Source organism: Alligator mississippiensis, chromosome 2 (assembly GCF_030867095.1).
Source record: "Alligator mississippiensis isolate rAllMis1 chromosome 2, rAllMis1, whole genome shotgun sequence".
NCBI classification, from domain to species: Eukaryota; Metazoa; Chordata; order Crocodylia; family Alligatoridae; genus Alligator; species Alligator mississippiensis.
In genome coordinates, this window is record NC_081825.1 from 140327937 (window position 1) to 140472115 (window position 144179).

Sequence of the window (144179 nt, forward strand, 5' to 3'; positions counted from 1 at the left end):
AAGAGGTGGGCAGTGGATCAGGCCGCCAAACTCCTCTGAGCGACACACACGGTTTCTATTACCCTGCCGCGCACACCCGGAGTCCCCACGAGATGGATGCAGAGTCCTCTTCAGCTTGGGCGGAAACTGCTCAAGCCTCTTATACGGCTAGCAGGCCAATCGCTAGCCGCCACGTGTGAATAATTTAGAACTAGCCAATTGTGGGGCACAAATTTGCATATGACGAGCAGGAAACCTTTGCACCGTGCATTTCTGTGCTGCAAAGGAAATGCACCCTGCAAAGATCACTGCAAAGTGGCGGGAACACTTCCCTGCACGCGGGTTCTCTGCGCAGCAGAACTCCTCCGTGCAACGAAGCTGTATACCCGCGGGGATAATTCTTAGTGCCGAAGCACACACAAAAAAAAAAAATCAGACCTTTGGGTCATGACAGATGCAAGGACCTAGGCCAGATATAGACATTACAAATAAACCAATAAAAGCTCTTGTAAACCAGTCTACATCCATAATTGAACAGAAGTTCAGTACACACACACTGGGTTAAAAATGGTGGAACCCGGTCTAAGATAGACCTGGATCAATGTGGTATCAGACTTAAGCAATTTAAGTTCGACTGGTCTATCAAAGCTCTGTACCAGATCCCCTAGCGATTCAAGTTAGGTCACAGTCAGCCAACATCCTAGGTGCCTTTGTGGACCCCCCCCGCCCTCACATGGAGGTGTGCTGGAACTTGGCTCATGCTCAATTTCTTCAGCTGAGCACCTAGCCAGCCCCACCCCTGGGCTATCACAGAGCCTAGATAGCAAAGCCTCTGTCCCCAGCCCTGCATCCTGCCTGTGCCTGTCAGCTGAGCTGGACAGAGGCCCCCAGCAAAGAGGGGGACAGAGCCCCCCATCCCCCCAACTGTGGTGGCTCTGGTCTGGGGGGACTGGGGAAGATGGCCTGGCAGTGGGATGGAGCTGGGGAGAGGGCCCACGACAGCCGATCAGGGGTAGCCGGCTGCTCAGCTGGGCTCAGCATTCTCCAGTAGCCTGCTGGGAGGCGTGTGGGAACACCCCCAACCCACCCCCAACCCACCGCCTTTGTGCCGCACACCCTTCACCAAAAGGCAAACGCCTGTTCTGTTCACTCCTGACCTAACCTTAGAGTAAAGCACCAAACTTAAATGAATTCCACCTCAGGTTTTTTTAATGTCCGCTCCTAGCCATAGACTCCACCTGGCTGCCATGTTACAAAGGCAGCCCCATCCTAAAAGAGATGATACCCAAAAGGATTACAGCACTGGTAGAGAGATACCCTTAACTGACCACAAAACACTGTAGCATGGCAACAGCTGTTGAAACAGGGTCTATTTAAACCTCTCCCCCACGATTACTTCAACTCCTTCCTTTGAAGAAAGTGGTACACTAGGAAATGCAAATGCCTTTGGCATCTTTTTTTTTAATTTGTTGGAAATTACAGCCCTTGGTTTACTTTGTAGAGGAACAGAAGACATTCTGAAACAGTAATTTGATACCGCAAAAGAGCTCATTTCCCAAAGCAGAAGAAAATTACGAAAAGACTGATTGAAAGGGAAAAAATAGATAAAAAATGTGAATGAAAATTAGGAGTGCTTTAAGGAGAGTTGATTAGATGGTGCAAAAGCTATTCTGATTTCACAGTCAGCAGGGAGGGCAATTTTGAATGAAGACTTATGCTGTTTCAATGGGGAAGTAGAGGCAATAGTTAGAAATAAAAACAAACACACCAACATATAACAAGCAGGAAAAAAGAGAGTAGATGACAATCAGTGTAAGTTAGAAGTTATGAAGTGAATAAAATTGATAATGGAAGCTAACGACTGTAATGGAAAATCCACGTTTAGTAGGATGAAGGACTATAAAAATTTATCAGAAAATGAGGCCATTGTAACAATGGAGCAGGCCCATTTCTAGACAGAGATGGTAAGATTGTTAATAATGGCTCCAAGAAAGCAAACACGTTCAATAAATATTTCTGTTCTCTATTTGGAAAAAAGCAGAATGCTGTATTCATCACACAACAATAAACCTATTTATTGTCCATTAATAACTAAAGGTGATATTAAATAGCATTTACTAGAGATAAAATATTTTAAAATCAGCAGGCCTGGATAACATGCACACAAGAGTATTAAGACAGTTGGTTGAGGAGTTCTCTGGACAACTGATGTCAATTTTTAATAAATCTTATAATGCAGAGTAAATTTCAGAAGACTAGAAGAGTAATAATGTACTGATATCCAAAATGGGTAAGCAGAGTGATTCAGGTAACCACAGCCTGACAAAAATTCTGAGCCAAATAATGGAAAATCTGTATGGACCCAACTGATTAAAAAAAACAAGACAGCAGTTTAATTAATGCCGGCCAACCTAATTTCAGTTAAAACATACTGCCTTTTTTCCATGAGATTATAAGTCAAGCTCATAAAGGTAATGACATTGGGCATGTGTAGACAAAATGGGGGCCCTAAATTGAAGTGGTGGGTTTTAAAAAACACCACTTCAATTTAGGGCTGATTAAACCCCCCATGTCATGCACACACCCCACTGACTTACCTGCCTCTCCTGGACTGCGGGGAGTGGGGGGGGGGGGGGAAGGCTGGTGCTTCCCTCTGTGGCAGCAGCAGCACCCCCCAGGCGGCACCTACCTCAGGCAATCCTGGGGGCACCGCAGCCGCAGAAGGAAGCACCGGGCCCCCTCACAGCTCAGGCAGGCAGGCAGGCTCCAGGGGGGAAAGGGGGAGGGAAGTTCAGGCTCACCACTTTCCTTGGGCAGAGCCTGCTTTCCCAGGCTGCTGCCAGGCTGCCTGCAGGGCTTCCTACAGAGCTGTGGAGCTGCAGGGAAAGTGCACTCTGCAGCTGTAGGGGCAGCAAACTAAGAAGTTTTAGTTTGCTACACCCCAAGTCATTTAAGGTACATTACACCACCAAATTACGTACAGCGGCTGGAATTAATGGACAATACCCTGCCGGCACGTGTAAACACCAACACCATTAAAGTGGTGCAAAAGCATTTAGCCTGCTTTAAAGTGTTGTGCACGCACACCTCTCGTTTCATCTACACATGGCCATTGAAATGACACACTGACCCTGTTCCACATGACATCCTGGTGAAATAGTTGTGCACAGCAGCAATTAAGCACATGTTAAATAAGTTAAGACTGATTATGCTCAAAGAAATAGTCTTCAGTGAGAAAATTATCAAACATGTGTTTTAGTGGGGTTAGAAACCAACACTAGGCCTGACTATTTAACATGTGTATCAATGATCTGAAAGTAAATATAAAGTTAAAGTTGAAAAATTTGCAGATGGCAATGATTGGCAGAGCAGTAACTACTGATGAGAATGAAACACTCCTTCGGAGCAATATGAATCACTTGATAAATTCAACCTGTTCTGATAAAATGTCTTTTAATACAGCCAAGAGCATGTATCTAGGAACAAAAATGTGTAGGCCAGGTCTGCCGAATGTGAGATTGCATCTAAAAAAACATCAATTTTATACAAGATTCAGGAGATACAGTGGACAAACAATTCAATCTGAGCTCCCAGGACAATGCTGTACCAAAATGGGTGAACGTGATTCCTCATGTGGATAAGTAGTAGGGCTGTGTGAAGCTTCAGGTACTAATTCGATTTGGAAGAGATTCGGCCTGATTCGGTGGCCGAATCTCCAAATCTGAATCAATTCAGGGGACCAATTAAAAGGTCCAAATTGATTCAAAGCTCTCCAAATCTTCAGAAAAGATTTGAAGAGCTTTGATGATTTGGAGAGTCCCTGGTGGCTGCAGCAAGGAGCTGCAGACAGACTCGGAGCAGGTAAGTAGGGGCAGGGGAGGGGTGCTGAAAGGAGAGGGACCATGGGGTGACCCCTGCCAGGCCCCATTCCCTCCCTGCCCCCCATCCCCCTAACCCCTGACCTCTTCCCCAGCCCCGCTCATGGCTGCCCCACCTGCCCCAGCTCCTGGTGCTTTAAAAAGAAGCCCCACTCACCAGGTGCTGCCAAGTGGGGGGCAATCCCTGCTACCCCCCAACAGCCCTTCACTGCATGGGGGGCTCTGCGTGAGCCCCCTGATCTCCCCCTCATTCCCCCAGCTCCCCCCCCCCCCACATGGCTGCCCTGCCCAGCCGAGCTCCGGCCCTTTAAGAAAGGAAAAAAAAAGAAAAACCCCAAGACTCACGGCTCCTCTAGTGGACTCGGGACTTCAGGGGGCTCATGGAAGAGCCTCCCATGCAGCTCAGGGCAGTACAGGGCAGTGGGGATTGTCCCCACCAGCAGGAATGGTGAGTCCAGGGTTTTCCTCAGTTTTTTTTCTTAAAGGGCTGGAGCCACGGCAGGCGGGGCAGCCATGGTGGGGGCTGGAGAACTGGGGGGGTTGGGGGACTCAGGCAGAACTCCCCATGCAGTGTGGGGCAGTGGGCGGCAGTGGGCGGCAGCGGGGAATGTCCCCTGCCCAGCAGCACCCGGTGAGTCGGGGCTTATTTTTTTCAAAGTATGGGAGCTAGGGTGGGCAGGTGGGGGATGGGCCTGGCTGATTTGGCCAAATCAATTCAGGACAGCGATTCGAATCATCAAATCGAATCACTGTCCCCCAAATCAGCTGAATCCGAAGCGAATACTAGCAGCTTCACACAGGCCTAATAAGCAGTGGAGTATTCACTAAGTAGAAGGGATGCATAGGCTTTAGGTATGTCAAGGTGGAGCTTGTCCAGGCCAGAGAATATTTTTAGCCCATTCTTTTTAAAGGGAAAGCTGCTTTGCCCCATGATGCTAGGGCTCTTATAAGTTGGAGATTCAGTTTAGAGAACACCTGGATCTGATCAGGAAGGAAGTGGAATCATTGCTTTAAAAATATACCGCTAACATTTTGATCATTTTAGAACCTGTTAGTGGGTTTTTATAATTTGTGGATGTTCACCTGCTGATTAGGGCTCCAAATCTACCAATCTCCTTTGCATTTTCTAAAATATGCAGTTTGATTACAGACACCAGGACTCACATTAGCCCATTTTGCCACAGTGTAGCCCTGGGAGCTCATGTTGAGTTGTTTCTCTACTGTGACCCCTGAATCTGTTACAGAGTCACTACTTTTCTAAACACAATCCTGCATTTTGCAGCCCTGGCCTTGTTCCTAGATATGTATTAAAGTGCATTTTATCAGAACAGGTTGAGTTTACCAAGTGGTTCTAAAGATGATTAAAGTCATCCCCTGATTCTAGAAAAGTACAACCCCACCGAGTTCTCTACAGTGACTCCTTGTACACATCTGTGTAAGTAAAATCAGAATCAGGCCTGAATTAATATCAGTATTTACCCTGGAACAATGGTCCCTTGAAACAGAAAATGTCCTGCCTTGCCCTTTAACACTATGCTTTAAGCTACTTGATATAGGGACCTCTATGCAGTGACTGAGGCTGAGCTCTAAGTGTGACACATCCTTCCTAGAGACCTAAAATATATGCCAAGATAGCTATAAAAGAGACATCATACTTCAATGTAGATTTCCTACACCAACTAGCTCTACCTCTATAAATAGCATTGGTGATCCCAATATTAGAATACTGTATGCAGTTCTGGTGTGTGCATTTTCAAAAGGATATTGAAAAACTGGAAAGGGTGCAGAAAACAGCCATAAAAATTATTCAAATATGCAGAAAATTCCTTGCAGTGATGAGCTTAAAGAGCTCAATTTGTTTATCTTACCAAAAAGATGCTCAAGGGGTGATCTGTTTACAATATAATATTCATATGGAGGAAGTGGACACTACAGGTACTTTAATTTCAGAGAGAAAGACAAGTACCAATGGCTAAAGGCTAGACAAATTCATATTGGTAATTTAGGCACATTTTTTAATACTGAAGGTGAATACCAACCGAAGAGTGGATTCTCTGTCTCCTGTTGGGTTCAAATCAAGACTCAATGCCATTCCAGCAGATTTGCTTTAGCCCGGCACAAGGGTACAAGGCTGATAATATACTGGAAGTCAGACTAGTAAAGGTGCCTTGTGATGTACAAGTGCTTTCTGGCCTTAGAGCCTAGTTATATAGGAGAGCAACCTGATTTATCTGTGGGACTGGAGCCCAAGTTTGAAGTTTGTGGTATATGCACATATTTTGACAGCAGAAATATTACAGTGCCATACCAGCATCTCTGTTTGCATCTCCCCTTTCCTAAGCCATCATCTAAAGGTTCCTGTGCTTGCTGCATGACAAAGAGAGCAGAAGCATGTAGAAGAGGGCATTGGGCTGCTCTTGACAGCATAGGACTGGGCAGCACCAGGTCAATGTACACAGTGTAAATTAGAGCGGTCCTTTAACACAAGGATTCTGCAAGGGAGGGGGCTTCTTTTCCTCTTCTGCAGCCATCAATATCCTTTTGGTTCACATGTCAAGCTGCAGCTCATGGGTCACACACAAATGTGCTGATAAGATTCATAGATTGTAAGGCTGGGAGGGACCTTGGAAGATCATCAGGTCCAGCCTCCTGCACCAAGCAGGCAAGGTAACTGGGGGATCAGGTGAGCCCAGCAAGGTGACCATCCAGTCTCCTCTTGAAGATTTCCAAGGTAGGCGATTGCACCACCTCCGGAGGGAGCTTCTTCCACAGTCTGGACACCCTGACTATGAATAAGTTCCATATGTTGAGCCTGAATTGGTCTTCCAGGAGTTTGTGGTCATTACTCCTGGTTTCCCCCTCGGGTGCCCTGGTGAACAGTTGCTCACCGAGCCCTTGATGTACTCCCCTAGTGAAGCAGTGAGCTGGTACCAGGTCCCCTCTCAGCCTTTTCTTCAGGCTGAAGAGTCCCAGGTCCCTCAGCCTTTCTATATGGCTTGCCATATAAGACTCTGATCATATGGGTGGCTCTTCTTTGGACTCTCTCAAGCTTGTCTGTGTCCTTGTTAAAGTGTGGTGCCCAGAACTGGATGCAGTACTCCAGGTGCAATCTCACCAGTGCTGAGTGGAGCAGAAGAATCACCTCCTTGGCTTAGCTGGAGATGCATCGATTGATGCATGCCAGAATATTATTTGCCCTATTGACTACAGCATCGCACTGCCGGCTCACATTCATACTGTCGTCTATTATCACCCCTAGGTTTCATTCATTCATGGTGCTAGTCAGTTTGGTGCCACTAAACCTCAAGGTGTGTTGGGGGTTGCTCGTCCGGAGGTGGAGCACTTTACATTTCTAGATGTTGAACATCATCAGATTCTGATCTGCCCAACTTGCTAGCCTGTCTAAGTGCGCCTGTATCTCTAGCTTATCTTCAAGCATGACCACGCTTCCCTATAACTTGGTGTCGTCCACGAACTTGGCCAGTGAGCTCTTCACCCCACATCCAAATCATTTATAAAGATGTTGAAAAGTACTGAACCAAGCACTGACCCTGCAGGACACCACTGCCCACTTTTCACCAGAATGAGACAGATCCATTCACTACAACTCCCTGAGTCCTATCCTGCATCCAGTTTCTCACCCACCTGACTGTCTCAGAGTTAAGCCCACAATCTTCCGATTCTCATGGGGACATCGTGGGATACTAGATCAAAGGACTTTTGGAAGTCAAGGTATACAGTGTCAACCTGCTCTCATGTCCAGGTGGTGAGTTAAGGAGGAGGAGGAGGTTGTAGAAGGAGATGAGGTTGGTAAGGCAAAACCTGCCTGTGACAAAGTCATAAAGATCCATAAGGAAGGGAGAAACAGGTACCTTGCATGTATGTTACCAGAGTACACAGAGGCCCAAAATGCACCCAGGCTCCCCTTTCAAATATTTTAAGGCCAGAGGGCTACTGTGATAATAAAATCTCACATGGCCAGAGAACCCTTCCCATCAATTCCTGCCTCACTACCTGTAATTCCAGTTTCAGCTAGAACATATCTTTCAGAAAGGTATTCAGGTTCAATTTAAAGGTAGTGATGGTGAATCTTCAGTGGCCCTATAGAAACTGTTCCAATAGTTAACTAGCTTTGCTTAAAAACCTGTACCTAATCTGCTTTATCTATCATCAGCCTCTAGCCACAAGACCTACCATTAGACTAAAGTGCACTCTGCCAGAATATATCTTCTACAGGCAGGTACTTAGAAACCTTGACCAAGCCACCCCTTCATCATCTCTTGGAAAGACTTAATAAACTGAGCTTCTTAACTCCCCCAAATAAAATGGGTTTTCTAGAACTCAAACCAGAAATTGGTCTTGTATAAACAGACAGAGATAGAGAGAGAGAGAGAAACTGCTCCTGCCCTTTAAAATTAATAAGAATTTCCTAAATTGCTAAAACAGATGAAGGGATGAACATGGCAGTGGTACAATTGATCAAAAATTGAGAACTAAGGCACAAAGAGGTTGAGGACAAGACCCTAAAATGGACTTTGGAAGACTTTATGGACTCAATTCCAGGACTGCAATCCTGATAACTCCTGCTCAGCTGCTCTCTAACCATAAAGTTGCATAATCTCTGCTGGCATATTGGCTTGTGATGATAAACCTCCTGAGATGTCCAAAGCTGGGCTTCTGGGCATGCTTAGGAGAGCCTCAGTCTTGATAGGGTGGATCAGCTTGGCTCCATCTCTCAGCTAATTCTAACTGGAATTTGGAAAGTAGGCATTCATCTACCTGATAGGTTGGGCACTCTTCAGGGGATTGAAAAATGTGGATTTAAACATCCTCAGGTTAAGGAGGGTATTGAACCAGATCTGCTACATTATGAACATATACTATAAGCACTGAGCCCTTAGATAAAAGGCAACCACCACAACCAGTCTTAGAAGGGAAGAAAAGAGAGAAGGTGACTCTAGTTCCAGCTTTGAAGGAAAGATCACAGATGTCTACCTCCAAGGAGGGATTCTCAACTATGAATCCTGATGGAAATGGATGTTTTCTGGTAAGGCTGAATAAGGCACTTAGACACCCTAACTCCAGGTGACACCCTGCTTAGTCTGCTACTGGTTGTTATGGATCTTATTCCGAGATGCCTGATTTTCCCCAAAAACTGCATGTGGACCTTAAACACCACCTCAGGGATGCGAACTCTATGATGGGACCCAGTACCTAACAGTTATGGGATGCAACACACAACATGGTGGTACCAAGCTCCTTTTTTGGCTCCAAGCTTAAGCAAATAATAATGAAAGGTCAATTAGACATCTGAAATCTTTTGCTCTTTATCAGTAACAATGAATGCATCTTAAAATATGCTCAGGCCAATCTTGTCCTTCACGTTGTGTTGCTTCGTGGGGCAGGCCCAGACAGGCACCACACATGTAGGCATTCCCTGCACTGCTAATTTGTGGTGTGAGTAGGGTGGGTTTTGACACCAGTAGATCCCAGTATCAAAAAAAAAAAAAACATGCCTGAAAAAAAAGGTGGCACACTGGGTGGCAACATTTGTCACCCAAAACCAGAGCCTGGTCAGCCAGAGCCACACACTGGCTGCCAGCCAGGCTCCCTACTGCCAGGTCTTTACCACCGCAGCCCTGGAAGGCCCCTAGGACCCCAAGTAAGGCTGCTGGGGCCAGCCCAGGTACTGGCCCCAGCCTCTTCTACTCCACTGGGAGAAACTTGCCACATACCAGAGCATGCATGCACAGGTGTTCCCAGGGAACAAGTAGCAATAGCACATATTGTGCCACTACTATTTGTCCCCGGGGAAAAGTATATGCGCACTTGTCTGGATGAGCCAATGGTGGGAAATATTTGCCTCACTGAAGTCAGTGCAGCTTTTCCCACAAACTTCAAGAAGGTTCAGATTTCTTCCTTAGATTGGGGCATGAAGGGGCTCTCTGAATATTTAGTCTGACCTCGTCCCAAGATTTTTACCGTCATGTCTGCATGAAGCACAACAAAACCCATACAAAGGTAGTGCAAAGCAGCATACACAGTAGTGCTGATTCCAAGGTTGTCAGAAAAAGAAAAAACATTTTTGACTGAAAACAAAAAATATTCAGCCCCAAGATAGGAAATGTTAAGTTTTCTAACAAAAAAATGAAAATTTGCTAAAAAAACAGACCCTTCCCATAAACATATTTACTGCATACTCAGTTTTCCAATGAAAAAAAAATTAGAAAATGTTTGACCAGTCTTAATGCATACTTGCATTTTTATCAGGTAGAGCCTTGCACTTATTTTGCAAACATGACCATGCAAGTTCCAAGGATAGAGAGAATTAGGTCCATATTTTATTTTTGTTAATAATTTGACAATATCTTTTTCAGTACTGTAAAAAAATGGAATTGCTCCTCAAAAGATTAGGCAGTCATTTAGCCATTTTTATTGATATTCCTGACCTACAGTGCAATGCTGCCACATTACGTATTACAACCACTGGTGCATGAAGGAGTCATGAGATATTCTTCATAATCCCTTATCTGATAACAAGGGTCCAATTTTCAGCTCAGAATTGCTGACATGCTACCGTACCCTACAGGGTATAGTTGTTCACTCCATTACACCTTTTAGGGAAATAATTACCAAATCTTGTACTGATGAAAAAATTATTTGTAATTTATTCCTTCACTCTCAAAAGGAAGCAATTAAAAGAAACATTAAAAAGCTTGTCTCTGCTGCTTGCATGACAAGCTTGTTAAGACATTCTGCAGTTTCTGAAACAAAAAGCCTGTTCTTGATCCTTCTAAATTATAGCTTCGATATTTAACGTCTATGGAGAAGGATTCCAAGAGCGTACATTATACTACAGGGAGTGCAGTTAGAACAGTTACAAGTTTTCCAGATTACATCCCTGTTTTCAGAGGTTAATTACATAAACATTAATTATTACCAGAGGCTGGAAATTTTGCATAGGTCTCAATCTGGCACAAATTAGTAAAGAGGGGTTGAGTTACTACCAGGAGATGGTGGAGACCCCAAAGTCTTTACCCAGCAATTAAATCTACAATTCCATGACCATCTGCCCAAATGGCAGCACAAAAAGACCTGGTGGATTAGATCCAGTCCCCACTACCCAGGGACCAGCTTATCAAACAAATTCATTAAAGCCTAGAAGAGGCTGGATCTTATTCTACCTCTGTTCACCAACCACAGGCAAAAGTACTCCTTTAAACCTTTTAGGTTGCATTAGAGTAACTTTAGTAAGCCTTTGGCTGGATTAAGTTAAGACACATTAGCTTGAGGTTAAGGAAAGTAGTGTAAAAGGAACTCGGCACATCTACACATGCATTAATGTGTAGTAACCACTGCTATTATGCAGTAGCACTGGCACATACCTTTTTGGTGATGATGCATGCAGCTACACAAGACACTTCAAGTGCAGTAGACTAATTCTACTGCGCATTAACATGGCAGGCAAAACCTGTGCTAATGCACTAATGTACAGTAAATTTGGTCTAATGCACATTAATGTCACAAAAAGATCATTCATTTACACTAAAATGCAGAAGCACTGATTACAGCACATTAATGAATGGTAGATATGCCCACTAATGTGCAGTAGACTAATCCTACTGCACATTAGCACGGGTTTTTCTGTGACATGCTAATGCGCAGTAGAATTAGTCTACTGCGCATTTAGTATCTTGTGTAGATGCACCCACTGAGTCATAGGTGAGAAAAACTTCTAAAAAATTAGCTAGTCTTAGGGCATCAGATGTTGATTAAGGGTTCAGGTCAGTGTGTTCTAGCTCAATGGCCAGAATGATATGAGAATATTTTCTTTCTGCCCATATTTGTCAAAATTTCCATTAAGTATGTTGTAAGCCTTTGTTTGAGGTAGGGAACAAAAATGGGCTCAATGCTCTGGCATCCTTTGCTGAGTTTCCCAGGTAGTGACAATCCAATGCCTCTTAGAGATTAGTCTCCACATTTAGGTAAGATCTCCCTAGGAGGCTGGACACCTATTAGAAATTCTTAGGATTTAAAAAAGTATTGATTTTTTATTTCTCCTTGGATCATAAATGTATAGCTAGACTGTGTCATTCTTTATTTGCTAGCAACATTCATAACTGGAGAATTGCATTTACTCCATTGGACGATTCATTTTGCATGAGAACTGGGGCAGTTAAAAATAACCTTCAGACTCCTAAATCCATTCAAGGGTCAACACGCCTCTAGAAGAGGCACATACGTACTCCAGGGGGAGCCAGGCCTAGGGGTCCTCAAATTATGCCGTGACCTTTTTTCTTGATGAGCATTTTGTCCCACTCAAGACCCTTAGATTAGCATCATGAAACCACTGGACTGATATGGACAACATGGACTGACATAAGAGTCTGTATAGAACTTTGCAATATCAACATCCAAACCAAGGACCTCTATAAACCATCCAGCCTTCTGCAACCACTACCCATTCCTGTCCAGCTCTGGGGAACAATATCCATAGACCCAACTATAGACTTAACCTGGGTACAGGAGTACTTGGCTATGTTAGTACTCAATGTATCAACTAAGATGATCTCTTCCCTCTTCCCAGGCCCAAGAGCAGCGTTCCCTTTAAGCCTGTCAACTCAGGTTCCTCTTATCATGAGAGCACACTTTGTCTTTGATGTCTTTCTGTTAAAACCATACACTGATAACCCATTCTTCATAGAGTCTGAGGAAAGTTACACTACTCAATTGATTGGGAAGACCATGAGCTTGACCACTGTTCTTGGAAACCAGCAGAAAGTATCCATGCACCTTACCCAGAAAGGGCCTGGGAAGGTAAGGGCAATTTCAGGGCTCCTGAGGTAGAAGCAGTCAATTTGGAGTAGTTCTTCCCACCTGAAGGTTGTGAATAATCACCAGATAAGAGTATTTTCACCTGTTGTGGTAACCACAGATGTGGTCACCCTCTGGCAGTGGTATAACTAGGGCAGGGTGACAGGCAGTCATCTCAGGCATCAACTTGGGGGAAGAGATTAAAAAAAACTGACTGCTGCTGGCATGACAATCATGGCAGCAGTTGGAAGTCATCACTGCCCCTGTGCCACAGGCATGCAGCAACATCACTATGCTACTGCCCTCTGGGAAATGGGAATGGCTTTTGGAAGCCATAAGCCTGGTGTTAAGGTCAGCTGCTCCATGGCTGGTCAACAATGAAGCTTACGGCTACTGGTCTGAGACCATCTCCAGAACTGCAAATTGTCTCCTCATTCCTGCCTTAGGCTCCCGCCCTCCAATCAGATATTGGCCCTAAACCTGACCCTAACCATTGGGATGGACCATCCATGCCTCTACCTGTTTCCGCACCACATTGAATGGGTGTGAACTAGCCATCAGTAAATTTAGGGTACAAATGTAAAGGTTTCTAAGCATCAAAGCAGTAAGGTTTGATCAGCCTCCCACTACAGGACAGAAGTCCTTACTGGCTGAGATGGAACTCAGTCTGTTTATACTGGGAACTATATGAGAAGGTGCCTGCGATTGCAGGGGACTGGATTTGATCACCCAGGAGGTCCCTAACAGTCCCATGCTCCTAATTAATACCATTTTGTGTGCAGGGGGAATGCAATGTCTTCAAGGAGTCCACTGCTCAGGAGTCTATTTATACAGTCAAGCCAACAAGTTTCCTGGAAGAAACATTTATGGAAATGGTACATTTGAAGCAATGCCTGAACAACATTTTCAGCATGTTAAATTGGCTTTTAATTTTCTCTCCTCATTTTTTCCTTCATTTCCCATTGAAGGATGTCTGGTTGTTTGATATGAAGTGATGGTCAGCTCCCACCATGAACAAGAGCTTGACAAAGAATGTCAAAATGAGTGAATACAACAATATACCATAGTTTCTCGCATACATCTTGCATCTTTTCCCCACAAAATCATACCCCCAAAATTGATATGTGCACATTATCCATGGAAGCTGATATTCTATCTGGGTTAGAAGCACCCTGATTTGATTCCTGCTCCACACTGAAGCAGCTGTTTTATTCATTATTATTCAGGCAGCTGAGGAAGTCAATTGACTTAATGCCTCATTGTTCTTTATCATCTCTCCTTTTTAACAGTCTTGATGTTCCACTAATCAAGCTAATCTTTCTTACAGCAATGTTGCCATCTGCTAGCTGTTCTTGGTCTCTCTCCTCCTATTTCACAGCCCTAGAGGCTCTTCAGCTCTTTTCAAAATCATAGTTACAGCTAGGGTTTCAGCTTTAGTTAAGCAGGAAAAGGAAGGTAAGTCATCTGAAAATTAGTCCCTGCCCGCTATATGAAACCATAACTCTAAAAGAAATCTTTTCTTCTTCATTCTGCCTTTCCAAAACAAAGTGCATATTATATTCTGAGGTATGTTGTATGCAATAAAATACGGTACTTAATCAAAATGTCAAGAAAAAAAGGTAAAAGTTTCCAAAACAAAAAAATCAAGTTTATTTTGGGCTAGCTGTAGACCTTATAGAAATGTTTGGGGATTGCAAATGTTGACGAAAGATCTTATCAGTGGAAGCCAACCTTTTTCACAGGTGTGCCACAAATTAACCCCACACCTTCCCTGAGTGGCACCCCCATCCCCTTTCTCTGCTTTCTGCTCCCTGTCCTTTGCTCCCTGGTTGATTTGCTGCTCTACTTTCTCCTCTCTGCCCTATCTACCATTGTGTTACCTGTTCCCTCCATAGTCCGCCATGTGACGCACACAGAGGCTACCTATCCCACTTGTGAGACATGCTGCAGACTGGCCACACTTGAGGGATCTCTGGCCCGCCCTTATATAGTTCTAATGAGATGCATGCTCTAATGCTGTGATAATACAGGCATCTTGTTGCACCACAATTTGTAGGGTAGCATTCAGTTTCATATGCAAGTTGGAGTTTGAAGCTTTTGTTGTTATGAAAAACATGTTACGACTCTCCCAGGCAGTTAGCACAAACCCTTTGAGTAAAACTTGATTTTTTTTTCTGAGGAGATCAAAGGAAAAATTATTAAAGAGTTTCTAAGTTCTGAACAATTACAAACTGCTGTGCTCCCTCCCACAAAGTAAAAGTTCACATTCAGGGTCTCAGACTCTTTCAGTCCCTTCTAGTTAATTGCAAACTGCAGAAAGTAAAATATGTCTATGTAATAAGTTTATTATGGTCTCTGGGCATCTGTAATTATCGTATTAATTAAATTCAACCAAAAAACAAGAGATTGATGTCATAACTGTTGGTTTTCATCAGTTCTATGGACTGAGGGATTAAAGAGTTTACCACGGGCTTATTAGGGAAGGAAGGGAAATCTGGTGTCTGATGAATGGTGTCTTGTATGTAGCAGTAGCTCTTGGCTGAACATATACCAGGAGCTCTGTGCTTGTGCTGTTATGCAGACAGTGCAGGAGCACTCTTGATGTAACTGAATTTCACTGCTACAACTTTTACTTTCTTGAAAGCCCATATTTGTGCATGAGGGTTTTCTTCCAGAACAGTACAGAGTACATAGCGAGGGGAGGTGGGGGGGCACAGGGGATGCCTGGTAGTGGGTATATGAGAACAGAAGTGCAAAAGTCCTAACATGCAAACTTTATTTAACAATCATCCCTCTAGGTAAGGTCATGACAGGCATTATCTTCCCCATGTATGAGGCCAAATTGTCTTCTAGGAACCTCTCTCATGTACTCCACTGGATACTGCTCATGTTCAGTTGAGGCAGCTATTGTCTGGTTTGGGCTGGTTCTGTTAATTGCTCCTTAGTCTTTTAAAAAATACTATACTGAATTTGTTTTTAATTCCAATATTAATTTCTTACCAGAGGAGGAGGATGCTTTGGAAAAATGTCCAGTCATGTGGGATGCTTAATTTTTGGTGACCAGACTGCAACAGTGAGGGGTTGATTTTCAGACGGAGCCTAACAGAGGCAACAGCTGGCCACACATAACCTGTTCTAGGCTCTTTAGAGGGGGAAGATGTGTATGAAAGCTCTCCTAGTATCCTACATCTGTGTGCAGGCACTATTCTTGGGCATGCCCAAGGACCGACTAATACAGTAGGCTGGGAGAGCAGGGAAAAAAGCATTTGTATCACTGCTGTTCTACACCTGGCTCAGAGGTATTTCTCCCCAGGAAAGTCAAAGCAACCTCAGCATACTCAAATTTGATCCAGTTACCCATTCCCCAAAAGGCTGTTCTGGGAGTTGCACAGCAATGGCTTGAAGTTGATAGGTTACTTTAGATTGTAGGTTAGAGTGGATATTAGGAAAATCTTCTTCACTGTCAGAACAGTGAGGCAGTGGAATAGACGCATAATAAGGAAGCTGTGAAATCTCTTTCATTGGAGGTTTTCAAGAAGAGTTGGAAAAGCATTGCTCAGAAATGACCCAGGAGCAGCAACGCCTCCTGGAGTGTGCTGTGAAGAGCAAGAATTAGAAGCCTAGCAACATGCATTGCTTGGAGATCAAGAGAAGAATTCTGCAGGCCAGAGCAGGTGAAAATAGGAGAGGACCATGCTCAGCAGCAGGAGAATGAAGCAGAGCTCTACAAATAACTACATTATGAAACAAGATTAACAGAGTTTGGACATGTTTATGGAAAGGATAGGATGAGAGGAAGGGGAGTTCTGGCTCTCCAGTTAGAGAGTATGATGTATGGAATTGTGTTGGCAGCCCCTACATTGAAGAACATAGAGGTAAAGATGTTGGGGTTTTCCCCCACCTTCTTCTGGGCTTTGCTGGCTGCCACATGGGGCTGGGAAGTAATTTTTTCCTATAAGTGGTTTTTTTTTATCCTTCCTCAGATACATTGTGTGCTGGCTGTGACTATGGCTGGGGATTTTGACTGGGGTGGGCCAGTGTTCCTTCTCAGAGTAAAAAAACAGTTTCCTGGCTAGAGGGTCTTGCTCCTCTTCTCAGGGTCAAACCAACTGTCACCTCTGGGATCAGGAGTGTGAGAGATTTTACCTTCTTCTCTCTAGTGAGGGTCACAGTCCCCTTCCTTGGATCACTCAACTGCTTTCTAAAAAAAATACTTCCCATCCTTGCAGCAGCAAAACATTGACAGTGTCCTAATCCCTTTGCTTTACCTGTGGCAGATTAGGATGTTCCTAGTGTTTGGGGGCATTATGCCTGGTAATTGTATGAGTGAGTTGTTTGTGCAGTTTTAAGAATAGGCTAGAAATGCATTTGTCTTGGTTGTTTTTGACTGGGATGATCCTGCCTTGAGCAGCAGGTTAAACTAGATGACCTCCTGAGGTCCCTTCCAACCCTGTTTTTCTATGACTTTACAAACATCCTGGAGGATGGTAGCAATCTGGCTACACACACATTCTCTGGCCACAAACACATTGACACTGCCCTTACACTGTGGGTTGCTACATGGAGGTGCAGAAACGATAGGCTGGCTGCCAGGTAGGTTGCCCCCTCTGCAGGATGTATTCCACCAGGAGCTTATTCTGTCTTGCTGTATGCCTAATTTTTCCCCTGCTCTGAAACTTGTGGCATCACTTGCACCTGCATATGGGGAGTACAAAGTGGGTACAGATCGGCAGTGCTTCCAACTTGGTGTGCCACCATTGCATGTTCTCTTGCACAGGTGGACAAGACACCTTGAACCACAAAGGTTCATGCAAGACACCAGAAACCTCGACGGTGGCATGAACCAAAGCTATACACTGACATCTCTGTAAATGCATTGCATGAGGGCTCAGTAGTCAACACAGCCTTCTTCCCCCAGTCCTCTCTAAAAAGCATGCTAAAACTGTAAGTCGTACATATCACTTCATGGGAAGTCAAGCAACAAATTGTATACAACCCCTTCCCACCACCACCTACCAAATGCAAAGTGTTCTCCTGACAATAGAGATTCATTCATATTGCATGTATGTAGTATTTGCAGTTATTAATCACAAGGCCTTTAGACGTAGGCAAGTGTATTACACTGAGCCAGTGACGAACTGGGAAGAGAAGCCAGGCTCCTTGATGCACAGCCATTATTCCATCAATTTATAAAAGCATTTATTATTATTGCACTGGGTGAAACAGCTTGGGGAAGACAAGGCACATTTGAACGCAGTACATGCACAACATCCCTGATAAGCTATGCATGCATTTAAGATCTATCACCTGAGACCACTCTGACAATGTAACATAGATGCTGATTTTCATCTCTAAATTTCCTGTGTTACATTCAATATTTATAGAAGTCTCGCATAATTTGTGACTTCCTGGCTCTAGATGAAGCTCAAAGTCCATGCAACAAACTCATAAATATTAGCTGGGGAGGTGCACGGCAGGTGCTTGAGGGCAATGTTTCCCTCTTGCCCCACATCGGGTTAACTCTAGCACCCCAAAGCAGCATGCTTTCTTGCCCACTGTGAATTCTTCTAGTGCATCTCTTGGTTTGGTTTTTCTATAGATCTCCCAGAAAATGGTTCCATCATCAATTGTCTTGAGTGAACTAATATCTTACTACCTGCAGATCTGCCTTGAAAAACTACAGATATTAAAGTGCCATATAAAAAGTGGGCATGACTACTGGAGGAACTTTTGTAAAATGACTTGGAAATGCCACTTAAAACTAAGTAAAGATTCTCTACTTGGACTGCAAGGTGCTTCAGGGAAGAGTTTGTCTTCTTTTTATGTGTCTGTATATTACTTGGAGTAATGGAGTCCTGCTCTATGACTGGATCCTCTCAGTACCACCAGTACACAAAAAATCACAGTGATAATATATCCATTCAGAGTTGGATTTAACAAGGACTATACACCCATATGGGAGGGAGCAGTTTTAAAATACACCACGGATTTTAACACACTTCCCAAACATGGGCAAGCATTCATTTCTGGTGGTAAGAATTCCTCTAAAATTCTTACTGGTAGAAAAATAGCCCAGGAGGTGGAATATGTGTTCCAGCTCCCTGGCTGGAGATCTTCACAAGTGAGATCTTGAGCCAGGGGACACTAACAGGCTGCTCCCTGGGCCACCCCTGCCCTGGGAGAGCCCATTAATTGACAGCCTATCTTCTCCCCTGCTTGGGAAGTATTACCCAGATTACAGGTAACCTTGCAGGTTGGCTACTGATAAACCAGAAGAAACAGGTCTACAACCCAACCTTTTATTGTTTGCACCTCAAAACACAAACAACAAACAGTTATCCCAAAGTTCATGACAGCACAATATGGACAACACATACCTATACAGGGTAGGGAGGAGCCCCAGGAGTGGGGAAGAGGGTGGCCCAGAGGTTGACAGCAGGTCTTCAATTTGCTCGCTTCTCTGAATTTCTCTCCAGCCCATTCCCTATATTTATAGATGGCTTGTTCTAAATATGTTAATACATGTTCTCCAATTGGTTTTATTTAAATGTCTTTGTTTCACTAACACTTTGGGGACTGAATTGAACCAGATCTTTTATGGACTTGGAAGGTGTTAATTAGTTTGGTTTATGTTCTTGGGAAAATCAGAGGAAGGGTTTCTTATCTCCTTTCCTTCACCGTTGTGGAATTCTGCTCAACACTGTCGTTTTTTCTTTACCTTAGTTTATGGTCTTCTCTAACAAGGCTGTTTTGTTCTTACAGTTTAACTACAAATCTTGACAAAAATATGTCTATTACAGCAAAATAGTATCTAATACATTTGGTTCCATCAATCAGTACTACTAACATTTTAAGATAAAGTTCTGATATAGTATATTTGCATTATTTAATATACGGTCTTTCCTTATAATGTCTCCTTTCAGGCTTTGCGCTTTGTTTAATTGGGCTTAATTGCTGATTTAGATATGTTGATCGCTTCCTTTACTTTGCTGACCAGGCTGGTTGTCACTTCTATAAAGGTTCACTCTATGGTCACTCAGACAGGTTTTGGGGCCTTCTGCTTAGGCACATTTCTGCAGCTTGACTTAGGCCCCTTGAAAATGGCCAAGACTGGCAACAGAAAGGGACAGCCTCCTGGCTTTTAAAGCATCACATATGCAACCCAGATGGGTGGTACACATGATAGTTAAAGTTTGTGGAGCCAGAAACTAAGGCTGGGCAAGCCTCCCCAGCCCCCCAGTTCCTGGCCTTGTTGGCAGGAGATGCGGGGCATTCTCTCTCATGAGAATGCATCTCCTTTTGAAAGAAAATAGCAGGAGCTTGTTCAGACAGGTTTCATGTTTTCATCTAAAATGAAGAAATGTCTGCTCAAACTCACACTCCTCCTTCTCAGCAGGAGACACAGCTAACCCACATGGTCCAGAGACAATTGGCCTTTAACTTAGAAAGGCCAGTGTTAACACAGCTATGCTGCTCTTAGACCAGCTCCAGCTAGATAATAGCCAGCTCCAGCCAACTCAATTATGTCCACCCTTATGCTTCAGTCACTACTTTGACTTCTGTGTGCATGTACCTGTTTATTAGTACATTTCCTGTACACATGTAAAGTTTCCAACCAATGCTCTCTTCTTTGAGCCCTGTGCACCTTGAGTCATGGGGTGAGATGCTCTGGTCATCTCCAAGGACTTGTTGTTGCCTCTCTCCCCCATACAGAAGAAAGCTCAAAAGGGTACAAATTGAAGGCAGCTAAAATTCCCTAATGGACTTCAACAGGGAATTGGGCTGGATACATTTTGTTTAGTCCTCGCTAGTGTTCTTCAAGGAATAATAGAGAAATGCCATGCTAAATATAAATGCTCTCTGACTTACAATGTCTACTAGGATCTCCAGTACCCTCCAGCTGATCAACTCCCAACAACAGTTGAGTATCGTCACATCCATACATGTACAGATCATGAGTCGGCACACCCACCTGCAGAAAACCCTTAGTTTGACTTAAAAATCTCATGACTTAAAAAAAAAATTACAAGTTTCTGTGGTTCATTTTATTTGCCTATTAAGATTTGAGCCTCTGAGATACCTTTAACAATACGACTCCCTTCTCAGTAACAATTAGGACTAAAAAAATTGTAATCGTTTTTCTCACCAACAAAGCATCAGCCATTGCAACTCTCAGTAAGAGCTGGCAATACTGCAGTGGGAGCTCAGGTCAGCCAAGGTGCCCTTCGCATCCATTTTCCCTTAGGACTATTCAGTACCATTACTCTGACTTGCCACAGTGGAGCTCTGCTCTGCCATGGCTTTTGCTACTAGACAGTTCCAGTCTGGTTCTCTGAAAGGTCACAGTTAATGCAGTTCTCTCTGGAAAACTCTTGACTGCCTTCTCCCAGTACAGCTCCAAGCTGCTCTACTTTCTCTTGCTGCAGCCTGTTTTTACACAAAATCAGCATTAGCCATCCACCTTCTGAGGGAACTTCACAACCTGACAGATATTCAAAGGACTCCATCTCCTAGCCACCCTTTGAGTAGCAACTAATCATCCTATGCCTGCATATTGAACAAACAACATAGGTACAATAGTGCTACTCTCAAACCAGCACCAGTGCCTCCCCTCTACTTATTAGTGATTTTTCTGAAGCAATAAAGAAGCCTGGGTTGAAATCCAGACCCCTCTGTTGGCAATTCCCACTGAGTTGAGTGAAGTCAGGATTTCACCAGAATACCTTCCCCTCTGTAGCTGGCATCAACACCACCATACTTAGTGGCACTCAGCAGATTTTTCTAAGGAGGCTTTAACTCCACCTAAAAGGAAAAGGATTGACCACCCTCCCTCCCTGCCACAATACCCTCCCTCCCCAAAACACAGGCACGGGAAAAAGGAAACTACACCTTACTCCTATTAATAATGTATTATCTGTTCACAATAACACGATTAATACTTACCTCCCCAGTACTGAACCTAGACTGGGAAAATGTGTGGGTAATGTATTCCATTACCATATGAACATATTGCTTATATTATAAAAAAAAAAAACAGGTTGAAATTGGCTGAGAAGATGGTGAACTTTATGATGTTTGCCATCTCCCTCCTTCCAGTCTAAACATAATATGAACGTATCCCATGATAGCTCATAAAACACATTGCTTCCACCAAATCACTAGCTTTTATAGAGACAGTAATGAACATAAGATGCCTTAGTCGGAGTCATAAAACTGTAGAAAATTTCCAACACTAAAACACAAGTGGAAATATTTTGTAAATAGAAAATATTCAGACAACTTGGGGAAAGCAGGATATATCAACACAGGCAATAAAAAAACGCCATTTTAGGAATACTGTATTTCCTGTGAACTTGCAGCAAAGGTCACTGTTCCCAGTCCTGAGTTCTTTAAAAATAGTTTTGTAGACACAAATTCCAACTGATTTAACAATACTGGTAACAACCAAATAAATCCACTCAGGCAAATGCCTAGGGAAACAAGCAAAAAAACCCCACTGAAACTAAAGATGCATTTTAGATTTTTCTTTTTTTTTGTGTGAATGGTCCTCAGTGTACCCTTGAATAGAATTAGTTTTATGTACATGCTGCAGGCATAAAAGCCAAAATGTAACATCTTTCTTACTATTCTATATTTTAGGGATTAAGACATTTTAGATCCCTCCAAGCAATAGAGCTATGAAACCCCTATGACAGTTCAGGTATTAATATGGATTGCATTGATGTGGCTTTAATAACCTTTTTATCTAATCTTTAATACTATGCTTATTTACTGTTCCTTGACAAGTACAGAACCTGATTGAAAAAAGGCTCTACCAAACATTAAGGATTCTGAACAAACAGGTAAAGATAAGAAGAAAGAATTAAAGGATTAAGGACAAACACAAAATGGAGACAGAAAAAAAAGAAAATTTGAAGCAACTCTAAAGTGAGGATTTCTGAAAAATTGGCACTTGTTGAGACAGATTAAATTAACCAAATTTAATTCTATTCAACCTCTGGTGCATTTTCTGCAGTATTAAAAGCACCTAGTTTTGCCCTCTTGCGATTGATGTTGTTCAATAAGATATTCATCAAAGTAAAGTTTCAAGATACAATGATCTTTGAAGACAGCAGTTATTTTAAAGAACTACTGTACCTTCCTCTTGAAAGAATGTCATTTTTCACGTGCCAACTTGACAGAACCATACAGAAATTATTGCTCCTGCTGTAATTTAATTGGACAGTTCACCCCAGAATACGGTAGATTGATACAAAGCCTTGCATGTGAGCCAGAAAATGCCCTTGTTTACTTAAGAACCAAACAAGTCGAGGAACCATCAAGGACTGGCATCACACTTCTTATACTGAAAAAAGACAGGGAAAGACTTGAACCCTGTGTGGTGTTCAGACAACATCAATAATTCTCTTTTCCTTTACAGAGAACCAGCATACTACTATTCTTGTGCCTTATTTTAAATAAGAGATTAGCTAAAAGTTTAGCCAGGAATCATCTAGTCTTTAATTTTGTATTCCAGTCAACTTGGTCCAAACAGCATTCATTAAAAACTAGAGTTAGATTGCCAGGATTCCTTCTTTTATAAAGACTGAAGCAAAGACTGAATCATGTCCTGGCATTAGGAAAGATATGTACAAATAAAATACATTTCTGTCCTTAGTATGACATTTGTCATACCTGGCAATTGGGTGAATCCCTAAAATTATGACATACCCTGGTAGTTTTGTATGTTTCTATCCGTTTCATTACTTTGATTTTTGTATCACTTAATTACAAAGGGATAAAGAACTTGATCCAGTGCCCATTGGCTTTAATGGAAGCTGAATCAGACCTTAAGGGTTCACAGTCCTGAGTAAACTGAGAAATGCTCTAGTCCCAAATGATGAAAAAACAAGCCATGTTATGTCTTGTAAAAGCAGAACAAATAAGCTTTTGGAGATGTATGTGCTCTGAAACACTGCCAGTGTAACCTGATTCATCACAGAGAGGAGAAACAAATATACCTTCAAGGGGTGCATCCAGATGAGCGCACACGTGCATCTTGCAGTGTCACAAAGGGCTTTGAGATGCTGCAAGAGGCACGTGTGGGAATGAAAAAATATTCCCCGCACTGCAAATTTGCATCACGGGGGCAAAATTAGACCCCTGGATATCCAGGGGTTCAAAAAGCAGAGGAAAAAGCAGGGCAGGGCAACCAGAGGCTAGGTACTTCACAGAGGTACTCTGGTAGCTGGCCAAAGCAGCTCTATGGTTGGTGCTCTCCCCAGTGCTGAAGCACGCTACCTGCCTGTGCAGGGAGCTGGACCCGGGCTCCTGCCAGTAAGTAAGGAGCAAGGGGCCTGGAGGAGGGGGAAGGGACCATGGGGGGACCCTCACCAGCCCCACCTGCCCCCTGAGCCCCTCTGATCGCTGCCCCGCCCAGCCCCAGCCTGCCCCCCAAACCCCCCGATTGCTGCCCTGCCCAGCCCCAGCATTCCAGCAATTGGGGAAAAAAAGTATAATAAATTAAAACCTGCACTCACTGGCAGTAGCAGCTGCCGTCAGGGTCACTGGGGCCTGTGGCAGAGCCCCCACCCCATGCAGCGTGGGGCCTGGGTGACAGCTGCAGCGGCCCCAGCTGCCCAACAGTGCCCGGAGCTGCAGATGCCCTGCCAACCCAGGCCACACCCACCCGATGGGGCAGTGCCAGTGCCAGGCAGCTGGGATTGGGCCCTTGCTGCCCCCCACCCCACAGCCTCTTCTATTGCTGGTGATTATGAGGCTTTTTTTTTTCCTGTTCTTTTCTTTTTTTAAGGGCTGGGGCTGGGTGGGGCAGCCATCAGGGCGGCTGCAGGAGCTGGACTGGGATGGGGCCAGGTGGGGCAGCAAACCAAGGGGCTGGGGGTGGGGCACGTGGGCCTTGGAAGGGCGGGGGGTGTGGCCCCTGCAGGGGCCATGTGGCCCCTGTTGGGGGGGACTGTGGCCCCTGTTGGGTGGGCTGTAACCCCTGTGGGGGGCAGTCCATGAGCTGTGCAGGGGGGCTGCACCCTGCAGGGGGCAGGGGACCCACCCCTCCTGAGCAGCCCCCCCACACACACAGTCCCTCCACAATCCACCCACACACCCTATGGCCCCCCACATCCCTCCACAGCCACCCACATCTCCCCACTCTCTTTCCCACCCCCCTCCTGCAAACCCCATATTCCCCCAACACACACCCTGCATGCCCAGTTGGCAGACAGGATGAGACCTGCTGACAGGAGCTGTGGCTGCACAGGCAGCTGTCCCCACATCCTGGTTACTGAAGGGGTCACAGGGAGCTCTAACTGCTCTACAGTAAGAAAACCAAAGGCAAACAGAAAAAAACATATAGGTATTTAGAATTCATTTCATTATGATGACAGAGACACTGGTAGGCTTCCAAAATGCTTTAACACTGTAAATATATCAATCAAACATTGCCCAGCTGATCATTGTCTCTCTGTCTCTCACTCTCTTAACATATATAGTGGTCTTTTGTTTTAGTTGTGGAGGAACATGGCTGTTGGGGTATTTTACAGAGTGACTTTGTGATTTTTTTTAATCAGAGATTTTTCAGTTTTCAAATAGGGAACACCAGAATTCCTGCTAGGGAGGCAAGTGGCAGGACCCAGGCAAAGCAGCCTGCTCAGAGCTGGCACCCTGGATCCAGCTGGAGGTGGTTGACCTCCTGGCCAATTGGGGCCAGGAGGACATGATTTGACAATTCAAAGCAGGCCGCACCTAGAACATCTTCCGGGCGATAGCTGCCCAGATGGCTGGGCAGGGGGCACACATGGCAGTAGTGCCACACAAAGGCCAACTCTGCAGCCACAGCCCACTGGCAGCTGGCCCAGAGGGGCAGATGCCTCTACTGGCTGTGCAGTCCCCATTTGGGTCTGGCAGGTGCGCAGCAGGTCACAGCCAGGCAGCAGCCCCCACTGCCAGACTGCTGCAGTGGGTAGAGGGTGCAGGGAACTCTCAGGGCTGCTTCAGCAGTCCAGCTGGCACAAGGGGTAGTTTCCCCAGGTACCAATTGGCTGGGCCCTAGAAGCTCCTGAGAGCTAGTAGCCCTGAGCTACTTAACAGGCAGCTTTTTGTGCTGATGGGGCCAGGACAGGGCAGCTTTTTGTACTGATGGGGACAACACAGGTGCCGGCTGGCTCCAAATCCAGGAAGAACCAGGCAGGGTTATTTTGCCCCAAGTGGCACAATTTGCCCCACACCAAAGTGCATGTCCAGGCACATGCACTGAGACAAAAAGCCCTGGCTCAAATTTGCACTGCTTCTATTTGAGCTGCTGCAAGCACATGTGTTTGCATGTGTGGATGAGCCTAGGCTGGCTAGCTAAAAACTAAAGGTAGCATCAGGAACATGTTCCTGTGCAGCCTCAGCAGTCTTCCTGTTTGTTAAGATTCTAAGGAGTGGTCAAAAATTCACGAAACCACCCTTCCCCTCTTCCCGACACTCCCCCCCCCCCTTGCAAATACCTATCTGAAATTCTAACACTTACGTATATTATATACTGTCCTCCTATACAAAAAATGCACACTAAGCTGGAGTTAACCCAGAGGAGCAGTGGAAAAAAACCTGGTCATATCCAGTTCACTCTTTCAGCATCCACTCTGTCACAGGATACTGGGCAAGTTGGACCTATGGTCTGACTCAGGAAATGGCAGTTTTGATGTTCTTACATAAATATCCTCTTATCATTATAACTTAAAGATCATTATTATTATGCAAGTATTAGCCCAAGAACAACTCTTACAAACCAAGAAAATTCAGAATTACAGTTAAAATAAATGAGGTTCAAATATCTGAAGGTATGCAAAAAAACAGGGCAGGACATGAGACCAACCTTAACTCAGCTCTGTAAAGATGCCAAGCCACAAGCAGACAATATTCATTAAAGAGCTTTAGTGTTTATTGTCCTAGATTAAATTGATTTTTAAAGAGACATGGGGGTTTTCTATTCTTTTTCCCCCTCATAGTCTCACTAGAGAGCCAAGTTAGGATCATGTGCAAGCTGTGTGAAGACAAAATTTATAGAACAAAATTAATGGCCCTTTAAATATTGTTTTCCTCCAATCACAAACACTAGTGTTCATTAATTATCTTAACTCTGCTACAACACACACACACACACACACACACACACACAGTGTATTTCTTGATTAGAAAACATTTCCAATTTTTTCCTTACAGAAATGGATATATTTTTATGCCCGTTAAAAGGATACATTATTGTAGCAGGAATAGCTGGTGCCCAATATAGGTTATGGCAGCCTGACATTTCCCATCAACTGCTCCATTTTCAGTTCTTTGTAACGTGGCCAAACTCTAAATTCAATTTAGCCTGCTTCAACCTGAATTTGTTTGCAAAGTTTCATCAAAAGTGTACAAAGTTTGCAAAGTTTCATCAAAAGTAATTCAACCCATGGCTAGAAAAGGGATAGAAACAAATTCCATTCTTTGGTCCATATTAGTGAACCAAGATTAAAACATTTTTGAGAAGCTCTATGATCTCCATGGTTTGGGGCAACAATTCAAAGAGAGAGAGCCTGGGAAGGAAAGGGGAATGTAAATAAGATGCAGATGTATGGTCAACTAAGAGACTACATTCCACTCAAATGGACCATGATCTATGGATCATCTATTAGGTCTGTGCAAAGCTTTGATAGCCAATTCGATTCGGAGGAAATTTGGCCTAATTCAGTGGCCAAATCTACAAATATGAATTGAATCAGGAGACCCATTAAAAGGTTCGAATTGATTCGGAAGTTTCCAAATTGATTCAGAGAGATTCGGCACCGATTTGGACATTCAGCCATAGACTGAACAGGCAGCAGTCCTCAACCATGCTGGACACAGCTGCTTCCAGTTCATAAGTTTGTTCTGGTGGATGGAGTGGGGAGGGAAGGAGCGGGGGGGGGGCGCAGCAGGAGGGCACAGATCAATGTCCCCACAGCAAGGGAGGGATTGGGGCTGGGGCAAGCTGCCCAGCCAGGGTGGGAGGTTGCGGGACTTGGAGAGGGGGCTCCCGCCACTGTGTGCCACCGCACAGTCCGGGAGCTGCTCTTCCGATGGCTCCTCTAGCCACTCTTGCCGCCAGTCTGGGAAGGCATGGGAGTGGGCATGTGCCTCCAGATGTGTGGCTGTACCCACCCCATGAAGTACAGCCCGGTGGCAGGCGGCTAGGGCTAGGCTCCCGGAGCACAGCCCAGCCCAGCTCGCCCCACGCAGATCTGGGGACACACGCCCGCTCCTATGGCCTCCTGGACCGGTGGCAAGAGCCACCGGAGAAGCCACCGAAACAGCAGATCCCAGACCAGCGGCATGCAGCAGTGCACAGTGGTGGGAGCCCCCTTCCCTGAGTCCCACACCCCCCCAACCCCAGCTGGGCAGCTTGTCCCAGCCCCAATCCCTCCCTTGCTGTGGAGGAGTTGATCTGCGCCCCCCCATGCCCCTCCCTCCCCCCTCCGCCCACCACAGCAAACTTACCAGCTGGCGGCAGCTGTGTCCAGCATAGTCGAGGACTGCTGCCTGTTTGGCAGAATCTCCGAACTGGCGCTGAATCTCCGGATCCAAACTGGCCAAATCAAATCGGGACAGCAATTCAAATCACCAAATCGAATCACTGTCCTCCAAATCAGATGAATCCAAATCCAAAGTAAATACTTGCTGTTTCACACAGGCCTATCATCTATCTGCTGGACTATCATGCAAACCTGTAGATCTTCTTGATGTCACCCCTGTGTCACCTCATATGGCACTTTCCTTCCACTTTATTTTCCCCTATCTCCCATTTCTCTATTTTGCCTGCTGTGTAATAAGAGTTTAGACCAGGTGCCAAGACAGAACCACTCTTTTTCAGGGCCTGTGATCAGAAGGGCAACCAATGTAGGAATCAGTTCAAGAGCCCCAAGCTAGGAAAGGACACCAGACCTCTGATCATGTGTCATGTCTGTAATTTCCCAGCAACTGGCCTGCAAACCAGAGACACACACACAGACTGACACCCAGCTGCATTTTCTTCCTCCCACTATCCTTTCATTCTCCCTTCATGCATTGCAGGAACAGACATTAACAAAGGAAATCAAGACTGTTTGAACTGAGTTTCTTCTTCCCAAAAGAATAATTAATGCCAACTTAAAAGACTGTCCAGTAGGAGACTTTCCCTTATAAAAACACTACACAACTAAAGGAAAAGGAATTAAAAAGAACTGGCTAGAATGAAAGCAAGATTTAATTCTTGAGGTTCCAAATAACTTAACTGCTTTTCCATCTTTTTCTCTGTGATTAATTTTTAAAGAAAAGGATGAAAGGGCTTCAGTGACGGTAAGTGTAATAGGAGTCATCAGCTATCACTTGATCTCAAAACGCAGATCACATTTTACTGTTTAACGTGAAAACAACAAACACTTTGCCAAACCAACCCCTTAGCATGCAGTCTCCTTTCCCCCCCATATACACTTGTTTATCTCTTCCATCCGTTATACTTTATGGTGTAGATAAAGGGTGCTCAATCCCCAGTCTGTAGGCCAGATCCAGTGCCACTGCTCTCTGTTGCCAAATTTCTGGACTCCTGGGGCATTAGATTGGGCAGGAAGGGCAGTCCAGGACCCAATCCTGGCACCCAAGGCCAAGATGGGGCAGTGCAGGGTCCCAAGGCCCAACCCCAGTGTGCACAGGGCTAGGAAGGGGCAGCAGGAGGCATGGAGGGCCCAGTACTACCACACAGGGCTTAATCTGGCCAACAGACAAGCCTTTATGTCACTCATCTGCCCCACAGAGCCAAAAGCTTGAGCACCACTAGTGTAGATTATAAAAGATCTGCGACACAGACTGGCTTTACTCTGTGTGTATACGTGCTGTATGCGGACATGTGCATGCATGCACGCGTGCATGTGTACAATACTAAGAACATTGGGGTTCTGGACAATTATACACGATAAGTATCCGACAATGTGCCAGAGATCTGGTGGGTTGGAGCAGGCTCACATGCAGTTGTATAAGCAGCAAAATGAGCATCAGCAAGCAAAAAATGGCGGTAGCGCACTTTTGACCTAAAACACCTCCACTATGTTTTAGTTCAAAAGCATGCAGCCACCATTTTCTCAGCACTGATGCACATTTTACCACTTATACAACTGTATGCACCACAGCGCTGGGCTCTTTTAAAAGCACCCAGTGCTGCAGCACAAGCATGTGTACAAATGCCCATAACTGATGTCTTGCAGTATCATCTATGCTAAATATTAAATTTTATTATTAAAGTAATAGTGATCATTTTAAACCAGGTACAGTTGAAAATTAAAATGGTTAACGGATTTTGTGAAATATTTTAGTGTGTTTATTAGATTTCAGTGTTTTAAAAAAATAGACTTCCCCTTCTCTATCAAAGGCATGTGGAGTCTGGATGCTTTTATTACAAATAAACCGATACCAAAATGTGCCGAATCATCACGCTCTCAGGCAATCTTATATAATGATGGGGTTTGGGGACATAGCTTGTAAGGTACCTTCTTATAGCTGCAGAGGCATGAATTGGAGCCCTGCTCTGCTCTTCTGTAGAAAGCTGACCCCAGCTGTAAATAGATACCTGGTTTTTGTGGTTGGAATAACGCTAGCACCCTGACTGCTGCTGGCTATGTACTGGTGTGCATTAATCATGCTTCCTGTTACATATGGGTAGACCTTTAGGAGTGGGGTGAAGGGTTGCCCAACTTACAGTTTCTTTACCCATCCCTCCTCTAAAGCCTGAGGTAACAACAGCTCTTGCAGTCAGTTAATAAAGACTCAGGCCCAACCAGACCAAGAATGGAAGTATGTAACCAGGCTGAATCTGCCCTACAAGGAACCCCTCACATTCAAATAAGGGATCTGGCACCTTTACACCTCAGACAACTCACCTGTCAGGACACCTCAATGGGAAATAGAAACCTGCTACCCTCAGCACTTGACAATCAAAGTGACCTGTAACAGGGCAAGGACAGCCCTGTCCTTTGATGTTACAAAGTTGCAAGTGTAACCTGGGTACACCCAAGGGTGTGCCCTATTCTCAATTGGATGGGATGGGTAGACAGGAGGGGGTGCTATGAGAGGGATGCCAGAATTTCGAGCAGATCCCTTTTTCCTCTATAGAGTTAGCCCAAGCCCAAAGTTCTTAACTATATACAATTTATTGAGTTATAATATACATAATCATAAAACTAAATATCATATACATGTATTTACACAGTGAACATTAACCAATAACCAAGGTCAAACCCTAAATAACACAATTTACAACATCACAATACAACATTTCAATTACAAAATATAAGGTGCAAACTTGAACAACCTTAATAACATCTATTCCTTAATATATTCCCTGACCCATGGCAAGAGATAATCCTCCTCTGGGTTTGTCCGCCCGAAACGTCTTTCCCCTGTGGGACCCAAGGGCCCAATGACTCACACTCCCTCAGGTGGCAGTGGTCAGGGTGCAGCTCGATGGTGTCTCCTCTGCTGGAGTGGCTCTCCTGTGCCACTGGGCTCTTCCCCACCCTGTGCCCTGCTCTGGGCACTGAGGGCTCAGCTCCTCTCAGCTGCTGCACCACTGCTGCTGGCTTCTGGGTGCTGGGCCTCACGCTGCAGCACTACTATTTCCCCACGCCCTGGCTTCGGCACTGAGGGCTCTTTGAGCACAGGCCAGGCCCTCCAGGCTCTGGCTGTCCATCCTCATGCTGGGTGGCTAACTCAAGCAGCCTCTGCTGCTCCCTGGCTCCCAAGACTTGGGCCCGTGCACTGCCTAGTGCACCATGGAACCTGGCTACTTGCTGGGAGATGGGGCCTGAGCCACCTCACGGGAACCCCAAGGCCTTTGTCCCGTGCGCTGCCCCGTGTACCATGTGACCCGCTGACCCTGCCGAGGTTGCAGGCTCAAGCTGCCGCTTGCAGCTCCCAAAGCCTGAGCTCCATGTACCGAACCACACACCGCGATGGGGCCAAGCAGTCTCACACTGCTCCTACAGCCAGATCTCCCCACACCACTTCCAAGGCTGATCCTCCAGTGGTGACTTCAGGAGCCTTGGGCCTATTGCCTGCTGGGGGAGAGCTCCCCAGCTTTTCTTGGCTCCGCTCTTCTCGAGTCCCTCGCAGGCATCTGCCCTTTCCTGGACCTGATTGAAGACTGCACTTTGCAGGTCCGGCAGACTTCAGGGGCAGGGCAAGCCCCTCCCAGCTGTTACCTGATTGGTAGAAATGTTCCGCCAATCCAAAATGTCCTTCTCCAAGCCGGGCTTGCCAAGCAAAAGCAGTAAGCGCGCCACACAAGCATGGGGAGAGTCAGGTCAGGGACAGGACAAAGTTAATTACTTAGTATACACAATTGGGAAAGGGATCACACCCCGGGTGAACGTTAACTTATTGGGAGTCAGCAGCTACTTAAGTCCACGGCAGGGAGGTTTCCTTTGCCCCCTGGGGCACAGCACGGAGAGATTCAGCCAGGATGCCAGGAGCAGCAGAACCTACCCTGGAACAGCTTGCTGATAAGACTGGCTGACTGGGTGGAGGTAACCATGGTGACCAGCAAAGCAGAGGCGAGGAAGAGAGGGGAAACTTACGGACTGAGAGAAGATCCCATGAAGAAAGGATCCGTTGGTACCGGCAAGAAAGAAAAAAGAGAGTAGGACTGAAATAGAGCTGACTGGCTTGGGGGAGTGGGCTGCACAGTGGTGGAGGGCAAAAAAAAGACTGTGAGCTGTGAGAACAGCCAGGGTTCTCCACAACCTGTGGGGAATTTCCTAATAAACCAATATTCGTTTATCCTGCTTCTGGGGTGATTTATTACACCCTCTCCTGTTGGGGAATTAACTTCTTATTCTTCCATCATTCCAAAGCGTGGCAGGCGAGCCCCAGGGAGCAAGATTTCATTATTCACTCCCACACAGCCACATGACCCATGCAGATTTTTAAAAGGTCTGCGCTTCTCTGCATTGACATTACTAACAGCTGGTCAGAGAAGTGAAGTGCAGCCAGTACTTGGAGCAGAACATGATGATATCTGAGAGGCCTAGTAGTTTAATAGTTTCATAGTTGTTAGGGGATGGAAGGGATTTTACAGATCATTGGGTCTGGCCCCCCTGCACTTGGGCAAGAAGGACTGCTGGTATCAGATGACCCCAGCAAGGTGGGTGTCAAGAAGCTCTCTGAAGATCACCAAGGTGGGTGACTGTACCACCTCTGGGGGAGCCTGTTCCAAACCCTCAGCACACAAATTGTAAAGAAGTTTTTCCTTATGTCTATCCTGAAGCAATCCTCAATCAGCTTGTGCCCATTATTTTTTGTGCTCCTTGGGTGGGCCTTGGTGAACAGATGTTCCCCCAGGCCCTGATGTACTCCCTTGATATACTTAGACTACCACCAAGTCTCCTCTGAGTCTTCTTTTCTCCAGGATGGACATCCCCAAGTCTTTCATCCTCTCTTCATATGGCTTGGTCTCTAGTCCTCTAATCATGCATGTGGCTCTCCTTTGGACTCTCTCGAGCTTCTCCACATCCTTCTTGAAGTGTGGCGCCCAGAACTGGATGCAGAACTCCAGCTGTAATCTCACCAAGGAGGCCAAGTAGAGAGGGAGGATGGCATCCTCAGCTTTGTTTGAGATGCCTCAGTAGATGCATACAAGTGTTCGATTAGCTCTGCCAGCTATGGCATTGCATTGGTGGCTCATGTTCATTTTGTTGTCTATTACAACTGGTCTCATTCAGATGTGGTGCTAGCAAGCATAGCACTGCCAAGCCTGTAAGTGTGTTGTGGATTATTTCTCCCCAGATGGAGCACTTTACATTTCTCCATACTAAACGACATGTAGTTGAGGTCTGCCCATCTCACCAGCCTGTCCAGGTTGGCCTGTATTGCCAGTCTGTCTTCTAGCGTGACCACACTTTCCCATAGTTTGGTGTCATCAGCAAACTTTTCTAGTTCGCTTTTAATACCCGAATCCAAATCGTTGATGAACATGTTGAAAAGCACTGATCTGAATACTGAACCCTGAGAGACACCACTGGTTACCCTCCACCATGATGACTCAGTTCTGTCAATCAATACTCTCTAGATCCTACCATGGAGCCAGTTACCTAGCCACCAGAGTGTCAAGGCCTCATTTTCCCATTTTTTTTCCCATGAGGACTTCATGGGAGACCAGGTCAAAGGCCTTTTTGAAGTCCAGGTATATGACATCAACCTAATTTCCCCCATCCAGGTGGCAAGTAACCTGATCATAGAAGGAAATGAGGTTGGTCTGGCATGACCTACCCATAATGAAGCCATGTTGGCTATCCTTCAGAATACTGTCTTCTGCTCGCCTGTCTGTAATGAATTCTTGGATAAAATCCTGAAAAAAAATTACCAGGGATTGAGGTCCAGCTGACATGGCCTGTAATTTCCCGGGTCCTCCTTTCTCCCTTTCTTAAAGATTGGCACCATATTGGCCTTCTTCCAATCTTCTGGGACCTCTCCTGGGCACCACAAGTCTTCAAATAACTTTGCCATCAGTCGCACAATTACATTGGCCAATTCTTTTAGCACCCTTGGGTGTAGTTCATCTGGTCCTGCTGACTTGTAGATATTTAGCCTTTGTAGGTGCTCCCCCACAACAACATCTACACCAACTATGGGAGAGTAGTCACCCCCCTGAAGAGGGTTTATGCCATAGTCTTGAGCAGCACCAAAAAAATCTCCATCTCCCACAGAGACAAACTTGACCCTCATAGTGCCTGAGCACCAGTGCTATTAAGCAGTCTTCAAACCAGAGCAACAGGCTCTACTAGGTAATCCTGAACCCAGGTCATGCAGATCTTTAGTGATGGAAACTGACACTCTGAACTTGGTTTATATTTTCTGGAAGTGAAAGTAGAGAAGAAGGGAGAGTTTTGAAGGGCTCATGAAGGAAAGACGTATTCTAAATCAGCTGGAGTTTCCTAAACACTTGAGGGTTTTGCGCTGATGTATATCATGGTGCTGTCCAGGTAAGAGGTGACAAAGATGAGCCTAACTTAGCCCTGTTCATCATCCACCAGAATAGACCTCCTGACCATCTCCTAGCCAACCAGAGGTCATAACAATCATGAAGCAGTGATGCAGCTACATGGAAACTTAACATTAGCAAGGAATTCAAAGAGCCTTTTAAATTATCTTCTGAATTAATCCATGTGTAGACTGAGAAGTCACAGTGTCCCCTGGCCTGGTTGGTCTTTTCCTTGGGTTAAATAAGTTGCACAAGTTATACTGTTTGGAGTAGGTCAAAGCATGTTCAATGAGGAGCAAGGCCAGAACATTCTGGACTTACTGACCTTCTTACCTTGTATGATGTAATGACCAACTTAGAGTGGTTGAGCATGCTCAGTGTGTCCAGACAGCAAAGTATTTTAGCACAAAAGTGCTGCAGCCTTCTGTGTGGTAACTGATACTTTGATAGACACTTGCGTGGATTTGATTGGATCAAAGAGTGATTGATGGAATGCCAGAAGGAATGATTGGCTTTCATGATGATTGACAGAAGTGGCATGACAGTGTGACATAAAAGATCTGAGTGTCCAGTATTGGTTGGTTGACTGGGTTCGTATGAGGCTCGAGTGGTGTTCGAGCAAATTCAAATCACACATGGCTGGAGGAACAGCCAGGTGCAACTGAAGAGTGTCTGCATCGTGTTCGTGCTATTGTGTGTGAGAGCTAGAGGGCCTGGGAAGCCAACAGCTGTTCCCTGCAGAGTGAGAGTGAATGAGGACCCATGCATTTCTCAATACCTCCTCTCCATTGTGTGCTGTTTGTGTGTGGAGTGGGGGTCTGGGGAACCAAAATCTCCTTACACAGACCTTTTGGTGTTTGTGTAAGTGATGCTGCCTGCAGCTGCTGCTGCTGCAAGGGGGGAGCCTGTAATTGCTCTCTAGCGCCCCTGCTTAGCGTAACTGGGGATAGTGTCGACAGTGTATATAGTTATGAGTGCTGTTGATTATTGAGTTGTTATTTAATACACTTTTGTCATTGTTGAAACCCCAACGCAGCTGTTTGTTATTAATTATTTATTTTATCACCTTCTCAATCCAGGCTGTAGGAGTGGGTTTGGCAAGAGTTTAAGGAACCACCACCACTGCATGAGAAAAGTCTTTTGATATCATTTGTAAGGATGAACAACCCCTAATAGGCATGCTTTTTCCCTGCACAACAAATGCTGAGCATGTGCCTTTGAGTTACTGAAGACTGTACAGTGGGCTGTGAACTCCACAAAGCACTATCCTCTGGCAACCAGAATCACCTCTGCCCTGTCTGGGCTCAGCTTTCTCTACTTGCGCTTCATCCATGAGCTGACCTTGTCTAAGCAATGGACTATCTTTGTGACAGCATCACAGACATACACAGTGAAGGATGGGTACAGCTGTCTACCATCTGCATAGGGCTGTTGCTTGGATCTATATAATCTGGCCAGTTCACCTAGTGGCTATAGAAGTTGAGCAGGGCCACAGAAGGAATGGTCTTCAAGGGACACCACAACCGAGAGGTGAGGTGGGTTTTACTTCACCATGACCTGCTGCTCACAAACAGGGAAAAATTGCTGGGGGATGTAGAAGTGGATGACAACTTGATCATCGTGTGGCACTGCTGACCAAGTTTAGGATCCTGACAAAAGGAAGAAAGGAGAGCAGCAAAGTAAGGACCTTGAATTTGAAAAAAAGCAGACTTTGACTCCCTCAGGGAACTGATGGGCAAGATTTCCTAGGAGGCCAGGCTGAGGGGGAAAGGAGTCCAGAAGAGCTGGTTGTATTTTACAGAAACCTTCCTGTGGGCTCAGGAACAAGCCATCCCAATGTGCAGAAAGAACAGCAAATATGGCAGGCAACCAGCTTGGCTTAGCAGAGAACTCTTCAGTGAGCTTAAACACAAAAAGGAAGCTTACAAGAAGTGGAAGCTTGGACAGATGACTAGGAACGAGTATAAGTGTAACCCTTCTGCTGGCAACGGTTAGCAGCAGCAAGGGCTGGGTTCAGTTTGGAGTATTAAATATATTTTACCTCAACTCGGCACCCCATCCAGACCACCTGGGAAACACTAAATGAATTACTAGGGTGTATACCCACATAAACAAAAACCCTCTCCTCGCAAGCAGTGTAAACACAAAAGACAAACTTATTATATAAAACAAAGGAAAACACCAAATGCAATTTAAAACACTACAAGACATAGTCTTTAGGTTGCACTGCACCAAGGAAAGCTGCTAGAGAGAGCATGGATCCTTCTGCAGTGCAAGGGACCCCTCGTTGCTCTTGGAGGAGTGGTAGCGTGCCAATCTGCTGGCATGGAGAGGCTATATGTGTGTGGGGTGTGACTGCAGCTCCAGACAGCATGCATGCATCCCAAAACTTCTGGGCTGGATTATATAGCATGCTGAAACAAAACTGTAGGAAAAACTCCAAATGGAGTCAGGTTAATTAATGACTACAGCTGACCTAACCACACAGCTTGACTAGAGCAAAGGACCATCAAAAGAAACAAAGGGAAGGACAAGGCCTACCCTCTAGGCCTGGGTTGCAAGTAGTTTGGGTCCCAGCTCCACTGGGAGCAGAAAGTTGCAAACCTCAACCCCAGCCCAAAATTGGCAGGGTTAGAAACTCCCAGGTTTCAACCCTGTTTAAACTGACAGACCTAACTCCTGGCCAGCAAACCCAAGGAACCAATACTCTCTCTCCCAGTACTAATCCTTTAAAACCTCAAAAGAAAAAGTGGATGAAAAGGTGTAGAGAGGAGTTCCCAGACATTGGGACAATTCTCCCTCTCTCTCTCTCTCCTCTCTACCTGAGCTTCCCTTTTTGCTATCTGCAACTCTTTCTCCCCTGCAAGACACTTCACTGTTCAGCAGGCCCTAGCAGCTTCTCCTTCCCCAAACTAGCCTAGCTCACCTTATATCCCTTTGCATGACATCACCCTGGCCTTATCCTGTCAAGAAGCCCCACACTCTTGTTCTTCTCCCAACCAGTCGGCCTGAAGAATCCTCTGCTTCCCCAGCCAATCAGGCCAGAGGGTTTTTACAAACCCGCAGCATCCTTATAGGCTCGGCAGTGCTATGCTGGCTAGCACTATGGAAGAAAGAGACTTGGGGGTCATCATTGACCACAAGATGAACATGAGCCTGCAATGCAATGCTGCAGCTAGTAAAGCGACCAAAACGCTGGCTTGCATCCATAGATGCTTATCAAGCAAATCCCGGGATGTCATTCTCCCGTTGTATTCGGCCTTGGTGAGGCCGCAGCTGAAGTACTGCATCCAGTTTTGGGCTCCACAATTCAAAAAGGATGTGGAGAAGCTTGAGAGAGTGCAGAGGAGAGCCACGTACATGATCAGAGGTCAGGGAAACAGACCCTACGATGACAGGCTGAGAGGCCTGGGGCTCTTTAGCCTAGAAAAGTGCAGGCTCAGGGGTGATCTGATGGCCACCTATAAGTTTATTAGGTGTGACCACCAGTATCTGGGGGAACGTTTGTTCACCAGAGCGCCCCAAGGGATGACGACTAGGTCGAACGGTCATAAACTACTACAAGACCGTTTCAGGCTGGACATAAGGAAGAATTTCTTTACTGTCAGAGCCCCCAAGGTCTGGAACAGCCTGCTGCCGGAGGTGGTTCAAGCGCCTACATTGAACACCTTCAAGAGCAAACTGGATGCTTATCTTGCTGGGATCCTATGACCCCAGCTGACTTCCTGCCCTTTGGGCAGGGGGCTGGACTCGATGATCTTCTGAGGTCCCTTCCAGCCCTAATGTCTATGAATCTATGAATATTTCCCCCCAATACAGGCCCCAGCTTTCCATGTGCTGAGCACATGGCCAAAACACAGGCACCATCTTGCCCACATAAAAACACACACACACAAAAACACAATATACACCCCAAGTATTGGTGTTACATAAAAATATTGCTCAGGCATGCGGAGATGAAATCAGGAAGGCCAAAGCACAACTGGATTTGCACCTAGTGAGGGATGTGAAGGGTAACAAGAAGGGTTTCTACAAGTATGTTAGCAATAAGAGTAAAGGCAGGGAAAGTGTGGGTCCCTTACTGAATGGGGGAGGCAACCTAGTGACAGATGACAAGGAAAAGGTTGAAGTACTCAATGCCTTTTTTACCTCAGTCTTCACAGGCAAGGTCAGCTCCCAGACTACTGCATTGGACAGCACAGTTTAGGGAGGCGAGCAGCCCTTGGTGAAATAACAGGTTAGGGACTGTTTAGAAAGCTGGACATGTACAAGTCCATGGGGCCAGATGCAATGCATCCAAGGGTGCGGAAGGAGTTGGCTAATGTGACTGCAGAGCCACTGGCCATTATTTTTGAAAACTCACGGTGATCAGGGGAAGTCCCAGATGACAGAAAAAGGCCAAACATAGTGCCCATCTTTAAGAAAGGGAATAAGGAGGATCCAGGGAACTATAGACCAGTCAGCTTCATCTCAGTCTCTGGAAAAATCAAGTAGGTCCTCAAGGAATCAATTTCTAAGCACTTGAAGTAGAAGAAAGTAATCAGGAACAGTCAGCATGGATTCACCAAGGGCAAGTTATGCCTGGCCAACCTCATTGTCTTCTGTGATGAGATAACTGGCTCTGTGAGTGTGAGGAAAGCAATGGACACGATATACCTTGACTTTATCAAGGCTTTTCATATGTTCTGCCACACCATTCTTGCAAGCAAGCTAAGGAAGTACGGGTTGGATGAATGGACTTTAAGGTGGATAGAAAACTGGCTGGATCATTGGGCTTAGAGGGCAGTAGTCAATGGCTTAAGGTCTTGTTGGCAGCCAGTATCAAGTGGAGTGCCGCAGGGGTCAGTCCTCAGGCTTGTTTTGTTAAATATCTTCATTAATGATCTGGAAGATGGGAAAGACTGCACCCTAGGATTCAGAGTGACCTAGACAAATTGGAGGATTGGGCCAAAAGAAATCTCATCAGGATCAAAAAGGATAATTGCAAGGTCTTGCACTTAGGACAGAACAATCCTACGTGCAAAGAAAATGGTTGGGGTGGGGTGGGTCACATGACTTATGAGGTGGGAAACTGGCTGCAGGCTCAGACCCAGAGTACTAACAGACAGATCTGTGTCGACCTGGCAGAAGGTAGCTGGTGGGTCCCCCAGGGTTCAATACTTGGACCAGTGCTTTTCAACATCTTCATCAGTGATCTGGATGTGGGAGTGAAAAGCACACGGGTAAAGTTCACTGATGACACTAAGCTGTGGGGAAGTGCAGTCACACATCAGGATAGGCTGATGATCCAGGCAGACCTAGACAGATGAGTTAGATGGGCGAACCAGAACCAGATACTGTTCAACACTGAGAAGTATAAAGTGCTCGATCTGGAGAGGAAAAATCTGCAACAAATTTACTGGCTCGGTGGTGCTACAGTAGCTAGTACTACGTCCAAAAGGGGTCCGGGGGTCATAATTGACCATAAAATGAGTGTGGCTAACTGTAGCCACCAGTGTGATGCTACAGTTAGCAGAGCAAACAATATGCTGGCATGCCTCACCGGATGAATCTCAAGTAAAACTAAGGAAGCTATTCTCCCACCCTACTCTGCATTGGTGAGGCCGCAGCTGGAGTACTGCGTACAGTTCTGGGCGCCGCACTTTAAGGAGAATGTGGAGAAGCTTGAGAGAGTGCATAGAAGAGCCACTCATATGATAAGAGGCCTGAAGAGCAAGCCATACGAGGAGAGACTGACAGATATGGGACTGTTCAGCCTAGAAAAGAGAAGATGGGCGGGAGGGAGGGGGTGTTTTTGGCAGGTTACAAATATATTGGGGAGAGTGTCAGATGCTAGGTGAACAACTATTCACCAAAATGCCCCAGAGGAAAACCTACAAGTCATAGGTCATAAACTCCTAGAAGAAGGTTTCAGACTGGATATAAAGAAAAACTTACTCACAGTTTATGTGACCAGACTCTGGAATAAACTCCCAGTGCGCGTGGTACAGGCACCTACTCTGGAGATCTTCAAAAAGAGACTGGACACGCACCTTGTTGCGGTTATTTGACCCCAGCAGTCTTTCCTGCCCAAAGCAGGGGGGATGGATCTGATGATCTCACGAGGCCCCTTCTAGCCCTAAACTTCTGTGCATCTGTGAGAGGCTGAGGGAACTGGGCTTATTTAGTATGCAGAAGAGAAGACTGAGGGGGGGACTTAATAGCAGCCTTCAACTCCCTGAATGATGGCTCCATCCAAGGAGGATGGAACTGGACTGTTCTCAGTGGTGGCAGATGACAGAACAGGGAGCAATGGTCTCAAATTGCAGAAGAGAAAGTTTAGGTTGGATATTAGGAAAAACTCTCACTAGGAGGGTGGTGAAACACTGGAATGGGTTATCTAGAGAGGTGGTGGGATCTCCAGCCATGGAGGTTCTTAAGGTCCAGCTCAACAAAGCCCTGGCTGTGATAATCTAGTTGGGGATGGTCCTGCTTTGAGCAGGGCATTGGACTAGTTGACTTCCTGAGGTCCCTTCCAACCCTCATTTTCTGTAATGCTGTGATCATCACTCTTGAGTGCCTCTCTCCAGCAAGGACTCAGATTTTTGGTTTCACATCTAGATATCTGCTTTGCCATAGAGAACTTCCTTTGTGAGAAGAAACGGTAAGGGGGGCAACCTGAAAAACACAACCCAGGCACTTGTTCCATCAGTTAACTTAGCCTCCAGTTGTGAAAAAGCCTCAGTATTTCATCTCAAGAGTAATCCTGGGTGCACACATCTCACTGATGGCACCCAGGGCAAAGTACTTCTGTCACTCTTTAAGGAATCCATTTAACATGGCCTCCAGTCTTTCACTCGCTTTCAGTGTATTATAATCAGGTTACTGTTTCACAAGACTGATTTATGTGCACACATGTGTTCAAGCCTCTCTCCTGGATTTTAAGGTCCAAATCTTGGCACTAACTCATTTAATATTGTTCTTTTGCTTAGCAGCACCACATATACAGTAGCAATGCATGCTCTTCTGGGGAATAATGGCATTTTTGGAGATTTTACTGTAGTCATTACTCTTACTTCATTATTAAGAGACTTGACTTTAATCTTCTGCTTTAGCTATGTGGTTTATCTTATGAATATTAATATACAACCCAAAGGGATCTATCCTATGAATATGAATTAGAGAGAAGAGTTTTTTTATTATTAAAAAAATAGAAAGGCATTTTATGGTGAGTGTCTTTCAGGGGGTGCACTGGTTCTAATTTAATCAGCATGTAGTCATCATGTACACCACCAGCACTCCAGGCAATGGAGTAATTGAAATGATTCAAGCTTGTTTAATAAAGTAATTTCAATTACACCAGGAGTTGAGAAAATGTCAGCTGTGCAAAGTTTATGCTGCTTGCAATAAGCAATAGAATACAACTGGCCTGTAAATTGCCAATGGGGGGAAAGTTTAATCCCTTCAAGGACTCTTGTACATACAGGACCCAGTCCTAAAGTCCTTGCACACATGCAATTCCCTGTAAAGTCAAGAGCAGCTTTGTGGAGATTCAGATTCCATACAGGTCATCCACAGGGTTTGAACCACAGATATGCTGTACTGCAGGAAAGGACGATAATTCCTGAGCCAACTTGCCTGTCATGAGTAACAGGTTTATGTCTTAGCTTTGAGCTGGTGGTGGGTGAGATGGTCCAGAAGAAAATGATGTTTTGAGTGTTCAGAAATACATCTGGATGCACCTGTTGTTATTATAAATTAAACATTGCTTAGCAGTTCCACCCGGTGCTACCAGGTACATTGGTGTGGATGTCCTTTGAGAAGGGAAAACCAATTGCCTTCGGGCCTTTACAACACTTCTAATGAGCAAATACTAATTCCCCTTCTCTTTAATACATGGTAATTTCTGCCCTGAAAACACCTTTCTCCATATCAGAAATTAGAAGGTAAGGTTGTCCAGCTAAGCAGCTCAGTGCCACATGCTGCAGGCTACACCAGTGCAAACCAGGACAGCAGGCCACAGGTACACTCACCCCCTGCACCGCACACAAGCATCCACCCTGCGCTGCGTGCATGGGTCACCTGTACTCAACCTCAGCTCTCTGGCTGCAGGCTTCCTTGCTGCACCAGGTTATGTGGGTACCCTGAAATCATGGCTGCACTGCACTGCACCACCCCCTAAAGGCAGGAGCTGGAAATAGCAGCAGCCATGGTCTGTGGGCTCCCGCTTCCTTCTCTGGCTTCTATAATGGAAGCAGTGGGCTGGGCAGCAATAGCCAGGTGGGAGCTTGGAGACCATAAATTAACCCTCATGGGCCACATGCAACCCACAGGCCACCAGTTGGACAGCCCTGTGTTACATCATCTAAAAACAAAGATACATTGACATTACCTTAATCAGATTAGGCTCATCAGTTTCCCAAAGTCCTGTTAATGTAAATTTCTTTCTGTTATCACCAGATTAGCAGTTTCATTGATAACAAAAACTGACACAGTGCCAGAGAGGGAAAAGAAGGAAATGACAGCATCCCTAACTGTGACTCAGACTATTCCACAAAGAGCACTGAACTGTACATTCAGTTACTTCTGGAGGCACTGAAAGACATGCGAAAGTGACCTGATGTTGAATGATAACCTTCACAGGGGGAGGCTATAGGCACTACACAGGACTGTCTCCTTCTCACTGGACCTCCATCACTCTTCGCCAACCCATCCACTGGGAAGCAGCATGGGGTGGGTTCAAGAGTAAGGGATGAGGCTTCTTTTCATCTTTATGCCTCCTGTTCAAGTCCTGTGGCTCACTGGGAACCAGGCTGATCACTGGCGTAACGTACAGTCCTAAGTGGCCATGAACCCTAGAGGTTCTCTCCTCCAGAGCTGCACGCTTTAACATGGCAGCCCAGAAGAAGGGTAGCGTATGAGCTATTTCAGCTACTTGGCATCACATGGATGCCCCCATATAGGGATACGCTTTCACTGGGCTTTATGAGCCCCTGCCACAGGAGTGAGCTACTAAGCTCTGGGTGTGATCTCACAATGTTTGGAAGTTAAAGAAAATCCCAGATTTGGGTCTAAGAATTGTGGTCCAGGTCACACTTAGGTCAAGGGTCCACCCTGAGTCTAGCAGACTATTAGGTGGGTGTGATTAAAGCACCCCTGTTTCTGTATCTGACATACACAAGGGAATGATGTGGCCAGCATCACATCTAACTGACTTTGACTCCACAGCCTGTATGATCAGATCCCCATTTGCAGCTGGGTTGACTGGGAGTAGCCTTTATCACAAGTCCAGTTCAGGAATCGGACTTAAACCTCTGAAACCATAAGAGGATGCATTAATCCCTCAGCCACTACATGCCAAATCACTCTCACATAACATGCAGGGGGGAAAGACGTGTTGATATGTCTTTGGCAACCAGCCCAGGCTAATCCCAGTTAGAGCATGTGGCAGGATACTGTTTGTACCTGCCACTTTAAGGGCCTGAAGACAGCAGCCGGCAGGTGCCTGATGAGGGCAGCCATTTTGGATTCAGGGCTGCCCATATAAACAGGGCATTTTGCTGCTGGAGGCCAGGCAACAACATTGCTTGTCTGCAAGGCTGCTGGTATCAACTGGAGGTAAGAGAGGAGCTGTAGGGAATAGCTAGGAGGCTCTCGGTCCTGGGCATGACCTAAAACTGCACCCTGCCAGGAGTGGGTGGCCTGGTGGAGCTCCCGGTGGCGCAGGAGCCCCCAGGAAATGCCAGGCCAGTTACTACCCCGGTGAAAGGTGGGTGGGGGCGCCTTAACTCCAGCTCCCACAACCAGGTGGGTTACCCCCTTGTAGGGTCTGGAAGGTGGACCCCAGAAAGAGAGAGTGGGGCCATAGACTCAAACATGTCTTGACATCCCCCGACTGGTCCATGCTGGGGCTGGGACCAGAAGGGTCGAAGGGCCAGGGGCCCACCCACTGCAAGGGACGCCCAAGAGCCAAGGGCCTGGGGTTTCCGACTGGCCTGGAGGTGGGCCAGGGCCAGTAGAGCCAGAGGTCCCGGGGGGCCATGCCCGTAAGGGGGAAGCAGCTCAGGGAGCTATGCTGCCTAGTATGAAGGTGAATTAGGCCTCCTGAATAGAGGGATCCAGGTGGGGTTCAAATAGCAAGATTCTGGGGCCCAGTGTGAGGCTGGCGATGTGGATAACAGCTGGATGCCATCTGCAAGGCTTGGGCTGCGGTGTAGGGGAGGAACGGAGCTGCAGATAGTGCCCCCTGGCATCAGGGCAAGAAAGGGCAGCCTCCCACTTAATTAACATCGATTAATTAATTAACAACAAGGCATGGTGGGTGAGAAGGCGGGTGGTTAGCCCAGAAACAGGTGGGCAGGCCACAGGGAAATTGGCCCCGAGAAGGCCCCTTGTTACAGAGCACCAAAGTCAATGGAGTTTGTGAACATGCACCTTGTAGAAACAATACCAAAAATTTACATACAAAATCCTTGAGAGGCAAACACAGGACAAATATACAAATAGAGGGAGGCAGTTTTAAAGGCAGATTCTGTCCAAAAACAACCTGCACAAAAGCATCTGATAAAGTGAGCTGTTGCTCAGAAAAGCATATGCGTCTATGATTCAGTTAGTCTATGAAGTGCATTCTACCTTCATACACTCCTTTCTGCCAGAATTAATTCCTGTTTAGTTTGAGAGCAACTATACTGTGCATACAACTGATCCATACCAGCAGCTCTCTAGAGCCCACTCCCCCCCCCCCCCCCGCCACCCAGCACAGTTAGTAAAAATCAGGTTGTAAGAACCTATTCCAAGTTCCCCTGTGAATGAAGCAGATGATAGAAGAGTCCCTGAAAGCATGGAGGAATCTGTGGTAGAGAACAATCCATCCTATGTATACAGTAAATGAACAGCAGTGAGAGGAGAAGGGCTGCAGGGTAGCCAGATCCAAGGACCTGCAGCCATAACCCTTGTACCATGATTTTCAAATGTGGGTGCTTACAAGCAGGTGCTTAATTTCATAATTAGGCATGCTAACCATGCTCTGGTCTTTTAAGGCAGTGGTGCTCAACCTTTCTGACACACGGGCTGGATGAGTGGGGTACAACCAGTCCACAGGCTGGATCTAGTGTGTGGTCCAACCCTGCATGCCAGGTCCAAGGCCACCTGCTGGGTCCAGCCATGGGCCAGCACTGTACATCAGGCTTGGGGCTACAAACCAACCCCACACGCTGTGTCTGGAGCCATGCACCGGGTCAGCCAACACGTGTTGGGTCTGGCTGTGTATCAGCCCCATAAACCAGACTGATCCAGCACACATGGCCATGTTATCTAGCCCATAGGTCTCCCTGTAGGTAAGATAATTTAGCACCAGGGAATGGCTGTAGCTCATAACACTGCCACCTCTCCCCCAAATATCCAGACCCATGGGAAACCCAACAGGCTAGATAATGTGCCTCCACAGCTCAGATATGGCCCATGGGCCATACTCTGAATACCACCATTCTACTGTTGAGGCTTGGCTTCACTTTTGAAAGTTCAAAAATTTGGTGAGTCTTTTAACACAGCTGTGGTAAGTTTTAAGTTCACAATGACACATAAAGCAAGCCGAAATCACACCACTGCAGATCTGACTAAGACCATTCCACAAAAACCATGACGTTGGCAATTATACTCTAAGGCTAGGCACAGATATTTAAAAAGCCTGAGGTGGAATTTATCTAAGTTGCATGGCTTTTCTGTAAGTGATATAGTTTAGATCAGTAGCAAACAGAACACACTTTCATCCGTTGATGGTGAAGACAAATCTTAGACAGGGTTCCACCATTTTTAAACAACTTTGTGTGTGCCAAAGTTCTGTTCTGTTATGGGCATAGACCAGTTTCCAATCACTTATACTGGTAAAAGTGTATTGTCTGTACCTAATACTGCAATCCTACCTACACAGTCCAAATCTCACGGGAAAAGAAAGGATTAGAGAAGGACCTGAAAGAACGTGAAGGTAAAGGGAAGTTAGAGATTTAACCTCAGAGTTACCAGGAAGAGGCAGAATGAAATAGTTTTAAATATGTATAGAACAGAAGGGTAGTTATTGCAGTTCCTGCTCCGATTATGCTGCTTGACTGCCACATAGCTCAAACAACATAAGTACCAATAAAGGAAATAGAAACATTTAACATTTCAAAGAGAAAGGAGTCCAGAAGAACTTGGGTATTTTGTATAACAGAATCTGAACTTCTGCTAAGCGCTGACATTTTAATTTCAAAGCCACATATTCAAAAGTGGTCTTCACATACACCTTATCTCCCTGAAGCAAGCGCTCAAATGCAACGTAGTTTATTTCTTCCCTTTCCAAAAACTGTTTTGGTCACCCACATTTAATGAGATATAAACCCTTTACTATTTACTGGATCCTATAAGAGCAGCTGTAGTTAAGGTTGCCAAGGTGTTGCCAGATGTCTGTAAACTGCTACTAAGTCAAAATTCTTCACTCATGCCAACCACGGTGTTTACAACCATGTTGCACTTTGCAGATTTAAATGAGTGTTCATCTTTCAAGCCAATAAAGAATTAGGCCTACAGCCTTTTTAGCATCTGCTAGAGGACCTCTTACATTGTAAGAGTGGTACCAAATAGTAAATAAGCCTGCTCAGTTCTTTTCCACTTAAAAGTAGTCCATCCCTGATCGTTTTTTAGTAAGTGGTCTTCTTTCTACCTTTGGAGTGTTGTCCCATTTTCAATGTATGATCCTGATCCTACTTCATTCTATACTTTGGCCTTTTACAAGTAAAACAGATCCAATTGCACTTTTCTCCCTAAAGTGTTGCTAACTTACACAAATGCAAATTATTTCACCTACATCTGTGGCAAAACACAACAGCTGTTTAGCAATACTGAGAAACATAACATTTTAATACAGGAGTATAGAAGAATATCATATCCCATAGAAACCACAAGAATAGTTGCTATTCAGGATTTAATTACTCAGATTAGAATTTGGGCAGGGCATTGGGGTTTATATTTGAATGTAATGATTTCAGCAATGTCATCCAACTCCCTCTTTATTTTCTCTGGGGATGTGCAGTAAAAATAGTGCCCATTTGTTACACTAAAAACTATCAGCAGTGTGGATAATCAGCATAATCTTACTAAAAGCATTTTGCAACATGCAGCTCTATAAACTGAAGTGGAATTTTTTTTTTTATTTTCAGTTCACTCCCAACTAAAATACAGCTTCAAATCCCACTAATTTCTTCTTGCATTCATCTTCAAGAAACTCCATATCTACTGCAAATGGGATTTGGGCATTACCAATGCAGAATGCCTTCAGCTAGGAACAGACCTATTTTAAGCAACTTAATCATCAGTTTTCAATAAGCCTTGTGCACCTTCCCTAGTGCTTTTCATCCAGAGATCACAAGGCATTATGCAAACACTAGTTAAATAAGCCTTACACAACACCTGGGCAAAACAATCACAGATTCAAAAGATTTGTGATTAGCTTCGTGGCCACCTACAAATGCCAGAACAGGATTAAAATAATAGGAGAAGGATTCTAACTTTCCCCTAGGAATGAACAAGAATGGAGGAGGCTGTCGATTTTATAAAAACCAAGTGTACAAGAAAGACACCAGAAACTGGGATGTATACTTCTCAATTCACAGCTCTCTGCAAGGTAGGCGTGCGTTCCACTACAAGCTGTGGGTAATACGTGCAAGGAGTAGCAAGCTTGTTTCTCAGCATGGCTCCACAAACAGGTAAGAATGCAGAGCCATGTGAAATCTGCTTTTGAGCTCTAGTGTTCCTTTATGGCAGCTTGGGGTTGGTCATAGTTTATTTTTCTAGAGGGGGCTTAGACATACAATAATCACACAACGTTTGATGCACAGTAGCATTGCTATTTGCAACATTTCCATAAAACCACTATTCGAAAGATTGCAAAAAATCACAGAAACACAGGTCCAGAAGGGATCTCAGCAGGACATCTGTATAGTCCATCCCACTGTTCTGAGGCAGGATCAAACATACCTAGACCATTCCTGACAGAATTTTGTCTACCCTGTTCTTAAAATCTCTGAGATCAGGAATTTTTCACCTTTTCTAGATAGCCTGTCCCAGTATTTTAAATACCATTTTAAATACTCACTTTTGTCAACCTTTCTACAAAGGTCACATTTCCTAAAATTCTAATGGTTTTTTTGTGGTTGTTGTTGTGCTCTTTGGACTCTGGTCCAATCTGACTACATATCTCTTACAGCACAGTACAGTACCGTACAGATCCTACCATGGCCAAGGACAGCATATGATTTAAGTCTCAGGTCTAGCATACAATGAATGCATCCTACAGAGACTTGCCTTTTTTGCAACAGCATCACACAGCTGAACCCATGTTTGGGCTGCCATCCACTCTAACCCCCAGATCCTTTTCTAGTGATGCACAATCATTTGTTCCCCATTTTCATTTGTTTGTTGGATTCCTCCTCCTTAAGCACTGCACTTTACACTTATTTTTTAGTAATTTCATCTTGTGGACTTGAAGTCATTTTTCCAAGCTGTCTAGATCATTTTGTATTCTAATCCTCTCCTCCAAAGTGCTTAATAGTGTGTCATCATCAACCAAAATGTATTCTCTATTTTATAATCGAGGTTAAAGATGCTCAACCCCTGGGCCTGATACTTCATCATCTGAGCCACAGGCCTCCCTGTCCATGGGAAGCCCCATGAGCCATGACCCTTTGTGTTAGATCCAGCACGAAGGGTGGCACAGGTCCTGATCCTGGAGCCAGACAGAGGCGATGTGGGGTCCCAGGGCTTGAATCTTTGTATGTGGGGTAGGTGGGGGCAGCAGTCTGGATCCCAGTGTGTGGGCCCAATCCTGGTGCACGGGTTCCAATCCAGCCTGCAGACCAGCCCCGCACTGCTCATTTGGCCAGCAGATCCAAAAGGTCAAGTACCACTGATTTGGGTCATTAATGACAATACTGAATATTTCTGGATGTCAGGCAAGACCCCAGTTAATATGCCCTCCTAGTTTGAAAACAAATGATTGATAACTATTCTTGGAGAGTGGTTTCCCCACCATCTATGCATCACTCTTATGCTGATTTAGTTTGACTGCATTTCCCTAGTTGGCTTATGATAATTATGTTATGTTACATTATATTGCATAGAACTGTGTCAAAAGTCTTAGTGAAGGCAAGAAGCATAGCATCTTCTCCCCCCATGGATTGATTTAACTATCAGTTCTTGACAAATCCATGGTAGCTGCTTCTTGTTATTTTAATCGTACTTCCAAATGGACTGTAAAAGAGGTTTAAAAGATTATAGATTATTAATTCTTAAAAGACAGACAGACATTTTAGAAATATACAAACTCAATTTCCTAGAAAGTAAGTTGCATTTATTGCCCCAAAAAAGGCCTTACAGTCATCTTGATGGGCCTGTATGTGTTTGGAGGGAACATCTGAAAATTTTATCTGAACAATTCTAAAATAAGTATATTCTAAAATTTCAAAGAATGGTTCTCATGGGTAACTTCAACTACCCAGACATCTCCTGGGAGGAGTGCTCAGCCAGCTCGGATTGGTCACAATCCTCCCTGACCAGCACCAAAGAGCTTTTGTTGACTTGGGAGGTGCATAGGCCAACTAGAGGCAATGCAGTTCTTGACCTGGTCCTGGCCAAAGGGGATGACCTGGTGACCAACTTAAACATAAGGGGCAGCCTAGGAGGTAGTGACCATGAAATCATTACATTCATGGTCTGTTGCAAGGCTGACAAAACAGATACCAAGCTCAAAGTCTTAGACTTCAAAAATGCAAACATTAATAATCTCAGGTCACTAGTAGAGAATGCCCTGAGAGACCAAGGACCACAGGTAAAGGGAGCACAAGAAGCATGATTGTTCCTTAAGGACACAATCCTTAAAGCTCAGAAAAAATCCATTCCCTTACAGAGAAAAAGTGGCAGAAGGGTCAAAAAATCCTCTTATTTAAGCAGGGAAGTTGCAGTCCTACAGAAAAAGAAAGAGGCGTACAAACAATGGAAACTTGGGACGGCCTCTAAGGAAGACTATTTGACAATGGTCTGCACTTACAGAAACCAGATTAGGCAAGCTAAGGCAGAAACCAAACTAAAACTAGCTACAAGAATCAAGGACAACAAGAAGTCCTTCTTTAGCTACATAGGGAGTAAAAGGAAAACTAATGGGAGTGTGGGGCCGCTGCTCAATGCCTCAGGATACATGGTCATTACTACTCAGGAAAAAACAGGACTCCTAAATGACTACTTTGCCTTGCTCTTCCACAAGACCAAGGAAAACAACACTCCAGGTAGGACACAGAATGAGCAGGGTGGGATTGACACCATTCCCACCATTCCCATAGAACAGGTGTATGATCAATTAAAGAAATTAGACATACATAAAATCAGCAGGACCAAATGAACTCTACCCAAGAGTGCTGCAAGAGTTGACCGAAGTGATTGCAGAGCCCCTGGCAAAGATCTTTCAAAAGTCAAGGGCCTCTGGAGAAATCCCAGAGGAATGGAAGAGGGCCAACGTTGTACCCATCTTCAAGAAGAGGAAGCGTGAGGATCCGGGAAACTACAGGCCAATTAGCTTAACTTCTATTCCAGGGAAAATCCTAGAAACATTCATCAAAGAGGCTATATGTGACAAACTTGCAGAAGGCATGATACCGAATGACAGCCAGCATGGCTTCATCACGGGAAGGTCTTGTCTGACCAGCCTAATTTCTTTCTATGATCAGGTGACTCATCACCTGGATGAGAGAAAAGCAGCTGACATCATATACCTCAACTTCCAGAAAGCCTTTGACCTTGTATTCCATGAGGTACTGATCAGAAAACTGGAAGATATCGGGCACAACTGCGGGACTGTCAAATGGGTGCGAAACTGGTTGCAGGGTAGGACGCAGAGAGTCCGAATAAATGGATCGGTGTCGTCCTGGTGAGATGTGGGCAGTGGCATACCCCAGGGGTTGGTAGTTGGCCCAGTGCTGTTCAATATCTTCATCAATGACCTGGATGAGGGGGTGAAAAGTTCACAAATAACACCAAGATATGGGGTTGTGCGGACACACCTGCGGATAGGCTGCAGATACAAGCAGACCTAGACAGGCTGGCATGTTGGGGAAAATGGAACCAGATGAGGTTCAATGTAAAGAATTGAAAAGTGCTGCATCTGGGAAGGAAGATACCCCCAACACACCAACAGGGTGGGTATCACTAACCGACCAGCACTGCAAATGAAAGGGATCTGGGGGTAACAATAGACCCCAGCATGAATATGAGCTAGTAATGCGATGCAGTATCATGCATCAATCAGTGCATCTCCAGTAAATCCAAAGAAGTGATTCTCCCACTTTACTCAACATTGGTACAGCCGCAGCTAGAGTATTGCATCCAGTTCTGGGCGCTGCACTTCAACAAGGATGGGCTAAAGCTCGAGAGGGTCCACAGAAGGGTGACCTGTATGATCAGGGACTTGCATGGCAAGCCATATGAGGAGAGGCTGAGGGATCTTGGACTCTTCAGCCTAAAGAAAAGAAGGCTGAGAGTGGGCGTGATTGCAGTTTACTGCTATATCAGAGGCATACATCACAGGCTAGGTGAACAAATGTTCACCAGGGCGCCCTGGGGGAAAACTAGAAACAACGGCCACAAACTCCTGGAAGATAGTTTCAGGCTGAACATTAGGAAAAACTTCTTCACAACTAGGGTGTCCAGACTATGGAAAAAGTTCCTCCCAGAGGTGGTAAAATCATCTACCCTAGAGGGCTTCAAGAGAAGACTGAACAGTCCCCTGGCTGGGGTCACCTGACCCCAGATGTCTTTCCTGCTCAAGCAGGGGGCTGGACCTGATGATACTTTGGGGTCTGTTCCAGCCCTATGATTCTATGAATATTTCAGGCCACAATAGGAAGATTTTAGCAAAAACTGGAGAATCTCATTTTCCACTAAATTCACAATCTTGGTCACTCTGGAGGCGTGGGGGTGAGGCAGTTAGGATAAGTAGGCCCATCACCTTATTCTCATCTTCAGGAAGCTTGGAAATGCTGGCTTGGATTTACAGCTCAGTCTACATAAAATCATTGAACTGTGAATCCCTGAGGTAACAGGAACTTATTTATATGTAATTTACAAAAAAATATACTGAAAACAGGACACCAGCTCATTCAAATACAGTACTACAGAATAGAAAGAAAGCAACCAAGAGTCAGCTAAATAAGGATGCTGACTAAGTTGCAGCAATGCATGTGTTTGCTTGAGGGGACAGAGTAAGGTGTGGCAAGAATATTATATCTGAAAAAAAATAACAAACTAAAAATGAACAAGCGATTATAAGAAATGGCTACAGAGCTGCCAGCCAGAATGAACATTAGGAATGTGTGTGCAGATAAGTGTTGCCTGTAAAATAGCTGGAACACTCATCATGAAGGCATTTCCACTACCCTGGGACATTGGAATGAGTGTTGAGCAAAAGCCAAGTAACCAAAGGGGAAGTGTGTTCTTCTGAAGATTACAGAGGTCTGGGTAGGTTGTGAGGGAGTGGTTATGTTAGATCCAAGGCTATTTCAAATTGTTCAGCTACAAGACAAGTGCAGGAAGTAAGATACAGGTTTTGTAACCTGGCCCAGTAACTGCCTGTGCAGTCACCAGTCTGTTGCATAGGGGCCCAGTTTCTAGGACCCTCCGATATATGACTGTAGTGCAGGCAGTTTGACCCACTGCTCATGAGCAAAAGATCAGGACCCCATCTACTACCTCGACAGAAGATTTTGGAGGCAAGGCAACCAGTACACAGAATGCTAGACAATGCTACAGGTTGGCTTATAGCCCCCTCCTGCTTCTTTCAGCTGATCAGGTTGTGTGTAGACACAGGCAGCTGGCACTGCCCCCAGTGGATAGATTACCCTGAATTAGGTTGCCTGTTCCATCAAAGCTGTGAAAACTAGGCTTCTATTTTAACCTTTTTGTGGGGGAAGTGGGAAATGCATGGCAGGAAAGCAAGAACCACAGGCTTATATGAAGGCCTTCTTAACTATAGCCACTTTATTCTACAGTACTTGAGAGCTACTGCTCTTTGAAAAAGGAAAAAAAAAACTCCTGCAATACTGTCCTCTGGTCTTCTCTTATGCCCCGCTGTGAGACCAAGATGGGCAAAAATTTCAGGATGGGCAGTCATTCCTGACCACTCCCTCTTTCTCCTGCAAGCGTCACTTTTATTTTAGTCAACTTCTAGCACTATAAAGAGCTGAAACACCTCACTTAAGTAAGGCCCTGTGACACCTGATCGCCTGAGGGTTTGTGTACACTGGGAAGGGGCCCAACAAGAAAGCCAGGGTGTGAGTTTGTAGCACACTATCTACTCCTCACTAGCTCTTCATGGCTAAGTAGACAGTCCAAAAGCCTGAGGCTGAATTGATTCAATCTTTGCAGGTTAGTTGAAGCTTCATAGACTGAACTGATAGCAAGTGAACAGACATTCACTTTTGATTTCAGAAATGGAGTCACATGCTTGCACTGGCTCAGGCCAGAAGCCAGGGGATGCTAGAGCACGCCTCCTTGCTCGGCTGGAGCAGACCGTTTGGGCCAAGGCTAGCCCACACGCACCCTACAAGGCAGGGTTTGTGGGGGAGGCACGAAACATCCTGGGATGCTGGAGGACTATGAGTTAACTTGAAGCCAGAGGGGATCTGGCATAGAAGTCTGATACTACACCCATCCAGTTTTATCTTAAACCAGTTTTGGCCATTTTGAAAGCGGTTTCTGGTCACTGAACTTCTTGTGTGTTAGAGTTGAACCAGTTTCCAACCATTTTATACTGTGTAATTTCTGTCCTAGCCCATGTGGACACACTAGGCATGATTTCACAGTGGAATAAATTGTACTTGTTGTGTGCTAAGTGTCCACACAGGGCACAAATGCCGGATCACAGTGTAAACTTATACCTCAGCATCTCTGCACTAATTTCCCCATGCACAGAAGCCCTAGGAAGCTTCAGACCCACACTTGCACTTGGCGCTCTTCCCCTGCCTCTGCAGACCCCTGTGCACGAAGAACATCATACTTTCCATCATGCACAAGAACACTGCTCCACAAGAAGGTGGCCATACTCTTGAGATAATAAGGTCTGGTGGCCTGATATTGCTCTATGACGGCTTTTCCTTAAGCACGTTGTCAAGCAGTTTCTCTGGGCCAGGCAGCTATCTGGGATGCTATGCAATAAAGCCCACCTGATGCAAGCAGAGATGTGTTCAACAATGGGCTCTACAAAATGGAACACTTGGTGCAATTCAGACATACCCCACTCTGCTACAGTAGGAGAGTAAACGATTAAGGATGCCCCATAATATAAACAGCTCCAAACTGGTTATGAAGGGAGGTTTGTGGAGAAGGGGAATCAGATGGCATTATATATAGCAGTAAGCCACTGTGAAGGGGGCTTTAAAAGAGCAGAAGGTCTCTGACTCCTCCCAAGCACAGAGAAAAATGGAATGTGCTGGCATGCTCCTTGAGTACATTTATCACTCACTGCAGCAGGATCTTGTAAAGGATTTCAAGCTGCTTTGTCAGGAGTTTCTCTGTTTCATCCCCAGGAATGTGTGTTCACTTGGTTATATAATTAAATCTATGCAAGGATAAGAATATATGAACGATGATGATCAAGAGGACACTGGCCAGCCTTATCTGTGAAGAAGGGTTCAAACTGGGTAGCTGGATACACAGCAGTTAAATAGCAGGAATGGGGTTTTGTTAAGATGCATGTGGTGTTCTGGGCTCACAGTCCAGACCAGGCTCCCTATTGTGGAGAATGGCTAGCAACTGAGACTACCTGTTGCACTGTATCAGAACTAGTCTGGTGGACTCCACTGGAGTCAGCAGGGTAGCCCACAGCAGACATGGGCAGAGTATATATCAGAGCTGATCAGTGAGCTAGTGCAGCAGAGGATGTTTCGTGCAAACCAAAAGCAGCAATTGCCTCACTGTCTGCTCCAGGACTCAGCTGCTAAGTGAGGCTGCACAGGTGTGGGTGTGCCTGCAGGAAGAATTTCAGGTCTCCCCTGCCCTCTGACATGCACAGGGACAGTGGAGCCTGCCCTTTGCACGGGTTGTGATTTATACTTAAGCACAGAAATCTCTTATCTTTTTCCCCAAATGCAAAGTAACTGTGTTTCCAACAACTCCCCTACATATGCCAGGTAGGAAAGAAGGACACAAACTAGGAATCAGGTTCTAGCTTCAATTTCTTACAGCTTGCAAGTGAAGTTAGGTACCAGGTGGTAGCTCACCATCCAGCATGTTTATTCTGAAAGGGGCCACAGGATGTAACCTAGATGTCATGGGATATCAAACCCTGCCCTTCCTACTACTTTGAAACCGCAGTGTGTTCAAAACAGCCCCCCTCCCCCAGTTTCAATGCCCCTGTGTGCAGCCCGTTGCTCCTGGCTCCCAACCAAGTCCATGCTGAATTCCTAGTCTAGGTCCTGATCTTGCCTGTTTTCAAATCACACATCAAGGAATATCTAATGTCAGGGGCTAACTGCCCAAGTCCTGGTTGTACGACTAACAGTTCCTTATTTGATCACGTTGAATGGCAATTTCTGTGCAATGATCATTACATTTCCTCATGACAGCTTAGATTTTTTTTAAATTACATTTAAGGACTTCCGCATTACAATCTTTGGGGATCACTCCTGCATTCAGGTGAAAAACCAAAACAGTTCCATTTCTTTCCTTTGCATCACTGTTGCCTGTACTGTTTGTATCTTGAATGCTTGCTATTACAAGAGCCCACCACCCTTTCAGTTCCTGGTGTTCTAAATGCATTTCCTCATGGCTTCTTTTCCCGACAAGGTCAGAAATCTGAAAAAGTAACACTGCAAACTCCTTTAGAAGTTACAGCATAGTCAAAATAATTGCTAAATATACCAGCATTTGACCTGTTTCCAATTCCTCAATTTCAGAAGAGATTTAAAAAAAAAAAAAAAAGCTGGTTAATGTGGACATATAGATAGGGAAAATGTTTACTTCTGTGAGTGTATACACATGTTCTAAGGTGACTTAAACCACAGCAACTTAAACCATGTCAGAGCATGCACATGTACAGCTCCTTGACATGGTGGCAGCCATCTTGTGATCTAGGTCAACTGGACCCGATGATCTGTAAGGTCCCTTCCACCCTCTCTTCCTCCCCCACCCCCAACAGCTATGAAATGAAAGCAACTCAAGATAATACACCTCAGAGATGCATTATTTTGCACTGCATTAAAGTCAACTCTGCTCCACGTACCTGTGGACGCTCTGACAGTTAAGTCAACTTTTTAAAAAATTAAGTTGGTTTAAAAGTCAGAAAGTTAGTATGTGTATACACACCCCACATTAACACATGTAGACACTCATTTTAGTTCCTTTTACATTTGCTCATGTTTTTAACAGCTGGGCATTTTCCTCAAATGCCAACCTTTAGGTGTTTTACCCTTGTATGTTCTGCAAGAAGGCAAGAATAAGGAAAGGTTTTTTTTCCTTGAACACAGAGCACTCAGTCTCCAGCATGCTAAAGGATGGTAGATGGAAAACTCTCAAGGCAGTTTCACTGCCTTGTTTCTGGGCTTGGTGTGTGTGGAGCTGGAGGTGTGCCTACCAGAGGTCCTTTGGAGTGATGCAGGGACAACAATATAGACCTACCCCACTTACTTCTTTAAAATCCCCTTCTTGAGGGCCCTCTCCCGCATCCGACTCACTCCACAAAAGGGTAGGGAGAACATACTCCCCTTACAGTGTACAAACAGTTCTACACTGAGGGGGAAACAAATCCAGAAAAATAATGGAACTGGTCTGAAAAAGGGCTCCTCTTCTGTTCCCATCTCTGATCTTGTGCAATATTTAACCCTGGCAAAGACATCAAGCTCACCCACCATCCAGAAGAGTTTAAAAAGCAGCTAAAATGCACAGAAGACAAAAAAAAATGTTGATCTGAGGCTAGAAATCCAGCTAGGTACTTTCACCTCAACTTAAGCCATGTGCTTTATTATTACCTTTTTTTAATCCAGTGCCAATTAAGCTTGAAGCGTCAGCAGATCGGGGTTTATAATGGAAAATGCTGACAGACCTACAGCTGTAACAGCATGAAGTGTGCTGTTTCAATAGTGTGTCTTCCAATGCAGTACAAAGAGAGAGAGTACCTGCTCAATAAGATATGATGTGTCCTACCATCCAGGAAAAAGATTAAGAAGCCTCTCCACAGGAGGCCACGATGAAATCAAAAAGGCAGTCCATGTTTGTGATGGGAAAGAAAGAGTCACTCTGGCATGAAAAGTCTGAAGTCAAAGGTTATTTATACTTGGATAAACATTTTAAGGGCACATGTAAGGATTTTGTTTTATCCCCTGGCCCCTTCACTCTAAATCAGCTGGCCGCACAAATGCAGCTTAATAAACCTAATCAAGAAAGGAGAGGCCTGAGGAAAGGTAGGTATCCTGACACCAAAAAGCTTGACTATGCTTATACCAGGCATGCAGATAGTCAAAAAAGATATCACTCACAAGAATTCTTTGCCTCTTCCTCATCAAGAAAGGCATTTAACAACATTAGGTTTGCACAGTGTCAGAAACATTCAAACCTGACCCACCATAGCATTTCTGAGAGTTTTGCAACAGGAGAATTGCTCCATTCTTTTCCTGTAGTCAAGAGAAAAAGTTAAATTAGCTGTTGAAATGGGGTCCTGCTAAGTTATGGAGATGTGCCTCGAGTCTACAAAAATTGACACTGGCAGGACAGTTAACCGTATAAAAGTCAGACCAGATTACAACCCACACTGTGCTTGCCTGCATCTGTCCCTCACACTACAAACATCATCATCTTTGAGACCTGCGTGACAACCATGGAATATAAAACTCTGTATTTGCTTTACAAATATCACTCCATATTTTTATGATTCATTAGTGATCCTGACTCAAGGGATAAGCTAAGGTGTGTTTCCATTAATGGCATTTGAGAGGGATATTTAATATAACTCCCCAGTTCTGGAACAATGCAGGTGACAAGTATTGCATTTACCCAAATACAAGACTTCCCTAACTTTAAGATGACCCCCCAATAATTCAATTCTATACATAGATACATTTAAATTGTATTACAATTTTCCATGCATAGAATCTAATTATTGGAGGATCATCCTAAATTCGCCCCTGCCTCCACTACTGCAAGGGGGAGAGATGATGTGGGGGGGGGCAGTGATGGGGCAGACAGTGCGGGGCAAGAGAGTAGGGGAGCATGTGATAGGGCGCCACCCCCACCTGACCCTCCACCCCCACCTTACTTTTGTTCTATGCCACCAGGCTCCTTCCCTGCTGCAGCCCGAGACACAAAGCACGGGGGACTGGAAGCTGTGGGGGAGGAGTGGTGGGTCGTGCAGAGGCTTTGGGGGCAGGCAACAGCTCCAGCCCTGGCCCTGGCCCCCGCTCCAGCCCCAACGCACAGCTGGGCAACGCGCAGCTGGGCAGAGCAGCAGCTCCGCATCCAGCCCCTCGCTACCATCACCCCCACCCCACCACCACCACTGTCAATGGCAGCAGCAGCTTTTTTGGGTCTAGGGCATGTGGGAGTGGAGTGGGGACAGGGTCCCACATGGGCTGATTTGCCTCAGGGCCTCGCACCCTGCTCGGGTTGGCTCTGGAGGCACTGCAGAGAACTTGAAGTACTCTGGAGCTGCCAGAATCTTAATGTGAAAGACAGCTAATTATTAAGCTGACTTACATAAGAAATGTGTCATGTTAGGACAGTTGTGCAGTGAAATCTCAAAGTTTGAAGACAATACAGGTTTCCTTTGCTTCATGCTGTACATGCATTCCTGGAAAATGGCACATAACTCAAATTCACATAAAGAGAACTCATTTTACAGTGTAACAAATAGGGATACGTTCCAAGACCTTGACTGTACTGACCCCCAGACCCATTTCTATCACTTTTACAAGAATTTTGGTACTCACCAACAGCAAACAGTACACACAAGCACAGGGCACTATCACAATGGGAATGGCAACTACAGAAATATGTCGCAAACAATGAGCAAGGAGCACAGATCTACACAGGAGACTATATTTTGGTATGCATCACTCCCACCATGCACCGCCCAAAACAACTGATTGTAGGCTTCCAACACACTGATCGTATAAGAGTGAATTTACCTCATCTATAATGAATTTTTCGTAGAACAAGGGTCATCGCATAAGAGTGAATTTTCACATACAAAACCTGCATAAAGCAAGGGAAACTTGTACTAAGTTATTCCAGGTAGTTAAATTCCAAGCTGATGGTGAGGAATTGTAGAAAGATCTCACCAAGCTCAGTGAGTGAGCAAAAAGTGGCAGATGAATTTTAATGTCAAGAAGTGCAAGGTACTGCACTTGGGAGAAAAATAACCTCAAATATCTGTACACAGTATTGGGCTCTAACTAGTTATGACCAGGGAGCTGGGTTTTCTGTTTCCCACAGAAAACCAGAAAAGAATGCAGATTTTCCCCTTTAACTGAGAAAGGGGAGGGGTTTTTCCATTTTAACAAAGGAACACGTGGATTTTTCACTTTTGCAAAGAGCTCTCTGCAGGCTAGCAGAGTTCCAGCAGTGGGGAGCAGGGGGCAGGCAATTGAGGCTCCCATAGGGAGGGAGGGAGGCAGGGCAGGGGCTGGGGCTGCTGCCCAGCTGGAGCAGTGCATGGGACTTAGGGCCCAGGGCCAGGATGCACAGATGCAGGGCCTGGGCAGGGAGCGGGATGGAGTCATGGGCAGCTTGTCCAAGGGGCAGGGGACTGGCTCTCTGCCACTGCGTGCACTCCCAGGTGGGGCATGAGGGGTACGTGCCCCCCAGATGTGTGTGCAGGGCTGGTGCAGGCTTGCCTGCTGCAGACTCAGGCTCCCTGCCCTATTGCTCTGCCCCTGGGCCCTCTGTGGCCCAGCAAATGGGACCTAACACAGTAGGGCAGAGCGGGACTTGGCCCGTTATTGCTGCAAGCCCTGCAACACCCTGGAAAAATGCTCCCTACCCACCCAGCAGCAGCAGGGTTGGCAGCACAGAGTTGTGCCTCCTGCTGCTACCAGGTGGTCAGGGGGCACTTCGCCAGGGTGACATGGGACTTGCAGCAGCGGCAACAAGTTTCCCTGCCCACCCATATCTGGTCCCACCCACTGGGCCACAGAACGTCCCAGAGAGGAGGGAAGCAAGGCAGGGAGCCCAAGCCCCCAGCAGACAGCCCACATCCGCACGGGCTCCACTCCAGCCATGCTGCACATGGGGGAGGGGGAAGACTGCCTCTGCACTCCACTCTGCCGCAGCAGCCACCGCCTCCTGTGGGTGGCAGCTGGGGCTCAGGCCCTGCTGCAAGGGGCTGCAGACCTAGGTCCCTGGAGCCCTGGAAGCTGGGGGCTCCTGCTGACCCATGCGGGGGGAGGGGGCATGAGTGAGGGGCCTGGACCTGCATCCTGATGAACCAAGCGGGCAGGGGGAGCTCTGATTTTCCATGATAAAAAACCCAAAATCCAATACCAAAATTTATAGGTATTTAGAATGTATTTTACTACAGTGATTAAGAAACTGACAGGCTTCCAAACTGCTTTAAAATTGTAAATATATCAATAAAACATTGTGTTCAATTGATACATATATATGTATATATACACATATACACACACACACACACAATGCGTGTGTGTACGTGTACATGTGTGTGTGTGTGTGTGTACATTTATTTATTTTCATTGCGGATTTTGGGTTTTTTTAAATCAGAGAATCTTCAGTTTTTAATCAGAGAAAACAAGGATCCCTGGTTATGACTCAAGAAAGAGACCTTGGAGTTATTAAAGTTTCCCAAGATTAACGTCAAGGTGAATGAGATCAGAATTTTACCACATGTCTGACTTTGCTTTGGAGACAGAATGTGTAATGTTAATTGTTTTGCAGGATTAAGTAGAATTATTGATATATCCAAAAAAGCAGAGAGTTGGCAGAAGAAAGCAGAGGAAGAAAGGAGGACATGGTCTAAGAAGAAACTATTATTGTAACTGTCATGAAAAATCCCTGGGTTTTGTTACTGAAATGGAAGATTACTGAAGTGCCACTTAACATTTTGAACAAAACAGAGATTAGAGGGAGACATTTATACTTCCAGGGTAGTTGGTAAATCATTCTCTTTCTGTCATCTATAGTCTTATTATCCTCCTCTTAGTTGAATCAGATTTGCAAATATTATTTGTCTCCTCTTTTGGAAGGAGGTCTTTTTGTGGGGTGCATTCAGTTCTGAAACTGATCTGGTTATATGCCCCTCTATTCACAAAATAATAATAATTAAAAAAAAAAAAACACAAAACATTTAAATCTACAACATTAAAGCAATTCCTCTGCAGTTTCTCTCTCAAATTGCTCTCTTCAGTCATAGAAGGGGGATGTAAAATAATGATGGCTTTTTTATTCATTAATGTTAAATATTCCATTATGATTATAGCTAGTCAGTTTGTTTATTAGAATTTACTGGTCAATAGATACTGAAGCAAAGCCTGGTTTGGCATAAACTAGGATGACTTTGTTGACTTGAGTGATGCACAATGATTTGTATCAGCTGAGATATCTAACCTAAATCTTGTAATTCCCAGTTGACAGAACAAAAAATGTTGGAATTTAGTTTTCATTCCAGTGAATTTATTGCTTTCTTCTGGAGATCAATAAAATGGACTTGTGCTCACTAGCTTTACAAAAAGAGAAAAACATTAACAGTAGCTAATTCCATGAGGGAATAGGAAGAAATTTGACTGAAGCATTGTATAAGTGACCAAAAGAATTGTGGGTTATTTTCACCTTCTCTGAATCATCACTTATTGGTTGCCACTTTTAGCAGTACAGCAGATTAAGAGACTGATGGTCCAATACAGAATGACAAATCCTGTGTTTTTATGAAAACCCTAACTGAGAACTGGTAAATCTGTCCAAGTTCCCTGGTTTGTAATGCCTCATTTCTCTGCAGTAGTAATTTCCATTTCAAGGTCTGTGCCGCAGGACTCCGAAACATTCATTCTACTTCCAGTTCAATTTCAGGTTCAAGTTCTGTGAACAGAAATTCAGATACAGGTTTTATTGCAAATCACTCAAAGGGACTGTTTTCAGAATTGCTTCACAAAGTCCTGCTTGTTACAGCCTTTGCAATGGGCAAATTAAAAAGTATGAAGTAACATAGTTAGACAGGTCTGGAGAAATGCAGTGGCTTTGGTTAACAACTTGAGCCTGCTGAGCTACTCAGATAGGAGAGACTTTGTTGAGAAAAGCAAAAATTACAAGCTATCGGCATCTCTCAGATAAATCAGTATAATTTGTGAGCTGGTAAGGTAATCAGCTTGCACACACAGTTAACTAAATTTCATGGGATTACCATGCTTTTGTTGATGTGAAACATCAGTTAATGCGTGGAAGTGACTGATGTGTAAAACATGCCTCACTTTTTTTTTAATTTTGTGATCAGAACAAGAATGACTGACTTAGTGTCCTGGCTTTGGTTGGCAGTTTATTTACTAGATTCCTTCCTTGCCTTGAGCAAAAAAACCTGTTGAATATCCCAGTAAAACAGAAGCTATCAAGACACTAAAATGCTAATTGAAATAAATGGAAATGGTCTGAGTTGTACTCTACTTCTGAGAAAAGAATATGGCACATTCATCAATCTGAAAGATGCAGGTCCTACAGGTAAATTGAGAGTTGAGAGACTTGTCCATGGGGCAGAAGAAGTGGCTAGAATATGCCATATTTGGAGATTCTGTTTACATCTTTCAAAAGTGACAGTAAAGTGGGTTTACATGTCAGTAGTAATTACATCTATTTTATGCTTTAGCAATCTCCAGTGCTACTAGGGGCTGGTTTGACATATCACAGCCTTTGCAGAAGAGAGCACTTAAGTTTTATGAATCCAGTTGAATAGAGGGAGAGGAATAGTTTAAACAATAAAAGTTTAAACATCTCTCAAATTACTAAAAGCTGCCACTACATCCATAGTTCTAATGCATGCTTAACATCCAGTGTCATGAAATTAATGATTATATCATAACACAAAAAAGAAGTTGAATTAAGTCTGGCATTTCCTACCTTTAGAGTGTTTAACTGTGATATTTTAATACCGTTCATTCATTTCTGGTGGGGATGAGGGAGGGCAGGTATGCAGTTTCCTTGATGTTTAAAAAACTAACCAGAAAAGACGCAACCAGCATCAGGTTGCATTATATTGACACACAGATGGTTTGTCAACTGGGCAAGAAGCTTTAAAAGCCCAATCCACAGACCTCTTCCACTTAAGCAAAATAACCAGCTGAGAGCAGAAGTAGGTGGCCACCTTCTGTACAGAAGAACACAGAAGGGGGATGAGAGGCACACTCTGGTCTCAGGCATCTGCTAACAGCAGACGAGTAGTGAGACCAGGATCTTGGATACCATCCCATGCTTTGGAGATGTGGGTGCCTCCTGTTTCCTAGTAGCTAGGGTCAGGAGGGACCTAATCAGATCATCTAGCCTGACCCCCTGCCCTAGGCAGGAATGAATGCTGGGTTCACAAGACCCCAGACAGGTGATCATCTAACCTCTTTTTGAATTTGCCCAAGGTAGGGGCGAGGACCACTTCCCTGGGAAGTTGGTTCCAGATTTTGGCCACCCTAACTGTAAAATATTGCCTTCTGATCTCTAACCTAAACCTATTCTCCATCAGCTTATTACCAATGTTCCTTGTCACCCCAGGTGGTGCTGGGGAAAAAAGGGCTCTTCCTATTTGCTGATGATCCCCCCTGATGAGCTTGTAGGCAGCCACCAGGTCCTCCTCAGCCTCCTCTTGCTGAGGCTGAACAGGTTCAGGTCCCTCAGTCTCTCCTCATAGGGCCTGTCCTGCTGCCCTCTCACCAAATGGGTGGCCCTCCTCTGAACTCTCTCTAGGCTGGCCACATCCTTTTTAAAGTGCGGTGCCCAGTACTGGACACAGTACTCCAATTGCGGCCTGACCAGTGTCGCATAGAGGGGGAGTATCACCTCTCTGGACCAACTTGAGATGCATCTTTGGATGCGTGACAAGGTATGGCTGGCCTTGCTGGCTGCGGTCTGCCATTGGAGGCTCATGTTCATCTTGGAGTCAATAATGACTCCAAGATCCCTTTCCGCCTCTGTGCTTTCAAGAGGGGAACTCCCCAGCCTGTATGTATGCTGTGGATTCCTTCTCCCAAGGTGCAGCACCCTGCATTTATCTACGTTGAACCCCATCTTATTCTCATCTGCCCGCTTTTGTAGTCTGTCTAAATCTAGTTGCAGCCCCTCTCTCCCTTCAAGTGTGTCCACCTCGCCCCACATCTTAGTGTCATCAGCAGACTTGGACAACGTGCCTTCAACCTCCTCGTCCAAGTCGCTAATGTAGATGTTAAACAGTGCGGGCCCAAGGACCGAGCCCTGGGGGATCCCACTGCTCACATCTCACCAGGTTGTGTACGACCCGTCCACCACTACTCTCTGGGTGCGCCCCATCAGCCAATTTTTTACCCATCCAACTGTATAGGCATCAATGCCACAGTCACTTAATTTATTGATGAGAACGGGGTGAGAGATAGTGTCAAAGGCCTTCTTAAAGTCTAAAAAGACTACATCCACGGCGACACCATCATCCAAGGATTTCATTACTTGGTCATAAAAGGCAATCATGTTGGTCAAGCAGGACCTGCCTTTGATGAACCTATGCTGATTGCCCCTGAGCATGATCTCCCCTGCAGGTCCCCCACAGATGTGCTCCTTGATGATTCTCTCCAAGATCTTCCCAAGCACCGAGGTGAGGCTTACGGGCCTATAGTTACTTGGGTCCTCCTTCTTCCCTTTCTTAAAAATTGGGACCATATTAGCTAGTTTCCAATCCCCCAGCACCTGGTCAGATGACCATGAATGCTCATACAGCCGGGCCAACGGCTCCGCAATAACCCCTGCCAGCTCCCTCAACACCCTTGGGGGGAGGGCATATGGATCTACAGATTTAAAAATGTCCATCCCTTCCAGAAGATCCCCAACTACATCTGCGCTGACCGAAGACCTGACAGAGCTATTCCCGAGATTGTCCCTACCTCTCATAGGAGGGATGTCCTGGTCCCTGTTCAAGAAAACAGAGGCAAAGAAACTGTTAAAAATATCAGCTCTCTCATCTGGCATAGCCACAAGATTACCATTAGAGTCTTGCAGGGGCCCTAGTGTTCCACCTCCTATCCTCTCTTCACCAACCTGTCTTTTACCCAGTCCTGTCTCTTCCCCATCCCTGGCTCCTTGTCCCAGTCCTACTCTCCTTGGCTACATAGTCAGTCTCAGTCTCAGTGTCCTTATCCAGAAAGCCCTAGAGTCTACCTCCTTCCCTCCCTGCCCCCTCCGCATTTCTAGCTACATGAGTCCTGACCCCATTCTCACTCTTGGTAGGCTACTAATGCTGGTCTTAGAGGAATTGTAGATCACAGTCTGGCAGGACCCATGATGAACATGCTTCTCTGTGGGGGGGGAAAAAAATCTCACACACACCAGCTGCTCAAAATTTTACACAACATATTGAAGATGGTTTTGAAAAAGGTTTGATCACAGGAGCTGTATTTATAGACCTATAGGCAGCATCTGATACTGTCAGGCATTGATGGCTCCTTGCCAAATTGCTGCAGGTGACTAAAGAAATGCATCTCCCTGAACTCATTTGAATGTTACTTGGAAGCAGAGTTCCTCGGAGTTGGATGGAAACAGGTGGATCCAGAGGCATGTGGGGGTGCAGTTGCACCCCCATTTTAAACAGTAACAGGTTCCTCCTCCTGCTAGCTGAGAGCAGATGCTGGAAGACACTAGGGGCAAGAGGAAACAGGAAGAAGGAGGAACCCACCCACTGTCACCACTGTACCCAGCCATGCCCAGCACCCTGCACAGCTACCCAACAGGTCCAATGATGTAAGAGCAGCAGCTCTAAGCAGGTGATGGAAAAAAGCAGTCAATACATCCAAAGAGAAGTCTCAGACACCCACCAAGGATGAGGACTTGATAGAGAGATCAGAAGAAGAGGGGGAACCCACAGAGGTACATGATGATGATAACAACATGAGGGAGGAGAGGAGAGGAGAGAGATCAGGAAACAGTCAGCAGGCAGATGCAGGGCTTTGAGATGTATAAATGCTGGCAGGCATTTGCCAAGAGGAGTTTTTCCAGGCACAGCCTCTTCATGAATAATAAGAAAATAGCTTTCTGGGATCAAGGCTGGCCCAAATGATAACAGCTCTAGAAGCTAGGAGCTTAGGGCAGAAAAGCTGGGAGAATTTTGCAAAGTCTCTATGCTGAGAATAAGCTGACAACAGGAAGTGGGGTGTGAACAATCAGAATCATAGAAAATTAGGGTTGGAAAGGACCTCACGAGGTCATCTAGTCCAATCCCCTACTCAAAGCAGGACCATCCCCAACCAGATCACCCCAGCAAAGGCTCTCTCTTCAGATCTTAAACACCTCCAAGGATAGAGAATCCACAACCTCTATGGGTATGCTGTTCCAGTGTTTTACTACCTTCCTAATGAGAGTTGTTCCTAATACCTAACCTAAACTTCCCTTGCTGCAACTTGAAACCATTGTTCCTTGTTCTGTCGTCTGTCACCACTGAGAACAGCCCAGCTCCATCCTGTTTGGAACCACCCCTCAGGTAGTTAAAGGTTGCTATCAAATCCCTCCTCAGTCTTCTCTTCTGCAGACTAAATAAGCCCAGTTCCTTCAGCCTCTCCTCAAGTCATGTGTCCCAGCCCCTGAACCATTTTCACTGCCCTCTGCTGGACTCTCTACAATTTGTCCAATCCTTTCTGGAGGGGGGTAGGAGGATCCAAAACTGGAAGTAGCCAACAGAGGTTGAAAGGGTTCACCCTTCATAAGTATATTTGGGAGGTGAATAAGGAAAGAAGAGAAGGTTTTTAGGCTGAAAGAAGTCAGCATAAGCATGAGATCTAATGCCTATAAAGTGGCTAAATTAGGATTGAAATTGGATAATCTGAAGCAGAAAAATTTAGTTGGAAATTATCTTTTCATCCCAATCAAAAGAGTGAAACTAGGGAATGGTCTTCCAAGGAAAGTGGTGGGGGTAAAGAACATTTGATTTGAAATTGAACTGGATAAAAATGGAAGCGATGGTATAATAGGGCAGGTAGTTTTTGATTCTCCATGTGTGGGGCAGACTATAGTATAGCCTGTAATATTTCTGCATTAATAGTGTTTACGTTACAATAGTGTTGCCCATCTCAGTCTCCCCTATTGGTTTGTACACAGGGAAAGAATGAGTTAATATTGTTTTGAAGTAGACCTAGGAGGCTCTGCACTAAGGATCTCAGCCACCGAGGCAGTCGCAATACTTAGATGGGGTAACTGCAGCTGCACAATTGTGCTGGCAGCATGGCAGTAGCTGGAAGTTGCTGCTGCCCCAGATACCCAGCTGCATTAACCCATTGCCTAGTAGAGGTCTATCAAGAAAACAGTAGACCAGTCTGCATACGAGTACCCATTCAGAGTACCACTGGATTCCGGCCTCAGCACCTGGAGACTCCTTGCTGTCTCTGGCATCTGGGAGGGACAAAGACACCCTAACACAAGAGAGGCTGACTTGAAAAGAGTACTTCCAGGGACAACGAGAGCAAGAAACAGGATGAGAAGAGAGAGTCTTGACAGAGAACAGCTACTGCTGTTTACCAGACTGGGACTCTGCCTAAAAGTTGGTCTAGACATTGTGGCCCAAGAACATTGCCTGCTGTGATGCTGTTGAATAATAAAAGGTGTTTTTGTTCAAGAAGAGCTGCCAGCTTCATTGCATGTGACTGAGTCCACTTTACCACTTTAAAGGAATAAAGTCCCTCTCCAGGATCTAAGCCAGAAGGTAACTCTCCAAGAAGAACCATAGTTAGCTCAGGGAGACAGGAGATGGTGCAGGGACTGGAAGGCCTGGTCTCAGAGTCTAAGGAGTCAGTCCCCCCACTCTAGAAGCTGTGCCTGGACTGGTTTCAGAGGGCGTTCCGAAAGACTATGTTAACGCTGGGGGTCCCAAAGAAGGGGAATCCATGACAGTGATATGTGGCAGGATCCCCACACTGGGATATGGAAGTAGCTCTCCTGAAGCGTTAAAGATTTTTCTGGCCCACATTTTGACCAGCAGTGGCCCCACTGTATGGGCGAAATTGGAATTTGTTTTGCCTTGTAAAATGTCATTGGCTTCCAAGGGGTGAGTGGGGCAGAACTTGTCTTCCTCCAAAGCATTGGGATGGTGGACATAGCTAAAACAGATAGAAAATTGGTGCACCCCATTCAAAATCTTTCTGGTACTTAGAAAACCCAGAGGTTCCTGCTTTTGCACTCAGGGTCATACTGATCATCACATTCAAGGTCAGGAAGGAATTTTACCTCTAGGTCATATAGCATGGACTGTGGAGGGTTCTGCCTTCCTTTGTAGCATGGCGCAGGTCCTTTTCCTAGCATGTGTCATTGCAATGACAGTACCCTTGTCTCCCCCACTTTTACCAATGACAGGTTATAGGGTATTGCTGGTGTTTTGAGGGTTGTGGCTTACACTTGTGTGCAAGGTTTTGAAGTGGCAATTTCAGGGATTCCTTGGGGAAACATGGCTGCACATGCAGGGAACTGGACTTGATGGCCCTGGGGGCCCCCTCCACACCCATGTTTTTATGGATGGATGTATATACATACCTTAATTACTACCTTGCACACTTTATATTCATTTTCTTTCCTTATAGATACTGCAAGTATTTCTGCACAAGTAACCACAGTGTGACTGTCGTTCCTCAATGGGGCCACTTACACACATAAAGCTACTTGTGAGCATAAGTGTTTGCAAAATCCAGGCCTGCATTTTATTCCACTTCTTCCAGAAAAGCAGGCAGCTTAATTTTAGTGAGAGAAAACTGGAAATCCCAGCTCCTCTCTCACACGCTACAAAACAGCTTTTATAACAAAATAATTACCTAATTAAAGTGCTAGCTTGAATTAGTTACCACAAGGCCAATTAAATCAAACTGCCAGCAGGGATATATTACACCAGATAAGAATTAGACATAGCAAATGAGGAAAAGAGCATGCTTACAGTTAAAATTGGGGAACAGACTTATTTATCCTTTTCTTTTCAAAAGTTACAGTATAATACCAAAGCAATATTGTTTTATTTAACCTATTACAGCTGCTGCCATATGCATCAGTCAATATGAATACTGAACAGGTGCCTGGAGCAAAAGGCAAGTAGCTTCTTTTGTTAATAATTGATCTAACATAGGACAGCTACATTGTTTTTTCCCTCAAGATAGGTGCATCTACACATGCACTTTAATGTGCATTAGCCTATTTTAATGCACATTAAAGCATCACCAAAAAGTGTTTTTTATCTAATGCACATTAAAATAGGCGAATGCATTTTTCTAGTACCTCACAATGGAGGTACTAAATTTAATGTGCATTACCTAAAACACATTAATGAATGTGTAGACATACCCCTAGTGAGGGGCAAAATTTAGCATCACTGAACAAGAGAGTAACAAATGTAAATGTCAGGTTTAGACCAGGAAACACAGGAGGCAAAATCCAGGCTCCCTTGAACCTCCCACTTAGATCCAGCTGGCTGAAATATAAGGTGCCTGGCCCCAGAAGAATACTTAAAAGAAGCAGAGGGATGTGCCCAAGTTCTCTATAAAGTCAGGGGGAAGACCTGGGTGTCTCTAAAGGGTGAGGTCAAGAGTTGGATGCTAAGCAGGGAGCCACCAAGAAGCATCCAAGAGGAAACATTTAAATCAAAGTGTGTCTGAACTCTGCCCCTTTCTAGAGCTGAGCCACCTGATTCCAAGCTATACAATGGATGATTTTTTCCGCACAGGACCCAGAGCACTGACTCTCCTGAAGGCAAGTACCCAAGAGGCCAGGTTCCCAGGACTGGCAATACATTTTACATTAGCCAATCAGTGGATAAAAAGCATAAATAGGCTCAAGAGCAAGGACTGTAAACCAGGACACTTCATCTAGATGAGGGATGCCCTGGGATGAGGAATGCCCTGTTCAGGGATTGCCCTGAACATTAGGCTGCACATTCAGGTGCTGTTTCCTTCTCTTGCTGGCCCTGTGACTCTTGTATTCCTGGCTGTGCCCCAACTTTCTCACAAAGGGAAGAGGGAATACACTCCCCTTCAGATTGATAGGGTAGCCTCCTGAGAGATGTGGGTTTCAATCCCTTCAGAGTGAGGAGGGCCATAAGCCAGCTTTCCCCACTTCCTGAATGAGTGCTCTAACCACTATGTGTCATGTCAAAGGTGGCCAGTAGCATCATGTTTTTAATGCAAACATGCATGGCTGCTGTGTTTCATTCTGAAGGCAGTTCTACTGCTGGTGTGCTTTGGACAACAAATACCCAATCAGACCCCTCTGGGGACCTAGGTAATGTTTAGATGCTGCCCTGCCTCATATCTGGATTCTGACCATTTTGGCAGCTCTAGACATTGAGCTTGCTCAGACTAGGGCATTTCCTAGCATATACGGATACCAGCTATAGATGTCAGCTGAATTTAGGCAAATAAGCAGTTTTATGGCTACTACAGCCAAGTTATCCTGAATCTTTTTGTGATTCAGGCACTAAATTTCCATCTTAGCCCCATTTAGGTGCCTAGTTTACCAGTCTAGATCTGGACCAACATACCTAAAGGAACCTGGCATCCAATGGATATTTTGAATTAAGTGCTCTTTTGGATAAATGGCAAAATAGTCTACTTGCCTATTGGCAAGTACCCTGTACCCACCTCAGAAATATACCAGAAAAATATGAAGAACATGCTGCCCCCAGAGCTCTAGCTTCATTCAAACCTACAGTTCTGTGAACCATCCCAATCTTCACAGAGAAAGCAATGCTAGAAGGAGCCTACACAAACTCCCAACCACAAGCAAGACAACCCAGAACTTTTTTCTGCCATCACTTCTTTGCCTAATCCAGGGATCACTTACATTTCCAGGAGGTAGGAACAAGCCAGCTGACCCCTCAGCCCAGACACTTGAACAAACAAGAGAACGACACTGCATTACCCATTAGAGATAACAGTCTTTCATTGCATCCAAGTTCAAAACTTGACTTCATTTGAACCAGGATCCCCAAAATAGGTACACTCAGCCCTTGCCTATCAGTTACCACAAGTTGGCAACAGAGGGTCTCTGCTTAGCTGGGGTTCTCAGACAGCTGCAGGTACCAGGAAAGGGATCCTTGCACTCATGAACTTATACCACCGGGTTTACACGAAACAAGACTGCCTAGGCCTGGCTGATGCAGGTTTGTGCCCGCTACAGTCAGTGGCCCACTGGCTAGTACACTCCTCTGGGCTGTAGGCAAGTCAGGCTCAAAGTCCCAACTGCAATGAGCACTTGATTGTTTAAAGAACAGATTCAAAAGCAATATGTTTTTGAACATGTACACCATAGCCTGTTGGCTGGGGACACACTTGCTGGTGGGTATTTGTATTCAAGTCCCTGCTTCATTTCAGAGGTCTGGGTGTGTGAAAACAAGACTCCCACTCCCCAGTGCTGGTGGGCCATTAGTTATCATGGGGCACATTTACATGAGACACTATGTCACCATAGCAACGAGCTACAGCAACATAGCATCGGTGGGCATGAACCGTGATGCCAACGCTACTGTGCAGTAGGGTTGGAAACAACCTGTGCACTGCCAGGACTGTGCAATACTGGCAGTTACTGTGCAGTCAGGTGCTCATGTAGATGTATCATGCGGGAGTTTTCTCCTCTCAAGTCTTTCATGAGAAAAAACAGGCCCAGCCTAGGCACTCCGCTCCTGAGCTCACAGGTGATAATCCCAGAGACCAACATCTCCATTCTCCCTGGAGTTAGACACTTTACTACCTTAAGGAGCAGGGTTTGGGCTTCCACAGTCACTGACTAACAGTGAGGCACCTAGGAAATAGGGCCTATGATGCTTAAAGATCTCTGTGGATCTAGCCCCTCATCTTCCATCCTCTGAATTTCTTTTATTAAATATTGTAAGACTTGGTTGCTAATCAGATGTAATGCACCCTCCCAACTGTGCTAACACAACTCTCTAAGCCCAAGAGTAGTCATAGGTGTTCAGATCAAATGGAAGCACGCTAAACCAACCAAAAACTGATTATAGTTCATCTACTTTTGGTTTTGAGTGTAGCATTACATCTTCAAGTTTCCTGGCTGGGCGGGTGTAAAGGCAATTTATTGCCAATGTTATCACAAGAAATACACCCACACTGCTCTGGCAGGGAGGGTATACTTTTATTCTTTCTTGTTGATTTTTCCCAACCTAAAAATAAGTCATTTCTAGCAGAAAGCATATGGCTGTTTGTAGTATATGGAGAAACAGATCTGAAAGAATAAGGTAAACTTTTCCAGATTTGTTTTAACTTAGAAAGCATTTGGCACCGCTATATTTTCAACTGCATTTTTTGGTTCTGAAAGATGTATTAATCAACTATTTTGAATGCTAGTTTTATCACTGAAACAGTGAGGTGACAAAGGAATGAATAATGGAAGCTCTGAATTTAAATCAAAATTTGATCTTCCATTAATTCTCATAGTATGTGTATTGTAGAGATTAATTATCTGTTTTCTACCTGTCCCCACCCCTGGGAAGGTTTGCTACATAAACTTGGCTTTGAGATACGTATTTTCATAAAATTCACAAAGCCTCAAACCTAAATGGATCAAATGACAGGCTTCATTCTGGTCTCCATTTCTCTTGTGCAAATTAGTAGCAATTTTCCTGATACTGGCTATGCTGCAAAGGCATTAATCTGGTGCAACTCAAGTGTATTAATTTTACATCTTAATTGTCCTATGGCCCTTTCAGGCAAACTGACCTTCCTATCCACGGCACTGATGTTCATATTCCACATCTAGCTCTTTCCAGTATACCTCAATTTCACTAGACCATGTGTAGCATCTATCTAGAAAGTAACTTGTTGAAGGCAACATTGTGCTGGGTTAGACCCCCTCACCCTTGGTTACAATGTTTTTAATTTCCTGTGGCCAGGAATAATGTGGGAAGGTCCTGTGGGCAACACTTCCCAACTTGTGGTTTTTAACCAACAGCTAAAAAGGCAACATTCAAACCTGAATGTGACCCCTTTTTCCAAAAGAGAAAGAGCCTCAGAGGTGCATTTCCTCCCAGACATCCCCATTGTTCTGGGCACAAATTAATTTGGGGCACTCTACAGCATGGCAAAGCATGTGTCTCCTCTGCTGGCTGGCATATTGGAGGCTCCACCTGCCCTTCCACCCACCTCCTGCTTCTTTGCATTCCCTGCTCCAGAGGGCACCTCTTTTCCTAGTCTCCCCTTTATCTGAGCGCACAAGGAAAGGAACCTCAATTTCTCCTACTCTATGTGGTCTCTAAAGACTGAGTAAATCTGGCCCCAAAAATCCAAGTACATTTTACTGGAGAGATCAAACAAATTGCCAGAGTGGGCAAAACATTAGTGTCAGAATCACCTCCATTGATTGTCTTTGTTCCCCTTGCCATAGCTGGTGACGCAGTAAGCACAACAGGAGGCAGCCATCCCATTCCTCTCTCAAATATTTGTAATGGGGTGGGGAAGAGAAATCTGTTCTACCTTTCTTTGCCAAACACATGGCAAAGAAAAAAGCCTTCCAGGACTCTTCTTTCTACATGGAATTTCAAAACTAACTAACTCTCCGCAAATCTATACCTGGGGCACACAATGTTTTACTTTATTAAAGCAGCAGGATCAAGGGAAATAAAAGCTTGAAGCAAGAAAAGGGAGATTGCAAATGTTTTTAGAGTGAGGAGGAGGAGAAAAGAATGAGGACATGAAAGGTGGGGAAATAAATCACAAAACATATTCCTCATCCCTCCCCCTCCATTTCTCCCCTGCCTCCAAATTTACTATAGATGAAGACAAGTTCAGGACATGGGATTTTTCCACACTGGGGGAACAGCATCCTGTAATTCACAAGTGGTAGTGGTAGGAAGAAAAAAGAGCTGTTGATGTTTAAACTTGTGCTGGGCAGGTACAGGTTTCCAAGTTCTGCATTCTCAGAGCCAAGCAAAAGTGGCCACCCCCCATGGTTGCCTGCCCAAGGGCACAATCCTGCGAAGTGTTCAGTGCCAACAGCTCTAACGACTTCCCCAGGAGAGGTCAGCATACAGGATTGGGCATGTCAAGCGCTCATTCATTCCAGGAACTTCACAAAGTTTGGATCCTGAGTACAAGCTGAACCTGGGGTCCTACATCCCCAAAGAATATGCAAGTCCTGTTCCAAACTCTGGAGTAGGCCCTGTTTCTTGTAACAGGCCAAGCCAAGTCCCAGCAACATGGAATACTGTAGGGACCTGGATTCCAGGTTGGTGGCTCAAACCTACCACCACCTCACCTGCTTCTGCTTGGAGTTTCACCAGGCTAGCGTGGATGGAGCCAAGCCAGACTTAACAGTGATTTGGAAGCCATGTCCATGCTGATTTTTATGGGTAGTCTCCACCATCTGCATTGCTCTCTTCAGCTCCACCTGTGGGAGCCCTAATGGAGAGTAGATTCAGGCGGCTTCAAGGATCTTAAATGGGCACACCACATGGATCTGCTCCGAACAGGAGTGGATAACACAATGGTTAAAATGCTGGTAGGAGCTTGGAGCACTGCCATCACTGCTATATTGCTGGAGTTGAGCCCAAGGTGGCAATAATAAGAAATGGTGGGGGAAAGTGTCAACAAGGTGAAGAGAAGGTTGAGGGCTTCTGCTGTCCTAGCTGCCAAAAGGCCATGCATGAGCCCACTGTCACCTCCAGATTTTGTAGAAATAATATCCTGCTGGCCTATAAATGTGCACTTAAATCTATGCAGCAGAGCTGGTACTGGGCATACAAACAGCATTGACCAGTTAATCCAGGTTAATCCAACATTGCCCGAGTAAACATCTGCTTCCTTGTTCACAATGGATACTTTGTAGGGCCCCAGCAATGCAAACCAGTTGAAACAGTCTTCTCTACTGGGCCAAGCCAAGGTTACAGCTGCTCTCCAGCTCCACAGTGTGCTGGAAAATTTGAATCTTTGCTGTGAACCAAAGTGTAGTTCATATGCAAAGCAGATACGGCCCAACCCCTACCTAAAACACCATGTCTGAACCATCTTAAAGAATACCATTTAGTAACCTGGGCCCCTATCTTGCTAATGGCAAAGATGCATGAACACTATCCTTGGCTGGGGTGGACCTACAACTAAAGCTAAACATATGCCTCAAACAGTTTCAGGATCTGGCTTAAGCAAGCAGTGGTTGCATATATCTGCTATCAGGGCACAAATATACCTCATGCCCCGGTAATCCTCCATGTTTCAGCTAAAATGCAAAGAGCAGCTAACAGGGCTGACCCAGAAGAATGCCCATTTCTCTATGCTTGCTTATGTGTGAGCTTTTCTCCCAGAAGCCCCCTGCTGAGAGGGGTAGCACTGAGTATAAAGGCTGGAAACTTTTGGACAGAGCTAGTTCCAAGAACAAGAGTAGTACAAACTGCTCACTGGTAGCAGGCAGGGAAAGGCCAGCATTGACTAACTTTCACAAATGCTGTCACCTTCATTCAAGCCCTAGCTAAAACTTTAAATGAATTATTATACACATTAAATTGTCATTTCATCATGCCCAAGCACCATCATAAAAGCAAATGAAGCACATCAAACAGCACAGAAATGAAAAATACTAGGCTAGTTCCATTATAAGCACCAGCTCAGTGCATTTACCACCATACCTCCCAAAAAGGAATAGGACTGTTGTCATCCTGCTTAGCAAATGGTTTATGGCTTCTGCACCTCAGCATACACCCTTTGCTGCACGGAGGCAGTGCTAAGTCGTGACATGGTAATGGTCCTGTTGCCCCTTCAGCTCATGGGGAAGGGTCAGTCCTTGGATCCATGTTGGCTTAGGAGAGTGTCAGCCATAATGATGACTAGCACCATTTTCTCCATTACAGTAATGGCCAGTGGGTAAATTTGCTGCTCCCTCTTCCACTTTAAAAGGGAATTACCAGTACTATGTACACACCATTTCCATCCCCATTCAAAGGCTGGGTGAGATTTGGCAGGTGGCTGCCCTAGGAACAGATTTCAGATGATGGCCTTTCTGCCTGTGGTGCATCCCAGTTGATGCACCACAGGCTATTTTACCCTTTCCATTAATTTTGCTAAGTAATCCACAATGTGGTAGTTAAGCTTTTATAGTCAAAACAAGTATGGAGAGTAAGAAAGGCAGTTCCCACTGTGAGTGCAGGCATTTCTGCTCCTATTGCATCCATGTGGTACTTTCAGCTAATGGAAATGACTCTGATACCACATTAACAAAAACAAAAGCACACATTTGCTGTGCCCTTCTCTCTAGCCAGCCTACCACAGACATTCTGGCAGATTTGGTGCTTCTGCCCACTTGGATGAGGGAGGGGTCAGGTACCAGGTATCACAGGACAGGGCACCAACTACGAGTGTGCTCGGCCTCAATCCCACAGTTTAATGTTTTCTCATAAAGCATCATCCTGCATCCACACAGATTTTTCTTAAGACTGCTCTTAGGACCACAGATTTGTGCTAGGCTGTCCCTGCCCCTAGGGCCTGGACTGCTTCAGGAGTGAACAGAGAAGAGGATCTGGCCCCAATAGGCCTAGCTGGGTAGAAAGCCAGCTCCCCTTTCCCTGATGTTCTCCTGCCAGCTCTCCTCCCACCAGAGGCCGGAAGAGGTACTTGGGAAGAGGCTATGTAGGGGCTGTAGGCAGATGGTATTTGAGGGCCCAAAGGGGCATGGTAACTACAAGCGTGGTCAGAAAGTTGCCTGTGGCAGGGTACTGTGGGTGCCTGCCACTTTAAGGGCTCAGCCAAGCAGCTAGCAGGTGCTTGATTGCAGCAGCCATTTTAGATCTCTGGCCACCCATATAAATAGAGCAGTTTGCTGCTGGCAGGGCAGGCAGTAACATTGCCTGGCTGCAAGCAACAAGCTGGAGGTAAGGGCAGGAGCTGTAAGGGATGGTTCGGAGGCTCCTGGTCCTGGGCGTGACCTAAAACTGCACCCTGCCAGGAGTGGGTGGCCTGGTGGGGCTCTCAGTGGCATGGGAGCCTCCAGGAAATACCAGGCCAGTTACCACCCCAGTGAAAGGCGGGTTGGGGTGCCTTAACCCCAGCTCCCACAACTGGGTGGGTTACACCTAGTAGGGCCAGAAGGTGGACCCAGGAGAGAGAGTGGAGCTAGAGGCTTGGAGGCCTGATGTAGAGTACCCTCAACTGGTCAATGCTGGGGCTAGGACCAGAATGGTCAAAAGGGCCAGGGGCCCACAATGAGGTACACCCAGAGCTGAACACCTGGGGTTTCTGACTGGCCTTGGAGGTGAGTCCAGGGCCTGTATAGCCAAAGGCCCTAGGGGGACCATGCCCAAGAGGGGAAATGGTGCAGGGAGCTAGGCAGCCCCGAATGAAGGTGGAGTAGGCTGCCTGAGTGGAAGGATCCAGTTGGGGTCTGGATGGGAGGATTCTGGGGCCCAGAGTGGGGCTGGTGAAATTAACAATTCTGGATGCCATCTGCGAGGCTTGGGCTGTGGTGAAGGGGAGGAACGGAGCCGCAGATAGCACACCTGGCATTGGGGCAGGAAAATGGGCAGCCTCCTGCCTAATTAACAACTTGATTAGATATCATCAAGGCATGGCAGGAGAGAAGATGGATGGTTGGCCCAGAACAAGTGGGCAGGGCATTGGTAGATCGGTCCTGAGAAGGCCCCTTGTTACACTGCCACAACCCAAAGGGAAGGAGATACCCCAACGTGAGACTGATAGAGTAATGCTAAAGGGGCCATAAAAGCTCCTTTTTGCTATAGGCTTATTCTGTTACACTCCCATTAACTCTCTCCTACTGGGGACTACTGTAGTTTCACCTTGGTTGATCAAGATACTGGCGTGGATCCACATGCTGGCATGATACACAGGTGAATTCCTCCCTTCACCATGCAAGGCTAGGAGTTTGGGAACAACCAGCCAAAATGAGAGCCAACCTCCATCCCCTCCAACTCTCACCCAATCCCTCATCCCCACATACTCCTGTCATGTGCTGGCACCATTCCTTCCCCCACAAGGAACCACTAGCAGGTTCTTTAAGGGCAGCAAAGGGGAAAGCCAGCACCTACCCATAGCCAGCAGGATAAGATTCAATACTAGCACTGCCCTTCAGTAGTAAAGAGAGAACTTGGGTATCCACTTGTAAATGTCAAGGAAATACTTGTATCCAACTCCCTTGGACTCTTTTGAAAGCCCCTATATCCTTCCTGAAGACAAAATATCAACATCCCCAGCGTAACAACATGACAAGTCTTCTCATTTGAAAGCAAGTGGTTGTGACCAGGAGGAGACACCACCACAGTTCTGAGCTGACCTTTCTATATATGTGGAGGCTGCTCATTCCACATAAGCAGACTAACCAATTGGGGAATCCCTAAGATAGGCTTAAATTTACCTCCCTTGAACAAGCCAGACCTTGGGCCTGAAACCCCGCAGCCAAAGCTGCCTTGGTGAGCAAGCAAGCAGCAGGTCCTAAGGCAGTCTCCACTCCCACACATCCCACAAGACTATCAGAGAATCCCCTAGCCTGTAACAGCTCAGTAGTGAGAAGCCATCTGAACAGGTATGTTGTTCACCCTGGGCACTTGTACACATGACAGGCATTTAGCCCCCTAAGTTGAAATGGTACATTTTTAATTGTAATGATTAAAAACCCACCATTTCAATTTAGGGGCTTCCATCACTTACAGCAAGGGGTTCAATCCTCCCATGCCCTGCCCTGCCCCCCCCACTGCAAAGCCTGCCTACCTCTCCCACAGCCAGGGGTAAGCTGCCAATGGTGGGCCAAAAAGCCCCTGAGCTGTAGGGAGCCCTGGTCCTTCCTTCCATGGTGGCAGTGCCCCCCAGGGCTGTCTGAGCAGGCTGGTAGTGGGCCAGATGCTGCCTCACCTCAGAGGCAGCACCTGGCCAGATCCAACTCTTCCCTGCACCCACCAGGGATCAGTGCCACTTGCACTGTCCCCGCCACCTTCCCAGTTCCCTCTACCACCCAGGAACAGGCTGGCTTGTCCCTGGGGCAGTGCAGGGAAGCAGCAGGAGGGCGGCTGGGTGTGCTGTGGGCCAGAGAAGGCAGCAGGGATAGTTCAGAGCACGCTGGAAGTCTGCCCAGGCTCGGGGAAGCTCAGGCTCATTGGGCTTCCAGAGCACCAAGCACCATCCCCACCACCTTCTCCAGCTGCCAACACACCTAGCCACCTTACTGCCATTTCCCCACACTCGCCCAAGGGCAAGCCAGCCCATTCCTGGGCAGTCCCAAATGGCTGGGACAGTGCACACAGTGCTGGAAGCCCCAGTGAGCTCGGGGAACAGTTGGATCCAGCAGGTGCTGCCTCTGAGCTGGGGCAGCCCCCAGCAGACTAGCTGCCCACCTGGGTGGTCCCAGGGGATGCCACCACCATGGAGGGAAAACCTAGAGCCCTCTGCAGTTCAGGGGCCACTTGGCCCACTGGCAGTGCACCCCCCAGCTGCAGGAGATGCAGACAGTCTCCAGGGGGGAAAAAAAAAACCTGTCAGATTAAAAGCTGCAACGTTACAGCTAGCTACATTGCAAACTCCTCATTTAGTTTAGTTTGCAGCATAAGCTCATTTTAATTGCATGAAAAAACCCCATGCATATAAAGTGTGACACAATTAAAACTGCAAAAACAAGCAATTTTCATCATGTGTACATGCGTCCCTCAATTTCCCCATTTAGAAGGGAGAAAGGGTCAGCCTAGAAAATAAATGGGCTTTGCAGCCCCAAGATCATGATCCCAAAATGCCAACATTCCTGGGAGTCAGTGCTGGGTAGCGCACCTGTTTTGCAACAGGTTGTAAATCCTCACAACAGAGGAAGGACTGGAGCCCATAAAAACAGCCACACTTTCTATGACTAGACTTCTTCCTATCTGATGTGTCAGGAACTGACACACATCTGAGGCCATTGCTTTATGGAGCAGCTAGTGACTTTCAAAATCAAAATTTGGGGTGCTCAATTTGTGGCATTAAATGGGCCAGATTCTCACAGTGAGCAGGTGCTCAGCATGGTCTGATAAATTAGGTCTCTTAAATGATCCTGAATAGTTTAAAGAGAAATTTCAAATGCCTCATGGGCCACAGACCTTCTGAACGTCTATTAATCAATGACTTCCCAGTTGTTGCAGAGGCAGGGCATGAGCCCTGGTCTCATCAACCCTGCAATGCATGCCTGGTGTTTCTGGTTTTGTGCCTTGCAAGCTTTAAGGGAAAACCTGGAGTAGCAATTCAGAGAACAACTCGGGTAGATGACTGCTGGACAGCAGGGGACTGAATTCGATGATCTGGAAGAAGCCTCCTGAGCCAAAATCCCTATAACTTATCAACTCAAAAACTGAGATGCCCAGCTGCTGTAGAGAATCAGGGTGAAGTGTCTCTATCTTGTGTGCTTGATCTCTGCCTGCAGCAACTGAACAGTGAATATGCTACTGGCACTGACTGCCATGCTTCCATAAGAGGGTTTTCGGGTAATCATCTTCTGTTTGCCATGCCAATATATTAATCTTGATTTTGCCTTACTGGCACTGACAAACAAAAGCATCACAAAATATTAAGTTAAAATTTCTCTGGATTCAAACAATGACCCCATAAAGCTTGTGTTTTGCTGAAGAGCAAGAAAAGTAATAAGAAAAAAAAGCAACAGCAGAGGCTTTACAGAATATGAACAGTCCTTGGACCAATACTCTTTAATGTCTTCATCAGCAACTTGGATGAGGGAGTGAAATGTACTCTGTCCAAGTTTGCAGATGACACAAAGCTATGGGGAGAAGTGGACACGCCGGAGGGCAGGGAACAGCTGCAAGCAGACCTGGACAAGTTAGACAAGTGGGCAGAAAACAACAGAATGCAATTCAACAAGGAGAAATGCAAAGTGCTGCACCTAGGGAGGAAAAATGTCCAGCACACCTACAGCCTAGGGAATGACCTGCTGGGGGGCACGGAAGTGGAAAGGGATCTTGGAGTCCTAGTGGACTTCAAGATGAACATGAGTCGGCAGTGTGACGAAGCCATCAGAAAAGCCAATGGCACTTTATCGTGCATCAGCAGATGCATGACGAATAGATCCAAGGAGGTGATACTTCCCCTCTATCGGGCACTGGTCAGACAGCAGTTGGAGTACTGCGTGCAATTCTGGGCGCCGCAATTCAAGAGGGATGCGGATAACCTGGAGAGGGTCCAGAGAAGGGCCACTCGTATGGTTAAGGGCCTACAGACCAAGCCCTACGACGAGAGACTAGAGAAACTAGACCTCTTCAGCCTCCGCAAGAGAAGGTTGAGAGGCGACCTTGTGGCTGCCTATAAGTTCATCACGGGGGCACAGAAGGGTATTGGTGAGTATTTATTCACCAAGGCGCCCCTGGGGGTTACAAGAAATAATGGCCACAAGCTAGCAGAGAGCAGATTTAGACTAGACATTAGGAGGAACTTCTTCACAGTTCGAGTGGCCAAGGTCTGGAATGGGCTCCCAAGGGAGGTGGTGCTCTCCCCTACCCTGGGGGTCTTCAAGAGGAGGTTAGATAAGCATCTAGCTGGGGTCATCTAGACCCAGCACTCTTTCCTGCCTATGCAGGGGGTCGGACTCGATGATCTATTGAGGTCCCTTCCGGCCCTAACATCTATGAATCTATGAACAAGGGTTTCATGGGAATACAGTGTCCAACTTTCCAAAGGCTCAGCCCTAAGCAGCTGGCCTTGAGAACACTAGAGAATCCTTACCTCAGTGAGGTCAACAGGAACTACTAGATGTTTTGAAACTGTCCCATAACAATTCACCCAGTAGTTTGCTAGCTTGTAAGACCAAGAAAGACCCCTATGACCACTTCCTCTGGTTCCTGCCCATGAGAGATCATGAGATAGCAAGCCTGTTAGCTCCCATCACATCAAACCACCCACAAAATCCGAAAGAAACAGATGGGAAGGCTGGCTAGAGGGTGCAGCACCAGCCTGCAGAGGCTGGTGAAATAAATTATTTACATAGAATGAAACAAAGGAACAAATTAAACACTGCAAATTACTCACAGACTAAAAAGGACTGATTATTCATCTGTAATTAAAATATACGGCTGGAATAGTAACTGCTTGCAGAGTAATCAGAGCACTCTATGACTATAAAAATTTAATTCAGTTTGTGCAGCCAATTAAAGAAAAACAGCCAAATAATCAACCAAGGCTGCTGACTTGTAATATGAGGTCATAGGGCAGCAATTAACAAGCTCCCTGAAATTGCACTGATGACTCAGTAAAAATTAGACAGGTACTGACTACATTATCAATGCTGCCCATGATAGCAACACCACCATTCAATCAAGCCTGAGACCAAGCAAGTTGCATAGAAAGGGGCTTCCTCATAGAAAATGAAGTCTCACAGCTAGTTTCCAATGACTCAAGAACTTGCTCAACTACATGTTCACCAGAGAACTTGTAAACCTCATGGTTCTGTCACTAGCACGTTGTCTGGAAGCCAGCAGAGACATTGGCCCAGATCCTCAAAGACATTTATGCACCAAAACCCCAGGGAAGTTTGGTGTCCAAGTGTCTGAGCCCTCATGGCTCAGACTGTGCATGGACTGCTGTGCACTGAAACCCAAGATGAGGGCTGGAAGCTCAGCAGTAAGCAAAGTGCTGTTTTGTACAAGATGTTTGGAGGGCATAAATACACAAAGCCTCTTTACCATCAGCAAAGCTCTACCACTTTACACCAGCAGCAGGACTGGCCTGAAGGGTGCAATGCAGACATAAGATGAGTGGAACCTGAGAACACTAATACTGTAGGAAGTTTCTATACATGGGATAGATTTTTAGATCAATAAATCTGGACCCCAGTTATGTGATTCTTGCTCCCTTTGGGAAGCTTGCAGGTAATCCCCTTGATAACACCAAGGTTTATTGTGAAATAGAAGCAACTTACCAGAAGGAAGATTGATGCCATATTGCATGCAGGTAGGTCACAGTGAGATTGTACCCATCACCAACACCTGCCTTAAGAGACAAGGAAAGGGAATGAAAACTCCTTGGAAAGGGGAACCAGCAAGGAAGAGTCAAAGGACATTTTCTGGGAAATAGATGGAATAGTGCACAACTCAAAGCTGCTGCACAATTCAAAAGTCCACAACTGCCTGCCCACCCAGACACCTAGCACACTCATCTACTACACCTTGATTTTGTTCTTTAAAATGGGCCTTCATTTCAGTCGGAGCATAATCTTCTGGATGCCTCTCCTCTGTCACATCATAAAACCCTTGGCCCTCACTAACTCCTGCCTTCTCACTGGGGCTTCATCTACCCTCCAAACAGATCAAAAGGCACACTTATCAGAACTGGGGAAATGTCATACCCATAGGAATTCAACTAGCTAGCTTACCCAAAAAGATCCAAAAGGCTCACTCTAATGGCTCGCCTTAAAGGAATTAAAGAGGCTCACTCCCCACAAAGGAAAATTACCTACCAAACAAGAAAAGTCAGCCACAAAATTAACTTATCCCCAATTAGTAGCAAAACCCCTTGAAGAGTCCATTCTCTCCTGCAAAGTTTCTTAACTGCAGGCTCTCCATCCAGACACTGCATGTTGCTCAGCTCAGGCTACCATTATCAGGTTGCCTCCAAACTCAGTCTTTACTGAGTATCTTCTAGCCCTGGTCTTTCCACAGGCCTCTTCTATCACTGTTAGGCTTTCCCAAGATCCAGCCCTTACCCAGGCCCACTCACCATCACAGCATTGCCTCAGCTCCATCCAACCACATCCCCCCTCCCTCCCACTGCCAGGAGCTTTCTGCCTCGTGCTATGTGTTTATATAGCTAAGTAGGGGCAGGACTTCCAGTCTGGGTACACTGTCTTAAAGGCCTAGACCCTGTTTCCATCCTCTCTTCCTAATGCAACCAGGGACCTCAAAATACATAAGAAGATCTCAGCACAGAAAGGAGCAGATCATTTGCAAGACTCTTGAGCCCTGCCAATTGACTGCCATAAAGTGTGTGGCCAAGCAATGCCTGTAGCATGGATTGGGCATGAGGGGGGAGTACACTCTCCTTGGCCAGAGGCTGGGGGAATGGGAGGGATATTTGCTTTTGAGTTTGGGGGCATGTTGGTTTTGTTGTACCTTCTTATTTTAATATTTTACTCTGCTTCTTTTGTGGGAAGGTTGGCATAGAAACCTCATAAACAAATAAATCAGCACCTCTGGCCCAACAGTCCCAGCTATTCCCTCTAACATGCCATTTTTTTATTCTCCTGCTGAGATCCTGACCTCCTGAAGGACTGCAGGAGGAACACCACAGTTGTGGACTCCCATCTAAAAGCCACTCCGTGCTTTGCAGAATGCACAGTTGCACACATAGGGCTTCCTTGGGAGACAAAGTAATATTGAAAGGCCGGGACTATACCACACAGACAGGGAGCAAACTCCCATGGTACAACTCAAACCCAAATAAATCTGCAGTCAGAAAAGGAAAACAGAGCTTGGATTAGGAAGGGAAAATAAAAAGAGGAAATAGTAACACAGCCACCACAGCAAAAGTACTCTACAAGCACAAGAGAATGAAGCGTATGCACACATACACGCATGCATGCACGCACACATGCAGTACCTAGATGAGTAAGATCTGATGGCAATGCTATAGATGATAAAAGCTTCAGTGGGGAGAGAAGTCAACTGCTAAAGCACTCGATATTTAAACAATAATCATATCTCAATCTACACAGGATGCAACAGTAATCCCTGAAACATGACTTGTCAACATGCTGTCGAAAAGACCTTCCAGCGTTGCTCGTAGCCAGAAGAAATGAAAAAGATAAAACTGACATGGACAGGGAGAGAAAAGGATGACGGCCTCCAGTGCAATACTTGCTCAGTAGCATTCCCCATGGGCCAGAGAAGGTTGTGTACCGCTGGCATATACACTTGAAACAGAAGGTAAAGCTAGAGTGAAAATTATGGTATTTTGACACTCGCCCCCATCACAAAAGCCCTGGCAGTTTATAGCAGCAACATGAACAAGGCTGCTGCCAGGGAAAACACGAGAAGGAAGAATTAAAGCACAAGGGAAGAATGGAGGAAGAATGATCACACAGAAAAAAATAACAGAAACACATCCCTCCTCTTACTGTAAATAATCTCACAGCAATAGCTTTCTATCTATACAATACTGGGATGCTGGTTATTGCTTGCTGCTTATGTAAGTTAGCTGATTTCTATCTCTTGCTCTATACTATGATTCAGGGATTGAAAGCGCAAGAACCACAGCAGCCCTCTCTCATGTGCAGCATATGACTGGTAATGTTTAAGAACAGAGACGATAACGTATCCATTTTCCTCTCACACAGTGTATTTTTCTAAACACTTGCCCTTACTATTAACTATTAACAAGCTGTAGAAGAAAGGAGGAAGATCCTTTTAAACCTTTCTTTCTTTTAACCAGCACACCCATGCAAATCAAACCAAGAGTGCAGGAAATAGTACCAGCCCAACCCACCTGAAGTCCAGGGGTACCCTTCCATTGGCTGTGGGAATTGCTATTTTGCTGTCTTTTCTAAAGACGCGAGTACAACTTCCAGGTCTAATCAGGTCTGAGGAGACAGAGGCCTCTGGCATTAGAAACACATTTATGTAGCCACCAGGCCAGCCCCTTCTGTTTGTTTGACACTGAAGCCAGTTTTAAAGGCATATGCAGACTATATCATCTCATCACTACAAAATCCCCAGACTGTGCCTCCTGTCTCTTGAGTCACATGCCAGCTTTCCTTTCACCATTTCTTTTTTACTTCAGAGCAGTGGCTGAAGCTGCCTCACAGTAATTTGCAGAGTAGTTTCTGCAGAGAAACATTGAGATACTTCAAATAAATGAATACCTGAGGCATTACCAGCCTCAGATGAGTACTTTAGCATTTTAAATAATTCATGAGCTCCATGCCTTGAACTGAAGGACAAGGGGGAGATTGCAGCAGATATTCTTTATGGGCTCTCGTAAACAATGCAGTACCTGGCATCATATTTAATAATGGGAGGGAAATTCTAAAACTTGCACAAAACCATTAACAGGAAAAATAAATATGTGGTGGGGCCGGAGCCTCTGAGGTCAGGAGACACTAGGGAGTGGTAAGTAAAGTGCAGAATCAGGAGCTTGGAAAACTCAGCTCTTTTCTGACCATTGCCATGGCAATTCTGGTGACCTTGAGCGAGTCCTGCTGAAGTTCAGTGCCTTTAGTTTCCCCATCTGTATAACAACACTCATGTCACCCACTAGGTTGTTTGCATGAAGACTTATCTCCGTGTTTTTGAAGCAGCCTGGGATGCTCAAGTCAAAGGTGCTGGTGATAGGGATTCAAAATAGTGCAAGAGGAGATAAATCAGAAGTCTGGGTTTCAGGAGGTCTGCTGTGGTGCTGACATGGCTCCCATTACCATCACATCTGAGCCCCTGGTGATCTTTCATGGGTTTGTCCTCATGGATCCACTCTGCAGAGGGTAGGCAAACTAATTCACCTCTCCGTGCTTAAGTTTCTTGATCAATAAACAAGGAGGGAAATTACTTTCCTGTAGCAGGGAGGAAGAAAGGTCCTAGGCTCAAGCCATTATTGTTTGCAAAAGCGCCCTAAGATCCTTGGGTGCGAAGTGCTGGGAAAGCTGATGACATTAAATCAGGGGGTTGGGAGGGACCCTCTCAGGTCAGCTAGTCCAACCCTGATAACCAGTCAAGGGTGGCACTGGACAATTTGACACTTCATGCGTGGTCCCATGATTCATTCGTCCCTCCTGCTGAGAGTGCACAGGTGACTGCTAGGGAAATAAGAGGCCTCAGCATTTGGTTGACTCCCCTTATCCATTGCATCACACCTAGGCAGTGGAGTGGAGCAACACAATTACCCCCTGTCTGCCCCACACTGGAGCTTGGGTGAGAATTGGTGAGCTAAGATGGAGGAATGCTTGTGAGCTGGTGGAGAAACCACTAGGAGAAATGGCAGAGCTTCCCAGCCCTTTGAAGGAGAGGCAACTTTGACCGATCTCTGACACAAGTTACTCCTAAAAGTCCCAGAACCCTCATCAGCTAAGCATAGGTGTCTTCTATCTGTACTTGACAAGAGGTCATAACCTCATAAATTTATCATGATTTTCAGGGTTTGTAAACCCTGAACTGGTGTATTTTACGCGGAGATAATCCTCAACTCCTCCCACAGACTTACAGCTAGAATGGAACATGTTATCCCATGTGCCTTGAGGTGCTTCTTACAAGGACTGGCTCGCACCCAGGCCCAGAGGTCTGTGCTGCCTGCCCATCTCATTTGGGTTCTTCAGAAAATGCTGGTGTTGATCCATAGCCTACAGGATTTGAAACCTACTTACCTATGAAACTTCCTCTCTCCCCATGCAGCATGCAGCAACTAAGACCAGCTGGGAAATTTGTGCTAACAACTAGGTCATTAAAATGGTTGGACAGATGGAAGCACAGTGTTCTCTAGGGAGATCAACTTGTCAATTCATTCCTCACAGCCCAGCAACACCTGGGCCCATCAACCTTTGGTGCTCACCGTAACACTGACCTATTCCTCCAAGCATCCAGGGAAGGGTTAGAAGAGGGAAGACAGCCAAGAGGGGCAACTATTACTGGTGGATGGAGTGAGTGGCTGTTTATTTGTGACTGTGTATATGTTTTGTACTGCATAGAAGACAGGCTAATTTTACAAGCAGATTGATAACACTGTGCCTGGTTCTCTGGCATGCCACTACAGGTTTATGAGACTTGGAGGGGAGCTGGGCTGAATAGACTCTTCTGTGCAGCCAGACTGTTTTTCTGCCACTCTTCCATTTGGACAGTGAGACTGAGGACTCCCTGCTGGTTGGTTACCAGGGAGCTGCAAGATGGCCTTGATGTGCATGCTCTGCTTGGCATCATGGCAGTCTAACCCTCTGAGAGTGGTAGAGAAAACACATGATGACTAGAGTGCTAAAATAGCTTCTCTGTCTCTGAAAAGTATCTGGAAAGAGCTATATCATCAATGATAACAGTGACATTCCTGGGGAAGGCCATATGAAATGCAACCTTCCATCCTCAACATGTAGCATGTCCATTTGCTTGGGTTTCTGGGTTTTCCACCCCTTGACTTGCACATTAGGTCAGGTTACCCTAATTTGATTCTTCCTAGGCAGCATCTTCCTGGGCAAGATTCACTGCACTGGATCCTTGTTGGAAGAAAGACTCTAACCTACCCAAGGAAGGCTACATACCAACGTCCTGCCTTTTAAGTCTAGGCTCAAAGGAAGGCTTTAAAAAAAAAAAAAAAACAAAAACAAAAAACAAAAACAAAAACCAACAACAACAACAGATAATGACACCCATTTTGGTCAAAAACAGCTAACTAATTTCTGTGTGTCCATTCTATACAATGATTATTAAATGCAAAATCCAAAACCCAGGGCAGTGACCATAGCACTGAACCACATCCCCCCCAGTTTTCTCTCCAGTATTTTCTAGCACCACATTCCCTCTCAACTGCTCAGCTTCACAAGAAGGGTGCTTTTGGTAATGCTTAGCCCAGAGCCTGATGGTTAGCATCAGATGTGCTGAGAAGTGGGAACTGCAGATTTAAATCTACTCTGGGTGAGAGGAGCCTAGAACCCAAGTCCCCTAATCTCCGGGAGCACCTACACATGCATATTAATGTGAAGCAATAAACTCCAGCACATATCACGCTGGACTATATTGCTCCCAGGCACTGTGCTTACATGTGCACCTGGGACTGCAGCAAGTTGAGCCAGGTTGGAGCAGCCCCAACTGGCAGGGGATCCAGGGGGTCAACCTGCCACCCTGGCACTGCTCTGGCTCAGCTCAAATGCTGCAGAGGGGCTGGTTGGGGCACAAGGGTGCTCCAATGTACGGCTAGCTGGCAGGCAGCCCCTGTACTGAAGCACCCTCGTGCCCCAGCCAGCTGGGTCAGCATCTACACATGTGCTGCTGCACACAAAAAATCTCCACAGCAGGATACTTGTATTTACAAGTACTAACCTTCTGCAGAGTTTTATAGTTTCCTGCAGCCTAATAGGGACGCACTGTGTAGACACCGAGACATTTACTGCAGAGGTAATTAGGCAATTCCACAGTAAATGTCTCCTGTAGACATGTCGCCCGGGTAAGTGCCCTGACCTTTGGATTAAAAGGTGGGAGGAGCCACCTCTACTTCCTGACACACATGGTGTTGTCCACCTTAATAGAGAATGCTCATAATGCAACGTATGCAGCTAAGTCAGCTGCACATGTGCCACTTATCTGTCTAAAGATGACATGGGATTTGGGGCTGTGTGTCAAGAGCCCAAAGTTACAAAACAGAAATGTCTTAAAATGACTTTCATCCACCATCCATTTGGCCAACAGTGAAATGTTCTGAAGAGCTGAAGGACCATGGCTTTGCCTGTTGCTAGTACCACCTTTCACCTCACCTTCTTCGACAGGCTTATTCCCTTCGTACCTGCAATTCATACTCATATACCTCGTAGGCCAACAGACTGTATACAGTAGACAGTATTCCCTCTACCAGTCTCAGCAGCATGGGGATGGGTGGGGTGGGTCTTTAACCCAGCATTTCCTGAACAACTCCAGAACCTCCAACACCCACCTCCTGCTTGTTTGGGTCTCCTGCTCAGTTATAGAATCTCAAGCAGAGCCTGAGCCAGTGGTTTGTCCCCGGATTCCTCTTCCAAACTTGTCCTTTTACATTATTTTCCTCGCAGGCCTCTGAGCATGAGTAAACTCCATAGCATTCACCAGGGCAGTGAAGGAATCCAGGTTTCCTTTCTGTGTTTCAAACAAGGCTGGCTCTTCCAAACAGTCATGTATTCCAGGGTGTTGCTACTGCATAGCCACTGGCTAACCACTGGCTGAGGGGGCGGTCTCTGGCCTAAACACCTTCTCTGGTCAACTGTGGACTTCCCCACAGTCCCTCATAACCCTGACTGGCCCTTGCAGTAGGTCTATGAGGCTAGGTCAAGACTGAAGCAGGGACAATCTATAGATGGGTCTTCCATGCCTGTCCTGCTCTTTCAACAGTCTGAACAGTGACTCAGGCTTTACTTAGAAAGTAGTACCCATCACCTTACTGTATATACTGCAAGTTATACACAAGCACCCAGTTTTTTTAAGGCCAGACAGAACTACTGAGGATCATCAGAAGATGCTACATGCCTTTCCTGTATGAATTCCCACTTCAAGTATAAGGGCTGTGCTTGAACTAGAACATATATTTTTGGTAAAATAGCTAATCTTGATTTCAGAATACCCAGAAATGAAGAATCCACTCCAACTCTTGCTATATTGTTCCAAAGATTAACTACCCTCACTGTTAAACACAGGACCTAATGTCCAGTCTGACTAACATCAGTACCTCACCAGTGGCTCTCATTATCTCTCTCCTGGTAGATCAACAGCCTTTTTTACCCAGTGTCTGCACCTCATGCAGGTGCTCATAGGCTATAATCAAGTAATTCCCTCAGCCCCCTCTTTCATCAGCTACATCAACCGAGTTCCTTAAGCCTAAAGCATGTTTCCCAATCCTTTCACCATTCTTGTACTCTCCTCTGAAGCTTCTCAATTACCTTATTACCCTTCTTGAAAAGAGGATTTCCCACCCTGCCTCTGGGCTTCTTGTTGTTGTGGCGGGGTGCCTGAGCCCATCTTCACTCTGACTGGTCTAGATTTAGAATTTGGGACTGAATTATAAAAGAGGATCCACTCCCCAAGTAACACATGTGGATGGTCCCAAGAGAGAAGAAAGAGAAAGTCCTGAGCTGCATATCCCAAGTGAATGAAGGTGCCTTTTTGCAGACCAGAATGTGGTGTCTAAGCCCTAGAGAAAGGTTCGCTGTGTCCTCAGTATTTTCTACTAGCTTGCTCCCAACAGGGCTGGCTGTTCTGAACCCCATGCGCACACAGTGTATGGGGAACCTGGATGCCTCACTGGGCACTGGATTTCCTTCTAGGGTCCCATTACCTAAAAGTTAGCAATGCCAGGCCTTTGTTGCATCTTGCCCCTCATGTTTATAACCTTCTCTTCCAATCTCCCTCTTAATCAGTTTCTAAATTGCAGCCTCTCATTTGTTTTTATGTGTTTCTATTTTAAGAGAGTGGCATTTGATTAGGTTTTCATTATGCAGCACTGGCTTGACTCTGCTGCACTGTGCTGCCAATGCTGGAGTGGAGAGCGCAACACATAAATAATAACGAAAACCAAGAGCTATTTTAACTGTATTTATTTCATTTATTACAAGATATAGGTGCTGGATGCAAAGAGATTGTCAGGACCAGCAGGACTCCTGAAGCGTAACTGAGATGTGACAGACCTGTCAATCTGGGACTATAATTGCATCGCTGCAGGTTTGAATTACAAGTTGTTTGTACCGAGTAGAGCAATACAGCTCTTTGGGGAGAAATGTGTTCATTTATATTTCACTACTTTGATCAACATTGTTTATAAATTTGCTAAAATGTAACACAGCTTTCCCATTTGACTTGGGGTTTTCAAAAAAACAGTCAGTCTTGGCCGAATCCAATGGTGAAACTCCCAGCGATTTACTTCAGTGGGAACAGGGTTAGAAAAACAGTGAGAATCGTGCATGTGAGATGGTACAGAAGGAATGAATTCAGCAAAGCTTGAGACATTTTTATAACATAATATTTTTCTGCTCATAGTGTGTACACTCTGTTATAGTAACTTTGTGCATTCCTTCCAGGAATGGACAACCCCACTTCCCTTTGATTCCTGCTCTACCCAAAATTTAAAACCAACTGCCTGGGAGGGGCAGCAGCATTTCAGTTCAGGCAGCAGTGAGGGAGTCAACTAACTACATGGTTCACTATCATCTACCTGATTCTTGCTAATCTCTTTTCACACCACAGGTGTTAATGACCCTCTCTCCTTTTTAATGAACTTGATGTTCCACTATGCAAACTGTTTTTTCTTCTGCAATTTTGCTGCCTGTTAGCCATTCCTGGTAATGTCTCTCTTCTATTTCATAGCCCTGAAGACTGTTTTATCTCTAGCTAAAAACCTTAACTCAGGTGTGGTAATATTAACTCAGGTGTAGAAATCACTGACAGTGAAGTATTGGAGGCACTGGCAAGATGCTCAAGATGGCCAGATTTTGTTTTGTGAATCTGAATAAGAGAAGCACATTTAACTAGAATGACTCTAATACTTATGAAATGGTAGCTTTTGACTATTTTTGCCTAGTTTAGCTTTCTTAAAACTAAATATATAATCTAGCAAAGTAATGCACATTCCAATAAGGAGATATTTGTTTTCCCTTTGACCTTAAACTGAATAATATAGTGCTAGGCCTCTAGCATTTTGGCAAAGTTTCTAATTTCTATGTAACTAAACAAAAATGTTTTCTGTTTTATGTGATGGGACGCCACACCATCTATACCCCACTTCTCAGATTTGCCCATGATTCCTTCTCTGCATACCCTCTTTGGTATCCATGTTCAGAGTTTGGGGCTACTGAGGCTTGTTTTACTGTTTGGAGGTAATGTGTGTGAACGTAAAAGGCCAGGTGGATCTGCTCTTTGTGTCCACAGGCTTTCCCATCCAAAATGATGGAGTTCATGAGCATCCAAATGTTGCAAAAGGAAAGTTAAACAGAAGTCACTGGGGGAGACAGCACTCACTGAAACCTGTGCTGAGATCTGCAGCCAGGTAGCCCTCAGTTCTAGGAAGGATTCAGTGTATGTGATGGGCAAGAGAGACTCCAGACAGAGCTTATTCCTTGGGTGGCCTTGTGGACCCTCAGTTCCTCAAACAGAACAAATCCATTGTGAGAACAAATCCTCCAAATAGAACTCAGAGGTGACAGGCTTCCACCTGAATCTGAAATCCCAGAGCCTGCTGTTGAGTAGGTCAGGGTCTAAAAAAAGGTGGGATTGCATAAGCAACCTGAACAGGAACCATGGACTTCAAGCAATGGTGACCCTTGGCAGTGGTAACACACCAGTGGAGTGGCAGACGCCCCCAGTGGTGGAATGGCAGCATCCCCTACTCACAGAGTGGCAATGAACCCTGGTAATGACAAGGAGCAGCAGATGTCCAGCAGCAGTGGTGAAGAACAGCAAACTCCAGCAGCCACCCTGGTATCAAAGAGCAACAGTGATCCCCAGCGGCAGAGTGGTGGCAGACTCCCATATGGGCCTCCCTACCCAGCATCTGCCACTTTTGGCTGGCATAAGCAGGAGAGCACCCCAGAGAGCAGCCCTGGGTGAGTCTCTCTTCCCAGCAGACAGAGCTAAGTGGAATGTTCCCAGGGTTGGTTTCAGACCTGGCTCACTGTTTATGGGACCACCTTATAACTGGCACTGATTTAGACAACCCAGGCCATTACCAAGTCTTTCAGATGGCATGACTACACGGCAGGATTACAATATGTTGCTAAGCATATTCTTGACCAGAGCCAATGGGCATCCATTTACAAAACACATTACATACTCATTTACATGTGTGTTTGCCTGGGGAGGATTGGGCAAGAGCCCACACACTGACAGACTTAAAGTTAGGCATAACAACAAGATGAACCCTTGCTGTGTGCTAAACAGCCACTGTGCCAGTGTTGCCAAGTCTCACAAGAAAAAAAAAGTGGTACTGCCTTTAAAAACAAGCCCAAAACAAGCTCAACCCATGTCAAGCCCAAAACACTGCCCCCAACCCAATGCGGGGGACTATGGGGAATTTTGGGGTGGCTATATACCCTCCAAGTCCCGTGTATCCTCCCCTCCATGCCACCCCTGCTGGCAGAGCATGCGGCATGGCGCAGAACTGCTCCACAGCCAGGCTGGGACCTTGCAGCAGTGACAGCGTAGTCTGGAGCTGGGGCACACTGAGACCCACTACCTGCGCACCCCTGCCCAGAGCGTGCAGGTGGCAGATCGTGGCTCTGCCCCAGCTCCAGACCACACTGTCACTGCTGTAAGATCCAAGCTCAGCTATAGAGCAGCTCTGCGTCCTGCCACATGCCCTGCCAGCGCTGCTGGGGCTGGTTTCCATGGAAACCCCAGCCCTGAACTATCACAACACAGCTGCTGGTGGGGGGGGGGGAGGGCTCCATGGAAACCAGCCCCAGCTACTCAGGCGGGGCTGCTGGGAAATGGAGCTTGGCTGCTGGCCAGATCCATCATTTTGCCCACCCCAGAGCTATAAATTTTTTTGTTCAATTTACCTATTACAAAAAAGCCCAAAATAAGCAACCTCCAAATAAAAACAAGCCCAAAAGACTGCAACCCATGACTCTCAAAAAATTAAAGCAACTTTTTTAAAAAACAAGCCCAATTCCATGCATTATAAGTGGACTTGGCAACCTTGCACTGTACATAGGAGTGTTCCTCTGCAGGATTAGTAATGGATCACAAACCATTCATCAGGAAACAATCTTCATTCTACTGGTACAGTCCCTGTGTACCATGCAAGGGTACGGCCAGCTTTCTATTACAATAGCTAACACTTTCTACAGCAGATGCGAGATATATATTTTTTTTAACCATTTGAGCTTTGTCATTGTAGATAAGACTGGAGGGAACAATTTGCTTGCTCTAATAGGTATACACACCTCTGCTCTGAGGGTACTTTTAGAATGCAACATACAAGACCTCAGACCTTTAAATCTGTGCATTGACTAGGAAATAATGACTTGAACACTCTTTTCCCTTGCAATAAAACCTTCCTCTGCCTTGCAGGCCATGCTCGTAACAATCTTCATCAGTCAGGTGTTACCCTCTTTGACTTTATACATCTACTAGTATTGCTTTTTGCACTGGCTAAATAACATGGAAACAACCTTTGTTGAAGCATGCTTGTCCAATGATACATGCCTCACATAGACCATGAAGACACAAGACGACTGGTTAAATGATTTCAACAATCATGAGGGTCTTTTAAAATCTTTAACACCTGCACACACACAGTTATTATTTCTGTGTTGTTATAACACTGACATTGCACAACCAACTTGTACTGACTACCTACACCCCAGTCAGTACTTACAGTTATCCTGATGACTTATGGAAGAAATAGAGGGAATTGTAGGAAGGTACAGGAATGCTGTCAGCCCACCAGTCATTTGTCCATCGTCGCCCTTGCAAGTGAGTAGATTACCAGGCCAAACAAAAGCTTTCGTTGGGTATTAGCCTGTACTTCAGCATGGGCCAGTAAGCCTCTTACACCTGAGTTAACCTAGATCAGGGGTTGTGAACCAGGGGTACGTGTACCCTCGGGGGTACTTAAGGCGGCCCTTGGGGGTACATGTGGGTGGGCGGAGATGGAGTGCTGCCATACACTATCCTGCCAGCTGGACATGGGGGGCAGGGAAAGGTCACACAACCAAATGCAGAGCAGCAGCAGTTGCTGTGTGCCACCTCCCCCCCACTCCACTTGGCATCCACCTGCGCATCCATCCACCACATACCACACCTGCACCCATTCTGCATCTGGCTGCCGTGGGTACAGTTCTCCACATCCAGCCACCAGGGGTGCACTGACCCAAACAGGTTGAAAACCCCTGACCTAGATTGTTGCTGCAGTAAAGACATACCTATAGCGAAAGGCAGTCCTTGCTCAAAAAGTTTACAGTCTACATAGGCAAGCCAAGGGATGCAAGGGGACATTGAGGCATGGAGAAATAGGGTGAATTGGCTAAGACCCAGCCAGGAACAGAGCACTGGTCTCCTTGGGTGCAGTCTTGAATTCCAGCCCCCTGCACATCCCATCTCAGCTTCTCCTCACCATCCTTTCTTCACATTCTCCACATCCTTACCTTGAGATCTACACAGCTCCTGAAGTTGCTGTATCCTCTGCCTAGGTACATGCTACAGGTGGCTTCTTCTCAAATGTACTTGCTCTTCTTCAAGGATTAGACAGATAACAATACATTGTCTCCTTTCCCTTTCCTCTGCTTGTTTCATAGCTGTTACTTGTATAAGGAGAAGCTTAGTCTTCCTTACTGCCACTAGGCAGGAGCTTATCCGAGCTCCCCGGTGGGAAGTTCCTTCACTCCTGACCCCATACACAGGCCAGTCCCACACCTGATTCTCTCTGATGGAAGAGTTTTCTGGAAGCAGCCAACATTGCTTGGCACCACCCAAAAAAAACATGTGTCATCAATTCCTGGAGGAGAAGAGGACTAGATAAGGGCACAAACACACTTTTCAATTGTTTTCCAAGATTTCCATGTCCATCAGAAAGAACTAAGCCTCTCTAACTATTATGGGTGGAAAAAAAAGAAGTCCAAAATGTGAACTAAGTATCATCAATGCATCCATGACTTCCTAAGTTAACCCAGAGCCTGAAACTGTACCTGAGGTTGTGAACCATCATTCATTTCAGCGGGTGCAAAGTCAGATGCCTAGTTATGACCCTGTCAGTGCCAGTATCATTAACTATTTCACTATCCATTGGAGCACATAGGAAACAAGAGGAAAGTGTATACAAAATGCATTGAGCTTCTATTAATTTCTGTAATAGCTACAAATGGGGACAGTCTGACTTGTATTGGGGGGGGGGGGGGAGGGAGAAGGTCAGGTGCAGCCTTCCGAAGTTTTGAAAACGTTGCTTAAATGAAAGTAACTTTGCCTGCCCATGACTGCAGGTGAAGAGATGGCCATGATAGATGGAAATGAATTATGACTATGGCTAGACTAATCCTCTAACAAGCTTAGCTAATTGGGCCAGCCTTTTCCACTAAATGTACTTCCTTCATAATCTTACGCCATGGATGTATGGTCATTTGTAGTACTGCAAGTGTCACAGCTTTTTGAAGCACTACAGAAATGTAGTGTTACGAGGGTGGCACAAATATGCAGCTTCCCAGTCTTCAGGGTCAATATGCTATGACAGCCCATTCTGTGACACAGAGGAAGTCCTGGACACACCAAGTCTCCAGGCAGTGTGGTATCCCGTGAGGCCCTGAGCAGGAACTTCTGGGTGGCAGAGCAGCAAACCAACTACAAGGGCAGCTGCAAAGCTGTTACCTCTGTACTGTAAATCATTGTATATGCTTCTGTGTGTAATAAAGAGGTGTTCCACAGGACAAGCTTCAAGATGCTGCACGTTCCACAGGAAGGCATCAAGGAGACCTGCTGCTTCCCAGACATGGGAAGAACAAGCAGAGCTGCAGCTCCTGGTGTGGGGGCAGCTGTGATGTCAGTGACAGCCCACTGTCACCTTCTGTGGACCTATGCAGTGCTGTGTATCCAGGAAGTAATGATTAACAGTCCCCTACTGTACCACAGAGCACAGGACTGTGGGAAGCTGGAGGACAGAGAGCCACAACTCGTTCCCCACTAGTTCAAGGGTGCACAGTGTACACATTGCATGTGGCCCTACAGAACACATTGCTATAGAGAAGTTTCTGTTTCATCCAGGAATATTCCTGAAGTAGTTCCACTGTTTCTGTCGTGCTATGGGGGACAGGCACATCTGCCTCTTTGACGTTCCTAGCCCTACAAATGCAGCACCTGTCCACTACCTTAGACTATCAGCTTCTTTTTCATGCATTTCCAGAAATGTAAAAATTAGCATATTGCCTCACCAGTTAGTTCTGTTTTTAAATATACTATCACACCAGCCATTCTTCACCCCTCCATAGTTGCCACATTTTGATCCACAAGCTGTGTCTTATCTGGGCTATTTCAAATGGGTCTTGGGCCATTTCAAAGTGTTACAATGCCATGGACAAAGACTTAGCAAACCTATCAGCTTCTCCACAAGAAAACTAATTAAACAAATTATCGTATGCACTGACGGTGACCATGAAGATAACTTCCAACAAGCACCCTGACTGGTAAGTGGCAAGCATCCCTTCCTGGGAGAAGCTCTCTCACTTAATTGATCTCTTCTCCTTAGGACATCTCTCTGTTTTGTAAAGAAACAGTATGTGATCCATTATATCTGCAATAACTGAAGCTTGTATCAGATTTTCAGTGTGCCACTCATCCTATACCAACGATGAAAATGTTCTTGCTATAAATTTCAGTACAGAAGCACTCACCCATCACTGTTTTCAGCAAGTTGTTATGAAGCCTGTACTTATTCTTAACTAGAGTCTTCAAATTGCTGCTCATATGCGCTAGAAATCTAAATTCTATTTAGCAACAATATAAATGATTAGGTATGCAGAGTTTGGGAATTCATCACTGCAGCTCTCCGGTGCCAGCCTACAATCCATTTTTAACTTTGAAACCTCAAAAAAACAGCATAAATTCTCACTCAGGAGCACAGGCTGTAACTAGGTTTGCAGGAGTGGCTTCCATGTTGGTTCTGCAACCCCTCAGGAATCAGGTTTGGGTTTTAACCACAGTAATGCTTACATTACATTCACACATGGCCCACCCACATGGAGCATTTTCTGAGCACAGGGTGCTACAGAATATGTGCTCTAAAAGACAGCAAGACAGGAGAAACCCGAGTCCCTGCAAGACCCCACTAACACAAAGCCAAACAAGAGAGGAAATGTGCTTACAGGAGAGGGGGAAATAGAGCTGGTGGAGAACATTTGATTCTCTCTCTTTACCCAAGACCAATAACAGGACAGCAGTGCTCCAAAAAATGGAAGTGGCCAGCTAGGAACTGAGTGTGGCCAAGTTGGAAAGATAATGTACCAACTGCTGCCCTGCAGCCCCAGAGCAACGCTGACTAATGAGGTTCCTAAATGGCTATGGCTGAAAAATAAAGCATCCCCATGTCTCCTCCCCACTTCCCCCCAGAAAATAGCAGCACATGCCTCCAGAAATCCCCTTGGGATGCAGAGACCAAAGCTGCTCCATTGGAAGTGTGACTTACTGAGTACAAATCAAACCCAGAATATGCAGCAGGAAGGAGCCAGCATTAGCATAGTTTGCAAACACCCCAAGCAGGAGTGGTTTGGTTGTGGTCCCTCTTGCAGTTCAGATAGATGATCCTGCTCTGGCCCATCTTTAGCTGCTATACAAGTGTTAACTTCTCAGTGTGCCTCATTACACAAAGCCCATGCTGGGAGTACACCGGATGAAAAGAACAAGATGTATACAGTTGGCCTTATTGTGTGACATTATTTATTAAACACGGAGAAGCCGGTTTCATGAATATTCACAGCTCTCTGTTCTGTTACAAGGAAAAAAAATAAGAATGAATGATTTATTGTCAAGGTAGGTTTTACACCTTTATGCAGAGGCAAGAGTACACGATGGTACCAGGCAGCCAGAAATCAAGAGGAGGATGGAATATCAATAACTTCCTCTGTTCCTGCTGTATCCTTGCCATCCAGGCCCCTCATACCCAGCACAGGAGGTTGGCACACACCATGTGTGCAGGTCCTTTCAAAGCCCCACAACTCAGGTCAGTGATTAGCAGACCAGAGATGGTGTTTTCTCCAGTTCTGAAGGGGAACCTGTGCCAGGGGAAAAAGTGAGGAAGAAGCCTTCCTGGCAAAGCTTTTCTATGTCCAGGCCACAGTGCGGCTCCTGTGTAGCATCCTTTTTGTGTGGTTTCTCATATAGTCTCATGTACCCTGATGGCTTGCTGCTAGTGGCATAATACACTGCATGTACTGGGATATCTGGCCAGACCCAAAAGATACAAAGAGCCTGTAGACAAGCATATGTCATACCCATAAAGACAAATGGGTGAAGCTCACCAAGCCTATTCATTACTTAGGGTGCCTATAGACATATTCATTCATGTTCTAATTAAAACATGTAGGAGCAGACTCAATTAATCAAGTCTGCTCTGCGTTCTAATTCAAATGCTCTAGCATCACCTCGCTATCAAGTGTAGTAAGCCCCCATGCGTTTCAAAATGGCTGTGGAGGCTCTTTATCTAAACCTTGCAGAATGAGCTTTAGATAAAGCATCCTGCAGACATTTTGAAACATGCGGGAGCTTAATACACATGATGATGAACCATTTTAGAGTGACTATCTGGGAACCACTGCAATTAAAACACCCCCTGCCCCCACCCCCAAGCATGTGCATAGGAATGAACGCCGTGTGCCCCCAGAGGCTTGGGGGCCATGGCAAGCTCCTGCAGGCAATGGCAGCACTGTTGGCAGTGGGAACATGGCGGCGGTAAGTGGGGAGCTCCTGGAGGCAGCCACAGCGCTGTCAGCGGTGGGGGGATGAAGTGGGGTGGTGAGTGTCGACCAGGGGTCAGCAACCACCTGCAGACACTGCTGGTGGTGTCCACAGCGAGGAGGGTGGCAAGTGGCAACCACCTGCAGGCGCCGCCAGCAGTATCGGTGGCACCTTTTTGCAGGGGGTGCACCACCATGCTCAGGGAGGGCACATGCACCCACATGCTTCCCCTATGCATCGCCAGTGTGTATAGGCAGCCTTCATTCCCAGCTTGGGGAAAGGATAAGCGCCCTCCCTACCACCACCACCTGCAGTAAGTCAAAGACTTCTCTTCTATCACCCTAACAAGGCAGATGATTTGCAAGGGCTGTCAAAGAAAAGAAAACAGAAGTTGTACTGTTGAGCCAGGACCCCAGTATATTGGGAAAGGGATGGCCTTACTCTCCAGATCTGGTAGTTGGGAAGCCACCACTGAGTTCTTTTTTGGTAGCACCATTGTTCATGCCAAGTGGCACCTTAGTTTCCAAGCCACCCCACAGACTGCAGTGGACACAGTATAATTCAATATGAATAAAGACAGCACTAGATGGCTCTTTACAATCCCACCTTTCTCCTTGTGGCTATTTTTTTCCTGGATATTTTCAGATTATTTCTGGAGCTCAATCACGCTAGATACTGCTTTTCTCCACACACTGGGGACTGAAGCAGGAGTGTTTTAGAGTAGAAGAGTAAATCATGAAATGCAAATTCCTAGGTGAGGGCAGTACCAGACTTATGCCAGGTACAGACATTACACTTTTACCGGTATAAGTGATCAGAAACTGATCTATATCCATAACAAAGCAGAAGTTTGGTGCACACATGCAGGTTTAAAAATGGCAGAACCCAGTCTAAGATTTACACCACCCCCTCTCCCCTCCACATCAAAGGGTGAATATGTGTTGTTTGCTACCCATCTAAACCACACTGCTTAGAGAAAACTGCGTAACTTCGATCAATTCTCCCTTGGGCTCTTTGAGGCTAGGGACAGAAATTATACATTAATTGGTATAAGTGATTGGAAATCAGTCTAAACCTGTAAGAGAACAGAAGTTCAGTCCACATAGACCAGTTTCAAAATGGCTGAACCCAGTTTAAGGTAGACATGGATAGATGTAGTACCAGATTTACTCAGTTTAGCTTAGACTGGTCTACCAAACTTCTGTTCCAGATCCCCTCCTGCCTCTTCCCCTGGCATCCCAAGATGCTGTGCAGCCTTACCACTAACTCCCCCCTCGCAGAGCAGGCAAACTAGTCTCTGCCAGTGCTCCTCTGCTTTGGCCAAGTCGGGCTAACCCTGCCCCCAGGCTGTCACAGAGCTGAGGCAGCAAAATCTCTGCTCCCCAGCCCTGCATCCTGCCTGTACCTGTCAGCCTGGAGGGGCACCAGAGGGACACGGGGGAATGGAGCCCCCTGATCCTCCAGAGCTGGGGTTTGCCCGGTACTGCAGGGGGGGTTCCCCCCCACCCAGCCCTGCCCCTGCAAGTCTCTGCCTCTGACCCTCAAGGGACAGGGGGAAACAAAGCCCCCCACCCTGGCCTTGACTCACACTGGGATGGGGTCTTCCCAGCTTGGGGGGGCCAAGACTGGTATGGGGAAAATTCCCCTATGGCATGAGACTCCCCACAGCTGGGCAGACCCCAGCTTGGCAAAGCCAGAAATGGGGCAGGGGGGCTCCATTCCACCCCTGCAGGGGGAGGACAGAGGGGGCTGGGAGGTGCTGGGTAGCCAGTGAGGGATGGCCCCTGTTCGGCTGCACTCGGGTGCTCTCAGTAATGTCCTGCATGCTGAGAGGCATACAGGAACACCCCCTGCCAGTGCAGGCATCTGTGTCTCTGCTAAAGAAAGCATGAACATGAGCTCTGTTCATTAACGGTCCAATCTACACAGCTCAGAGAAACCTGTGAAGACTGGATTCATTCCCCTTCAGGCTTTTTGACCATCTGTACTTAGCCTGAATGTCTGTATCCAGCCTTAGGGTTTTGGGGCTGGGTTGCATAAAAGCATCAGCAGGTTACCCTCAGCAGTAAGAATAGATTTTTGACACTGTGTCATCAGGTGGAGAAAAAGCAGAGGCATAAAGTTATTTACTTAGAGCCAGAGGAGACACAAATGCTTTAGTGCCAGGAGAAAGGGGCAAATGAGTCCTTGCGCTTGGTGAACAAGCCCCGCTGAATTGCACTCCCCACTAAATGCCAAGTGTGACATATACTCGCCTCCTCTCTGCGGTTTTACACTATGTGGGTGTGTGTCTGCAGTTGTTACAGATCCCTTCAGGTGCCTGCAAAGCCTCCAACTTTATACTTCCACCAGGGAGGTGTCAGTTCTTCGAAGCAATCATGGCATCACATCGCCTCAAGCTGTAATAACATCTATTACAGCACTGCAGTAGTCAAGAGTGAGAAGGGCACATGGCCCTAACCCACTCATTTCAGCTGTTAATAACTTTCCCCCCAAAAATTCCTTTTGGGCAGAAGCGTCTCATGCTAGCTGGTCTCTGTCTAAAAGTAATTCGTTCTTTTGGAAAGTTTTACGCATAGCACTTGGCTGCCTTTTTCTTTTTTTTTTTTCGGAGTCAAATAAAGATGAACATCCTTATTTTGTGCTTTCAAAATATTGATCCAGACATTTTTGTTATGCTCAGTCTAGATAAAGCAGAGTTTTTTTAAAGGTCAGCTGCAAAGGTTGTGTTCAAGAATTGGGTTTCTGCCCTTTATTTCTGCTTTTTGCGATGCATTAGGAGACACAAAACAGACCTGGGTTTTTTCCCTTACCGGAAACAGAAATGTTGAGTCTTCCCTGGTTTTGCTGAAGGCCCTAGTGGAGGGAAAACACCTGTCTTGTGAGTTCTTATGCAATAATTGGAAGGATGGAGGAGTTGAATCTTTAACAGAGACATCCTTTCTCTGATGCAGGCATTAGGTATTGAAGTTAGATATGCCTGACAAGAGGCAAAGAACTTTAAGAGTCAGACTAAGGCTCCCAAACCTACAGCTGCTCAGCTGCCAGTCTGCTGCATTTGGTGATGTCACTGGGCATGTCTATGCTACAGGCACCATGACTGCAGTGCAATGTAGTGACAGGAGTCTAGTCATAGCAGCATAGACACAGGTTAATTTATCTTTCCCTCTGAGCTCTATACTATTACAGCTAGACTGCAACTGGTACCTAAGTGAGTTTAAAGCTAGCTCAGGTATTTCTATGTTATGCAACAGTCATTGCTAAGACAACAACGAATGCATATCCCTTATTTCATAGCATCTCCAGTTCCCAGAGTCTAAGTGGAGAGAATCTGAAACACAAGATGAAAAAACCCAAACCCTTTCTGCTCCTCCCAGTGCCACACAAAATGTTTTCAGACCTCTTCATGCATCAGCAAAATTTTCTTTACAAGTCCCCTTTCAACATCAGATCTGGCCTGCAATCATTATCTGGCCAGTGATCAGCAAGGAAACCTGCTTCTTCCCCATCCCACTTCTGACAAGCCCTCCTACTCTTTTCTTGACTTGCCCCTACCACCTCAGCTGCTGGGAGTGAAGTGGCTGGACCACCATGACTAGCAGTGTAGGCCTCAGATCTAGAAGGGGGCATGTTTAGGAGTCCTTTTTCATGCAAATATATGGAAATGTAAATGCAAACAGTGCAAGTAATTCAACACTTTGAATGAATATTTGAACTCAAAGATCCAGACATTCAGAATTGTCCAACAGTTCTCCCAACTGTACAGTGGGTCCAATAAAAGATACCACAAAAAAGTCTCTCTGAATGACTGAGGGGCAAGGCAATGGGCAGGACAGGCAGAGAGGGGGAGAAGGGAAGTGGTCAAGTTTGAGGAGTGAGTCAAAGGTGATGAAAAGGCTGTAGGGATCATGGGTCTGGGTTTCCATGAAACTGGAAAGGCAAAGACAATTCATTAGGGTTATGGCTGAACTGAAAAGGGAGAAAACAAATCTGCAGAGAGGGGCTCCAGCTTTATCACAGGATTTGGTTGGAGGAGAAAAATCAGAGGAAGCAGTGGAGTCTATGATGTATGACATTAAATAATTATTATTTATGTTGTGATCCTATCTATGTCTTCTACTCAGAAACTAGAAACACCCTCCTGCCTCAGTGCAGTTTTCTGTACCAGGGGCCAGCAATGTTTTTGGGCAGTGTTCCCAGAACACCCACCAACTCAACTTGGAAGATGTTGGTGTGCTAGGGGCAGATGTCAGGGGAATCATGAGGGGCCCAATCCTTGTTGTGGCAGAGCAGCCCTGGCCCCTTCTCCACCATCTGCCCCGAGGCACACATGCCAAGCAAAATGCCTTTGCGTGCCACACTCTGGCACCCATGCCAGGGGTTGTCTACCCCTGCTTCATACAAATACAGAATGAAAACGCAGACTTTTCTCCTAAAGCCATACAATTAAAGGAACTATGTTCCCAGAAAGGATGCATGAACCAAGAGCAAAATGCCACCGCTAACTTCTGGATACAAACAGGATGACATGATGGTGCTTATGCTAAGGTAGAGTTGTCAAACTCAGTGTGGGCCCTGGACCAGATCCACACGGCAGTGGCTCCTCTCAGGCTAGATCCATGAGGCCAGCTGTGACATGTTCAGAGGTGGGTAGTAAAGCAAGTCCAGTAAGCACGGAGTGAGGAAGGGTTGTATCTGCACAGCCCTCACTTCCCCCTGCCACCAATGGCCATGTCCCTCAGAGTTCAGGGATGCTAAATTCTGTGGCCAGCCACACAGCCCACCCCTCTCAGCTTCTGGTACCCAGCAGACTATGGGTGAGCCACAAGGAACAGTTCCACAGGACAAATGTTTGACACCTCTGCAACTGAAGCAACAGTGCACAAGTCACATGTAGCGAGTGCCACTTGCAAATTACATTTCCCCAGTGGGGGGGCACCCCCCTCTGGGGTCAGCCATGATCAGATGTAAGCACTCATCATATTTGCAAGCACGAAACAGGATCACATGTGCAAGGACATACACAGGTAAACACGTTGCCATGAACAAGGACCCAGGACACACTGTTCTGCTTTTCAAAGCCTTTGTAATTTCATAAAGAATAAAGGCAGAGATTGCTCTGCTAGGTCACATCCAGCCCAGGGACTGTATGTTGTGCATCCAACCAATTGCTAAGGAATGCAGAGAAAAGCATCCCCAATATACTAGCAAAAGGAGATTACATTGAAAGATACATCCCAGGCAATATTTCACAGAAATGAAGGGGGTTGTCTTCATTCCAGGATTTTCTGTTGATTTCCACTAGCATTTTTGTCTTAGCCAGTGCTCAAGGTAATAATTCCTCTTAGACCCTCAAGCAAACAAAACAGGCCTTCCTCCAACAAAGCCAAGCACATTGTGCCAGTTGTCATTGCTGTGTACAGCAATCTGCTTTTTCAAACACAGGCTCAATATTTACCATCACAACCAACCACAACCCACCTGAAATGACTGGGGGGTTTTTTTGTTTGTTTGTTTTTTTGGGTTTTTTTTGAAAAAGGTTAGAAAAATCACCTGAGGAGAAGATGAAATACCCTCTTTCCTGATTGCAACCAGAGCTCCCAAACAAGCTGAATGCCACAAATCTCAGAGCTTGATTACTCTGAACAAAACCTTGGAAGGCTAGAGAAAACTTTGGTGTGGACCTGCAAGGTTTCTTTTGTGCCCACAACTGATGGGATGCAGTCAGTCTAAAGCATTCTCTTCCCACTACACTCACATGCCTCTTGATATTTTTGTCCTCCCTCCCCTGCACCAATGCACCAAGCAATCAGCATAAAAATCAGGTAGTTCCCCAGGGGACAAGAAGTCCATCTAGTTATTTAAACTGCTCTCTCTGGTGCTTGTGTGGGCTTTGTGTTCTGCACAGGCATTTCACCCAGCTACAAAGGCATGAAGTCATTCTTATAAGGCCAGTGCTTTTGTGTATTATGGCAAGGCCCTGCAAAGCAGGGTCTTTTAAATGGATATAAATGGGAAGGCCACCCAGGTCAGCAGTCTTATATGATAATTGGCAAGATTACTCAGTCATGGCCTTGAAGGGGATAGGCTCTGTGATCTGACAGGTCTTTCTAAGTTGTGTGGTGTTCAGAGCATACCTGATGATCAGGAGCTTTGTCAAGAAAGGACACTCCACTAATATCTCCAACTTGGAGAGGGAGGAAATAAAAAAGTAAAGTTCTTTAAAAATAAAGCACTTCATAAATAAAGCAAATGTTTTATTTAATTAAATTTTCCATGGATTTACTGCTCTGTCCTTTATGGCAAGTAATAAATGTTGAGTAAAATATAAGCACTAAAGCACCAGTTCAGTCACACCACATATTGGGCATCCTCAGCCACTTGCGGGCCAGAGCCCCTGCTACCTTTTTCCTCCAGCCTCAGCAGGCTTGGCTGGATTGTATTTGTAGCTAAACAGGGCCATGGAGAGAAGCAGTCTTTCAAGCTAAAGAAAGGGTGGTGCAGCTTCATTTTCAGAGGTCATTGCCTCACCTACATGGTACCCTGCTGCTGCCCAGGCTAAAAGAAGTGTATCCCAAGTAGACAGAGTGAGCAATGCTGGTTGTAAGGGGCCTGGATCCTGGAAACAGTTCTGATCTGTGTGCTGCAAAGTCCTACTAGTAAAAGCAGTTTTTGCTCTAGGGGCTCAGGCATCAGTGCAGATGCCATGAGAACTAGCCTCAGAAGTGAAAGATAGGACCCACTCCCAAATAATATGGGGCCAATGACTGGGACCCCCCCTTCAACTCTATTAGGAAGATCCAAATGGAGTAGAAGAGGGGTTCCAGTCATGGCCCCATGTTTGCCTTCCCAGAGTTTCCCCTGAAACCCAGAGAGCACACCCCAGCATTCCCATGCAGACATATACCCCAGAGCCACCCCACACAGACCCTCTAGCCCCACACCAGGAAAACAAGGTCAGGAAGCCTCCAAAAGTCATTTCAGAGACAAGGAAGGAGAAAACACTAAGAAAAGCTGTTGGAAATGCAACAGGGTTCCAGGGATGGGCCTGGATGCAGAAGAGGACTGACTCTACCCTTCCCCAGCCCCTGGGGCCTGTCTGTCACAAAGCTCTACTCACACCCTATGCTAAAATCACCAGCCCGAGCACACAGGTTCCAACACGCAAGGTGTGGGCCACTCAAGATGGTGCCATCAGAGTCGGAGGGAGTGTGAAAGAGCTTTTTGTATCTCCCATCCCACACCCATCCACTCTGAATTTGGCCCTAAATGACCTCAAATCACTGGGGCATGACAGATCATATGTGCTATGAGCCAGTTGTTCCAGAACTAAAGTTACTCTCATGCCACTCCACTGATCTTCCTTTGGAGATGGGCAGAAAGTCAATACCTCTCATACAATCAGTTTCTCTGGCCTTGAGGTAGCACTGGACAACCATTTCCTCAGGTTCTAGAGCAGTAACATGACAGCTTGGTCAGTCTGTTTGCTCTGTTGGCTTCTTTTGAGAGACAGAGATTAAAATATATTAAACAAATTTAGAAAAAAAAACCATGATAGAATTTCAATTAAACAATATCGGGAAAGGCTCTTGATACTATATCTCATAAGTTTAAAACATGGCCTCCAGTGCCCCACAGCTTGATTAAAAATCTGTAATATATTACACCAATAGCACAGAAAAGACAACCAGTCAACATTCCCAACATGTAATCCTTTCTCAAGGTGAATGAACTACAGCAACATAAATCACTCTTGTTTTACTCAGAGCAGCATTCTGCCCAGAGTGCCAGGGCAGAAAAGAAATAACACTTTAATAATAATATCTTGCACTTCTATAGTGCCTTTCAAACTGCTACAGAAACATCAGTTAATTACATCTGAAAAGCCTACCCTGCAAAATGTATCAGGTCCCCATTCATCATCCCCGTATTCAGATGGGAAAGCCGAGCACAAAGAGGTTAAGAAGCTTGCCTAAGATCACTCAGTCAGTCTGCGTCTGTAAGAAGGACAGAACCCAAATCTCTTGGCTCCTGGTTCTGTCTTGGAGGTATATCTTTTCTGAAAAGTGACTCTAGGTAGGTCCATGTTTGTGGTATCTCCAGGTCACATCTGCTGGAATTAGCAAGCTGCAAACTCCTTTTGTTCCCCCCTTGCAAGACTTGCAAACTGAAGATAGGTCACTCTGGGTGTCCTCTTGTTCATGCATCATCAGCAAAAGTCAAAATCCTGGTCTAAATTGCCTAAAGAGGTTAGTGATACTGGGTGCTAACATAAGACAATTTTAAGGAGCCCAATTTTCCTAGAGCCAGTACTTGGTACTTTCTGAAGCTTAGGGTACCTTAAAGGAGTCTCCAGGAGATCTCACAAAGCCGATCTTTGGTTCCAAGGCCAAGCAATGAGCTTCCCTCCTCCACAGCCAGGGGCCCCTGTGTCTTCACATTCTCAAGAGTCCAAGGTGACAGTGGGCACCAAAGTTACCAACACCATTGCCCACCTCAGGGCATGTCTACACCACATTGCCACTATACCCTACTCACCCCCCTCCTGCCCTCATGGACAGAATCTAGAAATGGGGCAGTGAAGTCACTGTGGAGGCATCCACAGCAGCTACCCTCAACCACATTGGAGGGGGAGGTCTCAAAGTGGCTGTAGAAGGTGCCTCTGGAATAGCTTCACTGCCACATTTCTGCACTTAGTACATGTAAGCAGAAGCAGGTGGGCACTTGTGGTTGTCCCATGGTGTGGACTCACCTTTAGAGTCTTCCCTCTTGTAGGGCTCCTGGGGACAGCCAGAAGACAAATGAGAGCTTCTGCATGAGTGCTGAACTGTGGCAAATAGGACTGTGCTGCTGCATTGGTCCCAAAAAAATGGCTAACTGATTTTAATTTGCTAGGACTGGAGGATGGACTTTTTCCTACATCTGGGCTTAATCTGCTGTTAACTCCAAATGATGCATTAAAAAAACCCACATTGTCTAACAAGAGAGGTGAATGAGTTTTTTAAATATACTCAAACCAGGTGTGTTGTACCACATACTTACTCTAAAAACCCACTGATTTACAACTGCTGAGACTGAAATAATCTCAATCATTGTTAACTGATTAGCTGTGTGCACATATTACAGAGAATTTTAAATGATAATGCTCTGATAGCTGCAAACCTTTGTAGACACTTCCCTCTGCCCACTTCCTTGATGTGCCTTCTGAAAAAACCCCCCAATATTTTAGGCAATCTAAATGCCAGTTTGGAAATATCAGTAAATACACATATGCTTTAACATATATGCATAACAGTAGCTCAAACAAAGTGTTACTTTGCTTATAGCAAAGCATGAAGAGTGTTTCCTTATCACAGGCCTCACTGTGTGATTTTTTTTCCATTCTGTAATGGGGGCCTATTTAAAGCAAAAAGGTTATTTCTAAGGGGGAATTAATGGTGCAATAGCTATAGCTACTATGGGAGTAAAATGCCTGCATGTCCAAATGTTACTGTTTACAAATGTAAGGAAACCTGGGTTAAGTGTAATGGGGTTTTCACAATTCACAACAGCTGCGTGGGTTAGAACAAGCAGCCAACCCAGCTACAAAAGTGCAGTGTACTGCTGACATATGGATTTCTACCTTTTCTTAGTCTTCACTAGTATAAGAAGCTACAAGGAGTAGCAAAGTATGAATTTACACTGTGTTGTTTAAAACTGAGTTTAAAGGCTATTGGCCAAATATATCAGTGCAGTAACTCCTTAATTTCAATGGAATCATCCCAAGGATTATTTTGACCCATTGGCTATAGAAGAAGTAACGGATAGATTATGAAATAATATTTCCTAACAGTACTGGGTTGATACAGTCTCTAGCAGTCCAGAGCATTTTTGTAACACAGTAACTACACATGTGATTTGACATGAAAGTTTGAAGTCAGTGCTCATAACCCCAGTTTGATTAAATATTGCTCTATGTAGTCACGTCCCGATGAGCGCACATGTGAAGGATCGCGTGCTTCCTGTAGGACAAATAGCAGTGGCACATATTTGTGCCACTGCTATTTGTCCCTGGGCATGGCCCTGCAAGCACACTCTGGTGCATGGTAAAGGGTCCCGGGTGGGTTAGGGGACGGCTGGTGCTCACCCCAGCAGTCTTACCTGGAGTCCTGGAGGCCTTCCGGGGCAGCAGCAGCACCAAGCCAACCACTCAGAGTCTGACCAGCAGCCAGAGTGTGACTCTGGCCAACTGGGCTCTGGTTTCTGGCTGCACATGCTGCTGTGATGTGTTCCACACCGCTTTTTTTTAGCAACCTTTTTTTGGACACTGGGATCTCCCAGTGCCAAAGAAAACTGCCATACTGCACATTAGCAGCATGACGCAGGGATGAACATGTGCTGTGTGCTGTTTGCAATGCTTCAAATGGTTTTGGGGTGCTGCAAATTGCACGTGCACGCTCCTGGGGCCACGCCCTGTTTGAATAAATGTGGGGGCTCAGAAGCAAAGGAGTTGCATGCTGCCATCCAATACTCACTCATTGCTCAGTACTGTCTTGTCTCATGGTTGAGGACTGGACACAGGATAAACAGGCTGGCTAACAAAAAGCTAGGATTTGCCCCCCTTGTTCTAAGTGAGATGCAATAACTGCAAACAGACTTTGAAACCTTAGTTTTGCCTATCTTCATGTCACCTATCTCCATGGGCTCTGAGTAAGTACTGCTTAGCTCAGCAAAGTTTTACACAGGCATGCCCCAGGCCAGAGTAGCCACTGCAGCTGCCACTGCATAGCCCAGGCCAGATCCAGCCCCACAGTCCACATCCGACACAAAGCATTGACTTTGACATCCCTGGTCTAAGGGCTTGTACTATGGAGACTTTACCAGCTTGACTGGCAGACTCCCTGTGGCAATGCAGTGCATGGTTTTCTGGACTTCCCCCTTGAACAAAAGCCCTCTTCTATCAACACAGCTGCATCTGCACCAGGGGCTTGCCAGTGTGGCTGTCAGCTGTGTGATTTTTTCCCACTGCTCCAAGCTAATATATCTATGTCAGCCAAACTTGTAGCATTGACAAAGGCTTAGCTATTTCCATGGGTGGATCTAGAATTTTGAAAAGGGGGTGCATATGCTGAGGTGCATCATCACACATAAAACACAAATGTTTCTCCAGTTAAAAATAAACAAGAAGTTTTACTAATACATTGCAGGCCTAGGGCTGTATTATTCAGTTTAAGATTGAAGAAGAAAGCAAGTATAACTTCATTGGAATGAGTTTAAAACAACCTGAAGTGCTGTGAAATGGGAGCTTCACTACCAGGAGAAGCAAAAAAACAGCAGAATTGCAGAACAAAGGATAGCTCAATTGGTGAACATCAAGACCATTAAAACAAAGAGAGGATTGTTAAAACCTGTGGAATGAGCAGTTTAAAGGGATTAGGTAGATTATAGTGAGCTATGAAGTCAAGTGACTGCCTCAGCACTGCCTGACTAGAAATGCTGCTGCCAATGCCAGGCAGTTGGTTTTAAACTTTGAATGGAACAAGAATCCAAGGGGAGTGCCAGTGCACCAGTGCACCTGGATATTTCCTATATACACCCTCTAATTTTTTTGGACAAGTGTGCGTGATCCTTATTCTGGAAATGGGTTTCAGTCTTAACTACTGTGCTCGCTGCTGCTTGCTATACTACTGTGTCCTTTCCTTGCTGCTCAATCCAGCATTTCAGTGCTGGACACAAAGTTACAATGGAGTTGAGGCCACTGCAGTCAACCACGAGTGAAACTGGAATTATGTTTTAATTTGAAGGGAAAAACATCATCTCTTTGTAACCTGTACATCCCCACCTTTCCTCAGTCTGTCTGCTGAGATGGGAGGTTTGTTCTGGTAAGTAAAGAACCTGTGTCAAAGACCTCACAACACCCCCGGCATAGGGGCCAGCTCTTCCAACAAATTTAATCTTAATATTTCCTTGCTAAGAAATTCTCGAAAGTTCTGAGCAGTGTCTCTTACTACCTCCATATCTCCCAAGAACATTCATTGTAATCTTACCCAACCTGACATTTTCTTCTAGTTAATCTGTAGAAAAGTTGTGCATGAGCTCTGTGATTTGGGTCAGGGATCATCAAGGAGATAGGAAAAAAATGGGGTGACTGGTTGTTCAGTTCCTTTAAGAGAATGTAGAAAAAAGCCTGTCCTTGAACTGAAAGAGAACAACTTTTTTCAAATTAAATTGTTTTGAAGTGCACTGGCTGATTCGTGCTGGGACACTACCTATTTCATTGATAACTTCAGCCCATGGTACTGAAAGATGCCTGTTATGGGGGAGAAAAGCTAATTTCCATCACTTGAATTTCAAATGCCAACAAAAGCCCTCAGATTTTTTTTCTCATATATATCACAGTACACCATATTGGATGGCAGAACATGAAACCTGAGCTGGAGCAATGCCAGCAAATCCAAACCTAGGGGTAACACAGCTGTGGTATTCAGAGAGGAAATAAGAACTTTTCTCTCTGCCATCAGCTTTTCTAAATTCAAATGCCCTTAAAGCACTGCTCAGAGGCCACACTAAATTAAATCAGGTGGTGGATCACAGAAATTAGAGATGAGAAGGAAAACTAGAGCAATGCAGACCTCAGCAGTTTTTATCCAAAACTCTTTTCTGGCTTTGATCTGTGTCTGCTTCACATTCCCTGAGATTCAGGTTCAAATTAATAAAAACTCAGAGCAAAATACACTCTAAGTAGAAGACTTTCTTTCAGGCAAACCTGCAGCTATTCCAGGTTCTATGAAAATGCAGCGCAGGTTTTTCTTCAAAGGTTCACAAACCTTAGGATAATTTGCATTAATCTAGGCCAGTACTTCTCAGCCATTTCACACCAGTGACCCCTAATCTGAAGTAAATATGTTGAAATTCTTTTTTACTAGGAAAAGAAAAGTAAAAATAGAAGTACCAATGGTAACAATATTAAGCCCATGTGATTTGTGTATATAGATGGCTGGACACTAGCGCTTGACAGAAAATAATTCAAGCAATGGGGTTTCACCAACCTCCATTAGAAAATTATGGCACAGTCTTCATGCTCTCATAATTCATAAATTCTTCCAGCCCAGAGTTTCTTTAATTAATTTTCATCACCATCACATCTCTGAACTGCCTAAACCATCTCTTCTTGATTTTCCCAGCTTTCCAGGCTAAGTACAGACAGTTAAAAAGCCGGAGGAAGAATCAATTCAGTCTTCACAGGTTAGTCGAAGCCACATAGATTGAACAGATAAACAAGTGAACACACTTTCCTTTTGATTCTGGAACTGCAGCCACATGCCTGCACTGGCCCAGGCCAGAAACTGGGGGGTGCTAGTACACAACTCCCTGCTCCACTGCACTGGAGCAGACAGCTTGGGCCAAGGCTAATCCTCCCAATCTGTGAGTGGGGGGAAGGGGTGAAAGAAGGGGAAGGCAGTTGTGCTCTTCACAGCAGGGAGCTGGGCCATGCTGCATTCAGGCGGGATGATGGCAGTGGTGCTGGAAGTGGGGGGACTACGGCAAATTTTCAGGTGCCTGAAGCCCGCCCCCCATAGCCCTGCTCCCAGCACCACTGCTACCCGACCCAAGTGCAGCCCAGCCCCAGCTCACAGCAGCAGCCAGCCCAGCCAGCGTGCAGATCCAGGGGCACGCGCTCCCCATGCCCTACCAGTCTGTGTTCCCCACCCCACCATAGCTCTATCCCCTGCCCCAGCTGTGCAGGGCCTACCCCTGCTTCAGCCCCACTTCCTCCTTCACAGCTGCTTCAACTGCCCATGCTGGCTGGCATTTAGGGGGGCACATGTCCCCCCATCTGTGCACAGCAGAGGCAGCTTCCCTTGTGGGCTGGGCTTTGTACCCCGAGCCATTCTGCAGCTGGCCAAGAGCAGCGCCATGCCACGTGTCCCACCACTGGGTTGAGCCTTGTCCCCTGCCTGCCCAGTGGCTGGATGCATGTGGTGTGGGGCCATGCCGAGGCAGGCTGCAGCAAGATTTGGAGCGCAAAGCCCAGCCGGCAAAGGCAGCTGCCTCCGCCACACAGAGATAGGGGAGCACCTGCCCCCTCAGAGCCTCTGCCAGGGTGCACACAGTGGTGGGAGCCCCCAGCCCCACACCCCTGAATGAGCCACCTGGACTAGATCCTTCTTCCATCTACCCAGTAGTATCATCTGACCCCAATGCTCTTTCCTGCCCAGGGGAGGGGGTCCGACTCGATGATCTACTGAGGTCCCTTCCGACCCTAAAAATCTATTAAATCTATGAGTATGTCTAACCAAAGACTGGGACTGAAAGTTTGGTAAGGACATAGCAGGGAGTTGGAGAGCCATCTTGTAGTTGGAGATAGATTAGATGTGGTACTGGAGAAGGTTGGGACTGGCTGGGCCAGGACACTAGGACTAAGAATCAGCAGTGCAGAAGGCGGTGGTAAGCAGGGGGAGGAGACATATCAAGGAGAAGCCAGGATGTGGGAGTCAAATGAGAAGAACAGGCAGAGAGACAAGGATGAGTGGAAAACCTGGGACTGTATAAGGAGCTCAGGGGGAGAAACTGGGATGGGGTATCTGGGAGGTGGGAGAAGGTAGGTAAAAGGAATATGAAAACAGGAAAGGGGAGGAACAGGGATAGATGGGCAGAAACAGGGCAGAAGTGTTCGCACGGAGAGGAACAGGACAGAAGATCCCATACCATTCAAATACACTCTGCTCCAGAGCCTGGAATGGAATCCAGGAGTCCTGAATCTCACTTCGCCTTTACTGTCAGTAAACAGCTGTGAAGCTTACTGGCCAAGTATGTCTTATTCTTTTCCAGGACTGGACCTCAAAGGACACCTATATACATGCCCTGGGGTGGGGGGAGGGTGCCCAGATGCTGGTGATGCTGTCATCTACTTGCTGAGCTCAAGCAGCAAGCAGATGTAAAGGTCCCTGCCTGGCCGATTTAATTAAAGACTTCATACATCCAAAGAGCCCAAGGTTATATAGGCAACTTTAATCCTGGCAATTACTATCCCCTGGGTGCCAGAATTCATTAAGTTTTTGTCACATTCTTGTACCGGTAAGTGTTGCATGTGTCATTGTACCTGAGAATCCTGCTGTCAATCATGTCACTGCCATTGGTTTCTTTAATAATTCTTTCGAATTGAAGATGGACATATGAGGCACTCACCCTCTGTGGAGAGGCTAGGGAGACATGGCTTATGTTTGATAGCTAGGGGCCTGGAACAGAGAGATCTTCAATTCAGTCCTCCAGATCCTCCTGTGTCTTTTAACTAACTTTCACATTCTCCTCCCTGCAGCACAGGGGCTATGCTGTTTCCAAGGGACAGGTCTGCATATCGGCTTTGGAACCTTTGATGGAATTTGAGAAAATGAAAGCTGATAGAAAAGAAATATAATTAAAATGATTTGTTACAGAGGAGTTGGAGAAGCATAGAGGAATTCCCAGCATGGGTACAGCTGGAACCAGTACAATAGGTTCTCAAATTTATAAAGGGGATTCTGGGGGCATAGGGTCACAGGCCAATGAGCTAAAGAGATTGGGAAAACATGGGTGAGCAATACATTAAGGTACATGCACTTACAATATGCATAACAGATAATAACAATGACTCAAGGAGAAAACCCTTCAGGGACAGATAGCAAGATAACAAACAGGGAAAATTGACAACATGGTGCAATACACTGAAGAAACCTTAAGTCCCCACTTAACTCCAGGGGGGCTCTCAAACCAGTCTTTAATCTCATGGGACACTCAATTGCTGTGTACCTGGGCTCTCCATCTAAGCCCTGCGGCTGTGGCTTGCAGTCAACCTCTACAACTCCTGGGTCTCATCCTGCATCTTGCTGGCTGCTGCTTTTCTCTCTTTCACTGTCTCTCACCACTGAGCCAGTTCTTTGTGTGCAATGCTGGTTCCGCTTCTGCTTCCTTCCTCTTTCCCCAGCAGCCTGCAGGGAACAGTAGTTCCTGTCACGGCGTTACAGTCCATTACAAAAACTCCTTAAAAATTGAGCTGGAATCTCTATCAGCACGGAACAAACTGCTTTTCCCCCAGAGAGGAACACGGGTTTTTCAAACGTTCACTTGTAGCTAGCATCCAAGGAACTGCATCTGACAATGGGATTTTCACTAGTACTCAACATGGGCCTAACTGCACTCTCACCAAACTCAAGAAGAGCAGGACAGAATCACGCTGTGACTTCAGTGGAATCTGTGTAAGGCTGACTTTGAAAAAATCCCATGCCAATCCCTGGGAAGGAATAATTTCATGAGAGGCATTAGATGAAAGAAAGCATTGGAGAAAGTAAGCCTAATGCTGCCCACAAAGGGGCATAACAAGCTCCTTCAGCACCGGGGCAGTGGGGGTGTAACACAGAGTATGCTGATCACTGGAGAGCAGGAGGAAGTGGAAGTGGGGAGGGAATCAGGGTAGGGAGGGGAATGAAGTCTTGCCTGCCACTGCTCTCTGCAGGGTGAAGGCTGCTGCTGGTATAACAGTGATGGCTTGAGTAGCAGCAGCTCTATGACTGGGCTATCTCAGAGCCATTTCTGATGCCCCTTTCACTCCCTCCACCTACCCCCTAAATATGTTACTGGGTGCAGGGCTGTGCCTGCTGTGGCAAAGACTGCTTATCCCCTGCCCCCAGACATACTGCTCCTATGGCTGGGCAGGAGCAATACAGGACTGCATGTGCTGTGAGAGAGATTCCTAGAGTTGAGGGGAGCTGCTGGCACTTGCTCAGCACTTGGGGCTGATGCCCCACTTATCCCACCCTAGTTACGCTACTGTGCCCATACAACAAACTCCATAGCTCTAGGAGCTGAACTCTGTGACTGCAACGTGGGTCCAATTTTCAGGAACAAGCACCTTTGGGTAAGTCTATAAGCACAGTGCAAGGCCACACAGAGATGGCTGAGCCCACTCCAAACAAGCTAGCGCAGGCTTCCAAAGCATCAGAGCAGCATACCGTGCACACAGACTGTAAGCACCTGGTCCTTGCCATTTAAATGATTAGTGACAGGTCAGCTCTTGTGATCCATCAGCAACTGCACCAGGCTTCAGAGTCCCAGCCCAAGTCCTTGTCATGCACGCCTCAAGGAGCACTGTGAGGAAGGGGCTGGGGCTGCATGCCTAAAGAGATCTGTATCCCTGGTGGGGGCAGTAGTGGAACAAGGGGGCATGTCCCCGTCCTGCTAGGCCTGGCTGCAAAGGGCAGGGAGAACTGCATGAACACTGTGGCCCCATGCAGGAGGGCTCCAGCCGGGTGGTTCTCAATCCTGCATCTCCTCTCCCCATAGAGCTTGTCCACACCCCAGAGGGAGCCACAGCCCTGGGGATGGGTCAGGGCAGCCCTCAACCTGGCCACAGGACTGCAAGGTGCTCAGGGGCAGGGGCGGTTGCCCTGGGCAGTCCCGGGGGGCTCCTCTTCTCGTTCCTGAGCACCAGTGGCTGGGGCGGAGCCACACTGCCAGCCCCCACCTACCATTCTTGCTCCCACTCCCACCCTTGCTGTGCTGTGCTGCACTCCCAGGAACCAGGCCACTACCACGGGGTAGCACAGACCTCAGCCATGGCCCTTGCCCCATTGTGGCTCAGGAGTCCTGATGGAAACTGTGCTGCCCCTGCACGCATGGCCAGCACCCATCTGCAGCAGGGAAGGGGCCAGTCCCCCTCCATGCCCCGTGTCCCAGCTCCTTCCCCACTGTGCTCTCCAAGGCATGCCTGCAACAGCCACTGGCAACAAATGGGGCCGGGGCTCTGGACCCCAATGCAGTCACCTGCAGGCTCATGATTGCCTGCTGTGAGCAACCCAGGCTCCACGGTGGGTGGCAGGGGCTGGGGCTGTGCTGCCACGACAAGGATCGGGACCGTTACAAATCCCTTGCGCTCTGCTTCTGGTATGCCAACGTCTTTGACGTCCAGGTTGCAAGGTTTTTTGGCACTCAACCCAAAAACATTGCTGACCCCTGTTCTAACTTGAGGCATCTTCACCTCTTCTTTTCATGGCTTGTCTGAGATGGTCAGTGACAGGTATTTAGCAGAATTTGCAGATTCATTGGAATCTGACAGGGCCGGGATGTGAGCATTTCTGCTATGGCAGTTATGGCCATCTTCATCTCTCATTATAAATAAAAGCAGACCTCAGATGGCTCAGGGAAGGACAGAAGGGAAAATTCCATCAAGAGCAACCTAAAAATCTGAACCCATAGTCCAGAAACAAAAGACATTTATTAAGATGGGATTTAATAGAGGACTATAAAATCTTAAACGGTAGCTAGATAAGGTCAAACCAAGTCACTACAGTCAGCTCAAAATAGTTGATGAGACTAGATGACATAAATGGAAATTAAAAGAAAGAAATCAGAGCAGATCAGGAGGTTAGAGAAAAATAATTAATGGGTGTAATGGCTTTCTAGGCACAGCTCTTGTGATGAAAATATTGGGTCGTTCAAGTAGTGATGAGAGGACTTTCTAGTGGACTTGAATAGTTAAAATTAATGTGCCCAGGCACACCTAAAGGCTTTATTCATTAGAGCTGCAGCACTAGCTGAAACCTTGAATTGCTCATAATTTTCTAAATCTTTCACCTTTAGGGGCTAAAAATTCCAAGTCTGGTCTCTGTCCAAAGGGAAATATTTACAGGACATCCAAACCAAAACGGGTCAGCCAAGTCATAAACAAAAATATCAAGGTGCACTTTCCCCAGGATCTGAATTTTACCAAATGTGTTTTTTAAAACCGGTCCAGTGCCAAAGGGCCTCAAGGAACAAATATGATAGGGCTAGTTTAGAAAGTAAGGCCCATTATGTGACACTTTTGGCTACCTCCCTTGGCAGCCACAGTTAGGAAGACAGGACACAGACTGAAGAGTCCTGTCCTGCTTCTATGAAAGGTATTTTACTGCAGGCCTGAAAATGGTGCCACTTCCTTCCTTCCGCCAGCTACGTTGTTCTGGCCAATAAGGTGAAGGGATGTCACGGCTCCCACGCACACACACACACACATACACACACACACATGCGCGCACACACACATACCCCTTACAAGAGATTATCCAGAGAACAGGGTTGCTCTGCATTCAGCCTGGGCCTGCCATCTCCAGAAGCCTTCCTCAACCAATTGAGAAAATGGAAAATGGATTTAGCACAGAGGTGGGCAAAATACAGCCCTGGGCTGGATCTGACCCACCAAGTGATTCCATCTGACTTGTGGCGGGTCTCTTATCCCCACCCGGCCCAGGCACTGGGGGCAGCCCCTGGCCGTGGCGCATGCAGCTGGTCCTTCATCCCTGGGGCGCGGAGATGCCACCTGGCGCGGCCTGCCCTGTTCCAGGTGTGGCTTTCAGGAATTCCTGGAGCTGCAGTCTGCGGGGCAGGGCCATGGGGAGGGACAGCCGGACTCAGCTTCCTAGCAGCCCCTGCCACCGCTGCCCAGGAGCAGGTGTGTGCCCCACTGTTACCACCAGGCCCAGCCCTGCTGCACAGGCATCCTGGCCTGTCTGCCCCACACGCACCACCAGGGGTGCCAGACTGAGTGGGCAGGCGAGGTCTCAATAGAGACTGGCCCAGGACCCCACAGGCAGGCCCTGCATAGTTGGGTGGATGGGATGGGGCCATGGGCAGACAGGGAGTGACATACGAGGAAAGGCTGACAGATGTGGGACTGTTCAGCCTAGGAAAAAAGACTTTGTAGGAATTTGGTGGCAGTTTACAGATATATTAGGGGTGAGCATCAGGAGCTAGGCAAACAACTATTCACCAAAGCGTCTCAGAAGAAAACCAGGAGCAACGGTCATAAACTCCTAGAAGGTTTCAGACTGGATATAAGGGAAAACTTCTTCACGGTTTGTGAGACCAGACTCTGGAATAGACTCCGAGGGGGGTGGTGCAGGCACCTACCCTGGTGATCTTCAAAAGGAGACCGGACACATGCCTTGCTGGGGCTATTTGACCCCAGCAGTCTTTCCTGCTCAGAGCAGGGGGGGCTGGACCCAATGATCTCACAAAGTTTCTTCCAGACCTAGACCTCTGTGAATCTAGGAGTGGGACAGGCAGGGCTAGGGCTGGAGGCAGGTTTGGGGGTGGTGAAAGCACAAGGTTGGAGCCCAGGCAGAGCTGCGATCTATTCCCTGTATGTCCCTGCAACAGGAGCCCATTCTGCAGGGAACTACGGGGCAGGGAACTGCAGGGATGTGTGGAGAGCAGATTGCAGCTCTGCCCTGTAGCCCGGCCACAGCCCCAGCCCTGGCCCTGCCCATTCCACTCCCATATGCCACTCCCCACCCACCTGTGGCACTGTCCCATCCACCCAGCTGAGCACGGCCTGCCCATGGGGTTCTGGACCAGTTTCCATGTAGACCCCATCCACCCAGTCCAACACCCCTGGCAGTGGGTGTGGGGAGGATGGGGCCTGGGTCAGATAGGAAAAATTGGCATCCCCACACCACTGCCATGCCAAGGCCAGGTCAGTCTCCCCAGTACTGAGGCTGGGTCAGGCCCCTCTGCCCCCCACACCGAGGCCAAGTCAGGGCTCACCCCCCACCCTTCCCCCTCGCCCACAACACCTCACCAAAACTCCTAAGTGGCCCTCCAGCCAAAATAATTGCCCGCCCCTGGATTAGCAGGTAAGCAAAACAAGGCAGTTCCTTGCCAAGAGGCTTGTAGTATAGTGAATGACAAATGCCATTTTTCAGATGCACTTTCCAAGTGGAGCTCTTGCCTTAGGATGCTGCATTATCTGAGTTGGTTTGTGATTGTGTCATTAAAAACTACAGGGACGTTTTCAGTCCTTTAACACCCGATTGGCAGAACTGTACATGCTGACAGGAGGTTCAGGGCAGGCAATATTTGGGCCCAATACTTGCTCCTCAAGTTCTGTCAAGTTTGCATCCAACTTTCATAGGCAGCAGGCCTTTGAAAGTCTGAGCTCCTTAGTTCATATGAGCCATGAAAATAGAACCTGCATCTATCTGACTCACTGGCTCGGTCTTTCACTGAGAAATGCTGCCATCCACTGGCTCAAATAAAAATACCAGTTTAGTAAAGGTGAAAGGATGTGACTACTGCAAGTGGATTTCCCCCCAGTAAGCTTTAAAAAAAAAGGTGGAGGGGAAACAGTTACACTAACCATGATTCTGCAAGATGAATGGAACCACACTTCTGGGCCACCCAGATGTGGGATGTACAAGGACAGATGTTTGAAGGGAGAAAAAGAATGTTTTCTCCTGCAGAGTTGGTCACCAATTCTCATATTGCTCTTTGAGTTGCTGAACTCTGTACATAAAATGCAGATGCAAGATATGTCCACATCTCAGGAAACGGTGCTTACCTTTTCCAAAACCCACAGTTTAGTTCTTTAAAATGCACCATCATCTCTGAACATAGCATAAGCCCCATTTTATAACAACCCTCCCACCCCCCCCAAAAAAAATTTCTAAAAATTGGAATCCTCACCATCATCACAGGGTAAAATTCAGGAGTCAGGCAGAAGGCAGTCACAAAGGTTCCTGTCCTATGTATCTTTAGGGCTCAAGCCCCAGAAGCCTACAGCATGAATTTGTGCAACCTTCAGTTAAAATATTAGTTGGGAAGAAAAGTCAACTCCATCATAATATAATAACCAGGTGTCCCCATACAGCCACAGCTGTTTGAGCAGGACCCCAAACATACAGTGACAAATGAACTATCCTTTCAACCCTGTTAGGTTAAGGTTTCATATATTGACATTGCCTGGGATTTATTGTTCTGACAACAGGTCAGGAGAGGATTTCAACCAAAATAGCTGTCAACCCAGCACTTGTCCGTACTACGTCCTGCTGCAATAACACAGTTTATGTTCCTGGCAACAGGGATTTCACTTGCAATGCTTCTTGCCTTCAAAAAGATTACGTAGTGCATGTTTTTAGATTGTCCCTGCATAAAACATTTCCATGTCTGAATCTGTGAACTTGTGAACATAACGTCCTACCTTAGGTGCAAGTGAACACTTCTTACAGTTTTAAGTTAAAGTCACCTCCATGTGTCCAGGGTAGAGTTTGGCTCATTGTAGTTTGGACTCCCTCACTTATTCAAAAACAGGGAGAACAACTATTTGTTTTAAAGCTTTTTTCTATTTTGAAATTCAGTACAAGTCCTCATACAGGGACAATATCTACGCCCCCCCCCCCCCACCTCCCATCCCAGTGTTGCTGGAAGTTGACCACAGAGGTATGAAAAGCAGAAAAGCAATAATAGATCCTTTTAATGTATGTTGCAAGAGCAAGTTAAAAGGTCCAAGTGGCTCACAAACTGGTTTATCACAGAGCTATTGAAACAGTTAGAGATCTACAAACCCAGAATAGAAGTTGTTCCTGACCCCCCTGGTCAGCTCTTATTCAATGAAAGGAAGTATCTCACTCACATCTACTGTGCCTTGTTCAATACTTTAGAAGGTGAACATGTTTTTGCTTTTGCTAAACACCTCCAGAGGGAAAATCTTTTCTATCTCCAGGCTTGTTAACTGGTTCAATCCCATGCAAATCAGCCAGAATCATTCTTCTAAAGTAGGTAATCCTACAGTGTGTCATGGTGGACCAAATAAAACACCCATGGTTTTCCTTAGCCCTAATTCTCATTGGCCTTAAAAACACTTCTCTTATTACCCCTATAAAGCAGCTACCAATGTGCAGTCAACATCTTTGTTTTAATCAGGCCAATTGCTGCCTGCTGCGGTTATTAAAGATTGTTCCATTGCTCCTCTGAAGAGGGAAAGCGCTTCTTTTTTAATTAAGTTGGGTTTTTATTTTTAATGAAAAACATAAAGCTCTGGTGGATGCTTAATAATACATTAATATGTGCTTGAGAAGACATTTCTATTGGAATGCTGACATACCACCCCTTGCTATCCAACTTAGAAGTATACTTGTACTCAACATATAATTTAGGAAAGATTCCATTAACATGGAGATTTTCAGGGAAAATATGTAGTACATGCTGCAGCAACACAATGCTTTTGTGGGGGTGCCTCTTCCAACACTGTTTGGTTCCAGGTGAACTAAGACAGTCTGCTTCTCCTTCAAGAAACCTTAATTTTCTGCAGGCTTAAAGAAAAGCAGCCACTTGTTGTATACATTTCTAGACCAGGGTGCTGCTTTCTGGTCCTTGTAAGGCCCCAAAAATCCATATCCAGAAAAGTAATGTAAGAGCCCTTCAGTGAAAGATGCTTATGTTCTCCTTCGCAAACCTGCACTAATGGATAATTATCTGTACTTGACCAATGGAATCATAGAAAAGTAGGGGTCATCTAGTTTAATCCCCTGCCTGAAACAGGATCGCCCATGAAGCCCATGTCTAACCTATTCTTAAAAATATACAATATGCCTTTTGCACAAGTAAAAGGCATATTGCCAGAAGACAAGAAAAGCACCCTAACTTGCCACAGGTAAAGCAGGAGGAGGAGGGCTGTCAGCATCCCAAGCTACAGGGATTGTTAAAATGCACTCAAGAGAACCAAGGAAAAGGGAGACCAAAAACCAAATGAAAAGGGCACAGGATTGAGGAAGCACTCTCCCAGCCCTAGGCTGGAAGGGTGCCCAATACACCCTAACAATTTAGAGCACTCCTAAGGCTGCTCTATACCATGTCCACTGCTGGGAGAGATGTTGGACTGTCAGCTTGCAAGGAAGCCTTGGCAAGACCCTCTTTCTCCAAGATGTCCTTCTACCACGTGCAGTGAGGAGGTTGACGTAGGAGCAGCTGCGCCAACTCCAAGTCCTCTGAGCTGTGGAGATCTATATTCTCATGGTTGAATATATAGAGCACAAGCTTGTGTGAACCCAAATTCATTTCATCAGATGCTATGAAGGGACAGCATAGAGAAGAGTTCCAACTGTTCTGCCAATTACTTACTTTTGTTTCACTTTGTGCCATGTAATGGCACAGCTAAAAGAATGGGAAATGAACTAAAAGCTCAAGGTATTTTGCTGCCAAAGCTACATCAGTTGGGAAGGCAACCTCTTCACATCCTGAACTGGCACCACCAGGCCAGCAAACATAGTCATGTGGAATGGGATGAGATGGACTCACTGCCCTTCCTCCCTGCCAACATTTCCCTTCCTTCCTGCGACTCCATCCTTAGTAGAATGGGCAGCAATAACATAAGGGGGGTGCAATTGGTTCAGCAGCTCTGGGCACCATCTTGGTGTGGGGGGAGGGAGGGAGCACAAAAACAGCCACAACCATAGTGGTAGCTGGTCATGCCCACCTATGCCTCTTATGGGCAGGGACTCCTACACAAATGGACTATCTTGCTCCTTCCTTTGCATCTTACACTCCCCAGGTCTCCCTTGCTCTACCATTGTAGACAACAGTGCAGGTTAGGGTGACCCCTGACCCTGGCATATTTGACATAATTCCCATGCCCTTCCGTATTCAGAACATGACTAAATTTGTTTTATCTACTTCTGGCTTCAAAACTTAGTGACATTTTAATAAAAACTGCCCCAACCTAAAATGTTCTTTCTACTCAGTGCCTTTGTGCTCAGCCACAGAGGTCAGCCAAGGGGTCCAACCTGCCAGGCCTCCTTCCTCTAGAGCAGCAAATCTTCAGACTTTTGAGGCTGCAACCCCTAGCCCCCATGCTGGGGCTCATGATCCATCTTCCAGATGACTCACAACTGTGGAGCGAGCAACCCCAGTTTTAAGAGGCTACAACCACATTTGGGATCATGACTCTTGGGTTTAGGAACCACTACTCTATAGTTCTTTGGTACCTTTGGGACTGCTCAGTGTCTGAAAAATCAACTTTAAAAAAACCTGATAAAAATAAAACACTAGTTCCCCAGTGGAAGCCAGCAGTCCTCACTGCCTAGCAGCCTGCCCAGGGGAGAAGGCACTGGCTGGTGGGGCAACACAAATGGCAGCCAGCAACCAAGACAGCAGCCGCTCCCTTGTCCCTCCCCTCCCCCAGGGCCTCTCCACCAATCAGCAGTGAGGGGCAGGGCTTCTGGGAAATGCCTGCGAAATCAGCTCTTCATGCCATGACCAAGACACAAAAAATCCTTTTGTCTAGCCATGAATTAAGTAGGTCCCTATACATCAGTGGTTCTCAAGCTTTCTGAACCACTGCCAACCCTCAAGACATTGTCACGGACCGCCATGGTCTATAGAGCATATAGGCTCAGTTCAATCTATGAGTCACTTACCATGTGGACTACCATTGGCCAACCACGTGGACTACCATTCTCTTGCCAAAAGAAGTGTTTTGGGACCTGATCCAAAACCCACTTAAGACAGACAATAGAAAGACTTTAACTACAGTAAGCTTTGGATCAGGTCTTGAATGAGGAAGAAAATGAGGATACCTTTTTAAAGTCTTTGAAATGGAGTAGTTTATTGATAGTGAATGCATCACCTTTGGAGCTCATCTTTTTTCTGGTGCAGTTTCAGGTGAAAAAAGGTTCCCCTCTCAGCTTCCAGAGTGAGACAGACAGCATAAAGGAGCTGCCCACCACAGAAAGAAATTAAGTCACGGGCAGATCTAGAATTTGGAAAAGAGGGGTGCAGATAATGAGATACATCATCACATATAAAACAATGCACATTTTTCTCCAGTTAAAAATAAACTAGAAGCTTTACTAATATGCTAGCACCTAGGGCTGTATTATTCTGTTTAAGATTGAAACAAAAACAAATGTAAATTAATTGGAATGAATTAAAAACAATCTGCAGGACTGTGAAAATAGGAGCTGCATTACCAGGAACAGCTAATTGGCAGCAGAATTGCAGAACAAAGGATAGCTTGGCTGGTGGACCATCAAAACCATTAAAAAGAAGAGAGGGTCATTACCACTTGTGGAATGAAGAGTTTAAAAGGGACCAGATAGGTCATAATGAGCCATGAAGTCAATTGACTCCTTCAGCACTGCCTGACTAGATGTGCTGTTGCTACTGCCAGTGATTTTAAACATGAGGTAAAGCAGAAATTGAAAGGGGAATGCAAGTGGACCAGTGTAGCCTCCCTCTCCCCCCCCCCCAAATTAGGTCTAATATTTTCACATGTTATCCTGATGATTTCCACAGTGACCAGCCTGGCAAAACAATGGGAACTTGCCTTTTGATTAGGCTGTGCCCTGGGGCCTGCATAAAATGTATCATAATAACCAAGGATATGTTACACAGGGAGTTCAAAATGAATGCTCAGTCTAGACTAAAATATGCAAATGAAAGATAAAAACAAGTTCCATGAAATGTTTGCAATCTATTCCCATATCTTTCCAAATGCATCTCAGCAAAGAAAATTGCTTGAATCAATATTTGTCTTACAGACCCATCCAGAGCATGGTTTTTTTCCTGGAACTGAAGAGTGATAATTTGCACAACATAGTAAATACTAGGTAACTATTCCAGCTGAAAGAATCTGGTAACATTTTTCTCAGTGTTGTCAAGTTCCAAATGCTTGCACAGAGAGAAATATTTCTTAGCCTGTAAGACAGTTAAAGTGTAGCAGAAAATAAAAAGTTTGTACCAAAAAGAGAGAGAGAGAGAGAAAATGCAATATTCTTTTGTCCATGTTCACCATCCCGCTGAAAAGTGATTTCATCAGTGTTACCACCCAGAGAACATTTGTTTCTCTAGTGTCTTAATATTAAGGTCTAAAAAGGAGCTAAGTTGTTTAAGAACAAATTTTCAAAACAAAGGGCACAATTTTGAAAAGGGAACCCAAATCCCACTTGTTTTCATGGGAGTTAAGCAACTAACAACCAGAAATGCTTATGCTGCCATGCACAAATACCTTGCAGATGTACACATGTGACTTTATAAGTGCATTCATATACCTAACGGCTCCTGTGCACACACAAATACCACATGCCTACGCAAATGTAGTACAGTGGGTGCTGTTGCTTGCACTACACATTTGCAGCTTCATCCCTGTAATGGATAGAAATCCAATCAACAGCATTACTCCAGATTTGCAGGAAGCAGAATGCATCTGCAAACATTTAAAATATATATCTTACTGTTGAATATGCAGAATTAAGTTTTCAGAAGAAAGTCAACACAAGTCCCATTGTTTGAATTATAATACACACTAATGTATATATAAAAAAAGGTTGCCTAAAGTGAGGCTCCTAAACCCATGGTTTAATGACTTAAAAAGGATTTTTCTAAAACATGCTGAATACCCAGCAACTTCCACTGACCAGAGAAATTTGATGAGGCCTGGATAATTACTTACGTTTTCACCTGAGCATTCAAACCTTTGAACCTTCTCAGAATGGGCCTGAGACATGTGTAACTGCAGTTCTTGTGAGACATACTGCTGTGCACTGGATGGAAGCCAACAGAGAATACCGGACAAACATCATATATGGTGTCTGTATTGGACTTCAGTTGTGACTCATGGGTAAAAATCTCAGTACTTTATTAATAACTCTTTACAGCATCATAATCAAGAACCACTTTTACATACAAAACCAAAAAAACCCCACAACCATCAAGCATGGCCTATTCAAGTTTAAAGATCTGCACCGTTTAAAACAGTGACTTTTTAAAATCAGGTGTACCTCCTTTTTATCCTTTTTTATGAATAAAGGATTGTGAAAAGTATTTTTTCTCTGTTACTATAGTGTTGTTTTGTCCTACTTGTTTCTTACAACGCCAATATCAGAAATACAGAGTCTGGTCTTCTGTGGTTTTATGGGAGAGCTTCTTGAAGACTAGAAATCTCTTTCCACTTCATTTACTCAACTTACAGTCTCTTGTGCCATTTTACTTTGATTTCAAGTTCTCACAGAATTGCCCAGGGTAGAAACAACTTGAAAAATATCTTTAAAAATATTACATCAATTTAGACAGTCTTTGTACATACGAGAAAAGCAGAAAAAGGCACAGGTCCTTTCTTGTGTTTTACCTCATCTTTAAAGCGGTCCTGCTATGGGGAAAGACCTTGTGCCCTTACCATGATTCCCAACAGGCTGTGCCCTTCCTCACACTGAGTCATCTCCTTCTTTCCCACAGTCAACCAGCTCCTTTCAGTGGTCTTCCAAGGACTATCCAGTTGCTCTCTCCAGACTTGAAGTAAGACACTCTCAATTTAGTGAGTTCAAGAGTCCCCCAGTCCCTACCAGATCTGCCAAGCTGTGTGATGGAAACAAAACAAAAAGAAGGAGCCTATGGCTTAGAGAAAGAGAGGAAGAGGAAGGGTGCTTGGGGTGTAAGCAGCAGGCACAAAGGACAAGAAAGGAAGTAGGGATCATCATGACATTTCTGGACTCTACGAATTACAGGTAGGGCAATGTTTGTCGAATAGCTGGCCACAAGCCTGGGCGAGATCACAAAAGCTCTTAACAGGGCATTTGTTGGGCACTGGAACAAACACAGGCAGTCTTTGACTTACAACGTTTTGAGTTATAACGTTTTACAATTACAACGTTTATAAATTGACACCCTGTTTCAACTTTCTGACGTCAGTTTCAACTTGATCTGATGCCCTGCGCCCGTGAACAAGTTCTCTTCATTGCCCATCTCCCTGGAGAACATCTGTCCAAATTTCCTTGGACACTTTCTTTAAGAAAGCAAACAAGACTCCTGAGAAGACTCCAGCCAAGGACCCTTCAAAAAGTTCAGCAAACCCACCTCAAAGAAGTCTTTCCAAATCAATATGATTGCTATTTACAGTATAAATACATTAATGTAGCTATATTACTCATCTATAATTGATTGAGTACAAAATTCCTGGTTCTTTTTGGTGAAAATAGGGTATTGGGCCTTGGTTCAGGAACCAATCCTCCATTTATAACTTTGTTTCCTATGGGAAAATCAGTTCCGAGTTACAACGTTTCAACTTAAGATGCGTTTTTCCAATTGTGTTGTAAGTCTGAGAACTGCCTGTATAGTCTCAAGCAAAGGAAATTTCACTCCTAGTGCATACTTAGGCAGGTAAATCCCCTGGCTTACTCTTCCCCTGAATTTCCCTCTCCTAGTCTCGCTCTCTAAAATAAAAGTGATGTGCCTCTAAAACTGTTTTACCTCAACTAAGGGCTTCCGAGACTGAACAGGGCAAAAAACCCTGGCTTAGAGCAGCACAAGGGTCAGATGGTCTGAACTAGCTCCAGCTGAACCAAATTCCAGGAAACTTTGCCAAGCCCTTAGGGCTTTGCTTGCATTGGTTTAATGACCCAAATGAAGTGCTTGGTGTGTGATGTGAGGACCCAGGACACAGACCAGCTGTAGCATGCAATAATCTTACAACCTTGGAAATATTTATGCTCTGTCAAGAATTTGCTCCTTGATGCAGACAAAGCCTTTTAAATCCTGTGGTCTGTCAAACATTGTTATTAGTAATATCACTACAACCAGGAAAAGACAGCCACCTCGGTACTGTGAGGTGTAATTCAGATTATACAGGATACAATTTTGTTTCAGATAGCTTTAATAGCCAGGAGTGAAAGGTAGCTGTTTGGAAATGAGATGTGTATCAGCTATTGCCCTCAAGTGTTATGACAGATAATATCAAAGCAAGCCCATAGGCTCAGGTTCTATAGTTGCTGATGGCTTTCATTTCACAAGTAATTTTCAGTTAGAAGTTTGATAAGACAAGAAAAATGCCTAATTCAGGTCAAAGCAGGTTTTTCCCAACCAGTTTTCATTCTTAAATGGTTTGATCTTCTCATGTTAATCTCAGACCCAAGGCATTCATTGCAAACAGTCTAATATTTAATTTATTAACATTTAGGAGAACACTTTCAGAAACTTGGCTGAAAAGAAAGGCCAATGAGCACATTTAGAAGTAGAGATAACCCTCTCCTTGAGCCAAGGTAAAAATCTAAGCTTTTTTTTTCTTTGTATTCCATTTAGCAGCAGTATCAAAGAGTGTTCAAACTGTGAGGTTATAACATAAATTTCTGTTTCTCTTTCAACTCTGGGGGGAGGAAGGGTTGCCTCCTTTTGTAATGTATCCACAAGACATATATCAAATCCACTTACAAGTGTCTGTGCACCTGCACACATCAATTAGGTGAGCAATATTGCAACCTGGATGTGTAAAATCAGAAGCTGTATGTCTAATAGATCATGTGCAAATAGCCATGTACACACAAACAAGATTTTGAGTCAGTTCTTAGATAGTTCATGTGGATTAGAGGGAGAGGGTTGTTCTTTCTGCCTTGGCTTTAGCATTTGTTAGGTTTTGTTTCTTTTAGTTTTGCTTAATGCTAGGTGCTGTAGACCTTTACAGGCCTTAGGATGCTTCAACATTGGCATAAATCAAACCAAGCTAGGCCAAGAAGCAGCAAAGGAAATGGTAACATACCAAAAAAAAATCATAGTCATGAAGATTTTACAATGTAAGCAAAAAGTCAGCTAAGCTACATAGGTCAGCTCTAGGTTACCTAGGTATAAGATAGTGTTATTACCCTGGTGAACACCAGGCTGCCCATAGGGATATATTGGGCACAGACAGAAGTTTTGTTTTTCACGCAATCCGCCCCCTGAAAGCACTCTACAGCCATGCCACAATACATGTGCACAAGTGCAGAGCACTTATAAAATGGCCAATTGTGCAAAAATTTAACTTCATCAAATGAGGTATCAGATGAAGGTGCTCTTCTTTAGAGAGCCTTAGGGAAGTTGTGTTCTATTAGGCTTAATTTATCACCAGAGATCCTGATTTTCCCTGATAAAAAATTGCACATTCTCTGATAAAACCCCCCAAATCTGTGATTAAAATGAAAGGTCCTCCCACTGCCCCCCTCACCCTGCTAGTGCCCCTCACTCCCCACTCACAGCTCCCCAGCCCTGGTAGTACCCCTCACCTCCCCATTACCTCTGCAACCCTGCTGGTGCCCCACGCCCCCCACCTACAGTTCCTGCTCCCCCAGCCCTGCTGGAGGGGGCTCCCAGCTGCCAGGGCTATGGGGCCAGGGACCCAGGTCTGCAGCTCCCTGCCCCTGGCAGGAGGTGGTGGCTGCTGCAGCAGAGCAGAGCCCGGCTCCCCACTGCTGCCTGCTGCCAACCTGTTGCGGGTTTGGGTGGAGTGAGGGCTGCTCCCTGCCACAGTGTGCACTCCTGTGTGGCAGGGGGACCTGCACCCCCCACATCTGTGCATATGGTAGGGGCTGTGCTCTGCCCGCTGTGGGTTCCTGCCCTGCTGCCCTCCTCTGGCACCTCCATAGCCTGACATGTGTGACCCTGCACTGCAAAGAACAGTGGAACCACACAGGAAATTACCTGGTACTGTGAGCTCTGCGCTGCCCTGGTGAGGTGTCCCATGGCTGTGTGGCTGCAGCAGGGGCAGCAGTGGGGGGTTGTGCGCAGGAGATGTGGGCAGCACAAGGCTGACAGCAGCAGAAAGCTTCTTGTACAGCTCCGTTGTTTCCTGCAGTGCCTGGTGGCACACACTGGGCTGTGGAGGCCCCAGGGGAGGGCAGCAGGATGGGAGCCCAAGCCTGAAGCAGGCAGTGCACAGCCCCCACCCCCATACACAGATGTGGGGGGTGTGGTAGAAGGCCACCTCTGTTTCTCCCCAAAAACTCTGCTCTGTGACAATTTGGTTAGGATGGGCCCTGCAGAGGGTACACACTTACCCTATCTCTTTAGGTAACCTGAGCTGGATATATTCCTGAGGGAGGGGGGACCCTGCTCTCTCTGCCTACGTGACTGGCATCACATACCTGGGTGAGGGACTTGGGCTCCCTGGTGGGCTAGAGACTGCCAGTCTTCCCAGCAACCAGGGATGCATTTCAAATTGTTTGGCTGACAGCCAACAGGTGCTGGCCTCCATTGGACCAGGTAAATGAGATCATAAGTTAAGGACTGCCCAGCAGGAAGGGGTAGCAGCCATGGGGAAAACTCAGAGAGAGAGAAGAGCTGGACTATCTGAAACTTGCTCTCTCTCTCAAAACTCATGATCAATGAACTCTTTGCCTCCAGCCGGAATCTCCACCTGCCTCTGGATGATACTTGGGAGTAAGCTACCTGAGATCTAATTAGATATATAGCTTGCAGTAACTCAGATGCATGATCAAAGGCTACTCCAGCCACCCTGTTTGCTCTATGGGATTTCTCTGATACTACTCAACTCTGTATCCTATTCCAACCCTACTCCTTGTAGCCAATAAAGTTCTCCTTTGTACCTAGTGTGGGAGACTCTTTGGGAGTGGGTCTAGATTATGCCTTGGGGTTCCCTTATAGATTCATAGATGCTAGGGTCGGAAGGGACCTCAATAGATCATCGAGTCTGACCCCCTGCATAGGCAGGAAAGAGTGCTGGGTTCAGATGACCCCAGCTAGATGCCTATCTAACCTCCTCTTGAAGACCCCCAGGGTAGGGGAGAGCACCACCTGCCTTGGGAGCCCATTCCAGACCTTGGCCACTCTAACTGTGAAGAAGTTCTTCCTAATGTCTAGTCTAAATCTGCTCTCTGCTAGCTTGTGGCCATTATTTCTTGTAACCCCCGGGGGCACCTTGGTGAATAAAACCTCACCAATTCCCTTCTGTGCCCCCGTGATGAACTTATAGGCAGCCACAAGGTCGCCTCTCAACCTTCTCTTGCGGAGGCTGAAAAGGTCCAGGTGCCCCAGTCTCTCCTCATAGGGCTTGGCCTGCAAGCCCCTAACCATACGAGTGGCCCTTCTCTGGACCCTCTCCAGGTTATCCACATCCCTCTTGAAGTGCGGCGCCCAGAATTGCATGCAGTATTCCAACTGCGGTCTAACCAGCACCCGATAGAGGGGAAGTATCACCTCCTTGGATCTGTTCGTCATGCATCTGCTGATGCATGATAAAGTGCCATTGGCTTTTCTAATGGCTTCATCACACTGACGACTCATGTTCATCTTGGAGTCCACTAGGACTCCAAGATCACTTTCTACTTCTGTTCCACCCAGCAGGTCATTCCCTAGGCAGTAGGTATGCTGCACATTTTTCCTCCCTAGGTGCAGCACTTTGCATTTCTCCTTGTTGTTCTCCCTTGGTTCAGCTGACTAAGGGAGACCACTACTTGTGCTTCCGACTGAGGGAAGCACCCCAAGTTCTTGAAGTGAGTCAAGTACCCTCGAAGGCTATTAGGCCTGTGTCCCTCAGGGGGTGCAGTGCCCGAATCAAGCCCGTCTCTGGGTGGTGGCAGCTCTACCCCCAGGCTAGTGTGTGTGCTCCAGGAAGGGGGTCGGCCAGATGTAAGGCACCCCCAGGGAGGCACTCGGAGCCTGGAAGGTGGTCGGGTGCAATGAGGTGGGTGGCTCAGCACAGGAACACCCCTTACTGGCCTGCCACAGGGGGCACGGGTCCCCTCTACTCCTTGGGAGTGTGAACAGCAGCAAGGAGCAACCCCCCTGCCAGAGCCCACAGTGCACAGCCCACCCCACCCCATGCACAGATCTGGGGAGGCGCAGGTCCCCCTCCCCTTGGGAGTTCATGCAGTGGCAGGGAGCTAGCATTGCCCCCTTCCCATCCCCTGGATGAGCCCTTGCAGCCCCGTCCTGCTCCCCACTGAGGCCCTTTGGCTGTACATTGGGCCCCGGGTCCCAAGTACGGCCCAACTGGACAGCCCCCAGCCCCAGCCCTGCCCAGTTCTCTCCCTCCCTATGGGACCCTCAGTCCCACCCACCCCAGCTTACCTACAGGAGCTGCTCTCCAGGCTGCCTGGCAGCCATGTACATATACTTGCACATGGCACTACCTGCCTGACCGCCCTCATCCAGCTCCCTCTCATCCCCCTGCAAGTTGGAACTCTGTAGTTTACTCTGTTTTTCCATGGGAAAATGAAAAACATGAATCCCTCTTTATCACACATTTGGGGCTGGGATGATGCAGTCCAGCCCTGCCCCCAGAGCTGTCAACAGGAAAGGAGGGGAGAGGGGGAGCAAGCTGCCAACTGGGGATTGCATGGCCTGAGCTGGAGGTAGGGTTTCCAACCCTCCTGGCTTGGCTGGGAGTCTACTGGCATCAGCATCAATCTCCTGGTGACTATTGAAAGCAATCTGGAAGATTGATATTGTGAATGGGTTGAACAGTACAATTCATGATTAGAGGTGCACCAATACATTGGTCCCACATCGGATCGGCACCAATATAAGGAAAACTGAGAGTATCGGCAATCGGCTTTTTTTGGCTGATGCAGCTGATAATGTCCCTGATATATGCCCTGTGCATGCATGCAGACACAGCACACAGGTGGCCAGGACCACAGTCCGGCAGCATGGAGAGCAGCTGGGTCTGGCTAGTAAGTCTTTTGTGAGGGAAGGGGCATGGGGGCGGGGGATGCAGATTGAGGCCCCATCACTGAGGGAGGAAGTGGGGCTGAGGCAGGGGCAGGAGCTGCACAGCTGGGGTGGGGTGGGGCACAGGACAGAGCAATAAGCCGCTTGTCCTGGGGGCACGGAGAGAGGGTGGCGGCGTCTGCCACTACATGCACCCCAGGAGGGTATGGGGGGATGTGCCTCCCCCCGGATTTGTGTGTGGGGCTTGGCTGAGCTGCTGCTGCCAGTTGGGGCTGGAGGTGGTGCCAGGCTCTTCCTGGCAGGGGGGTTGGGCCATGGCTGCACTTGGGGCAGTGTTGGGAGCAGGGGCTACAGTGAATTTTAGGGTGGCTACAGCCCCCCATAGCCTCCCTCCCAGCACCACTGCTGCCTGCCCCAACTGTAGCCCAGCCCAGCCCCCCACCAGGAAGAGCTCAGGACTGCCTTGGCCCCAGCCCACAGCAGCAGCCTGCCCTTGCCTCACATGCAGAACTGGGGCCACACACTCTTATGCCCTCCTGGGGTGCATGCAGCACTGGGAGCTGTTCCCCCCTGCCCCCCCATGCCCCTTGGATGAGCCACTCATGGCTCCATCCTTCACTCCACCCCAGCTATACAGAATCTACCCCTGCCCCTGCCCCACTCCCTCCCTCACCATGAGGGCCTCAATCTCCCCCGCCACCTCACCCCATGCCCCTTCAGCCATGAGTATCAACCCAAGAAAATCTCTATTGGTGCACCCCTATTAATGACATTACATCATGTTGGGGGAAAAAAATCTCCTGGAATAGCTTCCATCAGAGTTGGCAACCCTAGCTGCAGGGGGAGGGGAGATTAGAGTCTCCCTGCTTTGTGGCTTCCTCCCAATCTCCCACCTCCAGCTCAGGATGGGCAAACCTCAGCTTGCTGTTTCTGTTGGGCTGAATGTCTTCTGTGGGGGGTGGGGAGCGCTGTAACTCATGGCACTTTATGTAAAGCACCATGAGTTACAGTGGGGGCCTGCATGTCTGTCAGCGTCTTTCAGGTGTATCCTGTTGACATCTGTATTATTTTCATTTAGCAGTGTGATAGGCTGTCTTGAGGTCAATCCAAATGTTGGCCCTGCCCATGTGTCTTGGGCAGTCTGCCCACCTGCCTCGTCTGCCACACCTTTGATGTAACTCAGAGAAGTTGTTCCTAGTTGGGAGGTTGCCCATTTAATGCCCTCATGCCAAAGGTGTCCCTTGGCCCTGTACTGTCCCTACACCATGTCCCATGCCTCACAGATGGTATCACTACATGGCTCTGGCCCCATACTAGGCCCCACTATATTCCAGACTGGTATTTCAGACCCTGACCTGGATCCCTTCTAGTTAGGTGGCCTAACCTCTGCCATCATTCAGGACTGAGTGGGGCCACTCCTTTCCCTCCCAGCAGTGGCCCCACTCTGGCCCCACTTTGGTCTTGCAGGCCCTGGCCTTGCCTCTAGGCCAGCTGGGATTCCAGGCAACTAGCTCTGGCTGTCCCTCACAGTGGGTGCTTTTACCCTTCGACCATCCTGGTCCTGGCCCCAGCATTGACCAGTCGAGGGTTTTCTGGCTAGGCTCTTCAGCAGCTAGCCCTCTCCCATATGTGTCCATCTTCACGGGCCCCTCCACACCCCATTCCCACTCCCTGAGCTTGTGGGCCACATAGCCACTCAGGACCCCTCCTGAGCCCGCTCTTCCGCTTACACTGGGCTCATTTATTCTCTGCCCCTCAGTGGCCCCCTTCTCCAGCCGGCCTATGTGCAGTCCTTCAGGCCCCCTATGGACAATATGCAGGCCTCTACATGGCCCCCAACTCTCACTCCATCCCCCCTCACTACTTTGCCCCCTCACTGGGGGTCCCAGGCCTTGCACCCCGTGGCCTCAGGCCCCACTCTATGGGCCTAGGGCCAGCCCCCTAGCCTTTCCCTTCCACAGGGTCACCCACAAGGCAGCGGGGGCTGAAGCTTTCTGGTGCCCCATACTTGCCTTCAACTAGGGACGTACAGGTGTGGCATTTCCTGAAGACTGCCCTGCCACAGGCAGCCCCACCACAAGCAGCTTTATAAATTTTAGATTTGGATTAGACCATAAAAGCCAGGAGTATCCTAGAAACTGCATCCTTCACCTTGAATGTCCATTCTTGCTGAAGTTCCCTTCTGTAGATGAACCAAGATTGACATTGCTTTAGATCTTAGGTTTTGAAATTTAAGTGAAATCTTTGCTGTGACAGACCAGCCACCTCTTAGAGGTTTTAAAACTTATTCAGATCTAAAGTTTGGAAAGATTAATTTCCATTTCATGTATTAATGATTCTTTTTATGATCCTTATATTGCATTTAATCAATTCTTTGCTATGAATACTTATTTATATATTCCTTGTATTTCACTGTTAATATTGCTATTAAAATTATCTTATATTTATTCCTTTAGAATCCTAGGTTTTGTTAGGATAGTCTTCTCAAACCTTCCTTGGTCCCCAGAACACTGAAGGTCAACACTGTTGACAGAGGAAAAGTCATATGCATTTTTTAAAAGCAGAACTGGACTATGTTAAGAAAATAAAACTTTTCCAAATGACAGGTCCGATGTGAAACTGTATGAAAACCTTTCTAGATCAATCAACAACTAGCTGCATTGTGGTGTTGAAGGAGATAATCCCAGTCTTACTTGACATCATTCCCCCATTGATGAAGTAAGCCAAGATTGAATACAGTGTATAAAACCAGAATATGGGTTCATCTGCAGCCTAACACTCCCCCTGGCTTAGTCAGGAGTATTGGCTAAACTTTAAGGTCAGGGTGTGGAATCCCAGCAGAAAACCCATGATAACTTGCTACAACTGCATTTAAACAGCACTGCTGCAGTCAGCGTTATAGTCTGTCTTCCCAACAATTCAGACAGATCACTGCTTTTGAACCAGTTAGGTCAGGTCTTTCTGAGTTCTTTGCAACAAATAAGAATATTTCTGACACTATAGATTCTGATTTGAGATCTCTGGGTTTATCTTGTGGATCATGTTTGGTGTTCACACATCTAACAGTGCTAATATTGCACATTATCCCTAAAAGGATGGCATCCCAGGTTGATGGAGCACCCAAGTTGCGAATCACTGCTCTAAACAGACACAACTCAGGACAGAAACAACTACAAATTCATATAGCACCTAATCCAATGGAACCGCAATATAGCCTCTATTAGTCATAGTAGAAGCAATAGCAGAAGCATTAAGTGCAAAGTAATATTCTTTTTTCCTTGCAAATTTAGAGACTGAATGTGCACACACACATGCCCCAGAGTTGTCAATCCAATTCCTTGCACAAGAACCAAAAAGTTGATTTCTCCATGTTTCTGAAATAAGCTACCTTACATTTTCCAAAACCATGCCATTCCTTTTAGTAGACACATGGTAATTTCATATTTTGACAATTAAATTGATCTTTGTCCCAGTGGCACTTCATCTACCTTAAAAATGTAATATGCCTAAGCCATGAAACACTGATTTGAATTATTTGGAATAATTGCTTTCTGCATCTTAAAATTTCTCTTTAAGTTAGCACAAAAGTCTCTTTCTCCCTACAGAAAAAGCGTGATAACAGTGCACCCCCCAGTGGGAGCAATTTGAAGTTTGACAAGCCTATTGTAAGTCATCTCAGCCAATACTTCCTGTTACAGTAAAAATCAGATCTCAGGGATGCTGTACAGTGACTGATTCTCAAGTAGTAAATGGCTGTTTTCAACAGTGATAGAGTATGTAAATCTCTTCACTCTATTCTGATTTGCTGTTATTCACAAGTTCCCTCATCCATGGTCTTAGAACAAAAATAGCCACCTCAGCATCACACTTAATTATTTAATCCATCATTCCAAGCATTTTTTTTCCCTGCCATCTTTACCCAGGCAAAGCTCCCACTGTAATCAGTGGCAGCTTTGTCCAGGTCACACCATAAATTCAATTTAATCTTTAGGGCCAGATTCTGTCATCCTTAATTATTAGTTATTTTGTATTATGGTGGCATCTAGGAGCACCACTCTTGGTCCCCAACTCCACTGGGATTCAAATACTGGCAGAATCTGGCACAAAAAATTGTTAGACAGTTTAGTACAATACCAGCTCAAGTTGCTTCTTGTTAAATTGCTAATAAGAGGGCTAAATAAACTCCTTGCCTTACCTAAACACCTAGACAGACACCGTTGTTATTGCCTTATAAAAACAGGAAGCAGATTCAAGCCATCATCTAAATAGCTGCTCACCTAGATAAATAAAACTAGTGACAGCATCACTACAGACTCTAGTATTGAAAACTGTGCACTTTAACCAAAGGGAGCATTATCAGAAGTTATGGATCTATCATTGCTGTTTAGCATGCATCAGGCAAAGTAAAATTAAGATTAGTTTACATTCTTAGATTTACATTCACAACCACACAAGAGATAGAGTTAAGATTTTAGTTACATCTTGGTTAGTAATTACTGAGCTGTTAGATAAAAATCACACATCCTTCCAAACAGCTTGTCAAGGAAATAGTTCATATCTTGCCTTCATTACACAGCATATTAAAGAGGTAAAAAAAGAAATCAAACCTTAGAAGTAAGTTTAATTCCACTCAACATTTTCAAAAATGGGTAAAATACCACCAATTATATACTTCACTGTTGCCTGTAAAATACCAGTTTTAAGCACTGCCATTGTTTTAAAACATGAACTATATTCAACTTAATTAACACATAAAAAAGAAAATGAGGTACCAAAAGTATGAGAGAGAAGAACTGAAGTGTTTTTCAGTAATCTTATTTATACATCTAGATGTGCCACATCAAAAAAAAACCCCATGGATTTTCAACAGTCATTAGTGAGCATATGGTAAAAATCAGCAACAAAAGAGGGAAAAGGAATTTAAATTAGTAACATTTTGCTTTGCATTTAGCCATTTTCTAAAGAAATAACTGTTAGAATTTTAAAAACAACTTTTTAAATCAAAGTTTAGTGGCAGAGTATTTAATTGAAAATACAAACAGATGTTCATAATCAAGGGATGCTTTATACTAGCTAAATCAAGGTCTTGGGAGCACTCTCATAAAATAATTGTTGGTCTCTTCTACCAGAAGAAGATGCCTCTCCCAGTCAGCTCATAGTACAGGTCAAAGTGCTCTACATGCTCTGCTCATCCGCTTCTTCTGAAGCAAGCTAATAGTTTCCATATTTCTATTCCATATTTCACAGGCTAGCATCATGTCTCTCCCTCCGCATCTCTCCAGTGCACATGAGGTCTTCCAAAGGAGGCAGGAGGTGGAAACTCCTTACCAGTCTGAAACTGAGTCACTTGCCCACCTGTCTCCTATCTGAAGGTGGGCAAGGCTAAAATTCGCCAGTTTCCCAGCATACCCCTTCATATGCTTTCCAGTGTCCTCATCACAGTGGTACACCCAAGTGAACCTTTCATGTTGCAGGGGACACTCCTTGATACAACTCCTTTGTTTCTTTCTCATCCAGCGCTCCTTTATAGATTCATAGATTCATAGACGTTAGGGTCGGAAGGGACCTCAATAGATCATCAAGTCCGACCCCCTGCATAGGCAGGAAAGAGTGCTGGGTCTAGATGACCCCAGCTACATGCCTATCTAACCTCCTCTTGAAGACCCCCAGGGTAGGGGAGAGCACCACCTCCCTTGGGAGCCCATTCCAGACCTTGGCCACTCGAACTGTGAAGAAATTCCTCCTAATGTCCGATCTAAATCTGCTCTCTGCTACCTTGTGGCCATTATTTCTTGTAACCCCCGGGGGCGCCTTGGTGAATAAATACTCACCAATTCCCTTCTGTGCCCCCGTGATGAACTTATAGGCAGCCACAAGGTCGCCTCTCAACCTTCTCTTGCGGAGACTGAAGAGGTCCAGTTTCTCTAGTCTCTCGTCGTAGGGCTCGGTCTGCAGGCCCTTAACCATACGAGTGGCCCTTCTCTGGACCCTCTCCAGGTTATCCGCATCCCTCTTGAATTGTGGCGCCCAGAATTGCATGCAGTACTCCAACTGCTGTCTGACCAGTGCCCGATAGAGGGGAAGCATCACCTCCTTGGACCTATTCGTCATGCATCTGCTGATGCACGATAAAGTGCCATTGGCTTTTCTGATGGCTTCGTCACACTGCCGACTCATGTTCATCTTAGAGTCCACTAGGACTCCAAGATCCCTTTCCACTTCCATGCCACCCAGCAGGTCATTCCCTAGGCTGTAGGTGTGCTGGACATTTTTCCTCCCTAGGTGCAGCACTTTGCATTTCTCTTTGTTGAACTGCATTCTGTTGTTTTCTGCTCACTTGTCCAACCTGTCCAGGTCTGCTTGCAACTGTTCCCTGCCCTCCAGCGTGTCCACTTCTCCCCATAGCTTTGTGTCATCTGCAAACTTGGACAGAGTACATTTGACTCCCTCGTCCAAGTCGCTGATGAAGACATTAAAGAGTATCAGTCCAAGGACCGAGTCCTGCGGGACCCCACTGCCCACACCCTTCCAGGTCGAAGCCGACCCATCCACCACGACTCTCTGGGTGCGACCCTCCAGCCAATTCGCCACCCACCAGACTGTGTAGTCATCCAAGTCACAGCCTCTTAACTTGTTCACCAGTATGGGGTGGGATACCGTATCGAAGGCCTTCCTGAAGTCTAAGTATACGGCATTTTGTAACCTGGTCATAAAAAGAGACTAGATTGGTCAGGCACGATCAGCCTGCCATGAACCCGTGCTGGTTTCCCCTCAGCATAATTTGTCCTGCCGGACTCTCGCATATGTGAGCCTTGATAATTTTTTCAAAGACTTTGCCAAGGATGGAGGTGAGACTGACTGGCCTATAGTTGCCTGGGTCCTCCTTCCTCCCCTTCTTGAAAATGGGGAACACATTGGCCCTTTTCCAGTCCTCTGGGACTTGGCCCGTGCACCACGAGCGTTCAAATATTCCCGCCAGTGGCTCTGCAATGATGTCGGCCAGTGCCTTCAGCACCCTCGGATGGAGCTCATCCGGGCCTGCCGACTTAAAGGCATCCAGTTCTTCCAAGTGACTCTGCACCATCTCAGGGTCTACGCATGGAAGTCTGGCGCCTTGCTGCTGCCTCTCTACAACCCCAGTGAGAGACTTGTCGTGCCCCTCACTTAGGAACACTGAGGCAAAGAACTCGTTGAGGAGTTCAGCCTTGTCCCCCCTGTCCGTCACCAATTGCTTCTGCCCATTTAGCAGGGGTCCTATTCCTCCCTGGGCCTTCCTTTTACTCCCTATATATCTAAAAAACAATTTCTTGTTGTCCTTTACTTGGGATGCCATCCTCAGCTCCATGGTAGCTTTGGCCCGTCTAACTGCCTCCCTACAAGCACGAGCAGAGGAGGTAGACTCCTCTTTGGTGATCTCTCCCTGTTTCCACTTTTTATGTGCTCCCCTTTTGGCCCTTAGGCTGCCCTGGATTTCTCTGGTCAGCCAAGGAAGCCTCCTGGCCCCTTTCCCTCTTTTTCCTCGCATCGGGATCATCTCGCTTTGTGCCCAAAGGATCGTTTCCTTAAGGCACAGCCACCCTTCTTGGGCTCCCATCACTTCAAAACTCCTACTCTGCAGTGCGTCCTTGACTAATCGCCTGAGTTCATTTAAATCAGCTTTCCTAAAGTCTAGCACTTTCACCCTACTAGTTACCTTACCCACTCGACGTCTTATGGTGAATTCTATTATTAGGTGATCACTGTCCCCCAGATGGCTACCAATCTGTAGGTCCCCTACCATGTCATCCCCCGTTGCCAATACCAGATCCAGTATGGCATTCCCCCTAGTGGGACCATGTACCTCCTGTGTCAGGTGGAGGTTCTGTACACAGGTTAGAAACCTGCGTGAGCGGTGGGACTTTGCCATCTGTGTCTCCCAGCAGATGTCTGGGTAGTTTAGGTCCCCCATAACTACCACCTCTTTAGCTTTTATGGTCTCTGAGAGCTGCCTCAGGAGCCCCGCATCTATTTCTTCCCCTTGATGTGGGGGTCTGTAGCAGACCCCTACCACCAAATCCCTTTCTCCTTGCCCCCCATGTAGCCTAACCCACAATCCTTCTACTTCCTCATCCTTGGATTCCGTCTTGATGAGGGTTGACGTATATTGCTCATTGACATAGAGCGCAACCCCTCCCCCTTTTTTCCTCACCCTGTCCTTTCTGTACAATCTATAACCCTCAATATGTACTGCCCAGTCGTGGGATGAATCCCACCAGGTTTCCGTTAGCCCTACTAAGTCGTAGGTGTTTTGTGCAAGCAGGAGCGCTAGTTCATCCTGCTTGTTTCCCATGCTCCTAGCATTAGTATATAGGCACTTGAGCCCTGCGACAGGTGCCTTTGCTGCCCCCCCGCTCCGAGTCCCAAGGGGCCCCTTATTTCTTACCTTCTCGTTTCTTACCTGTGCCGTAGTGCTGGCCGCCCCGCATCTTGCAGGTTCCCAATGTTCTCTTTCTTTAGTCCTGCCGTTATAGGACTGGCCCAGGTGATTCTTCACTGCAAGCACACTGGAAATGGTTCTCTTGTCCGTTCATCATCAAACATGGAAAAAGGGGCCTCCATATATAATAATGCATAAACAGAACAAAGCAAAACAAAAACATTTCCTTTTATTGTGCCTCTCTGGACATTGGCACAAACTGCTTACCATGAACAACTTCAGTGATCTCTGCTGGGTAAATTTGCTGTTTAATGATACAATTATAGAATGAAGTTCCAAGATCGAATCAGTTAGCGGAAAACTATTGACAAAGTAATTTGCCTTGTTGAAGAACTATACGTAAGGACTCTTGAGCTCAGCTTTAATTTCTGAATGAGAGTTGGCTCTTACAGTTACAGCCCCTTCTGCCAATCTCCTACCCCTGCTCTCTACCCACCAGCCCCCTTCTCCTTTGTTCCTCCCTTAGCTCCTTTTTCTCCCCATCCAACTCGAGCTTCTTTCTTCTTCTCCTCTGTACTGACTGGGCAACAGCTATGAGAGATCGGGGCCTGCAGAAGAGACAGGCTTCCTGCTCTTGTGTCTCCTGCCTACAGCCTAAGCGAT

General features: G+C 46.0%; 1 long non-coding RNA gene across 2 annotated transcripts; it reads right to left on the bottom strand.

Moving 5' to 3' along the window:
- Window positions 1-62096: 62096 nt before the first annotated feature.
- Window positions 62097-109835, bottom strand: LOC109285863 (uncharacterized). Of its 2 annotated transcripts, none has more exons than XR_009459542.1 (3): window positions 109656-109835; window positions 83743-83813; window positions 62097-62751 (listed from the first exon to the last, which is right to left on the bottom strand). It is a non-coding gene; the product is annotated as an uncharacterized LOC109285863 (long non-coding RNA). The 2 variants fall into 2 exon arrangements; XR_002093760.2 differs by lacking the exon at window positions 109656-109835 and adding an exon at window positions 86304-86391.
- Window positions 109836-144179: the final 34344 nt, after the last annotated feature.